At 40.6% G+C, this 144,179-nt stretch overlaps 1 long non-coding RNA gene across 1 annotated transcript; it reads right to left on the bottom strand.

Annotated features, from left to right (window-relative positions):
* Window positions 1-41,996: 41,996 nt before the first annotated feature.
* Window positions 41,997-132,096, bottom strand: LOC131479580 (uncharacterized). Its single transcript, XR_009244984.1, has 5 exons — window positions 131,996-132,096; window positions 126,219-126,324; window positions 100,699-100,835; window positions 53,085-53,260; window positions 41,997-42,091 (listed from the first exon to the last, which is right to left on the bottom strand). It is a non-coding gene; the product is annotated as an uncharacterized LOC131479580 (long non-coding RNA).
* Window positions 132,097-144,179: the final 12,083 nt, after the last annotated feature.

Genomic DNA, 144,179 nt, shown 5'->3' with positions numbered 1-144,179 from the left:
AATGCAAGAATATGTAACTGGATTCTCATATATCACTAACGAGACTGTAAAATGGCACAATCACTTTGGGAAAATGTTTGTGAGTTCTTAAAAGCATACACCTACCTAGCTATCCCACTCCTAGAGATTTACCAAAGAGAAACAAAAACATATGTACATTAAAAAAAAGTTTGCGCATGAATGTTTGTAGTAGCTTTATGCATAATAACCAAAAACTATAAACAACTCAAATGTCAACAAATAGGAGAGTGGATAAACAAGTTGTGGTATATTCATGCACTGCAGTATGATTCAGCAATTAAAAGGAACAAGCTACCAATGTACACAATATGGATGCATGCCTTAGACACTATGTTGAGTCACAAGCCAGACACAAATGAATATATACTGCTTCGTTCCATTTATGTAAAGTTCAATAAAAGAAAAAAACTGTGGGCAATCGCCCCAGGCCCCTGCCCTGCTACCTGGTGGGTGTGGCTTAAAGCTTACTTCCCTTTGGGCTGAGGCACAGTTTTCAGGCCTACACGTGGAGAATGACCTCCAATATGGCTAGAAGGTCAAGGGCAATACAAGTGGATCAAGATCGCTGACAGGACTGGAAGATCAAGGGAAACAGATGTGTCGTATAGCCAATTACAGTGTTTTTGGTGGTTGGGTGGGGCCTGCCGGAAGACTCCTTCCTGCCCTCCCCTCTCAGTCTTTATAAGCTGTACTTGTGCATAATAAAGCGGACATGCCTCACCAGCTTGTCTCCAGTGTTTCTTAAAGCCAAAGAACACCAGTGTCTCACCCTTGGTAACCTTGGTGCCTGCTGGCAGGCATAAACCCTGAGAAAAACCAATATTTGGTATTAGGAATCAGAATACTGATTACTAATGGTGGATGGGGATTGAAAGAGAGTATAGGGGAAATTTTGGAATGTTGCAAACGTTCTATTTTTCAATAGTGATTTCTGCTGTATATATGTATGTGTGTGTATACATATACTTTATATATATAGAGAGAGAGAGTGTCAAGATTTGTAGAAATGTACACTAATGATCGCGGATTGCAATGAATGTATTTTTTCTTAAAAAATGTAAAACCTGAAAACTAGCAATGGAAAATTACATTAGAGATGGTTTGAGCTATTGTAGCCTGTATAAATGTCTGTACTTCTGCCTTCCAAATAGTCTCCAAATGACTAAGTACTTTTTCTTTCCCTTTCCTCCCTTCACATTCCCCATTTCAAGAATCACATAGTCCATAAAAAGTGAATCAGTCTGTGACACCTTAAGATTAGAGTAAAAGCTAGCATGGACAGAGAAAACACAAATTATTTTAACGTTAATCTACTCTCACTACAAATATTCAATATGTTTTTTAATTTCATTAGCTGTACCTCTTACAAATGATGATGATGTCATATCTATTTGTATGTTATTTATAGATGACCAAGTGTCTCTAACTCAGCAGCATGGATATGCCTTACCTTTCTATTAAAATCTACGCCTTGGAACTGGCATTGTGGCAAGGCAGATAAAGCTACCCTCTGTGACACTGACATCCTGTATGGGCACTGACTTTTGTCCCAGCTGCTTCAGTTCTAATCTAGCACCCTGCCAGGGAAAATCCATAGATATGGCCCAACAGGTCATTAGTAGAAGATGGCTCAAGTGCTTGGCTCCCTGGGAAATCTGTATAATACTCCTAGCTCCTAACTCCTGGCTTTGGTCTGGCCCATCCCTGGCCATTATAGCCATTTAGGTAGTGAACCAGCAGGTGAAAGCTCTCTGTTTCTTCCTTTAACTCTATCCTTCAAAAAAAAAATCTTAAGAAAAGATCCATACCTGTATTTCTTGACTTTCTTCTGTATGTGTTTTAGTCTTGCTTGTTTGTTTCTGTGTGTGTGTGTGTGTGTGTGTGTGTTTTAGTCTTGTTGGACTGCTTTTATGTGGAGACTTTAAAATCATTATGAAAAAAATGAAATTAAGAGATGTTGATTTTGGTAGGGGAGAAAGAAGAAATTCATCATAATTTTCCTATAATAGGCATTTTTCATGAACTCTTTGAAGCATGCTTATATTTTCAGCAAATGAATGAACATTAAAGAATGATTTGATTAGCTATACAACTCATAGTGCATCTGAAGACCAGAAGAAACACTTCCACTTCGATTTACAATCACAAAAATAAATTCTACCTCGTTCTTTGATTTCTAAAGCTTTAGAATCCAGTGAGTTGATGATATATTGAATGGTTAGGTATTTTGGACTCCTTTTTGTTACTCACTTTTTCACTAAACAATTATGTACTCACCAACTACTACGCACTGGGCATTGTTTAAATGTTGAAATTTCATAGGAAATAAATCCAGAGTCCTTGCTCTCAAGGACAGTTTTGTAACAGAAATTTAAATAATACAATACAAGGATGACAGGATAAATAAAGACATTTCAAAGTGTTATTGGAGTAGGAATGAAGTAGGTGTTAACTGTATAAGGATCCTACCTGGAAACTCCTTGAAATGAAACAAAGATAATTAAGCAGACTAGAATATAATATCATAGAAAGCATCACAGACATATTCAAGTTATTGTTAAAGAAACACATAATTTAGCCAACAGAAGGAGTACGTAATATAAAAATGAGTTTAAAATGAGAAAATCCATAGGCAGAAGAAAGAATGTGAGCAAAGACACAGCAGCTTGACAGATTCTGACAAGTCATTTCTCCAACAGCCGTGGCTAAACAGAGGCAATGTGTTCAGGACAAGACAAGGGTAAGACAAGAAGTGGGAACAATTCATGATTGATCTGGTAGGCAGAAGAGATCCTAGCAGTGTAGGCCAAGAGGCGCTGCTGCCAGCTTTGCAGGATGCTGACGCGTTCCGATGAACATCTCAGGCAGACCAAGCTGGAACAGTGGTATCTGGCCATGACATATCTGCACCTGTCGGGGGTTATATATGTATGTTTGTATGTATGTATGTATGTATGTATTTCTATTAGCAGTGAAATGAACACATTTTCTGTTGTCTCTGTATTAGAATGGAGAATTAAGGTGATCACTTGTTTCCTGTTTTCCATTTATTCACTTTTAAACCCCAGTTGTTGAGCTCTTCCATGTGCCTCTACATCAGCGTCCATCCTTCTCACTTTTGCCTATGATGTGAAATACTGCTCCTTTTCTGTCTGTCCATCAAGTAGGTTAGACCAATGAAGGGATGAGCCGAAAAGGAAGGCCAAAGAGCTGGTGAGGTTACAGTGATCCCTAACCTCTCATTTACTAGTTTGGATTCCAAGCCACACTAGTTTGTGCCCCTCTACTGCACCTGACATGCGTTTCTCTCATCAGTTTTTCCCCAACTTCTAATGTTGTTCCAACATGCTCTGCTATTCCCCACTGAGTAATTGCTCCCAGTGGTCACCTGCCTAGGTTCTCATTTAGTCTTTTGTTTCTCTTTCTAGACTCTGTCTACATCTCAGTAAATTGTTCTTTATTAAATCTTCTTGATCTATTAAAGAGTATCCTCTGCTTTTGCAGGAATGCTGACCAATACACATAATATGCTTTTCTTTCATTTCCTATAAGTCAGGAACTCTTTTTGGCTCTGTGAAACAGCAGATAGAATAGCAAGATTTCTTAGATCTCAAAGCTCAAAGTGGAGGAGACATATAACAAAGAACAGGGCCTGACATGGTAGTCTAGTGGCTGAAGTCCTCACTTTGATCGCACCAGGATACCATATGGGTGCCGGTTCTAATCCTGGTGGTCCTGCTTCTCATCCTGCTTGTGGCCTGGGAAAGCAGTTGAGGACAGCCCAAAATCTTGGCACCCTGCATCCGCGTGGGAGACCCAGAAGAGGATCTGGGCTCCTGGCTTCGAATCAGCTCAGTTCCAGCCATTGCGGCCACTTGGGGAGCAAATCATTGGACAGAAGATCTTCCTGTCTTTCCTCCTCTCTGTATATCTGACTTTGCAATAAAAAGAAATACATATTTTAAAAAAAAAAGAACAAACATTCAGGAATAGGCATTTTGCCTAGCACTTAAAGATTCCTATGTCCTCTTCCTGAAAGTACCGGCATCTCATATAGACATCGGTTCATGTCTTGGCTGCTCCACTTCCCATTCAGCTTTGGTTAAATTCCCAGCTCTGTTTCTGACACAAACTTCTGGCCAGTGCAAAGCCTGCAAGGCAGCAAGGATTCCTACCGCTGATATGGGACCTGCTTGGGTTGTGTTCCTGGCTCTGAGCTAGGCCAGCCCTAACTTTCCTCCAAATGTGGGGAGTGAAATGGCATTCTCTCTCAAACAAATAAACAATGACAACAAAGTCTTTAAAATATAAACAGCTAAGTACAATAGAATGGTTAGAGGTGTTATGTGCCAATAAATAGGGGGTGAAATGGTGGTGGTGGAGGCTAAGCAAGTGTGGACCACAGAGTTTAGGTTTACTGGCCGACTTGGGATTGTGATTGGGCACGGAGTTCTCTCTGAGCAGAGGACTGAGGAAAGACAATGTTTTTGATCACAAATTCCCCCCATGTTGCTAACACACCACCTTGATGAGGGTTAGAAATGAAACTGTAAAGCCTGCATGATGATTGAACCAGATAATCCTCTACCTGAAAGCACCGGCATTCATATAGACATCGGTTCGTGTCCCAGCTGCTCCACTTCCCATTCAGCCTCCTGCTTATGACCTGGGAAGGCAGTGGAGGATGACTCAATGCCTTGGGACCCTGTACATGCATGGGAGACCTGTCTTAGTTCCAGCCGTTGCAGCTGTTTGGGGAGTGAACCAATGAATGGAAGTTTCTTCTCTCTATGTCTCTCCTCTTCATAAATCTGCATTTCCAATTTAAAAAAAATCTTAAAACAAAATGAAGTGAAAATGTCGGCAGTTGTGGGGACTGAAGCAAAGCCTGTGGCTTCTTTCCTCTGTGGTTCAAAGACTGTGTGAATGGACATATAATGTATGATAACTTTTAGTGACTACCATGGTAATCCTGCCGGAAGTGATAAGGTCCTGAGCACATGCAACTTCATTTGGGATAAAGGAAAAGGACAGATACGAGTAAAACATGAACACAGATTCAACAGATTTCAGTAGTACACCCTCATTAGAGGCTTCTGTGTAGCTGAGGATTGAAGGACGGTAACATTGTTTACTAAAGAATGAAGCAAGTGAAAAACTGGATGTGGTGGGGAAGAAAAATTCAGCTTGGGATATAATTGAGTTTGAGCTGCTTGTTTGACAATCCACTGGACTTATCCATTTAGCAGTTGAAACAATTGATCTGGAGCTCCAGGGAGAGATCTGGGCCCAAGGTAGGAACACACAGTCATCTGCAGCAAATTAACTGTAGCTAACTTGGAGGGAGGCACAGGGAGAGTGCTTAAATGAGAAATGGGCCAAAAACAAATTAACATTTAAATGTGTGAAGAAGAAGGAAGAACGAGTAAAAGATATAAAGAATGATCCATCCGAGCTGTGGGAGGAGAAAAAGAAAGTTTATGGAGCTACAGAATCTGTTTCAAAAAAGGGTGTACAGACCAAAGCACTTAAGTTGTCAAGCCAGAAGGAAGGCTGAGCCAAAACAGGGTCCTTCACCTTCAGCCTGAATGATGGGGAGAGTTCTAATCATATAACTTGAGTATTTTGGATGGAAAAGAAAGGCGAGACCAAGAGCTGCATTGATTTTAAACGTAATGGAGTACGAATCACAGAATTTGTGCCTATTGTTGAAACAGCCATAGCTATTGAGTCAAAGGAATTAGACTGGAGTTTTCGGTCTCCTGTCTGTGTGGGGCTTATACTGAGAGTCAAGTGAGCTAAATGCTTGCATACACTAACTATAAGCTATATTCCATGAAGTGAGTTATTACTGAACTAATAGAAGTTGAGAATCACTTTATACATGATTTCCTGAAAAGTTGTAAAAACAATGTGTAACACTTAAAGTGAGTTTGCTATTTAAAAATATATATATGATGAATCTTTTAGAAAGTGACACACCTTTTTTAGTGTAGAATCATTCTGCAATTTTTTTCTTCCTTCCCCCTTCTTTTGTTTCCCTTTTCTTCCATACTTTCTTTCTCTATTTTAGTCTTCATTTTTACTTGTATGTTTTCATTAAACCACAAGTTAGAACAGAGACTACCTTAGGAAATATGATATGCAACGAGTGCAAAGATTAGAGCCTTCCAAAAATAGAAATTGTAATAAAGTGGGATGCAAAGAGACAAAGAACATACTGACGGAGACAGGCTTGGAAGAAGAGAGAATATTTAAAACTAAAGAGGAAAATAAACCATTCTTCAGATTGTCATGCCTACCAATGTCATGATTACATGAAATGTTAGCAGTCTTTCAAGATAAAGGGCCGAGGGTGGAATACTGCTCCTGAGCATGGAAAGAGCCCTCAAATGCAGGAACAAGGAAAAGTGTAAAAACTGATGGAAAAGAATTTTACAAGGAAATCATGTAACAGAAACCTAAAGAGGGGGAAGAGAGCGAAGAGCAGAGGCATAAGGAACAAATAGAAAGAGATTACAAAAAAGTCCGATATTTGGAGGTCCACTGGGAGTGCAACTGTCCACCACCCTGCTGAAATCCCAGCTTTTGGCTTTTTAGCAACTGGCTAGCCATTTCCAGTTTATTGCCTCATCTATGAGCATAGACTATCATACACACTTTATGTGATGAGAGGTAAATGAGAAAAGAAGTGTCAGGAGACTGTCTGGTACACCATTAATACTCACAAATGAAGAGATGTCACTATTCCTTCTTAGAAGCCTTTGTTTCCCCAATCTGGCTTTCTATGCTGAATAGAGCAGCACAAATTAAGGAAGTCTTAAGGAAGCATTTGTGCAAATGTGAATTGTTCTATGGCTCTCAGGGTATCTGCCCAGCTGTGAGGGTGGGTTTTTCAAACATACATGTGTTCATCTTCTTCCGGTGGCCTTTTCTACCTTCTCCAGGAATTAGCAACTCTCCACTGCATCTAGCGTAGAGATTCTGAATACTGTGTGCACTAAAAGCTACATTCATAAACTGCTAAAAATTACCACATTATTTATTCAGAATCGTCAGCTTTCCTGCCTCTGATGACCCCATATTATCACACTCTGAAATTAGAAACCCCACATTTGCAATTTGGCTGTGTTGAATCTGGGTTTTCACAACATGTAGTTTGCACTGTAATAATACTTATAGATCTTTCATTTTTCTACAGAAATTAATTGCCTAAACCACAATGATTTATAGTCACACTGAACATGATTATTAATTTTCCTGATGATTATACCTGTGGGCGGCAACAAATCTACTTGTGATAGACCCAGCTTTGAATTGCTGCTAAAACTAAAATGTCCATAAGGTAATAACAACTAATTTTTACCTTAATCAACTTACACTTAAAAGAATTTAATATAGGGCACTTGTGCCTTGTGGGGAAACTTGTTTGAAATATAAGGTGCGGAGTTATTTATGAGAATAATTACATATTTGTTACTCTAGTTTACACTGGGAAATCATGATCTGAAATGAGTCTGAAATACATTAAAAAACATAATGAAATCAGTGGAGTTGTACATGCTAAAGAACTTTCTTGCTAAGGTGAATATATAGCAGAGTATAGCTACTCTGATTAAGGGAAGAGCATTATCAAAGATCACTAAACTGCTATTTTGTCTTTCCTCGTCCTCTGTCAGAGTGCTCTCATGGTTGGTTAGAAAACTAAGACGTAGATATCTAGGAGAATATTCTCTTCCTTCATTCCTCATTTTTCATCCTAAATTTATTTTCAAAAGGGCTACAGGCTTATGTTCTCATGAGTGTCAGCCCCTGTCTGCACCTCACCATGGAGGGAAGAATATTGCTTCGGCAAAGCTGAACTCAGATCAGGAAGTCCTGCGTCTCACAAGCACTCCTAGCTCCATTTGCTAGTGCTGGCTCGATTATTCATTTCGGTAGACTTGTTTCTCCCTATTGGAATACAAGTTATGAAAAAAGAGAGAGAGAGAGAGAAGGCTCTGATTATTGGTTGATATGCATACCTTATATAATTCTGTATGTTCATAGCCCAGAAATATTTAAGGCTTTTTCCCTGATTAGTGGCATTATGCAGTTATGCAAATAATCTGTTATATCTAGGCACATTATGCCGTTATGTAAATGATCTATTTCATTTCTATTTCCCACAGAGTAATGGGGTAGGGGAGAAATGCACTCCTGCGTTTTCCCTGGTTTTTAATGAGTTGTTCAGACGTATTCAGCTGGAGATCAGTCTTTGCATCTCTGGGCTGGGTGTGAGAAGGCACTGCTGTCTCATCACCACTACCTGTCTCCAATACCTACTGACTGTTTATTGTGTGCAAGCGTGTGTGTGGCTGGGGACCAACCAAAGGGATTCAAGTCTTCCTCAGGTAGACTCAAGAGGGATATATTGTACCTTATTATCTTCACAGTCTCATTTGACACCCAATGAATCTCAGTTCAGCCTCATCCATATTAGAACTTCTTAGGCATCCTGGAAACCATTTTAAGATTCATATTAATTTCTTATTCACTGTTTTTAATTTTTTGTTTATTCTCATTTTGTTTAAAGGCAGAGAGACTGAAATGGAGAGGTCAATCTTCCATCTTTTGATTTACTCCATAAATTTCCACAATAGCCAAAGCTGGGCCCTGCTGAAGCCAGGAAAGCATAACCCAGACCAGGTCTCCATCTAGGTAACAGGGTACCAGGGTGTACATTATAAGGAAACTAGAATCAGACATGGACCCAGGATTCAAACCCAGGTGATTAGATATGGGATGCAGTGTATGAACTGATGTGTCAAACACTTCCGCTTCCCCATTGCCTACTACCTTACTTCTGGCCTCTTACAAAATTATACATAGTAGTATACTATCTCTAGAGTGTTTTTTAAAGTTTATTTATTTTTATTGGAAAAGCAGATTTACAGAGAGAAGGAGACACAGGGAGAAAGATATTCTGTCCACTGGTTCACTCCCCAAGGGGACAGAAATTTGTGGTCCTGGATGAACTACAGGTGTTTTTCACTTTGAGTTAAACCTATGTTCAATTTCCCAGTACCTTACTTGTGGTCTCTTGCAAAATTACATACTGTATATACATATTGTATATACCTTCTACTACATTTTGGGCCAGATTGGTCATTTTCTTTTAAGACTGATGTGCTAATTGTAAAGAATTAAGAATTTGTGTCGTAATCTGTTCAACATGTATTAACTCACTTCACAGCAACTCTCTCGGGTCAGGGCATCAGCCTTCGCAGAGTCTGGTGAAAGAGAAAGCTTATTCCAAGAACACAGGAGCAGACTCGTAGGACCTGATCTTTTCTACCACATTTATCACTAGCACTGTTTTGTTTTTGTTTTGTTATTTTTCTTTTAAGTCTATTTTAGTTACCTGAAAGGAAGAAAAATAAACTGAGAGACAAACAGAAAACCAATCTTCTGGTTTACTCCCTAGAATTCCTGGGATCTGAGAATTTAACAAGTGGATGGAATGGACCCAACTATTTGAGCCATCTAGGAGCTACTTCCTAGAACTCAGCCTTGAACTCAGGCACTCTGGTAAGGAATGTGGGCCTCACAGTTGACATCCCAAGCAATACATTAAATGGCCACCCCTGTGATGATGAGCTGCCACATGTATCTATGCAAATGGTGGTGTCTGTTCCATGAATAGATACTTTATTAACTCATGAAGTCTTCCCTCCATGAAACTGTGGTGATGAAAGAAATTTCAGGTCTGAACTCCAACACAATTTTTCTCTGATTTTTTTTAAGTTTTAATTTTTATTATTTTATGGTACAGTTCCAAAGGCTCTGGGATTTCCCCTCCTCCCTCCATAAAGCCTATCTCCCAAATGATTCCCACTACATTATTATAATGCTACAGTACTTCAAAAACAGTACCATGGCCATCATCCGCTATTTAAGTTTATTGTGACACTGTAGGAATGGACAGTGGAAAGAGTCCAACATCCTATTGTCAACAGTTTCATTAGGAGTCCATCTTTGATCTGGAGGTAGAGATGCATACTGCATTGTGTCTTCATGTCTGGATATGATTATCTATTATGCCATCACTATACATCCCCTTAAATGAAAAGCCATGAAAAAGAAAAAAACAACCGGAAGAAAAATAGAAAATTTGCAACATGAATTTAAATAAGATGCTATTGAGTGACCAATGTGTCACTGAAGAAATGAAGAAGGAAATTTAAAACCTTCTTAAAGCAAACAATGCTACTCTGTGACCTATAAGTCAGTAAAGAAATTAATAAGAAAAAAAACTTTTTTGAAGAAATGAAAATAGAGATAAAAATATTAGAACCTATGAGATACAGCAAGAACAGCATTGAAAGGGCTATTTAGCTTGAATTTTGCTTTAAGGTTGCCTTATATGAGACGGAACATATAGTATTTGTCCCTTAGGGATCAATTTAGTTCACCAAGCATAATGGTCTCTAATTGGGACCATTTGGTTGCAAGTGATAGAATTTCATTCTTTGTAATGGCTGAGTAGTATTCCATGAAGTACATGTACCACCGTTTCTTTATCCACTCCTCTTTTGACAAGCATCTGGGTTATTTCCACGTCTTTGCTATATAGATTGTGTTGCTGTAAATGCAGGATTACAGATCCCTTTCTCAGATGCAGATTTCCTTTCCTTTGGATATATTCTCAGAAGTTGGAAGGCTGGGCCATAAGGCAGATCAACTTCTGATCTGAACTCCACTAAAATTTTTCTTTAATTCTTAAAAAAAACAAAAAAATACAACCCAGCACTGTATTCCAGTGGCTAAATCCTCACCTTGCATGCACCAGGATCCCCTGTGGGCACTGTTTCTAATTCCAGCTGCTCTGCTTCCCATCCAGCTGCTTGCTTTGGGCTTGGGAAAGCAGTGGAGGACAGCCCAAAGTCTAAGAATCCTGCACCCATGTGGGAGACCTGTAAGAAGCTCCTGGCTCTTGGCTTCGAAACAGCTCAGCTTTGGTCGTTGCAGCTACTTGGAGAGTGAATCATCAGACAGAAGATCTTCCTCTCTGTCTCTCCTCCTCTCTGTATATTTGACTTTCCAATAAAAATAAATCTTTTTAAGAACTATAAATTCTTGTTGTATCAATAGCTTTCTATAAAAAAAATCATTTACTTTTATTGGAAAGTCAGGTTTACAGAAAGAAGGAGATACAGACAGAAAGATTTTCCATCTGCTGGTTCACTTCTCAAGTGTATACAATGGCCGGAGCTGAGTCAATCCAAAGCTAGGAGCCAGGAACTTCTTCCAGGTCTTCCATGCAGGTGCAGGGTCCTAAGGCTTTGGGCCATCCTGACTGTTTCCCAGGCTATAAGCAGGGAGCTAGAAGGAAAATGGAACAGCTGGGATACAAACCGGTGCCCATATGGATCCTGGAGCATGTAAGATGAGAACTTTAGCCACTAGGCTACCATGCTGGGAGTCATTATTTATTTATTTTTTAACTATTTCTTGATTACATATATATTCATTGAATTTGTGTGAATCACATCATCAGATATTATTTAATTCTTTGTGTAAATGAAAGAGATCTTCCTAGTAAAGATAAACAAAAAATGGTTTTTAAAACATTTGTGCATTTACACATTTTCTATAATATATTTACTCTGGTAACTGCTTCTGATTACAATTCAATCCAATAGTGTTTGTTATGTATGGAAATGTATTTGTATTCCCAGCAATTCACTTCCTTTCCCTATAAGAATATTCTGCCTCCACTCTGTTGCCATGTAAGCTACAGTACCTTCTTGAGGAGAGACCAACTTCACTCACTTACTGTTAGGTTTAGTAAAGTGATTTAGTCTGGCCAATGAAACAAGAGCAAATACCAAGTAAATCTGTTCTGAGTGTTGTTTTTTTCCCTGTAAGAAGAAACATGCATCAGATATACTGCACTGCTATACTTCTGGTTGTGGGCTCTAGAATGAGAAAGTCATATGGAGCAAAGCAGAACAATCGCCAAATAAGGAGCACTGGTGTTGGCGTTTTCATAGTAGTGAAAACTGGCTAATATTCTCAAGTTAACAGCCAGGAAAGGACCTGTGACCCCCATTTTACAATCAGCTTCAGTCACTAGGTCCTGCAGAGAGTTTATAAACCAAGAGTGTAGAGCCCAAGGTGATCTTGAGTAACTAAAATAGACTTCACACACACACACACACACACACACACACACACACACACACACTCTCCACATGTTCTGTAGGGAATGAAGATGTACTTCCCAATTCCTTTCTCCTTAAAACAAAGTTTAGAAAGATTCAACATGAGTCCAGTGCATAGCTCAGTGGCTGAATCATTGCCTAGCACAAGCCAGGATCCAATATGTGCCACAAGTTCATGTCCCAGGTGCTCCACTTCTCATCCAGCTCCCTGCTTGGGGCCTGGGAAATGGCCTGAAGTCTTAGGACTCTGTATCCACATGGGAAACCTGGAAGAAGCTCCTGGCTCCTGGCTTCAGATCGATTCAGCTCTAGCTGCTGGTAGCCATTTGGGGAGTTAACCAATGGACAGAAAATCTTTCTATTTCTCCCTCTCTCTGCTTATCTGCCTTTCCAATAAAAATAAATACGTCTTTTTAAAATAGATCCACCAAGCCACTTTTGATGACACTTTTTAAAAATCCTACTTAAAAAAAAAACTTGATTAAGCAATCTCTGCAACCCCTACAATTCCTTTAGTTTAATTCTAAAACTTAGCAGTTAGAATTAGTGGTTCCATAAATGTTCTCTTCCCTGTATCCCAAATCACCCAATAGGCTTCAATTTTCTGTGAATGCTTTGAGTGGGGCCTGTTTGTGGAGTCCACGGTGGACTCTCATAAGCCCACAATTCTAACTCAGCCAGCTCAGTTATGTGTTATAACATCTACCGCTCAAGTAGAAAACATGCAAAGACATACAGCACAACACTCAGTGAATCTAAATAAATCTAATGGCTTTACTATAATTCGTGGATTTTGATGGCATTGTTAGATACAAACCAGAATAAAAATGACATGTTTACGAGCTCAGAGTTTATGGAAGAAAAATAGTTTTGTTATCTTGTATCCTTGCATTTCTAGAAGGTGCTGACCAACCCAATTCTAAGCTCTGTTCTATACTATTTGCTATTGTAACATTAGTTTCATGAATTGTGACCACCTTTGTTATGGTCCCCACTTTTTTTTTTTTTTAATTGGAAGGGTGGATTTCCAGAGAGAAGGAGAGAAAAGATCTGTCCACTGGTTCACTCCCCATATGTCCGCAATAGTTGGGGCTGAGCCAATCCAAAGTCAGGAGCCAGAAGCTTATTCTGGGTCTCCAACGTGGTTGCAGGATGTCAAGTCATTGGGCCATCCTCTACTGCTTTCCCAGGCCCCAAGCAGGAAGCTGGATCAAAAGCAGAGCAGCCGGGACATGAACAAGTGGCCATGTGGGATCCTGGCATTTACTGGGGAGGCTTAGCCAAAAGAACCATCCCTGTAGGCTAATTTCTTGTGTTCTTAGTATTCCGAAGGGAAAAAAAATCACAAATTAAACCTGCAGCGCTTCCAGGTTGATTTCTAAACTGAAGTACATTTAAAGGAAGGGAACAACAATCACAAAAGAGTAGAGAACAGTTGCTCCTGAGAAGGGAAAACAGGAAGATGAGGAAAAAATAGGATCTGAGCCAGGAAAGAAGGAAAGAAAAAGGCTGATAGCAGGAGAGGAAAGGCATCATGAAGAGAAAAAAAAGAGATCACAGTTAAGGTGTAGAATCTGGAGCAGGAGAGGACTCTGCTAGGAGGAGCAAAGGTGGAAACACCAAGCAGTGTTTACAAAACATAATGCAAATGTAAGGATAATGGCCCAGAAAATGTGGGAAAGGAAGTACTGAAAAAAAATCAGTTTTTTTATTTTTTAAATTTATTTTTTATTTATTTTTTTAATTATATTTTTGACAATCTTTACATAGTTAATTAGGGTAAAAAAATGGTTCAAGGGCTATAGGAAAGTGGGTAAGACTATTATTTCCATAATGTTTCCTTCATGTTCAAAAGGAGGTATTAAGGGAGAAGGCCCACCCAGTTTCCCACCCTCCCCAAGTTTGTTGGTGATGTGAAAGCCAGAGGAGATGTTTGAAGACTTTAGCATTTAGGGAAATGTAATGAAAAGACAGAACAGAAGTACAGGAAAAGCAAAAGGGGATTGCAATAAAGATACACTAGAGGAAATGAAAAATTAGAAATAAAAAGCTGGAAAACCACTGATTTTTGTTTACTATTATCATTACATTTTGTCTTTTTAACTTTTTATTATTGAAAATGGATAGTAGCAACAATATGAGTATTGCATGCTGTACATCATTTTCTAGGTTATATTACATATATAAATCTAAAACAGTATTGGATGAAAATGCACCCAAAAGGGAACACACACATAAAAGTCAAAGATAAACTATAACTGACAATGTGCACAAAAAACTCATCTATTCCAAATTACATACCCTTAGCTTTGTAATGCCAACTTTAAATTATGTTGGCCTTTCTCATGCATTTTCAGACTTGTTAAGCAGAATCACAAGCCAATATTTGTTTCATTGTTTATTTGGAGGAATATCATTTCTCCCTGTGGCTCAGTCACTGAAGGTGGTGGAATCACTCCACTCTATACGCAATGGTTGGGTGTGACCCGCCGGACACAGCCAGTTTCTTTAGCCACCAATATGTGGACTTTTCCTTATATCACCTTAGGGCTTGCCGTTCTTGTTTGCATATGACTTCCCGTGGTAAGTATTTCACACTCTTGCCCCAGAAGACATTCTTTGCTCTGGGAATAAGTCATGTTAGTGAGGAAAAGGATTGCAGTATCAGTATGATCATCCAAGAGAAAATAAAATACAAAATTCCCTTGCAAGTTTTGTGCTTGGTCTTCACCGCCACGCTGAAGTTTGCTGTCTTCAAAAGTAAGAAGTCTATTGCAAAGTAGGCTGCTTGCCAGGTTTAGTCTAAGCCTCAGGGGCTTCAGATTTACTGTTTTTAATCTTTTTTTGTGATGGGCATTCTAAATACCTGTTTCATGCCATGTTTAATTTCAGCACAGCAGGTACTACTGTATCCCAAAATGGGAAAAAACCTCCTGTTTCCTTGTATGATGGAAGGCCTAAACAGTAAAATCTTCACTTTTATCCCCTTAACAGTCAGGGCCTCTTTCTTTCAGCTTGCTTTACAACTGATACTTTAAAACAAAACAAACCTCCCTCCCCAAAAAAAAGATTACTCTGACTACTTCTTAGAAAATGTCCTGTAGTTCATCTTTGCCAGCAACAATCTGACCTGTCCCATACGTGTACATTTGAACAGTGTTGGGGCCAAGACTAACCCGCAGGACAAAGGCCTGGACTGCTTCCCTTTCCCAGGATGGCAGCCTAAGGACATAAAGGAGAGTGACCACTCTGTAATTTCTGTGCAGATGTTGATGACAGAAAGGGAATTTCCCTCAGAATCATCCACAACACCATTAACAATGCCTCTGTTCATGCTTGAATCATGTGGAAGAATAACAGATCCTTCATGCTCATGGAAGAATTCACCTCCACGGATACGACTTGTGGAGTCAGTGCACCAGCAGCCTCATTTGCTCAGTACAATTGCACAAAGAGAAGATAATTGTTCCAAATGTGCCAGGAAGGCAAACCCGTCATGTAATCATATCAAGTTGTAAAACACACATGCACACAACAGAGCAAATGAGAAGGAGGAAAATAACAGCCATGTTCACAGACGAAAAGAAATTCAGTCAATAAAGAGTGAAAAAGGTCACTCAAGTTAAAAGAAAAACTGAAAAACTGTGCCAGTTAACGAGTGTGTATCCAATGTCTGCACCTGTCCAATTAGCAGTGAAGTGCTGTCCACGTGAAATACGCTGGTCCCTACTGTGAAAACTCTTCAGTAACACTTTCCAACTCTTACTCATTTCTACCTCTATTGCCTCTTCCCCCTGAAGTCCACATCAGTAACAAGTGAACACATAGATAACAAGATGTATAAAAAATATTTAAGAGACAAAGAAGCGAACTAAATAGGTAGGTAAATGTCGGGGTAAAGAATTGAGAAACGATAGGTTCAGATAAAATGTCTTGTCCCTTTCAACCTAGCCTCCAGATCGCAGCAAGAAGTATCACTACACACTTCAAATCTGGCAGTAATAGTGAAAACAAATTAGTTTGTTAATAATGCTGATATTGATATAGTGGTAATTAGAGTTGACAGCTATTGATTGCTTAGCAGGTGCCAGGTAACCTCATAACACTGGACTTCCTGTGTTGAAAAGTTTTCAATGGCTTTCTGCTGCCTTAAGCATGCATTCAGAGAACGCATAATGCCTTGCTTAATCCAACCTCTCTTTTAATCTTTACAGTCGAATTTCCAACTTAATTTCATCCACTGACTACTAAGGTCATGCTTGAGTTTTCCTATGACACTTGGTTTTCTCCCATCTTAGGAACAGCCCTACTTTGTTTGATTATCTCAACTGCATCACTTTCTCCATCCACTGAGTTTTTCCTGCCCTCACACATTGACCTGAGCTGTCCCTCTTTAGTGTTGCACCCTTAGCTGCTCCTTTCCTCACCCCTCTCCTGCAGCGACCCGAGGTGCATAATAGCAGGAAGCACAAGTTCTGCTTCTGAACCCGTGTCTCCAACTAAACATTGACATACGAGATGCGGGTATCCCAAGCAGTGTGTTAACCTGTTCAATTGTGATGTGCGTCCTGAGGATGGTATTTAGTTACACAGAAAAAGATATGGGAATGTTTATTTACAATTATCTTTACATAAAAATGAGCCTCAAAAGTGTTTGCTACCTGGATGTCAGGTAGCCTTGAGTGGTAGCCAGATACTACGGGCAGGGAGTGTTAGCAACTGCAACACCCAATTACCACAGACTGTCAATACTAAAAACATAGATATATGCAGTCTGCCATATAACTTTAATTATATCAACCTCACAAAGCAGATATTGCACATGTTAAAACTGTTACAAAAACTACAGATTGAATTTAATATAGGAGTTGACAGTGTGGTGCAGTGAGTTAAATGGGATGCCTGCATCTTGTATCACAATGCTTGGGATTGGATTCTGCTGCTGCTTCTCATCCACCTTTCCACTAAATATCTCTGAGGCAGCAGCAGATGGCTCAAGTACTTGCCCCAGCTGCTGTGGGTATTTGGGAATGAACCAGCCAATGGAAGTTCTCTCTCTAATTCTCTCTCCTTCTCTCCATCTCACCAACCCTTCCTCTTTATCTCTCTTTCACTCTGTATTTTAAATAAATATTAAAAGAATAAATCTTTTAAAAATTAATACAGGCTTGCAAAAGCATGCAGTTCAGAACGGCTAGCTTATAATATAATCATGAATTAGCCCATTAGGTCTTGCTGGCGTTAACTTTAATAATCATGATATTTTTGTGTATTACAATTATTTATTTATTTGTAAGATACATGGAGAGAAATAGAACAACAAACAGATATTTTCTATCCTCTGGCTCACTCCTCAGATGCCTGCAATAACTAGAACTGGCTAAAGCCAGGACCTGGAAACTCAGTTCAGTTCTCCCACATGTGGAACAGGGACACAAGTGATTTGGCCATCAGCACTGCCTCCCTGGGTGTGCATTAGCAGGAAGCTGAAGTGAGAAGGAATGCCAGGATTCAAACCCAGACATACTGACATACAATACAGACATCCCAAACAGCATCTTAACCTCTACATCAAACACTTGCCCGAGAGCCACATTAATAACCAAATTTAAAACCACATCATTTCACACAGCAATAAATCAATGAAAAATCATCAAAATCCCTTTTTTTAAAAAAAGACTACTCCATTCATTACCACCACAGATAAATATTGCACCTTGAGATGTCAACAATTCAGAGCAACACATGGGCATAGTATGCAAAAAAAATGCAGGTAGATATGTACTCAAGAAGGACATTGGTCCAGAAGGAATATCTGTCTTCCTTCTGCTTCCGCATCCAACCCCCCTAAAAAATCTGACACCTGCTACTGCTCTCAGGCAACTCTCTGCTGTCTGAAGCTTTGATGCCTCCTAGCTTTCACGCCTCTGCCATCCAGTCAGTCCTCTGTTGTTGTAGAAATCAAACCGTTGCGTTAATAAAAAGCTGTGACTTTTAGGTCAAAACCATAAAATACTGGAAAACTATCTTTATTGGATATTCCTTTAATATCTCTGTCAACAGAAAAATTAAAATATACTAGAAACTCCTGAATATAATGAAATTCAAGCCATGGCCCCTGCCCTTAAAGAATTAATTAGAGGCTAGCCTTGTAATGCAGTAGGTTAAACTGCTATTTGCAATACAGGCACCCTGTATTGAGTGGGGGGTCAACTCCCAGTTGCTCTGCTTCTGATCCAGCTCCCCTGTGATGTGCAGGGGAAAGCAGCAGAAAATGTTGCCCTCCATGTGACAGAGCTAGATGGAGATTCTGACTCCTGGATTTGGCATGGCCTCTGCCCTGGCAGTTGCAGTCATTTGGGGCGTGAACCAGCAAATGAAAGGTCTCTCTCCCTGCCTCCCTCCCTCTGCCCTGTGTTCTCCTTTCTCCTCCTTGTTTCTCCATCTTTCTCTCACACTCTGTGTCACCCTGCCTTTCAAACAAATACATCTTGTTTTTAAAAAAATGCACTTAAAAGGTAGTGTACAAGCTATCATATCATCTTAAAACATAAGCTTACATCCTTATCAAGATCAATAAGTGGGAATCTTTCAGGAATCTCATGTCTGAAGAGAAGAGAAGGCCCTTGAATATAACCTGCAACTGTAATGCTCATCAATGACATGCCAAGCGTTGTCACCTCATCATAGAAAATGCATTTTGGAGTTTTGTGAATGCCAAAACTATCAATAAGTAGTGTCTTGCATTTTATTAGACCAGAATTAAAATTGCAGGATCTATACTGCAGATTTCAATGATTTTGTTAGAAATCCCGGAAATAGAACACTCGTCTTAAAGAACCAGGGCATTCTTTGAGAGTCATCCACTGAATATTTCTATGACCTCTCTCACTAAAATCTGACATACTGATGATCTCCTATGCAACCCAACATTCCTTGCCATGACAATGTTTAAAGGAATTCACTCACCATTGTCCTTGTTAGTTGAAAATGAATGCTTATTGATCACGGGTATTGATCTACCTGCTTTAGATAAAAACAATACTTCTCAAAGTACGCTCAGAAGAGTTTAAAATAAAAATATAACTTACACTGGTTACTAGGTGACCAGTCACAACTGCTTCTTCCACCATAAGACATAATTTACTTTGATGCTGCTTATCTGGGTTCCAGAGTCGGCCCTCATTGAACTGTGCATTATGTATGAATGATTGATGTGGGTTTGAATATTTTGTTAGATTCACTTCTCAATCAGTTTTATATAGCTGATTTATATACAAAAATGACTCCTAAAAATTCTTCAGGAGCAATGTAACAATTATGAATTTCAGTGATCTCTGGTGATTTTCTTCTGTTGATAAGGCTAATTCTTGCTTTGTTTAGACTCAGAGAGCTGAAGTCAAGTTTCACTCAATTTGGGGGAGGATTCCTGCAAATGAAATATCTTATTGTCTGCATCAGAAGTAACAAAGAAAGAAATTACTGGATAAAATCCTGCGAAGGTCAAGGGGAGAGACTAGCCAGGTGTATGTGGAGGAGAGAAACTGCAGGAGGTTTGTCTCCTGAGAACTGTAACATTTGAACTTGATATCCTGACCTGCCTTAATTCAATCTCATTTATTCATATCATCATAACTAACTAAAATATATATTTTTAACATTTGCACGGGATTAGATTAAAGCCCATAGAAATGGCAGTGGGCACACACTGGTGTAAGGCCTTCGCCATCAGATTACGGGGCGTGAATTCATGATCTGTTTGTCCACAGAGGAGCAGGGTCTGACGAAGAGAAATGACGGCTGTTTTCATCTAACCTTTCTCCTCAGTCAGTCAATTTCACACCACAGTCCGTCATTAGAGATTATTACTGTATTACCATTGTTAACAAGGAAGAATAAAGCTTATACCTTCGTCTTCCTTAGATATAATAAGTCTTATGGAACAAGAGTACCCTAAAGGCCTTTCGCTTCTAAAAATGATTAAACTTCATTCAAATCGCAGCCTGTAACCCACTTCTGGGCATAGTGTCAAAGTCGGCTCCATAGGTGTGAGCTGAGGCGGTATACTATTCCTGCCTCAGGTTTTGCACAAGAGTAGTTTGCATGCATTATCCTCCAAGAACAGATTGCCTTTTACCAAAATCCTATGCATTTTGGCACTTGGTGAGTGTCTTAGATGGCATTAACTGTAAAACATTGCTTTTTACATAATTATGGCTTTGTTTTGAGTGTGTGCTAAGATGGTTGTAAAAGTTTTAAATGTGAAGGGGTTTAGGATAAAAGAAAATCTTTGAGCAAAAATGAAAGCCTCTTGCTAACAATTAAAGTTCAAAATTCTTCTGACAGTCTTTCAAAACTGTAAAAAGAATTTCCTATGTGATGATTTTGATCCCCATTCCCCCAAATTATGCCATTCCTGGAAGTGTATAGAAAATTCAAGAGTTCCGATGATTGCAAAACACCTGGAGCAATAGAACATTGTTTCCTGGGCTTATTTATGTAGCACTATGACGATCTTTGTCAATAACTGATAAAAATGAATGCAGAGAGACCTGGTGTTCATTCTAATAATGAGAAATCCTTTCAGGGACTGAGAAAAGGGCATTGCCTCGGGCGTTTATTCAGGCTTCCCAATGCACCATCCTTGCCACAAACGTGTTAATTGACATGCTTGTATAAATTTTAGTAAAGCCATAATATTTTTGCATGGCAACTATTAAAAATATTTTTTCTCTTAATTTCACCAGGGAGGCTGAGACTGTGAGTTTTTCCCCCTTGCAGGAGGGAATAATTTAGATTTTCTTCCATCCCTGTCAGAAGTTGAACAGACGAACAAAACAGATTCTTCAGAGACAATTTTACACAGAGTTACATCCATCCAATTCAATTATAAATTAAATTGACTAACGAACCATAGCTCATTATGGGAATCAATTACTCAGAACTGTCTTTGGACCAAAATTGTGGAAAATAAAAAATAATGGTCATACTTCAATATACCAGATTGTCAACGTTTGAAAGCTCTGTTTTTCTCTACTTTGGCATAGTCTAACGCCAAAAAGAAATGATAATCATTTGTTTTACTGCTCCTAGAGATGTTCTTGTTTTATGAAGACGAGTTAATTCCTGAGTTTTATCTCTTTGGGACAGTATCTCAGGCTTCTCCAAGGTGACAGGCCAGCCCCAGAGTCATGCCATGGCATGGGATCTTGCAGATCAGCTTATGCAAATGTGGTATTAACAAGAACCCAGTTTTTGCCTCTAGTGCCACCCAAACACAACAGTCAAAAGATCTTGGGAAGTCATGCTAAAAGCCTTTTATTAATAGAATTTTTTTTTTTTTTTTGTAACAGAGTGGTGGGGATAGGGGCAAAACTTTCTGGCGACTTTTCAGGCCGATTGTTTCAGACAAGTGAATTTGTCCAGAATCCAATGGTTGCCTGATTTACCAAACAGTAGGAGCTGATAAAGTAACAGAATTAGAACAATAACACTCAATAGTTTTTCTCCTTTTTGTTACCAGCAAAGCTCAGTCAGTTCTTTCCTCAGCTTAGCACAGCAATTAAAAAAAAAAAAAAAAAAAACACAAACAAAAAAGCAGGGGTCACTGGCAGGTGAGAAGTTTTATTTGCTGCAAAGCAAACAAATGAATGTACAAAGAAGAAGGGGAAAAGACCTCCTGGGAAGTGGAGTGCCTGCTGAAAGGAGAGAGAGCGGTTCCTGGAAACCTCTTGGGTTTTTAAGGGTTCCCTGACTCCTCCCTGTCTGGGCAGGACTCTGCAACAGACCCTCCTCAGTGGTTGGCCATTTGACAATGTTAGTGAGTGCCTGACAAAAGATAACTTTCCCAACAAACAGTGCACTTGCAAATATGGGGCAGTGAGATGGTTGTCCAAGCAGAATGTCTCACAAGGTTTGCTCCTGGACCTCACACAAGATTTTAGCAGGCTTAGATGGTCTTATTTTTGAGGTCTCAAGCATAGAAAATTTTCATCTGCTACAGTGAATAAAAATCTCTTTCTCTCACTGTCTTCTTTTTAGCATGTCTGTCTTTGTGTGTTTCTTTCTTTCTTTTTTCTTTCCTTCCTTATCTCCTCTCTTCCTTCCTCCCTATCCCCCTCCCTTCCTTCCTTCTTTCCTTCCTTCCTGTGTCTGCTTTGACCATGCACAGGCAAAAGGGAAGGCGTGAGCACATACAACGGTATGGGGCAACGGGCAGCAGACACATGAAGACTGCTGCCCACTTGGACATCAAAGTAAGACGGCCCTGGAACAGTGCTAAGATAGTTTTTTCAGGAAACTACTTGAAGATGCCTTAGTCTGACTTCTCAACTGATACTTTCTATTCAGTTGCACTTTGAGAGTAGAAAGAATAAAATATTTATAACACAAGTGTTCACCTAAAGAACTGAGATAACGGGGAGAAAAAACCACTCCTGTGTACATTTTTCTTTTCCAATGAGGCCAAAAAGAAAATTCTTCACTCAGGAAAAGCTATACTGCACACAAAAAGTTAATCCACATAAATATATAATTTGGTACCATTTTGCTTAGAACTTCATATTTTAAAAACATCCATTTCTTAAAATGGATTGAATCTGAGTTTGTTACAGTAAAGCTATAATTCAAAAAAAATCAGGCATAAAAAAGAAGTGGCTGGAAAATTTCAAGTGTGTTTTGGCTAATACAGTGAGGAGGGGGACAGCTGCTTTTTACTATTAGAATAAGGAAAAGAATAATCATGCTTCCCACTTCATCTGAGAGAAAAAAAAGGAGGGAAAATGGCCTTTAGTGAGAAATAAACACATTTTTAAAAGATTTTTAAAAATGATTTTAATAAATAGAGGCATAGCTCAGGAACCCAGGTTTAGGTTTCAGAATCACCAATCCAGCTATCAGCAAATGCACTTTGGACTGAATAATTTCGATAGTGATTTGGTTGTTTTCCACAATAAACACAACTCAACTTGCTATTTTAATGCCTTTCCCCTTTGTTCATAGCTCAAGACTTAGGATCAGGCCTGGATTCAAATATTGATTCTGTCTCTTACTACTGAGAGCAATAGGCAAGTCAACTTCTCAAAGCCTCGAGTTTCTGGTCCTTAATAGTAGCACAATAACAGCACTTACATGCCAATGCTGTAATGAGAGTCAGATAAGGTATTGCATTCAAGGTGCCTTGCAAAATGTCTTGTACATAATAAGATTCAACATGGGCTAGCTCTGATTCCTGTAGTGGTTGTTTCTATCTTTTAATTCCAGAATATGCTACAGCACAATTCCAAATTCTTCCATGACCACTCTTCTCTTTTCCACTCTGTCCTGAAATACTCTGTTAAAATTATACCCTGCCTTACTTTTTCAGTTATTGGCTAACACAGAAGGAGGTAGTTTTCTGGGCTGCTTGCAGATGCTGCAGCGGGCACCCCTGGATCTGTAGCTGGGCACATGGAGGAGTCCTGTGGAATGCAGAGTGTGGTAGTCTACATAACTCCATGCTCCTATAAGCAGCTCCACCACTAACCTGTTCTTGGCCATACCCTGATGCCAGGTGTATGAAGGGGCCACTCCTCCGACTCAGGGCCATCACAAAAGATCACTACTAACCAAGTGAGAGCTGCCCTATAGGCTCTAAATACTCATGACTGGGAAGTCAGATAAACATTTCTGATAATTTGTCAGAATTTTGAAGGTATGTTTCTGAAAGGCCTGAAGCATAGTCTGAGTGCATTGCATGAATATTTTGTTCTTGAGTTCACTTTCAAGAGAATATTAATGTTATCAGAAGTAAATACCTTTCTCTTTACTCCTTCATGTAGTGATAGGCAAAGAATCTAAGTTTGAGAGGCTGAAATCTGACTTACATTATATTGCAGTAGTTCTTGGCAAAGCCTTCGGCTGTTTTAATTTTAACCAATTACAAGGGCTAATCTTTTATTTCAGAAATGTATTAAAAGATATCACATGCAAAGGCTGGACATGCCCGCAATTAATTACTGGTGTCCGGCTAAAGGTCTACCATTAGCTATTGCCATGACAACCTTCAGAAGGCCTTGGCCCACCTGTTGCAAGATACAAACTGTATTAGGCAGTTGGTTCCTGCACTTGGCCTCCCCCTGGCCTGTGGGGAATTCGCACTAATTAGAATTAGTTGTCCTTCTGTAGTCTAGCTCCTGACACAAATTGCATTCTGTAGCTTTTTGTTCCACTTGAGTTCACAGACAAAATAGCCCATGCCATGTTTGAAATGAAGCAAGGCAATATAAAAGGATTTTATGTAATTGGCTAATATACTTTAACATTTTCACTAATTTCTTCGGTGTTGATTTCTTAGAAGGAGCTGGTTGTGTTCTTTTCCTTTGACTCAATAGTTGTTTATGATCATACAGCTGATGGGATGCAGTTTGAATATGGCTTGCTCGGGTGTCATTAACCCATTGCCAGGCTCAACTGCACATAGAATGAAACAAATGACCTTTAAAAATGATAGTTTGAAATGGCCCCATGGTGATGGTGAAGGGAAGTGCAAACAATGGAGAAAACGAAAGGACACTTTCTCACGTCTCACTAAAGAAAAACTTCATTGGGAGCCCACAAGAGCAAGTGCTATAATGAAAGAAAAAAAGAAACAACAGAAAATGAGAGGAATGATGAAGGTGTTAGCACTGCAGCTTTGTAAGAAAGCCCAGTTACTTCTGGATCTCTGTGCTCCAATAGGAGTCAGCCACAGGGAGATGGGACAAGATAAATGTATCAGCAAGGCCATTTAGGGCTAACTGGTAGGTTGTGATCTCAGGAGAATATTGGGAGTGAAGAGATGCCAGGAGGGCTTTGTCTGTACCAGCCACATGCCACTCTGCAGAGAACAGAGCTTCGGCAACAGAAAAGGGTCATCCAAGCAGTGTATATGAACTTCAGGAACTCACTGTGAAGCTACTGGAATTTCTTCTCAAAATATCAAACCTCAAACAGTCAAAGACAAAGGGAAGTTGGTGTTCTAAAGCATTAGCATTAGATTTTTCACTGGGATTTGGAGTCTGGAAGCGTCCATGTGCCCAACAGTTTGGTCATAAACTCAAAATAGAGCCCAATCCTGTATCTTACCTTTCCTGACTCGGAATCCAAGTTTCCAAGAATTCAAGAAACAAATGGTTTTTATGATTTTTTTTTAAACTGAATTCCTCTCTCTGAGTGAATTTCTAAGTATCTTAATCTTCCTACAAACAGGTAAGGAACAGTTTTATTTTTATTTTAAAAAGACCCAGTAAAAGGTAAGAGAATTATCTTTCATAATAGATATGTTCTTAGTTGGGGAAGATTGTTGCAAAACCTTCATTTGCTTGTTCATGAACAAGGGAATGTAAGTAAATGTAAGTGGTTTTAAAATCCCAAATTCATTCTGTAAGCTTCCATATCAACCTTATATTGTTCAGAATGGGACTGCGGCCAAGAACAAATATTTCTTTTCCTTTTTCTGACTTTGAATCTGAATTCTGAAATGATAAGATGTACTTTAACATGCTTAAAATAGATGGATTTAGGAATGTCTGAGCCAAGGTAGGGCCTACTTACTCACAGATAAGCCAGAACTGCCTCATGAGTGTATTAAATGTAAGATGTGCAAAATGTGCAAGAAAAATCACAGAAAAGCCCCAGGAAATTTCAAAGCCTCATTTCACTGAAAAGATCACCTATCTCTTCGGTTTTCTGTATGGTATTGTAAAGCATTACGGATCTCCTTCAGAACAAGAAAGCCATTCTTCAGAAAACAAGCACCTTCCAGATGAAAAGACATTAGCATTTAGCAAGGAATATCTTGAATATTTGTCCATGTGTTGCACAATTTAAACTTCTGTATTTGTTAGTAAAAGCTCCCTTTGCTTTGAGCTGCTAGAGAGGAAGCCAGGAGTTTTTTTTTGTTTTGTTTTGTTTTGTTTTTTAACTCAGGCATCCACAGAGATAACGTAATAATAGTACAAATGAAAGCTAACCACAAAACACAGTACAAACCACATTACAGCTCCAGTTGAGAAGGCCAGATTAGTTCATTAACTTGCCAGCAAGAGCAAGCTGTAACAATCCACCAGAAACTCACCATTGACTTGCCTAGGTATCAAACAGGCCACCCCAAAATGTGCTTCTGTGCATGCTGGTGCTCTGGGGAATTTCAGTTGCTCAACAACAAAAGAAGTTCCAGGCAAAGATTCAGAGCTGGCTCCTCTCCAGTGCTTTCTGTGTTAGTGATACCATTTTAGAAACCAACCCACTTTCTATCAAGATTCTGGGAGTCACCTCTCCCACCAAGCATTTCCTGCTCTCCCCTGATTCTCCTGCTGAGCGCGCAGCACATGGACCTCCTGTGTTCTCCCACGGCAAAACTCAGATATGCTCTTCTCTAGTGTAAGTGCAGCTTTTTACTTAGATTCCTACCAGTCTGTAGGTTTCTAAGAAAAGAATCCTGTTCTTCCCACAAATACCAAGTGGAACAAAGACATTAGCTTTACTAAAAGGGACCCACTAAGAGCTACAAAACATTCTTTTCCTATAATCTTTGTTTCATTGCCTGCCTCCACTGCTGGTCTGAGAGCTTGACTCATGGTAAGGCTGCAGTAGCTACGTGAGGAATGAATGCATGAGTGAATGTCATTACAGCCCGATTCTCCTGGTAAAACTAGCCATAAGTTTGATGATTACCTTTATTCTTCCTACTTCACATGTTAGGTAGAACAAGGTCATTTTAGAAAATTAGTGTTTCAGTGAAGCATTGGCTCTTTAGGAAAATGTGGCTAACAGCAAACCTTCAGAGAAGTTATGCTGCCTATCCAGACAATTGAGCGTCTAAACTGTATAGAAATTACAGGATTTGTATCTTTCCTTTTGGTCCTAACAGGGTCCAAAACTCTTTCTCTCGTACTCAGACTCTTTTGGCTTCTGAAGGCACCAGAATAGAAAAAAAGTGAGATGATTTGTAAAGCACAATAGATGGACATGGTGGTAGAGAGGAAAGCGTGAGGCCTCACAGAAGCGGACGGTAATGTCCCCAGGAGGCAGGGCAGAGATCTTTGCTCCGAGACTTGATTGCTCCCGGGCACCTTCGCTTCTTATTCCTTCTTTAGGGCCTCAGTAAAGTGACATTTTAGGGAAAAACATAGGTATTAACTCAATCACACTGATAGTAGTCAAGCTAAAGCTCCTTAACCAATCAGAATAGCTTCTTAACTTTTCCCTATAGCATTCTAGGTGTCTGGAACATCCTTACAGTGAAGAGGAGAGGCAAGATGAGACTCTTTGTAGTTGGCAGGCTTGGTGTCTTTCCACATAATCCTTTTGATATGTTTTTTTTTTAATTGCATTTCTTTCTTTTTAATCACCAAGGCATTTCTCTGAAAAAGTCATGTTACAAAAGACTACAAAGCCAGTGTGAAGGAGAAAATAAAATTCTTTACCAAAATTGGATGAATGATAATTCATAATAGGCAAAAGGCAGTTTCAAGAATGAGTTTTCTACCTTTGACATTGTTGTCAAAATAAACGTGTAGGAGATCATTATAGTCATTAGCAAAACAGTTAATTTTACTTTGGTAGGTGATAAGGTTCAGTTTGGTTTCTGATTCAGGGTATATTGACATCAAAATGCTTTTCCTTCAAAGCTGTTGAGGATTGTAAATTTAGATGGGGATACATATCAACTTCTTAGCTATTGACTTGCATTATGAAAGCAATTTATCAACATTTTATATAGTTCTTACAATTCTCAGCTCTTTTCTTCCAAACGCCAATCCATGGCTCTGTGACCAATTCCACCAAAAAAAAAACAAAACAAAACAAACAAACAAAAAAACATATTCTACTAAGCCAAGCACAAAGGTGTCGGGTCATAGAATGTGTTTTTCATCTGTGTTGAGGAGTTAGCATTCCTACTGGAAAACCGGAAGGGCTTCCTTGTAGCACTTTGTGCCTGAGCTCTGTTTGGTTTTGGCTATCCAGGAATCATGTGCTCCAGGAGGACTCATGGACTTCGTGGCAGAGCTTACCAATCACTCAGTCTGTTAAGAAACTGATATTTTGTAGGCCTAATAAGCTTTAAGATGAGGGGACACACATGCACACATATCTGTCTGCTGGGAAACTTCTGGCACTGGTTTACATCGCAGGGAAGGTCCAAAACCATTATAAATGGAATGGAAGTACACATGCTGCGTTTCTTTAGTAATGAAGCAATTAGATAACCTTGGATGCTTATAGCATTCCTCATTAAGTCTGACTATATTTATGAAGATTTCGTGCCAACTGTACCTTTAAAAAAAGAAGGTAAAGGAAAGACTTTAGTGATCCAAGCTTGATTGTAAGGTGGGAAATGTGCCATGGCTGTAGAGGCCTCAATTCTCTTCTGCTAGTATATTAAACTAGGCTGCAGTTGAGTCTGTGTTTCAAAACTGGCTGGGTGACTGTGTGAATTACATCAATCCTCTTGACTCAGTTTTCATTTCAAGCAAGTGGGAAGGACCTGGCGTGGTACCCTAGTGGCTAAAGTCCTCGCCTTGCATTCCCGGGGATCCCATGTGGGCACAGGGACTAATCCCGGCAGCCCTGCCTCCCACCCAACTCTCTGCTTGTGGCCTGGGAAAGCAGTCAGGGAGAGCACAAAGCCTTGAGACCCTGCACCCATGTAGAGGACCCAGAAGAGTCTCCTGGCTTCAAATTAATGCAGTGAATCAATGGATGGAAGATCTTCCTCTCTGTATATCTGACTGTCCAATAAAAATGAAATAAATCTTTTTTAAAAAATGGGAAGTTTTCAACCTTAACATTCAGTGAATTCCTGATCTCTATCAAAGCCCAAACTGGAAGTGGCTAATTTAAGAAAAACAAGAATTCGCTGTTTTCTCCCATTCAAAATGCCAAATTTCCCAGTTGACATTGTACACAAAATATTTTTTATATGTTTAGAGGTAAAAGAAAAGAGGGAGAAAAAGAAATTTAAAAAGCACTATATAATTTAGCCATTGCTGTGTAACAAAGTACACCAAAATTTGGTAGATTCAAAAAAAATGATCACATACTATTTTTTCATGATCTTATATTGTATGGCTGACCTAGGTCACAACAAGCAAATCTTAACAGGCATGCTTATGCTATATTTGGCTGGTGATCTATCTTAGTGCCACTGGCTTAGGATACCCTGTTCATAGGTATGGTATTTGAGTAGATTTACCTGGGGAGACAACTCAGATCAGGACTTGAGTCCCTCATGATCCACCAGGCTCAGTAAGACCCGATACTTTTTCAAGTAAAGGCGTAGATGTGGTGTCATTGCTTCTGCCCTGTTCTAGTGACCAGAACACATCACAGGGTCATCCCGGGAAAAGGTAACTAACAGTCTATCCTTATTGGAAGGTGCTAGGACATCATTTAGCAATGGCCATAGCTGCAGGGAGACCAGTAGTCTGGCCATTTTTGACACCTACTACAATGCACTACTATTTGTAGGCATGTCTTCGCTGTGAGGATTCAAGTGCTCTTCATCACCTTCAAGAAAATTCCATTTAGAATGGGGAAAAAGAATCACTAGCAGCTAATTAGTGTCAAGTGTAATAAACATCCTAACAGAGAAAGTAATAGAAGTCTAGAAATGGGGCAACTCTATCTCAAGAGACTCAAGAGGAAGCTTCCCAGAGGTAGTGACATTTGAGCCATGCTGTTCAGGGCTCTATCCCAGTGCCTTACATGGTTCCTGGCTTACAGTAAGCATTCAGTAAATATTTCATGAATACATAATGAACAATGAGCAAGAGTTGATATCAGGAGGATGAAAAGAAGACTACCTCAAGGAGAGGAACCAGCATGAAGTATGGAAAACAAGGATTTAACAATTCATCAAAAATATTTTTTAAAGATTTATTTATTTTTATTTGAAAGGCAGACTTACAGAGAAAAGGAGAGACAGATGAAGAGAGAGATCTTCCATGTACTGTTTATTTCCCAAATGGCTGCAATGGCCAGAGCTGAGCTGATCCAAAAGAAGAATCCAGGAGGGCCCAGCGCGGCAGCGTGGCCTAGCGGCTAAAGTCCTCACCTTGAATGCGCCAGCATCCCATATGGGAGCCAGTTCTAATCCCGGCAGCTCCACTTCCCATCCAGCTCCCTGCTTGTGGCCTGGGAAAGCAGTCGAGGATAGCCCAAAGCCTTGGGTTCCTGCACCCATGTGGGCTGCCTGGAAGAGGTTCCAGGCTTCTGGCTTCAGATGGGCGCAGCACCGGCCCATTGCGCTCACTTGGGGAGTGAACCATCGGATGGAAAATCTTCCTCTCTGTCTCTCCTCTATGTATATCCACCTTTCCAATAAAAATAAATAAATCTTTAAAAAAAAAAAAAAAGAAGAAGAAGAAGAAGAAGAAGAAGAAGAATCCAGGAACCTCTTCCAGGTCTCCTCTATGAGTGCCAGAGCCCAAGAACCTGAGCCATCCTCTACTTCCTTCGCAGGCCATGAGCAGGGAGCCATATCATAAGTGGAGTCCCCAGGACATGAATCGGCACCCATATAAGATCCCAAGCCTAGCAGGCAGAGGATTAGCCTGTTGAACCAGCCCCTAGAATGTTCATTTTTTTCAGTGAGTGCTAAATTGTCAGTATGTGCCAGACACTAGGGATAAGAAATGTGAACCCTTGAAAGAGTAGGCAAAAGAATACACCTGTTTTATACTCTCCCTAGTGGGAAACGATATGTCTTCCCTTGCTCCCTTTAATCGTCTCACACTAACACTGTCATTACTACCACCTTGCATGAGATAAATTCATGTCTATCAGCTCAAGAAGGATATAAATCAACTGCATCTGTTGAGTCTGTCATATGCCCAAACACAAAATTCAAGATACATTCATTTCATAATGGCCACACACCTGGATATCTCATCAGAAGTCCTCATATTTTATTCTTGGTTTGGAGTAAGATAAAAAAAATATTGTCCGAACTTGCGTGATCAGTAGGGATTATATAGGTTTCATAGAAATCAAATTTATGTCCTCAGACATGGACAGACTACCATAATTTTGCATGTTTTGTAAATATGCCCATGGCCATGCTCTTCTTTTTTTTTTAATTATTTATTATTTAACTTCATTAATTACATTGTATTATGTGACACAGTTACATAGATACTTGTGTTCTCCCCACCCCTCCCCAAACCCTCCCACCATGGTGGATTCCTCCACCTTGTTGCATAACCACAGCTCAAGTTCAGTTGAGATTCCCCCATTGCAAGCGTATACCAAACATAGAGTCCAACATCTTATTGTCCAGTCAAGTTCAATGGCTTCTTAGGTATACCCTCTCTGGTCTGAAGACAGAGCCAGCAGAGTATCATCCCAGTCAATTGAAAGCTCCAACATACCATCAGCAAAAATTTACATCATTATGGAATTAATTGACATAGTAATGAGTAACCAATATGTTAAAGATAAATGCGAGTTCCCAGCCACCTTCTGTGACCACCTCACCTATACTTCAATTTTAGTTTATACACAACATATAACATTCAAAACATAACATGTTATACATAACATCTTATCATCTTAAATTAAGGCAAACATGTGGTATTTAACCTTTTGGGATTGGCTCATTTCCCTTAGCATTATGGTTTCCAGTTTGGCCCATTTGGCCACAAAGAACTGCATTTTGTTTTTTTTTAATAGCTGAGTAGTATTCCATGGAGTAGATGAACCATAGCTTTCTTATCCAATCCTCTGTTGATGGGCATTTTGGTTGCTTCCATGTTTTTGCAATTACTGATTGTGCTGCTATGAGCATAGGAGTGCATGTTGGTTTCTCATAAAACAATTGTTCTGGATATATTCCTAGGAGTGCTATTGCTGGATCATACGGTATGTTGAATTTGAGTTGTTTGAATATTCTCCATACTGATTTCCATAGAGGCTGTACCAGCCTGCAGCCCCACCAGCAGTGGAGTAGGGATCCCTTTTCCCCACAACCTCACCAACAAGTGTTGTTGGTGCTTTTATTCATGTGGGCCAGTCTTACTGGCATTAGGTGGTACCTCATTGATGTTTTAATTTGGATTTCCCTTATTGCCAGGGAACTTGAGCATTTTTTCATATGTTTATTTGCCATTTGGATTTGTTCCTTTGTGAAGTGTTTGCCCATTTCCCGTGCCCATTTCTTGAGTGGCTTGTTTGTTCAACGTTCAACGTTCAAGTTCCATTCTTTCAGATCTTGTCCATTTTCTTCTTAAAATTTTGTTATTAAAAATGCAATGTTATAAGAGGTTTGTACTGTATTTCTTGCTCAGCAAGCTTTGCCAATGGATGCAAAATCCCATGGCCTGAGTTTTCTCCAAAGTAGTAAGAATATGAATCCTCATAAGTACACCCAGAGTGGCCCATACAAACATAAATGGAATAAATAGATTAAAAGTATTAAATATTTCTAAGCTTTCTTGTTTGAATTCTAGTAGGTTTATCTTGACTTCTTCTTCTAAATCCATGAATAAAAATTCATTTCCACGAGCTAAAATAACTCTTGATTCTTTTTTTTGGGAAGGGGGCAAGGGAGAGAAGAGTTAATTTGGTTTTATTTTCAGCATTCCATTTACAATTCTGAACTGCTTTGGAATTCCAACCCAAGAAAACCAGAGTTGCTGCCACCGGCCTCAACCAGGCTTACTTTCTCAAGAGAGGGATTCCAGTGTTAGTGGGTGAGGTTGCCTTTTGGGCAGAGGGGGTCCTTCTGTCATCACTGTAAATACACCCAGTCCCTTATATGTAGAGGCTGTGTCGAGCAGATTCCCTGAGACCCTGTCCTGTGGACTCAGTTCCCTTGACCTATTGATTTCTAGACCTACTGATGAGGGTTTTGAAGGAGATGAGATTCTGCTCATCACCATCCACAAGCCTTGCCCTTTGATTAAGCCTAACTGAACGCTTCCCTGATGATAAAATTTGGCATTCTTGTCCTATACTTGCCCAGTCTGCCACAACCTAAAGTCATTCTAAGGTCAGAAAAGCTACATGGATCTTAGCAACCTTCTTGTGAGCTGGTAGTAGACTCAGTCATCAACAGGTAAACTTTTGAGTGTTTTGAGCAAGGTGATAAAATGTGCAACAGTACTGGCATGTTAAGCAAGCTATTTGGGATAACCACATCTGGTAGATTTCAGCTACCACTTCCAATGGGTTTTGTTTTGTTTTTGAGTGTGTTTTTTTTTGTTTTAAATTTTTTATTTTTGATGATGTTTACATAGTTGATCAAGGTGAAAAGGATTGAGAGGGAAAAGTGTGAGATCCGTGTTTCCAAATTTTCTATTTCTTCCCATTTCTGGTGGAGGGGGAAAAGAAGGGGAGAAGCCATATCCAGCCTCCCAATCACCCCAGTACCCTGGGATGGGGAATGGCTCCCCAATATCAATCCAGGATTCTCATGTGATGCACACTTTGAGGGTTCTTCCCTAGGGGTTATGATAGTTCTAAAATGCTGTTGCTCTCGCCAATCCAAGCATGAGGAAATCCTTTCAGTATCTATTAGCTGACATAGTCAACCTTAAAGTCTCCATTCGCCCAGATTTTTGCAGTCATTGTTTGGCTAGGGTAGTTGTTCAATTTGTTCTGTTCTCCTTCCTCTGCTATGGTACTAGATATCCTCTGCAGGCTGCAATGGGCTGCTAGATCCACCATATACATCAGGATTTGCTGTCCATTGCTTCATCTTTTCCACTAAGGAACACCTGTTCTCGCAGGTGGGCCCAAGGACTCAGGCCAGGCAACCCAGGACCCACCAGATCCCCTTATCCTTGGGGCTCGTGGACGCAGCACTCATTGTAATGGTGGGCCCAAGGACATGGGCCAGGCTACCCTAGCCTCATCAGACCCCCTTCCCCCAGGGTTCATGGGCCCAGCACCTGCTGCCCCCAGATTGGCTTGGTCCAACCTTCCCCCAACTCCAGCTCCTGGTGGTGGATGTTGCCTTCTATTTCCAATCTTTTCTAGAATAATTAAGGTAAAATGGAAAGGTTAAGGTGAGGCTTATTTGAACGTGACTAGCATCCCAGTTTACAACATGGAAATCTGGAAAGGGAAGACACAGTGTACTCTGAGTTGGATCTGCAAACCAAGAAAAAGAGACCTTTCCAGAAGCTCACCTTGCCCACATATTGATCACAAACTTCCAGCCTCCAGAACTTGGAGAAAATACATTTCTATGCTGTAAGCTCCCAAAGTTGTGGGGATCTATTATGGCAGTCTTGGTAAACACAGTATGTCTATCACAATTAAAAATGCAAGCAAAAGAAATCCCCTAAGGGTTGGTGTGTGCACAGGGAAAACCACGACCTACAACACTGGCATTCACTATGTCCCAAATGATCTTCTTCTAACCCAGCTTCCTGCTAATGGCCCAGGAAAGCAAATGGCCTAAGTCTCTAGGCCTCTGTCATCCTCATGGTAAACATAAATAGAGTTCTGGGATCCTGGCTTCAGCTTGACCTAGCCCTGGCTGTTATGGCCATCTAAAACTCTTAGCTTTCAAACAAATAAATCTTTAAGAAAGAAAGGCCCCCATAGGCTAGATTAAATAAGGAAAGCTGCAGACACCAAGAAACCAAGTTGCTCAAAGTAATGGTGTCAGGAGCCCAGCACCTCTGTGGTCAGCTCTGTTGGCCTTGCTTGGCTCATTGTCCTTAGGCGAGGTTGTTTCACACACAGATTGCTGCTCCACACTTAAACATATAAGTCAGTCTCCTGCCTTAGTGAGAAAACGAGAAACAACCAACTACATTTCTGCCTTCCTCTTGAGTCTTACTATGAACAATTCACCTCCAACCCCTCTTCCATATTTCTCACACGTGAAGCTATTCCAGCTCCCCTCTCAATTCTTTCTCACATGCTAAGGATGTTTCCTTCATAAATTTTCTCCTTTTTTCTTTGTACTGACACCCCCTTAAGAATCCTGTAACTAGGCCTGGAAAATGGCTCAATTTGCTATTCCTCCCCTTGCAAGCTCTGGGATCCCATATGGGTGCCAGTTTGAGTCCTGGCTGCTCCACTTCCCATACAGCTCCCTGCTTGTGACCTGGGAAAGCAGTGGAGGACACAGCCCAAAGCCTTAGGATCCTTCACCTGCATGGGAGAACTAGAAGAAGCTCCTGGCTTCTGGCTCTAGATAAGCTCAGCTCCAGCCACTGTAGCCACTTGGGGAGTGAACCAGAGGATGGAAGATCTTTCTCTGTGTCTTCCCTTCTCTCTGCAAATTTGCCTTTCCAATAAAAGTAAATAAAGATTTAAAAAAATGTGTGGCAGTTTACACACTTCTATTCTGAGCATTCTCAAGCCATCACACCCTCTCCTAGGATTCTCAAAAAATAGAAAAACCAACCACCAACTGATGTGATTACCACCACGCTGCCCCCTTCAATTTACTATTTCGCTAATTCTGGACTGTACCCATGCACAACACAGGGGGCAATCTTAGCATAAAGCAAACAAAACCTTTCAATATCCCCAATGGCTAATAAAAGAAGTGTCCAACTGGCATCACAGATCTGTAAGACTCCTCAGAATACAGAATGACCTAGGAACAAACTTATTGAACGAGCTGCAGAAAAACGATACATAAGCAGACCAGGATGGAGACTAACTATTTCTCTTGATTCCTTTTTATTAGCATAGTACTAAGTAAATATCCATGATTTTAAAATTAACAAGAGGCCCATTGTGATAAAGTGGTTAAAGCCATTATCTGCAATGGCAGCATCTCAAATGAATGCCAGTTCATGGCCTGGCTGTTCCACTTAGGTCCAGCTACTTGCTAACAGCCTGAAAAAGCAATCAAAAGTGGCAGTCTAAGTGCTTGGACTTGTACAAAGCACCTGGCTCCTGGCTGCAGCCTGGCCTAGCCGTGGCTGTTGTGGCCATCTAGCAAGTGAACCAGAGAATGGAAGATGGATCTCTGTAACTCATTTTAATAAACAAGTAAATCTTATTTTTAAAAAAATTAAATAATCGACAAACAGAAGGATGTCAGTCCTGAGCAGTCAGAGTGGATTCGTGGAAACATGAGGTGTGCTTGTCATATACCTTCAGTTGTTACAGGCAGGAAGGTCTGCAGGAGGCATTAGGGGCTCTGGTGGCCAGGATGTTAGAAGGGGGAGAGATTTGGGAGCTCCTGGCTTCTGTTCTTAACTTATTGCCACAATTAGGACTATGTCACAGGGATACAAACCTGGGAGCCTCTGGTGAAGACCTACCTCTCTAGGTGTGAATAACAATGGTCAAAATATACATTATGATGGCCAGTTTCCCAAACTCAGGGAGGAGGTTGAGATAGTTGGGTATAAACTGGTAAATATTCTTTGACATTATTTCAGGTAACACCAACAATGAAAGTTTTTTCAATTGTGAAGAAGAAATGATGCATTTCAAAAGCTCAGGATGAATAAGGGAGCTGGGGAGGTCACCTTGCTAAATGTATCCTTAATGTAAAACAAATGCCAAGAAAACGTAAAACTGAACCTTGGACTTGGGTTTACAATATCAACATTTTATTGTTTTTTTTCTGTCCTTCATCTCTCCACTACATCCTTCAGTATTCTTACCCAACTATTGCTAACTTCTATGGGTGGGTTTCACTTCCACGTTGTTTTGTTTTGTATTGTTTTGTTTATCTTCAAGGTCAAATTCTTCACTGCTGCAGTAAAACTGGAGCTTAATAAACACTACAAATGCTATTTTACATTGTTTTTTAAGATTTACATTTTTTTTTTTTTTAATTTAAGAGGCAGAATTACCAAGAGAAGAAGACTCAGAGAGATCTTTCATCTGCGGATTCATTCCCCGAATGGCTGTAGTAGCCAGAGCTGAGCCAATCTGGAGTTTCTTCTGGATCTCCTCTATGGGTGCAGGGGCCAAAGAACTTTAGCCTCCTCTGCTGCTTTGCTAGGCCATAAGCAGGGAGCTGGATAAGAAGTGGAGCAGCCAGGACACTAACTGGTGGCTGTATAGGATGCCGGCACCTGGGGTCTTGGCCTACTATACCACTGCACAGGTCCAAACAAATATTATTTGAAACACCATACTGACAATAACTTAATCAAATGTGGTTTGCTCTTAATAACTTAATTGGTCCTTTCATTTCAAAAAGTGGCCATATGAACTTTGTTTATTTGTTAACTTGTTTTTCAATGACAGAGGAAATAAATGCTTGTAAGAGCAGAAAATTAATGATGCTTACACACTTGGCTTCATAGAACCAACTCAGCCCACTCTGCCCTTACAACAGATTGGCCTAAAATCTCAACCTTCTTGATAGTGTCGCATTAGGCCTGGTTGCTCCTCTGATCCATGACCTGTGGCTTTTACCAGCCAAACCAACATTAACCATTTATCACATGCGTATTTAAAAAGTATTTTTACCAACATATATTCCTTTAAGTCGTTTTATTCCCATCCACAAAACTGAACTCACCCTTAGTGAATCACAGCAAGGAGACTTGTACATAGTCTCTTGTACACCTACATCAAGTTCCCTCCTGTGCATCATGGTGATAGCGTGTCTCCTGTTTATTCCTAAACTCTCCCCCTCTCATCCCACACATACCATTTGAAAAAGAAAATAAACAAGTCATCATTAAAGCTGCAAACCTTCTGGGGAATTGAATTTGGTACGTTGTTGAGTTGGAATGATTTGAAATAGAAAACTTCATTCATCACACCAAAGGGACTCTGTCATTTAAGGGGCTTGGCAGGGAAGAAGCTCTTCACTAAGGGAAGAGCATTTTGAAACAGTACGTAGACAGGACTGAGCCATCACTAAAGCACTGGCATGTTGCTAAAGAACTTATGTTGTGTTGGAACCCAAACCTAATTGATTGTCCACTTTTCACACTCATCCTTATTTGTCAGACCAGTTCTTCAAAAGGGAATTTTTATGCTACCTTTATGCTGTCATGTATTCCAGATAATCAAACTACGCATCAAATCAAGAGAGTCATAGACTGGCAATTTAGTGACTCTGCCAAGACATGGTCTTAATATCTAAAAACGGAATACTAAACAAACAACGGGCGCAGGAAAAGGTCTGGGGCAGACACAGGGGGTAGCAGGGAGCCTAAGTGGTAATAGATTCCATCCGCCCAGTCACTCCCAAAGCCCCCTAGAAATTGCTTTGAAGAAGAAAAAGGTGACTAGTAAGTTTATTTATGGTTTTTAAAAAGCACTGCCAATCCCAATTTATCAGTTACTGTCTTGTGACAATTTATTCATTGTTCACTGTTAGAAGCCAGAAGTTACATAGAAATGCATGATTGGTGATAGCTTCTCTATTTCAATATGGTATAATAGAGATAACACAGTGCCCAAAAGCTCTGCAGCCGACTTTTTGTCTGCTTTGTCTCTTTTCATTACTCTATCAGAATCTTCATTTAATATAATCCAAAAAAGCAAGGTAATTGCTTCACTTATCGGTTATCATCGCTCTCGCATACTTATCATGTCAAAATTATTTATGTGGATAGGCCAGGTTGATCTTGCTGCATTCAGAAGCTTAAAATTTGAATAACTGTTCTGCCAGTTAGGTTATCAAAATTGCAGCATAAGCAATGAGCTGCTCTCTTCTGGATGCTGGAGTAGAGAGAAGGAATAACTGCAGCTGGGAAGCAATGGACCAGGTCAAGACAGCTCCTAGAACCACGTCTCCATCCAGCAGTGGAAACGGTCACCAAAAGGAACTGCTGGAGGATGCACTGTGTAGGTCGATGACAAAGGAAGGAGAAGGAGCCACTGAGCCCTGCCTTTCCTGTTTTTTTTTTTTTTTCCCAACAATTGCCCCCAAGATATTCAATGCAATTATCCTAAAAGGCAGGACAAACACTTCAACCAGGTGTTCACATATCCACCCCTCACATTTTAAAATCCTTCAAAGACACCCCAATATACATTTTTCTACTTGTTAGTCATGTGTCAATTGTCAAGTGTTCTGTCACTTTAAAGATGTATTAGGCTAACAGGAAATGTGGCAGCTTTTCAGTCTAGAAGCAAACATTTCTGCAAAATAAGTTTTTAAATAAGCCTTGTTTCAAAGCATCTAAGTCTCTCTCTCCCTCTCTCTCTCTCTCTCTTTCTCTCTCTCTCTCTCTCTTTCTCAGCCTCTCTCTTTCTCCCTTTTTTCCACTCCAGTGTTTGTATGAGTGTGTCTTTTTGATTTTATAAATGTTGATAGCAAAAAGATATTGCCTTAGTTTGTGCATTTCTGCCTCAACAAGTCAGACTGTGACTGTGTTACAGAATGGTTTACACATGTATATTTCAAATACTTAATATGTATTTATTTGCCAGGGAGACAGAGAGCTCCTACTTGCTGGCTCACTCCCTAGATGACCATGGGTGGGCCAGGGCTTAATCCATGATCCTGGAAGTACAATCAATGTCTGGCACAGGGGTAGCAGAGATATAACTTCTTTTTCAAATTTTTTTCAAAGATTTATTTTTATTTGTATTGGAAAGTCAGATTTACAGAGAACAGGAGAGATGGAGAGGAAGATTTTCCATCTGCTGGTTCACTCCCCAAGCTGCTGCAACAGCCAGAGCTGAGCTGATCTGAAGCCAGGAGCCCAGACCCTCTTCGGGGTCTCGCACATGGGCACAGTGTCCCAAGGCTTTGGGCCATCCTTGACTGCTCCCAGGCCACAAGCAGGGAGCTGGATGGGAAGCAGGACCACCTGGATTAGAAGCGGTGCCCACATGGGATCCCCCAGTGCATACAAGGCGAGGACTTTAGCCACTAGGTTATCGTGCTGGGCCCCAGAGACACAACTGCTTGGCCCATCACTTGCTTCCTCCCATGATGCATAAAGTTGGAATTAAGAGCCAGAGTCACCATGACTCAAACTCAGGAACTCCAGTATAATCTGCAAGCATCCCTGCTGGTGTCCTAACTGTTCTGCCAAAGCCTACCTACAAGTACACTTTGAATCCCTTGGTGAGAGTCTCAGGATCAATGGGAACTTTCTAGCCTAGCTTTTGTGAGCCTTCTCCCAGTTTTTCTATTTCGGAACAGAAAGTGTTAAGCAAGTCTTCATGGTACAATGAGATTCCCTCACATTCAGCCTGCCATGCTAATATTCTGGGAATAACTACAGCTGGTGAGTGATAGTTTCACTGTGGTCTTAAAATCATCTTTAGCTAAGTCATAGGTACTTTGTAGTATTTTCCAAATTCTCTCAATGTGACTGGTTAAGTGTGAAAATATTTCTGAATTGGGCCAGGCGCCATGGCCTAGCGGCTAAAGTCCTCACCTTGAATGCGCCCTGGGATCCCATATGGGTGCTGGTTCTAATTCAGGCAGCTCCACTTCCCATCCAGCTCCCTGCTTGGGGCCTGGGAAAGCAGTCAAGGACGGCCCAAAGCTTTGGGACCCTGCACCTGTGTGGGAGACCTGGAAGAGGTTCCTAGCTCCCGGCTTTGGATTGGTACAGCACTGGCCATTGCAGTCACCTGGGGAGTGAATCATCAGACGTAAGATCTTCCTCTCTGTCTCTCCTCCTCTCTGTATATCTGACTTTGTAATAAAAATAAATAAATCTTTTTTAAAAAAAGAAAATATTTCTGAACTAATTGTCTATTTCTTAATGCATAACTAATGTTTGCTGCAGCTTTAATTCTTTATTTAAAGTTCTTTACCACAGAGCCAAAACCAGAAGTCAAGTACCTGGGACTTGAACCAGTGACCATAAAGATGGTCAGCATCACAGACAGTGGCTTAATCCAGTACACTAAAACTCTGGTTCCTTAATTATTTTCACAGTCTCTGTGTTTTCATCAAGACACATTATAATGCTTCTACTTAAAGCCAAATCTGAGTAAGCAAGCAAGTGGGAATATTAATGAGTGTCTATTGAGTGCTGACTCTTAAGCAATGATATATGTAAATTATTTATACTTGAAGTGCAGCTTTCCTTTAAATACAAGTTCATGACATTGTGTATTCATTCGTTTGTTCAGCAAATGCATTTGACCATATGCTAGGCTCTGTGTAGTTACTAGGATCAAAGGATGAATAAGATAGTTCTCTTCCCTTGAAGAGTTCAAAATCCAGTGATGTCTGATAAAATATTGTGAACAAATTGTAAACAAATTCTGACATAGTTGATATCCGCCTTTGCTATTTGCCAGTTGTCTAACCTTGCACCTGTGCTCCCAGGATACAGTTATTATCTCATGATGCAGTACCTAGTAGGCAGTAGGTACCCAACAGAAGTTAGCTAGACCTGAACGTACAAAATACCAAAGAAACACAGAAGTCATAGAAGCCAGTTCAAATGTAGGGCACAGATGGAGGAGTTTCAAGATAATGGGGTAGGTCAGTGGCTAGGGGGAAGAAAGGGAGTGGGGTGGGGGAAGTAGTATATCTTAGGGTTGGAGGCATCGGACATGTGGAATATCCCATCAAATTACAGTCCCTGGGTACTGCTACTTAGGAGAGTGTGAAAGGGCACAGAGGACAAGTCTGTTGAGGAACTCCTAATCTTTTGTTGCTCAATCATTGCTTCATCACTCTCCCTGGTTTCTTGTTTAACTTTATTTTGCTTGATCTTTGGAGTAACTGTTTCGTCTATTGAAATAGCTCCTTCTTTCATTTTAAATTCTAGACTGAAGTAGCCACCATGAGATTTCAGTTTTGTGTATAAATTTTTAACACATATCCTACATACAAATTAAGAAAGGAATCGGTATCTGAATAATGACTGTTGAATCTTTTGATTTAATATCAGCCCTCCTTATTGTTGCAAAGCATCTCAATGACAACAAATATTTATGTGAAAGAGAAAAAGTGTGATCATAATCCAGAAGTCTTGAAGCATCTGGATGCACAGTAAGATATGGATGAAAATTATAATAAAATGACATAGCAAGTAAAATAAATAAAAACCCATTTTCCATTAAAATTTTATTCGACTTTAGGTACTTAAGCTTATTTGATACAATATGTGAGCATGTCTTTTCTCAACTCATTACTGCCATTACTGCACATGACTGTCTAAAGCTTATCTGGGTTAAGGTAATCAGTATGCACTGCTTTTTCTCTATGTAAAAGGTCATCCATTCTCAAACAACTTTTTATTGCCTTTTAAAAATAGGTTCACCATTGGCTTTTTCCCAGGGATCTGAGGTCCTGCCAATCCTCCACAAATCTTCACGTGTTATCATTCTTGGCTCTGTGATTACATCAATTATTTTCTTGGCAAATCCAAAGTAGAGTCGGTCAAGCCCAACTAACACAAAATATGTAACACCCAAACTAAATTGTAAGCCAGTTCAAATTATGCCTTAGCTAATTTTTATTTTAGTCTTCTTTAGTTAGGCGTGTCTCTATAGTTACTTTGTTTTATGATCACACTCTTCCATATACACATGAAACTGCCAAGAGGCTCAGGGAACAATTTAGAATCATCCAAAGCCCTTAACACTATTAAATCCTATTTGATCCATGAAGAATAATTAGCAAGGTCTGGGGAACTTGTATGGGAGTTTATCTATTTACAGTTGGTTCTATCTATTTGTAAGCAGCCAGATGAGTTTTATCCAAGTTCAGACAATCATTTAGAACAGTTCTAAAGCAGCCATGTTTTTTTCTATTTCAAGATGACAAACATTCTCATTTATCTCTTCTCCGTTCGAAATTCCCACTGAAATGACAGCACACAAATAAAAAAACAAATAAGTTCTTGGCAAGTCTTAAAACAAACCAAGGAGGCCCGGCGGTGTGGCCTAGCGGCTAAAGTCCTCGCCTTGAAAGCCCCGGGATCCTATATGGGCGCCGGTTCTGATCCCAGCAGCTCCACTTCCTATCCAGCTCCCTGCTTGTGGCCTGGGAAAGCAGTCGAGGACAGCCCAAAGCCTTGGGTTCCTGCACCTGCGTGGGAGACCTGGAAGAGGTTCCAGGTTCCCGGCTTCGGATCGGCATAGTACCGGCCTGTTGCGGCTCACTTGGGGAGTGAATCATCGGACGGAGGATCTTCCTCTCTGTCTCTCCTCCTCTCTGTATATCTGACTTTGTAATAAATAAATCTTTAAAAAAAAAAAAAACAAACAAACCAAGGAAAGGGAATGGATAGAAGGTAATATTAGCAGAACAGAGACTTGATGAAATCCTAGAAGATATAAGGCATATTGGATTAAAAGGTTGGATAAACTCTAAGGCAGTAATTTACAACCCAAAGACACACAGAGAAAAAAAATGAAATAAAGGTGGAAATTGTTTCCCTAAAAAATCTCCAAGCACACAAGGGCAGAAGTGGCAAAGGGACCAATAAGGCCTTATAATTGGAAGATCAGCTTCAGAAATCTGGATCACATTGCCGGTTTCTTCCTCTTGATATGGGACATTTATCCTGTTTGGCAATTGTGATGTCTAAAGTTGCTCTTGTACTGAAGGGGAAAAAAAGGCACTTATCATTGGGTTCAGCCTTTGACACAGAGCAAGAAGGCTGCCTCCCAGTTAGGAGAAAAGTCTTTTGGATAAAATGACGTATTTGGCAGCAAAGGTTTCCCATCTAAACTAGCAAATATAGTCCTTTTTGCACAAAAATTAGTCATCAATCAAAAGTTATCAGACAGTTAAAGGAAATTTAAAGGAAACCAAGTAGAATGAAAGAAAGACAATGGTGAATCATACAAACTGAATAAATTATACAAACAATGATAATGGCAGGAATAAAAAGAAAAAATGTTTTAATTCCAATTTGTATCTAAAATAAAAAATTAATGCACTGGTAATCTAAAAGAGATACAACGAGTTTTTAGAGATAAAAGAATAATTTCTCATGCATTAAAACTTGAGAAGCAATGATAATATGTATCTAAAAGGTCTTAGGCCTATCTATACAAATGTCTTAAGAAGAAGACAGCATAAGCAATGACAGAGTTGAAATAATCAAAGAAGAAGGAGAATCAAGATGGCAGAATAGGGTAAGGACACGTTTAAATGGACGGAAAAACACTTAATCAAGATGAAGCAGACAGGACATATTCCAGGAAATAGGAGAGGACAGAACAACAGCAGAGGGGTACCTGGAGACTGACAGACACAGAAAAGCAGCGGACACAATGGTGTGGTGTTGCAGAGACTGATATTCCAGCAACATTCAGCTAACAGTGATCTCAACTCCACCAGCAGCCAGAACTCCACCAGCAACCAGGTGGGAAGGGACTTTCACTGAGAGCTTGGGAGCTAAAGCCAGGCAAAGAACTGTCCGTCCTACTGGTTCGTTTGATTTGACCAGGAGCAGAGACAGAGCAGCAGATCCCAGATAGGCAGTGCAAGAACAGCGTGGATTTCACAGCCCAGTCAGCCCCCTAGAGCCGAATTGGGTGCCATTTTGTGTAAGGAGGCAAAGGCAAGGGAAAGGACTGAGCATACACTGAGCTGGGAGTGAACTCATTTCTGACTCAGTGAACTGCAGCAATGTGGCATTCTACAGGTTCCACCCACGACAAGTCTTCATAGCCCTCAGACGTGATGGCCAGCAAATCAAGAATTTTAGTAGTGGTATATTAGGCGCCATTTTGTACACTGTGGCAATAGCTTTAGGACTGCAGGGACAACAGTGAACTGCGCATGTGCTGATCTCGCGAGAACTCACTGAGTTACCGACTTGCACTGATCCCACAGGAAGATAATACCGACTGTGGCATCGTACCAGTCAAAATAGGTCCGTCTGGCACCCAGACCTAACATCCAACAGGTTCCAGCAAGATCAGTGCCACCAACAACCTAACTATATAGGACACCTGGTGTCTCTCTAATCCTGGGACCTGCTCCAACAGAAGTGGGAGAAAGGTTGCAGAGACAACGGTGCAGCCTCAGCACAGTATCACAGGAGGAGGAGAGTGGTGAGCCAGGAGCTGGGGCTGTGGAGACCACGGTGGAAATCTAACATAAGAACCCAAACCTGGAACTCGCTGGAGGTTGTGGCACAAGTGGCTGCAAGCAAAAAGTTGTGTACCAACTGCAATAAGTAAAATTGCTTTGTAGACCTGTAAGTGACACAGCTTAGAAACCTACCCCAAGGAGAAGACTCTGCTAATTAGAAGTGCAATGGCCAAGAGCAAAAGAAGAAACAAAGGCATAATGAATATTACTGAAAACTCCCCTGCAAAGGAGCAAAACCCTATGCCAATCTTAGAGTTAACTGAGGAAGACATCGAGAAAATGGGGCATACAGAATCCATAAGACTCATTTTAAAACTTCTGATCAACAATGAGAAGCACATACTAGAGTTCAAAGAATTTAAGGAAGCAATAAAGCAAATCAAGGCTGATATATCAGAAATTAAGAACACAGTAGAGCAAATTAAAAGTACAATGGAGAGTCTCCTAAACAGAATAAAGCAAGCAAAAGAAAGAATCTCAGAATGGGAAGATATTTCCTGTCATCAGGGGGAAACAAACAAAAAGTTGGAAGCAGAGCTGGATCAGGCCAAAAAAAGTATTCAAGAATTGAAAGACACTATTAAGAGGCCTAATATAAGAATTATGGGAGTCGCAGAAGCTGCATAAAGAGAAGCTGAGCTTGCAACTGTATTTAATGAAAGAATAAAGGAAAATTTCCCTAATCTGGAGAAAGAACTGGGAAACAAGATCCAGGAGGGGCACAGAACTCCCAACAGGCTTGATCAAAAGTGATCTTCACCACAACATATGATCTTCAAGCTCTCTTCAATCGATCATAAGGAAAAGATCCTTAAATGTGCACGTGAAAAAAATCAATTGACATATAAAAGAATGCCAATTAAACTCACAGGAGATCTCTCACAGGAAACTCTACAGGCAAGAAGAGAATGGAGTGACATATTCTAGATTCTAAAAGAAAAAAATTGTCGGCCTAGGATAACATATCCAGCAAAGCTTTCTTTTGTCTTTGAAAATGAAATAAAATTCTTCCACAGCAAAGAAAAGTTAAAAGAATTTGCCTCTTCCAAACCTGCCCTACAAATGATACTTCAAGATGTTCTCTTGACAGAGAAGAGGAATAGCACCCAACAAAACCAAAAGCAAATGGGAAGAACATCCCAGTAAAATAACAACAGAAGACTAAACCAATGAACAACCCATTCCTAAAGTGACAGGACCAAAGTACCATCCATACATGTTAAACTCTGAATGTAAATGGCTTAAGCTCAATCAAACATCATAGATTAGTAGACTGGATTAAAAAACAAAACAACATCTATTTATTGTCTGGAAGAGACACACTCCATCAACAAAAATCAGCGGAATCTATACTGCATGGATTTTGTTGTTTTCTGTTAGTTTCATCTCTTCAAAACACTTTCTTCTGATTAAATCATTCAATGACTCATAGATCATACAGCAGCATCATTTTCTGCAAGAAGTTCTTGATTTTCATCTCTTCAGCTACACGTTAGGCATTTAATAGCATGTTATTTAACTTCATGGTGTGGTTAATTTCTTTTTTCTCCCTGAAGTTGATTTTGTTTTGTGGCTCTTCATTTAAGGGGATAGTAGCTGTGTAATGGAGACTGTCATATCTAGTAACACTTCATTTAACTTCATGGCATTGTAAATTTCTATTTTTCTTTTTATTGTTGATTTTGTATTATGACTTTTCATTTAAGGGGATGTACAGTAGCTGTGAAATGGAGACTAACATCCAGATGTGAGGATACAATGTAACAAGCATTTCTACTTCCAGACAAAGATGGACTTGCAATGAAACTGTGTGCTATATCTTGACAATAGGATACTGGACTCTCTGCCATTGTCCATGCCCGCAATGATGGAAATATGACTGTGCATGAAGAACTATATTTTAGTAATGATATAGAGGATGTAGGTAGGGGGAAGGAATTGGGAGGGGATAAGGAAAATGCCAGGAGCCTATAGGACTATATCATAAAATGATAATAATAATAATAAAATGTTAAAAAAGAAATAATCAAAGAAATAGCAAATGAAAATTTCCTTCAGCTGGAAAAATATCAATGCAACAATTGGCAAAGGCCAACAAATCTCAAGTGGGAAATAATATATACAACTTTTAAAACTTTCAGAATACCAGACATTTTGAGAAAAATCATAAAAAGCTTCAAAGAGGGAAAAAAGCAATTGCTCAAAAAGAAATAAGCATCAGATTAACATTAATATCTTATCAACAATACTGGGTATAGAGTAATTTCAAATTCCGTATACAATACAATTGAAGATAAACTTCAGTGAAAAAGAGTGTTTTGCAACTGAAGAATTCAAAAAGTTGACTTTCAATCTATATTTTTCTTAAGAAAATATGAAGAGAATATATTTCAATAGTATGAAAAAAAAAAAACAAGTAAGAGGAAGAAACAGAATCTGAAAACAATTTAATTTGACCCAGAGGCACCACAAAAAAATACCAGAATGAGAAGTAGGTCAAGAAAGTAACAAGTAAAGAGTGAAAGAAAGCTAAAGGACTTTATGGGAAGGATTGATTTGTATGAATTGGAGGATGGTAATATATATGAGGAAACCTATATAAAATAAATTCATGGTGAAATACAAATCAAAGTAAAAGGTGATGTAGTTTTGAGAAATTGTTGAAACCTATATTACATATGTATATATAATATATAATATGGGTGAAAATACTTATCTTTCTTAGTTTGATATTTAGAACAATGTGGGATTATGCTGCTTTCTTTATGTGTCTAATTATACTACATGTTCTAGCGAGAGTAATACTCATATAATTATAATGTTTAAGTACTATTTCAGATTCTTACATTTCCAGATCAAGTTATACACAATGCATAAAAGATGTATTTATGGTTACAGAACTGAAATGTAAATGGTATAAATATAACAATATGAATGTATAAGTATAAATTACTATAATAATGTTTACATAAAATTGCTTTATACTCTAAAAATGTCAACTAATAACTCAGCTGACAAAACTCAGCAGGTTGGAAGAAAAAAAAAAGTATATATGAACTGACTTTCTCTTCTCATGTGATAAGAACCACTTTCAAGCCAGTAATTAAAAATCAGATTAGGCTTAACATTGTCATGAAGAAAACCAATTGAAAAAGTAAAATGAAGCAGACATTTCGGCTGGTGATTTATATGCCTGTGTCCTACATGAGAGAGTCTGAGTTCAGTCCCAACTCTAGTTCCTGACTCCAGCTTCCACTCATGTAGACCCTGGAAGGCAGCAGCTAAGGGGAGCTTTGACTGGGTTCCTAGCTCCTGGCTTTGACCCCAACGCAGTTGCTGCCCAACCCTAGCCCATTGTGGGCAACCGATGAGCAAATATGCAAGCGGAAGACTTTTACTGTCTCATTCTGTCTCTCCCTCAGCCTCTCAAAGCAAAGCAACAGAAAAAAGGGAGCACAAAAACTAATGACAAAATCAGAACCTAGAAGACAAAAGACAAAAATGTGTCAGACTATGAAATTTCTCAGCTTTCATTTGGAAAGCAATAACTGCTATTGAATGGCTCAAAAATAAAAAATTCAATGTATTAGAGATAGGATAGGAAATGTCAGAATGTTGTAAAAGAGAAGCAATTAAAATCATTGCCGTTAGAAGCTTTTGGACAGTGAGGATAACTTTTGTTTTTCATTTATTTCCCCTCTATATAGTTCTAAATATCTTGAAACATTACATACAATATGATATGTAAAAGTAAATTTGTAAATAAAAATTTTCAAAGGTATTTTTATGGTGTATATACACCCCCACAAACATATATACATATATAAAGTACCACTAACAGAATAAACACAGACTTTACTAGTATCTGTTTCTTAATGATTTTTTGAACTGTGTTCCCCATGTGTTAAACTTTGATTCTGTAATGAGTCAGATAGATACGGCCGTTATCACGGAAGAGAGCTTACTATCTATCCATAAAGATAGACATTAAACAAATAACCACACAAATAAATTGCTCAATTATACGTGTATTATGTTTTGTAAAGGATCAATGTATAATGAGACAATATAATGTAAACTTAAACATGAGAGATCAGGTTTCTTTGGGAAAATCTGTATAATAGTCGAATTTATTGGTTCTTAATCTTTGACTAAGATCAAGTTTATAATCATCAAGTTTAACAAAATACGATTTCCTGGTGCTATGAGGTAACAGGCTCCTGCACACAAAGGAAATAAATAGTAACAGATCATTTTTTGATTATAGGCAACTAAATGCACTCCCACATAGGCAAAGCTCCACCCCTTCTTCCATATAATTCAAATCAGAAATATAAAAAGAATCACAGATTTTCAAGGTATTAAGTTTTCTTGAGACATTTTCCCCCAAAATGAAATCACTTAACTTTTTTTTTTTAACTAAAAGTCATATATTGAGAGCTGATAATTTGGCAATCTGCAGCAAGACAAGGTAAAGATCAGCCCACTTTAACATTTGAAAAAAGTGCAGTATTTCCAGAGCTGTCAAGAACTTCAAGTTGTGAAGGAAGTAATTTGATCTTCTGCACTTAAAAACTATTTACTTACCCATTTCCATCAGCATTCACTCACACAAACTAAGTGTGAGGAGTGGAAAGCATATTTTTCTTCAACCCATATCCAGCTAAGATATAGGATAAAGCATGAGCAAGTCAAATGTCTTAGGACCTGACCAAAAGCTGCCGAGGGTCCAGGGTCTTATTACCAAAGTCTGGCCAGAGGGAAGAACTGGTCTGAGCAGTAAAAGAGTTTGGAGAAAGGGAGAGGAACATACTAAATAATCATAAGTCCATTTTATCATTAATAATAGGATCATTTCTGGCCCTTACAGCAGTTTGAGCCTTGTTATGGGCCACATCAGAAATGACAAGGTAAATGTTAGTCTGTGGGTCTCAGAGGGGGCTGCCTCGTTTACAGTGTACTCGCACGCTCCCCTACAGCTATCTGGCCCCCAGATTCAGAGTGCCAGGTTCTCTGCACACATGCCCCTAACTTTCATATCCATTTTTGGTGCTGCTGATTTGGCAACCTGTTAAACTCAACCATTTGCTCAGACTGAGAGAACAGATCGGGACACCTTGACACTGTTTGTTCCTTTGGAAAGACCCAATTAACTTCCACTCCAAGCTGAGAGCTCCATACAAGCAGATGCAGTGAGTCCCCAGAGCAAACTCATTCCTTGTGACCCAAACAAGTCAACCAAGCAAGAAATTTTCTCTCCTACAAATAAGAAACTTGCATTTCAACTGGTATACTATTTTTAAATGCATACATGTAACACCAAGTGGATCAAACCCTTTTAATATAGAAAAATCAACAGATACTAAATCATCAACTGCCTCAATGTACAATCTCACACATTTTTCTAACCCCCTAGGGAACTCATCAGGACACTTGCTTGGGAAACCTAAGAAGAAAACATTTCCTTCTCAATTATTTTGCTTGTTCATTCTTCTCCTTCTCTGTCTCCTCCTCCTGCTGCTTCTTCTTTCTTCTTCTTCCTCCTGCTCCTCCTCCTCCTAAGTTTTTTTTTCTTCTACTGTAAAATCAGATTAGCAGAGAGAAGGAGAGACAAAGATTTTCCAGTTGCTGGTTCACTCGCCAAGTGGACACCAGCAGCTGGAACTGAGCTGATTCGTAGCCAAGAGTCAGGAGCTTCTTCTGGGTCTCCCATGTGGGTGTAGGGTTCCAAAGCCTAGAGCTGTCCTCTACTGCTATTCCAGGCCACAGGCAGGGAGCTGAATGGGAAGTGGAGCAGCTGGGACACAAACCGGCGACCATATGGGATCCTGTGGCATGCAAGGCGAGGACTTTAGCCACTAGGCTACCGAGCCGGGGTCCTGCTTGTTTCTTCTTTTGGCGCTGGAACACATTCTGGTTTGGGGGAAATCCTTTCCAATCTTATAATCTTGGTCATCATCTCTGCTTCGCAGAATATCTGTCATTTCATGACAGCTCTTCCAGAATCACGTTAGAGACATATACCAAGCATTTCCTATGTGCCAGGCCACTGTGTGAGACTTTCTGTATATTATCTCACATTGTACACACACAGTCCTAGATGGTTGGTCATCACATAGGCCATGCACTCTACCCAAGATCAACTCATTAGGTGGCACGGTGATCTGGGTCCAAGAACTCAAAAAAGTATAGAGAACATCTTGTAAATAAAGATCACATTTTCTTCTTGATGTTCATTATTGTCATTAACGTTTATCTTGAGATTTGTTTTCCTCAGGTGTCAGCGATTCCTCTCCCCTTGAAAATTTCCTCTTCTCTTGACTGTATCTACCTGCATTTCCACCTGCCTGTCAAACAGTTAATGATCTGTATACAAACACTTACATGAACTAGTGGAGCTCGGCCCATAAAAGAATCCTAGGGGAATCCTATAAAGACTTGCTTACAATATGAATAATCCTCTCTTAATTAATTCCTCTGTACATTTTTTTTTGTTTCACATAGTGTATTTTTTAAGCTAGGCTAGTAACTCTGTGTGTTTGGTGTCTCATTTTGTTTTATTTGGGTTTTACACCTCAGATGGCATCAGCCTTGCCATTTGGTGATTCAGGAAACTTGATTATTTTAACATCCACCACAGTCATCCTGGTTTTTTTTGAGTTGGTAAAAGTGAAAGTTAGGTAGCCTGAGCATTCTTTGTTAGGGAATATTTTCATGAAATCAGAATTTTAACTCCTATTGCTTGGGATGTTCAACAGACCAGGACAATGATGATATGTGTCTAGGATATAATTTCTTACTGTATTAATTTTGGCAGGTCAGATCCAGCTTTCATGGAAAATCAAGTTAAACATTTTTATCAACTCATTTCATATGTTATTTTTTTCAAGAAAATCTACTGTTCTGTATCTTTAGACTTCTGAGAAAATACCAGTGAGGTCTGATTGCTGCTGTTCCCTAGTTTGTTCTAAGAAATTCACCTTCTCCAAGATTTGGTTTTCTGACATCAGAAACAACAAACAGACTAAAGCATTTTATGTACTTTGAGCAAAAATTCGAATGATTCAATAAAGTCAGATATTCTGTAGCTGCTATAATGCCAGTCCATGTGTGTATAACTCACATTGGGAGCATACAACGGTTTTTGCCTTCCTTGCTGAACCTCAGGTCTTCATGGGGAGTGCTCACTTCTAATGCAAGATTTGTGTTAGCTCTCCCATTCTAATACAGTGGTTTTCTCAATTAATGGCAAGCAGCATAGACAATTATTAACAAGGATGTTCTAGTCACTTTTCTCTGTGGTATTTGCAACATATTTTCTAAGCCCGTCCATGTGATCCAGATCATGTTATGGATTTGTTAACTTTGCAATACATTCGATTGAAACATCATAATTCGTTCCATGACAACAGTGTCTGATGTTACAGACGCACAACCAGCAAGGTCAAGAGTTGACAGATGGAAGTTGGAGCCGTGCAATTACATCTCCCAAACCATTACAAAGAATGTAACCAAAGAAAGGTGGAAACCTGGCCTCCAACATACCAAACAATAAAAAGCACAAACATAATTGCTTCACATTTAATGAATCATCCCTTGATATGCCAACCAGTCCAAGAATCTTTGAATTCCCTTTCTCTGATAAAAGTCAAAACATTTTTGAGATAGTGGCAGTTTATCTAAATTACTGTTTTTCCTCCATCAGTCTTTAGGCTTAATCACATTTGCTTTTATGGATATGGTAACCCTTCTGAATAGCTTTTAACCTTTTAAAAGTCGCCTTGACCTGAAGAACCTAAAAATTTTTAATATAATATTGAATAATAAAAATTGAACAATTGAGTGCTTCTCTTACTAGCACTCTGTGAGCGGTGTTCCAAGTCCTGGAGCAGAGTTTCTATGGAATAAAGAAATTAAAATACCTGTATATAGCTTGTTTCTAGCGGAGACCTTCAGCTCTGACCTCCGTTTCATCGGCTCCATTGTTCCTGGTGCCCCCACAATATCTTGGCATTCTCTTTTCCAAAGATAGAGTGTGTTTTATCCTGCAGCACGTCAGCTTCAAAGGGCTCTTACTTCAAGTGTCCAGCGCATCACTCTGGTAAATTTAAGAAATACTCAGCTTAAGATGGTCTCTTTCAATCACACAGAATGTAGGTAACTTCATGACTAAATGTAATAAACCAAGTCTTTTGTTTGCTTTGCATTTTTTTTTATCCCTCACCATGGTCTCCAGGGCATTTTCTCTTTTGTGTTTAGTAACATGCAAGACAAGAAAATGATCCACAAATACAATCAACCTTTTTGATTATTTTTAATCTTTGTGAAATTTAATTACAAGATGAGCAGGAGAACAAACAAGATGCCATTCCTGCCAGCTTATATGAAGGGAGAGGGAGCCCACCAGCCCCAGCCCGGCCCAGGGTGGGCTCCTGCTGAGAGCTGAGAGGACAGCGTTCTCCGGGAGAGCTGCCTCCCTCTGACCTGCAGCCCAGCTTGGATTCACACTCCAGCATCCCGAGCCCAAGAAAACCTATTGTTGGGAATGTTTGTAAGCTGACATTTTGCCTCCTGCTCTATCTGAGAGGTAGAATCTGCATTTTCTGAGCCAGTTGGCAGCAGGCACCACAAGCAGAAATGCACTGTAAGCCCATGGTATAGACTGTCACCCTGTGATAAGTGTGCCAGCTCAGTGGTGCATAGGTTTTCAGATACCCTCCTCTGGGCTATCATTCCAGTAGGCGGCTCCTCCTCCTCCCGCTCCTCCCCTCTCCCTCACACACACCCTGCATCAGGCTCTCCAAGCTCACTTCTTGACCTGGTTACAAGAAACCCAGCCCAGCCATCGAGGCTTAAAATTGCACCATGGTTCAGGGGAGCAGGAGGCAGTCCCTGCAGTGTCTAATGTGTTAAACAGCTGCGGTAGATATGTGCGCCCTTCTAACAATCAACTACTTACATATAGCGGCCATCTGTCAGGGGAAGTTAGTTTTTATGCAAGCCCTCTCACCTAGTGTTTGCAGGATAAACAAACTTGTACTTTCATACTTGTCTGTTTTTTTAAGAGCAGTGGATCCCAACATGTCCACTCTAGCTACCTGTATCAACTTGTGGGGCTGGCAATAGGGTCACTGCCTAGGTTTCAGAGCTGGTCTAATGACCCAAGGCATACCACCAACCACATGGTTACAGCTGAGGCTCAATGTACAGGCCCTTTAGTGGTTGGAATTATTTCATTTGGCACCATGGCTGCCTCAAATAATACATATTTTTAGAGAGAGAGAGAAAAACGCTACAAAATAAACCCATACCAATAGGGACATTGATTCTTCGGGTTTCAAATTAATTTCCTGTATTTCACCAGCTTTAAAAAAAAAATGTGTTATTGGAACTGCCACCTTAGGAGGGAAAACATCAGAAACTATTTCTTTGACGCAGAGCCCAGTATCAGATGCAGTGGAAGTGCAAGGGCTTCCTTCATGTTAACCCACTGCAACATCCCAGCTGAGACCTGAGATCTGCCTGCTGTTTGAGGTTAGCAGCTCGCTCAGCTCCGTGTTAGGTAATCAGATGTCATTTAGGCAAAATAAATGGGAAGTACTCAAGGAATCAGAAGAGGTGAAAGAGCAGAATCTGGTTTGGATAAAAGTTTAATTCTTCAGTTCCAAGCGTGCAGCCCCTGGAAGATGCTGAGCAAAGTCAGACAGGAGAGGCCGAGTAATGAAGACGGATGCATCTTGTTATCAGCAAGCCATTTACTGGGGCTTGACGTAACCTTAAACATTGCAGATAGCTCAATGGCACTTGCCACTAAAGTCCTAATTAATGAATAGCAGGCTCTAAATGAACAATGTGCATTTACAGATGAATTCTGGACATTCGTTAAATGATGTGATGTTGCAACACCACCCTGCAACGGTTGGCGGCCCCCCTCCCCCAGTGAGTCCCCTCACTGCCCTGCCAGACTTACCCCCTCTGCCAGCGCTGGAGAATTCAAGTGGGGCAGAAGGGAACGCGCTGTTCAACAAGGGACAGGGCAGAGAGAGGACAACTTGGTATCAAGAGGTGACACCTGCCCCGCGGTTTTTGGGGTCCCCCAAACAATGCCGTGTTTATCTGCTGCTGCTCATTAAGATTTAAAGGAAGGGGAAACGAGAGTTTGAATCGCCAAAGGTGCCAAAAACGGACTAAAATTGTTCAGAGAACTGCACTTTTGTGGGCGGGCTGGAATGTCCTCAGGGGAGAAGGTTCAGACAATGTGTAGATTTGTTTGGTGCAAGCTTAATTCATGAACAATTAAGTGCTTGTGGTGAGGGAGGCTGGCGTCCGCTGCAGCAGACCGCCGTCCTGCCTGCCGCTTCCACTGAGGTCCCACGGCCAGAGCCAACCAGAAATGTACCGAGCAGCAAACAGTAGCCAAGCTAATTATCTACCACGTTCTGTCCAGAGCTTTCTTCTTGATTTTGAGGAATAAAACGGGGAGCTGAGGACTTGTAATGTAACAAGGTGTAGCTCCCGTGTGGGAAGGTGTATATATGGCTATTAAATAAGATTATTACCTTCAACTCTCACAGAAGTAAAATAAAGACAGAGGCCAAGTATGAGTAAGACGTTGGAAAGTAAATTAACTGGAAAAGCAAAAAAAAAAAAAAAAGTTTTAAACGTCTGTGGGAGGCAGCCATAAAAGAGGTGCTTGTGGAGCCATGGTAAGCAGTAGAAGCAGATTTCAGAGGAGAGAGTACCCAGAAACAGCCCCCTTAGGCCACGTGTGCTCTGAGGCACAGCCCTGCTGTTGTGAGAGGCAAGCCTCAGAGGATTCAACCTTGTCTGGAAGCATCCACTCTAAAGAAGGCACTGCTGCCTGTTCGCCAAGGGCACAGGGCAGAGGCTGTGTAACAGCCGGGAAAATTCTCCCCATGGCAGTGCCAACTTCCATGTATGGTCAAAAGCAAAGGCTCTCCCTCACTGCAAAGGAGCATTCCCACATCAGGCTTTTCAGATGTGGGTTTGTGCACATCGAGGGAGAGACGACTCCCAGGACCCCTCAAAAGCAGTATAAAGGCAAACTAAAGGAAGAAGCAAGCAAACAAAAACCCTCTGAATTTTAAAATACCAAAGGGACTTGGGTTGGCATGAGGACCAGGAAAAGAAGAGAGGGAGTAGGTACCATACGCTTGACATCTGCCACCTAAATGTCCCGAGGAATGTACTGGTAGGAATTGAGGTGTCTCCCTTTCCCAGAGGCATTTCTCCTGTCTTACATATCTGGTCAAAAGTTTCTATTTGAGCAGAATTCTTCACTTACAGATACGGGGGTTGTGTGACAAAAGCGCCTAAAGCAATCATGTTAAGAGCTGCCCTCATTCCACATTGTATGACTGAATACAAACCCTTTATTCTGCCCAGTTTGATGATGAGATGGGGATTTAACCTCTGCTTGCTGTCATTATCAGTTCACTGAGTGTCTCAGTCTAAACCACAAAGCTTCAGGAAATCTCCATGGCTGGATATCTGCCCTTGCCCAGTGCCTCTTCCCTCCCCCTGCCCGCCAGCACACCCTCATCCAAAGCAACCCAAATACAGAGCTGACTGAGAACAGAGATCAATCGACCTTTTTCTTAGGACATCATTCCCCTGGATGTCTCAGAACTCCCTCCACAGGCCTTCCAGTCCCAGTGGTCATACAATTAGGGGGGAAAAAAAGTAGACTTCAGACAATGAAAGAGTTGCATAACTCATTTCATCAAAGCATATGTATAGGCCACATTTCCTCAGGTTTCAAAAGCCTGGTAGTTCACTCAGAAACGTATGGCATAATAAAGCAGTGAAAGAGCCAGCCCTTATATAACCCTCACTGGCAAAAATCTCCAGAAACCCCAGCCCATATCCCTCTAATTCAAGAGGTCCCTAGGGTGTTTTGCATGTGCTCCAAATCATCACAATCATTCTCTGCTCCCACCTCACAATATTTTCTCAACCTTCTTTGTCATTCCTGACTCCCAGAATGAGTCTCCAGATGTGAACATTGACATCAATATTCTAGCCAGACATTTCCACCCTGTCATAGTCTCTTTCAAGAGTCTGACCTTGGCCTAGAGATGCATAGGAAAGCCTACATAAAAAGAACCCATTCTTCCTCACTGAAGCACGTTATCCCTGGGAGTTAAAGGCTTGTCCTTGGGAGACAAGTCATCAACTCCAATCTGACAGCTTTGAATTTTCCTTTCTGTCCAAGGAGAGCTTTCCAGCTCATCATACAGCCCGTATACACATGTCTAGGTGTGAGTACGTTGGTTAACTGTATGGTGGAGGCCCTCCCTCTGAAATCTTCAAACATATCTGCTTTGGTGAAATAATTTTATGAAAATTCACTGTCATACAAAACATCATGTATTGACCAAGCATTATTCTTTTCCTGTAACAGCAATATATTAATAGGACTGTTTCTGATATTAGGATCAACCCACCTGCCCTCATGAAAAAGCAAACATGCACTAATGGATCAAACAAAGCAGAAACTTATTTCTCAATTAAAATAATAAACTTAAATAGATATTCTTACAAGTAATGATCCAGAGTTCCAGACTCCTTCCATCTTGTGCTCCACTATTTTCAATGTTTCTTCAGCTATATGACTCAGTTTTAACATAATACTTGCTACACACCAATTCCATGACCACCCATTCGCATGAACCATGTATATAAAGGGTAGGGAATTTAAAATATAGTTCATGGCTAGGAAATTACTTCCTTGCAATAGCTCTATGCTCTGGAATAAGAAATGCAAATGGTGAGGACAATCAGTTTCTCTTTCAAACCGCTAGATGATACATGACCTAGCAAAAGAATTATAACAGGATACACCCAATTTCAACTTGCCCTTATTTGAATTCTTTATGATTTAGGAGTGTTATTTTATTTCGTTTTGTCATAAAAATAAGGAAGGCTGAGAATTATAATTCTTTCTAACAAGAGAGAAAAGGAGAGATTTTAAGAAACTCATTCAAGGCTAAACATGAGTGAGGTAAGTTGACTTCAGTAGGAACTTAAGATCCTCCATAAGATCAAAGAATATACTGGCAAAAATCTCCAAAGTCAATATCTGAAAAACTCTGGAAATTAACCTAAAGTTATCAACAAGCAGTGGAGTGTTTACTCAAGAACAGCTAAGTCTCCACAAGAAAGGCAAGCCATATGGTATTATAACTGGCTCCCAATGTTACTGTGCTGATGAAATTCAACAGTCCCACAATCATGCTAAAAATCAGCAGTTTAGTAGTTACTGGGGAATTCCCAGAAAACTGTCAATAGTTGATGGAACTACCAGCTCCCTGGAAACCCCCACATGAAGAGCTGCCTCTATTTTACTTGACTCAAAGTTCACTTAGTGTGCACAACATCTTTCCTGGGTGCATTCATCCCAAGAAAGCCAGCAGCAATTATGTAACATTGCAGTTTCTCAAGGGAGCCATAAGTGTTGGGGCAACCAAGAAGCTGCCAAAATTTTTAAAAGAACAAGCTGTGAAGTGAAATGCTCAGTAGGGATTTTAGAATATCTGCCATATGAACAAGTGGATGGGCTACATACATGCCCAGGTAAGATCGGAGAAGGCCCTGAGCTCTCAACCTTAGCCGACTTTGAGGATCTGCAGAAGCAAGGAGTGACTCATCAGACACAACCAACCATTGCTAAGATGTATGGCTGATTTCTAATCAAAACCATGGATTCAGAAGGCATCAGTGTAAAACATCCAAAGAGCTGACAGATTTATGAAACAAAAATTCTATATCCAGCAAAACTATCTTTCAAAAATGAAAAAAAAAATTAAAACATTCCCAGAAAAGCAAAAACTGAGATTTTTGTCATGACCTGCCCTTCCTAAAGACAGGTGAAATAAGCAACCCTTCCTGATTTACCAGACAGGAAGAAATAAAGAGCACTATTTAAGACAGTTACAGAAACAAGATCCAAATACAGTATAGATGTATATCCTTTGTAATTTTTCACTTTCTCCCATATTTAAAATATAACTGCTTACAGCAATGATTATAGCAATTAATAGGCAAATTATACATAGCAGTGTAAATTGTATGACAATAATATTATAAGAAAAGAGAATGGAGTTATAAAAGCAATGTTTTATATACTATTATAATTCAGTTGATGCTAAACTATGACTAATGATAATTTAACAATAGAAAGAATCCATAAAGCAAAGGTGCTTCATCCTTTTTTATGGCTGAATAATACCCATTGTGTAGATAAAACATTAGAAATAAACCTTGAAATCATTATGATAAGTAAAAAAAAGACACAAAGGCCACATATGGCATGATTCCATTTATATGAAATATTCAGAACAGGAAATCCATAGAGACAGAAAATATATAAATGATTTCAGGGTTAGGGAGAGGGGGAAATAGGGATTGATTGCTAAGGGATATAGGATTTCTTTGGGGTGTGATGAAAACATTCTAGAATTAGATAGTGATGAAAGGTATGTAATTTTATGAATAAACAAAAAATTAGTGGACTGTATACTTTCAAGAGGGGGTTTGCTCAGTTTCCAAAATCAAAACAAATTTTAGCTTATCCATTTCTCTTTCATTTTCTCTTACACATACACCCCAAATAGAGATTAGAAATGAATGAAAAGTTGGAAGCTAGTATATCCAATTCTGAGACTTAATTTTTTTCTTTCTTTCTTTCTTTCTTTCTTTCTTTCTTTCTTTCTATCTTTCTTTCTTTCTTTCTTCTTGCTGTATAGCTCTTTTTTTTGCTGAGAATAACTCAAGCAGGAAAACAAATTCCAAGACTTTTGAAGCTAATTAGTCATTGTCCTAGAAAATACTTAATTTTGACTTCAGTATTATATTCAATTTTTCATTGATGCATGACAAATTACCAAAATGTATAGGCTTTAAACAACATGAATCTATCATTTATTATTTCCTATTCCCTGTGAACCAGGACTCCAGTCCTCATGGGCTGGATCTTCTGCTCAGTAAATCTCTTGACTGACATCAGGATGGTAGCTGGAGCTGCAACGCTTACCTCCGACCCAGGATCTTCTGTCAGGGTCACCGCCTGTTGATGAAATTCCATTTCTTGAGTTTGGGGGACTGCAGAGACTCTTCCTGCATCCTTTCCAAGTGGGCTCATCACAACAAGGTAGTTTGTTTCTTCACAGCAGCAGCATCTCTGCTGCTTCTGACTGCAACTTCTTAACCCTTCTTCAGCTGAGTTATCTATGTCAGAGTCGCCGAAGCAATCTTTCTTTTAACTAACTTAAACTCAAGGGGTCAAGGATCATAGCCAGCATCCAAAAGTTCCACTTACCTTTGTCATTAATGTAACCTCATCAAGAGTATCTATTATTTCATTTACAGTCATGGGTCTGGGTCATATTCAAATAGTGTATGAGTTACCAGGGTCATTACAAAATCACACCTTCTGGAGGTAGCTTGTATTCTAAGCAAATATGAATCTTGCTAAGCTAACAGATAGACATGCATGTTCACTGAGCTGTTTGCCAAGCACTGATCAAGCATCCACCATCAGAGCTGACTCTGAGAAGCAATCCAACAGCAGTCTCCAGTCCTGGCTGCCCATCTCAGATTCCAGTATCTCAGAATTCTGGTATTCCACAAAAAGTCTGATCCAATATAAAAGGTATGGTTAATCCTATCTATGCTAGCCCTCCTGCTCCTGCCCACACACCCTCTTTGTTTTTGAGAAGTTTCAGATGGGCAGCAAGACTGGGGATTGTTACCCTAATTTTGTAAGCTGCAATTGGTTGCAAAGAACCAAAATAGCACTGTAAGTAACCTTTATACTGGCTTGCAAATAATTAAATTCACACACACATGCAACTGGTTACCAGGTTTAATTTAATCGCCAAGTACTCCTCACATTTTAATCATGAGGAGAAACCGTAGCATAGAAAAGGAAACCTGTGGGGCTGACATGGTGACATAGCCAGTAAAGTTGTCTGTAGCAAGGGCAGCATTCCATGTGGGCAACCGTTCATGTCCCAAAATGTTCCACTTCCCATCCAGCTCCCTGCTCTTGGCCTGGAAAGAGCAGATGAAAATGATTCAATTGTGTGGGTCTCTGCCAGCTACATGGAGGACCTGGATGACGCTCATGACTGCTGGCTTTAACCTGGTCCAAGAATCGTCACTGTGGCCATTTAGAGAGTGAATCAGTGGATGGAAGATCTCTCTCTTTCTCAGTCTCTCCATCTTTCTCCCCCTCTTCCCTATCTCCCTTCTCTGAATTTCAAAGAAAACAAATACATCCTCTCTCTAAAAAAAGGAAACCTGTAGCTTAAATGTCAGACAAAGATGAATTTGAAATTCTCCTGCACTTATAACTCATTTATAATCTCCATGGATTACTTAAATTCTCAGCTTCAAGTTTCTCATCCATAAGATGGGAATAAGATACTTGCCCCAACCTCCTCTCTGGATGACTATGAGCATACCAGGGTCTGGGGAACTGCTCAAAACCCCTGCCACTGAGTCTTTGCACTGGCTTTTAGATCTTTGGTCTGACAGATCAAGTTCCAAGAGCATCCTGGGAGGACCATTTTTCTTGCATCCATCCATATTTGAGCAAAGTGAGGAAGAAGACTACCCTTGCTCTTGAACAGCCTTCTATCCCAAGTGTTCAATGCCCAGTTTATGAAAATTAATTAGCAGGAACAAAAAACCCACACTTCTGTGCACATTAAAGCTTGTCTGTAGGTGGAGAGGAACAGTGTTTAATCTGTAACACTCCAACTCAACCACACACGGTATGACAGATCAATTAGGCATGCATGGCCAATCACAACACCCACACCCACCAGACTGTATTTCCCTTTGCACCCACTTGGTTATCTGTGATCAGTTACTTCTCAGAGCCAGCTGAGTGCACTAACTCAGCCTCCTGCACTCAACACTTTTCTTCTCCCCACAGTGGGGAGATCTTAGGAAAGGTAGGGCATTTCTTCTGACATGGAATGGGAAAGGAAGTACAAATTCTCTGTTAAAAAGCACCGTTTGAGTTTGAATACTCATTTTCTGAATCTGGCAAATAACAATATTTGTTTTGTCTAATTTTAATTAATTTTTCAGAGCATGTAGTGAAAGAACAGATGACAAATACAGTTTGTGATCCCTTAGGTAGCAGCTAACCACATAGTTTAAAGACAAAATGGCACTGGAGAACAAATTAAAATAAGAGGCAGTAATTCGCATTCATACTTTTCCCATGTGTTATGTTGGTCCTTTTATCATTCACTATACATTTTATAAATCACCCTGTTGGACTATAGACTCCTTCAGAGAAGTAATTGTATTGTTTGTACCGAATTTGGGCTGAAGTACATGAGGGGAGATATGGCTGATGAACATGGTAGCCCAAAGCCACTGTGTATCATTGTAAAGAAAAGCAGAGAAGGGCAGAGAATGCTCTTCAGTATCTCAGAACACTACCTGACATGTGGGAAGTGTTTAATATTTGTGGAATAAGTGAATGAGCAAATGTTTGCTGGCTTAAGTTCAATTAAGGTAAAATTTGATTTGACAGAGTGAAATGGCAGCTGCTTTAACCTCTAGACAGAAAATAAGTGAGACTCACTCAAGGCAAAAATCGGAGTGTTTGGGATGCTTGCTCCATCTGCCCTTCTCATACGTTCTCCAGATGGCTCTCCCTCATCTTCTCCGCCTTTCCACATTTTTCTCATATCCTCACGCCCACTCATTTCCCATTTTTCTATGGCTACACATAACCCTTGCTCTGGAGTTTGGTCCGGGGCTTCTTATTCATGCTCCCAAATTGCTTTGACCCTAAAGCTCCTTCCATTCACAGCCACCACCATCAATATTTCCTGCTCCAATTGGTCCTAGCAAAGCTGAGAAAGAGAAGAAGACAGGGCTGGAAACAGAACGAACCCAACAATCCCTACGACCAGCATGTGCATAAGCTGATTGGTGTGACGGACGGTGTCGGACTCTGTACTAGCAAACTCGCGCAAGAATCAGCCTGGGATCATCTCAGATGAAGTTTCTTTGGAGATCCCTCCAACTGAACTGCTGAGCTTAGAACCCCAACCATGAAGAGACTGTCAGCCAGTGGATTCTGAATAGGGCTCATGGTGATTGGAACTGAGAGACTGGCAGCAATCCAGAACTGATGAACTATCAAAACTGTATGAGCAGGACCCTCAGAGTGCACCTCCCGTAGGGGATCTGGGATGGGTGGGAGGTTGGGTGGGGCTTTTCCCTTTGTTTTTTTCCCTGACCCCAGATACAGGGAAAAATGATATTGATGTGGAAACAATGGTATTACCCACTTTCGCCCTGTAGCCCTTGACCCTTTGTTCCCTAATCAACTAAGTAAGATTATTAAAAAATAATTTTAAAAAAAAATAAAATAAAAAGAGAAAAAAAAAAAAAAAGAACTAGTGCCCACATGGGATCCTAGTGTGTGCAAGGCGAGGATTTTAGCTACTAGGCTACAGCCCCAGGCCCTAGAGTCAAATTTTGAAAATAAATTTTTATTTTGTTTTGTTTTCAAAAAAAAAAAAAAGCTGAGAAAGAATGAGAAAGAGAGAGAGGGAAGAAGAGAAAGAGAAACAGAATAAGGAATTGGCTTAGGTGTGCCAATGGTGAAGTTCCAGCATAAACGCTAGCAGATATGAGACTCATGAAGAGCTCAACATTCTCTATAAGTTTTCAAGAAAAGATTGATGGTCCATCACAAAAGGTCAGGCAGACGTGTGCCTGTTACTCATGCTTTGTCTGTGTCTTTGGCTGGTTAGATTGGAATTGTCTTTATCAGTATTTGTGCTGCTATAACAGAATATCTGAGACGAAGTACTTTATAAACAGCAGACATTTCTTTCTTTTCCCTTTTAAAGTTTTACTTATTTGTTTCAAAGTCAGAATTACAGAAAGAGAAAGGGACAGAGAAAAAGAGATCTTTGATCTACTGATTCACTCACCAGATGGCCACAACAATCAAGAATGGTCCAGACCAAAGCTAGGAGCCAGTGGCTTCTTCCAGGTTTGCCATATGGGTGTCAGAGGCCCAAGAAACTTATGCCATCCTCTGTTGCTCTTCCCAGGCTGTTAGTGGGGAGCTAAATTCTAAGTGTAGCTGCCAAAATGATAACTGGCTCCCATACAGGATCCTGATGTTGTAGTCAGTGACTTTCCCAGCTACACACTAAATGTCACTCCTGCCAGATTTATTTAGTGTAATTCTACAAGCTGACAACTCTAAGATCAAGGGGCTGTATCTGGTGAGGACCCTCTTGTTGCATGATAACATGGTGGAGAGCACCGCATGTTAAGAGAGAAGCAATAGTGGGACCAACTCACTTTTAGAAAGAACCACTGTCAAAATAACATTAACCCAGCCCGGAGAACAGATCTCCCATGACATAATCATCTCATAAAGGACCTCTCTTTCAACTTTGCTTCTTTGGTGACTGAATTTTCAACACACGAGCTTGGGGGAATACAAATCATAGGAAGAGTCATCCACAACTGGGAGGGCAATCTACTCCAAAGAGTTTACCAATTTAAATGTTTAGTAAGGCATCGGTGGTTCAGTGGTAGAATTCTTGCCTGCCAATTTAAATGTTTATATCATCAAAAATGCCTCAAGCAAAAGCCCAAATTAATGCTTCATATCTGGGTACCTTGTGGCCCAATCACACTGGTACATAAAATTAACCTTCATAGATCAGCATTTGTCACCCTAGCACCTACTAACTCCCTAAACAGGCTTTTCTAGCTGTCTTCTCATTTTGTCTGCCACAACAGAAGTATTCTGCCTTCCAAAGGCAAGTGCAATCAAAGGGAAGCAGTCCAACAACCCCGCCCTCTATCTTGTCCCACATCCCAAGCCTAGAGGCTCAGTTTTGGCTTGACGTCACAGTATTCTCCTGAAGAAGGATGTCCTGGTATCCTATCCACAAAGGAAGAACTTCTGGGAGTCACAACCTTTTTTTTCCCCCTTTCTTTGATGACTTCCCATTCTACCCTGCAAAATTCATTTTACTTGTGCCTAAAACACTTTTTCTCCTGTCATTCAGTATAACTTAATGTGGATGAATACTGACTAGGCAGCCCAATAGCCATTGTGTGTATCATTACATATGTGTCAAATAAACATCATGGTAAGTAGCACTAGATGCTGTGGTCAGTGTCAAAGACATGGAATGATCAGAGGGCTTGATTGCATACGATAACTATCACTTGTTATAATTATGAAAATAGGTGAAACATCTAAATTAGGCCTTAGCTTTCATCTTTCCCTTTATCCACATCACAGCACTGATGTAAGCATAAATGAAATACTTTTGGGTGGAAGAGTTTGTAAATGATAAAATTCTCTTTCAAATGTTATGGCATTTTTCAGTCTTCACAATTTGTAGTTTATGTAACAGCCCACTCACTACTTAAAAACCAAACACACACAAACAAAAAAAATCTACTCTTTTAAAAAGTCTCAGAAATACAGGAGCCTCAAATAAACTCCCCATGAATTGTTTAGAAAAGGAGAAAGAGAGACATACACACAAACTCTGGGAAAGACAAAATCCTAGAGCAGACATGGATGTGGAATAGCTGCAACTAGCAGGAACTTCATCGTCCTTGGAGGAGGCATTCTGTTCTCCACAGCAGACAGATACTGTCCTTTCAGAAAGACCTTCATTTATCATAAAAACGATACTGGGTATCATGCAGACCAGCTGCAAGGCTCTCCAAGGGTGAAAGAAACAGGACAAATTGTATCTGCATATCCAGGGAGAGAGGGTCACAGCTCTCCCAGTATAGCAGCAGGGCTCATTGGACAGTAACAACAAAACAGCCCAACTCAAATGCCAGCAAAGAGAAGGTGGGTCGTGTCAGAAGGCACATACAGAGAAAATTCATATCTCTGTCTTATAATGGATGTTCCCTTGTACTCAGAAAGCTTTGGTGAATTATGAAAGACATTTATCAGACATTAGCAAAATTCCAACATTGGAAAAAACTTACCATCATTTATCAGCAGCTCGAAGCTACAATGTATTTTTCATTATGTGATATGGAAACACATGTGCAATGAGTGGGTGGGTTTCTGGTTCAACACCAAAACCACACTATCCTACTAGTAATTGAATTCAGTCTAACGCAGGATAGTGTACTCTGGGTCATAGAGCATCTGAAAGCTCGAAGCAAACCTCATCCCACTGGCCCTTAAGCCCAACGCTGACAACAGAACAACCTTTCTTATCATGTTTGTGATGAAGAAGGCAGGTGTCAACATAGCCAAGTCAAATGCATGCAATGCTCAACAATAGCATGATAGACTTCGTCTTATACCTGTTCTTTCAATCTAAATTCACTGAGGCTTTTCACTCTTAATCACTCTGCTTCTCATTGGCCTGATCAGTCCTTAATTGTGTCTAATTGATCTCAATTTATACCCTTGAATTGGTAAATCACAACCTAATTTAGAAGCGCAATGGTGCTGTACATATCACTGTCTCCTTGCAGCCTCCCAGCCATCTCGTCAGGGACAGGGGAGTCAAGAGAAATGCTTTTGTTCTCCTCTCCCATAGGAAAAATCTAAGTCAAAAAGGGCTACCCGAAGGCATAGCTTCTACTAAGGATCAGAACTGATAGGAGAGTTCACATTTCACAACTCCCTAGTCCTACGCTCCTTAAATAAGGAAAGGAACTTCTCGGTGCTGAGACCCTCACATTGTGTTCCTCTGGGACATCTCGTAATTTCCTCTTCAGGAGTTCCTTAAAAATAGCATAAAGGCATATGCAGCTGGAAGCATTTACACAAACTGTACAGCCTGGAGGCAGGGGATGGACTTAATGACCCTGGGCTAATCAATTCCTGCTTCCTAACACAAGGAGTGATTGCAAAGTAATGATCTACCAGCCCCAGACAAACATCAGAGTTACACATGAAATGAAGTTTCTGATTCCTCATTCCATGATAAATGTATGGTTAATCCTGATTCCTGATCCGTCATAAATTGCTCTTCTCTTCAGGGTCACTAAGTGACATTAGACTGTGAGTTGTATAGGAAGTGGAGCTGGAGAGCTTCCGCTAAAGTGGGCGCGATGTCGTAGGTATTGTCAACGTGCACAGCAATCTGCTGCCATCTGTCTTTATTTTGCTAACCCACTCAATCAGACACCATAAATGTTAACAGACATAAAAATGCTTTGCTTCAACATTAGGCACACATATCTTGTTGCTTCATCTTCTGAGTTTTGGACAAGCTGTGATCATTGCAAGCAATGCCACAATGAATCCCTTGAAGTGGTTCTGAACAGTGATGCCATAGAAGGCATTGTTCCCAGTTCACAACCAGTATTTGGATTCCAATTCAAGGCTCCAGTGCTTCTGAACTTGGCAGCAGATTTCTTCCCCCTCTTAACAGAAAGATCCAGAATGCAGTCTTGAGCTCATTCTCTGAGAATGTGGACTCAAGCTGGGGTAGGAAGTTTCAGCCAAACACTTTGATCCTTCCAAGAAGATCATGATGGAAGCAGCTCCATCCTTACTCCTGTCCCCAGCCATTCTACTAATCAAAACAGCATTCCATGTCTTCTTACTATTACTTATTTAATGTAAAGATTTTCATTCAATAATTGGAGTACAAAGGTTTCGAGCAAGAGCCTTGCTTCATAATTTCTAAGCAATTTTCTGTTTCTCAGAACCACTGAGAACTTCCAGTGAAGTTCCTTATCATAGCGTTCAGTTGGGCAATTTTTAAAAGGATCGAACAATCTTAGAAATTTTAAACACTCAGATTATTCTGAATTGTTTTTGAATGTCACTAAGATGTTTTACCCACATTGTAGTGAAAGCTGTGGTGCACTGCCCAAGTCTTCTCACTGGGACTGACTCATTCCCTTAACCATCAGAAGAGCTGACCACACACAGCTCTGAAGTGAGGCCTTCAATAGAATTCTTCCTAGAGAGCAATCTAACCTAGGATCACTCTTGATCTCTCTAGCACCATCCATGTCCCATGACTGATCAACACAGGGTTATTAAGACCCAGCCTCCTGATCTCAATTCAGCACAACTCCACAGAGATCTAAAGATCCCCAAAGGATCACAGGGTCAGAGTGATGGGACCCTAAAGCCTTCCTTCCCTTTTCCTTCCCTCTTCTCTTCTTTTCACTTTCCTTCTCTTCCCTGCAAAGTCAAGGCACTACCTAAAACACCCTCTGAGCTTCTGGAGGAATCTGCCTTACAACATGGCTATTTTAAAGAATGGGTTTATTAGTCAGAGTCAAGTGTGCAGAAGCATGCAGTATTTCTTTTATTCTTTCCAATATGACTAATTTTGTGCTTTGGGCTAGACAGAGCATGCATTTTAGATAAATATTTTCACAGGTGACAAGGAAACATTGTTGAGCTATGTGAAGAATATAGGAGCTTTGCTCCTTCATACACAGCCAATTTTACAGTATTAAACACTCTATCATTCTGAGCCAACTGCCATTTCTCTATCAGTTACAATGTGGGTCCCTGTGTGAACAAGAGTAAAGAGGCTTCTAATATTTCCCCATCACGTACATTCACTCTCCGAGCTTCCCATCTCCTCTGTAGGTCAGCCATGGGGGCTTCACTCCCCCCCTCCAGTCTATTCAAAATTTTGAGATCAAACGCTGATTGATAGGGTCAAGTCCTAGGATTTTCTTTCATAATGATAGAATCAGAAGGAAAAGTAGGCATATTGTGTTGACAAGTCTAAGATGTAGCCCCTTGCCATCTCATCTGTGGGCTGGTCCAATTATACCCTCCTGTCAATGGGCTTAAATCAGAGTGCCCTGGTCTCCTACCCGTGTCCTTCCATCCTAGTCAAGTCTCTGTGTCTCTAGACAGTAAGCCCTGTTCTAGTTTGGCAGTACCTGCGTTCTCTTCCTTTACCTCTAGTAATGTTATGAAAACAAAAAAACTGCCTGAAATGGAGAGGGTTTTCATTTATAAGTTGAAAAAAATATACATTTCTTATAACACCCTTAAAAGAAAGGGGAAATAGGGCCCGGCGGCGTGGCCTAGCGGCTAAAGGCCTCGCCTTGAACACGCCGGGATCCCATATGGGCGCCGGTTCTAATCCCGGCAGCTCCACTTCCCATCCAGCTCCCTGCTTGTGGCCTGGGAAAGCAGTTGAGGACGGCCCAATGCATTGGGACACTGCACCCGCGTGGGAGACCTGAAAGAAAAGGTTCCAGGTTCCTGGCTTCGGATGGGCGCGCACCGGCCCGTTGCGGCTCACTTGGGGAGTGAATCATCGGATGGAAGATCTTCCTCTTTGTCTCTCCTCCTCTCTGTATATCTGGCTGTAATAAAATGAATAAATCTTTACAAAAAAAAAGAGAGGGGAAATAATATGAACTCAAGACAACAATTGTATTTTTTACAACTAAACCAATTATGAGGCATTTAGTGAATCTGACCCATGTTATTTTTAAAATTTTTTTTTAATTATTTATTTTTATTGTAAAGGCAGATATACCAAGAGGAGGAGAGATAGGAAGATCTTCCGTCGGATGGTTCATTCCCCAAGTGACTGTAACGGCCGCTGCTATGCTGATCCAAAGCCAGGAGCCAGGAACTTCCTCCAGGTGTCCCACTCAGATGCAGGGTCCCAAGGCTTTGGGCCATCCTCAACTGCTTTTCCAGGCCACAAGCAGGGAGCTGGATGGGAAGTGAAGCTGCCGAGATTAGAACCAGTGACCATACGGCATCCTGGTGCATTCAAGGTGAGGACATCAGCCACTATGCTATCACGCCGGGCCCCTGAACCATGATTTTTGTCTTTAACCACCTGCTTCCATCCAACATCAGATGAGAAGACAGGTAGACTGTGGCACCCCTTCCCAAATGTAGCACTTTTGAAATTATTAACAGTATCCACAATTTCCTAAAAATAATGGGGAATACCCAATAAAATTTTCACCTTTAAGCTAAAATACTTAGTCTGTGTGGCCATGTTACTTTAGTTTTTTGTAAGTGACTGCTTATTTATAAGCCTATAATTTTAATATCCATCAATAATGACAAGGTGAGGCACATAATCTGACATAAGTGTTGATCCAAAAAGGTAGGAGTATAGTTGTAAGAGAAATAGGACTGAGATGTGGGAAGGGTAATCGTATAATGGCCTGATGCTCTCTATTTTCTGAAGGCTTCTACTGAAACGTTTCAGTAATGCTGCTTTTGCAATTACATAGCAACAAAGCATTTCAAATAACTTTTCTGACATTCTAAGTACAAAAGCGCTTGTGGAGCTGAGGTGTTTATAGAAAGCAACTTCCTCCAATTGCACTCTGTTCACATGCTAAATGCTTCTGGCAACAAAGCAGAACAGAGTATTCCCCAGGTCTGGGGAGGCAGTGTCTCGACTGGGTAAGGGTTAAATGAAGGGACTAAGATTCCAGGCAGTCAGGAACTGAACACCCAATGAGAGCTACTTCAGATGATGTCACATTTGAATCCTGATATCCTTCTGGACGGAGCTTGTGGTTGAAGTTTCTATAAACCAGACTGAACTGGAATTTCCTCCTGTTCCAACAATCTTCTCTGCCTTCTAGACGAACATTTTCTTAGGTGGGTTGATTCAAAGGCAGTATATTTTCTTTTCCAATGTTTGACAAAAAGCACTTTTGTAACTGCGGTTTGCCTTTGGATCCTTTAAATGATATTCTCCATTGCCTTCTGTGAATCCCCTGAGTCCCTGCTTGGTAATGACACAAGACTAAGTGCTTAATAAAAAGTTTTGAAAGACACCAGCTCTTTCCACTTACGTCCTTGCCACAGATCTCCAGTTCGGGCATAACTGTGACAACTGAAGACAGAAGCCAACACTTTCAGCTATACAGCAAGTTGGAGTTGCGGAGGTCTGGGTGGAGGCTCCTGTCGTGTCACCCTCTTTTCCGCTAGGATGCTGTTGACAGCTAGAGAAATAGGACATTCCCAGGCGACAGCAAGTCTGGTGAACTCAGGAAGGTTACTCAAGGGAACTCAGAAATCCTGTTCTCTCCCAAAGTACCCTTACTGGTCCCTGACCCAGGAGCATATGTACATTGCACATGAAAAGGCAAGGCTCTGTGCTCTAGATTTTGTTTTAACTTATGCCCTGGTGCCATTAGAAGAGTTTAGGTTCCTGAATTGGCAGGCGATTTGGTGAAAATTTGTACAGTATGACATACACTGACACATCTCTCAATTTAATGAGAAACAATGTTATTAACACCAACTATTTTAGATTTTTTTACACATTCTCTCTCTGGTTTTTTTTTTTTTTTCTATATCTGGGGTAAGAGGGGAGATAAAGAGAACACTATTTTAGATTAAAATAAACTTTCTTTTGAAAGAATTAATTCATTGCTTATCATTCCATTAAATCTAACATTACAATTTAGGATTAACAAATAACCTCCCCCAACTTGTTCCATCTAGGATATACTTAAAAATAGCTATGAGTTCCAAAAATGAATGTGTGCCAAATATCCACCTTTGTAGAAGAGGACCTGGTATGATAAAGCTCCAAGAGTTCTTCAGCTGTAAATCTCTTTTCATCATTGCTAGTTCATTGATATTATTTACCTATTTTTAACATTAAGTGGAACAATGGGAATCATTTATTATTTTTTTTAAGAAAGCTAGGAAGGTGACTTGCATGCTTGTTCCTGATGTCTAATGTTCATTTATCTGGCAACAGTTGCCCTCTTAGAAGTGATTGGCACACTAGGGTGGATTCCATAATGGTGCTTTTGAATAACCAATTTAATGGCATCACTGATCTGTTGGAAATCTTTTAATGACTCCCCATGATTTTAGTAAGTCAAAATCCTATAATTTAGGCTGATGTCATTTCTTCAGCCCTGTACTAGCCTCCCCATCATCCACGATGCCCTTCCCAGTACCTGATTTCTGTTTAACAATCTCCATGTTTCCATGGAAGCTGACTCCTCCCTTGGCTCTGAGCAGGGACCACCTGACCCAGGTCAAGCTAAGCAAATCATTTGGCCACCTCAGCACCACACATCATTCACAGCAGGTGGCCTTCACTGCTCTAATTTGAGAGAGTTACAAATTCCTTTAATGGTTACAAACAAAATCTCTTAGCAATGTTTTTTTTTTTTTTTTTTTTAAGAGCAATAGCATTGTTCTCCATTCTGCAGTCCAGTCCAACTACTCTAGTCTCTGTTTTAGAACTCTGATGAGCTACTTCTGATGGAATGCTCTCTTCAATTCACTTTCTCTGCTTGGATTGTTGTCCATCACCCTCCTTTTTTTTCTCACCACTCTCTACTGCCCTGGCTTAATTTTCATTCCATCCTTCATAGCTCAGACATTGGTTCTGCAGGAAAGCCTTCACAGAGCTCTCCGTCTGTGTCAAGTTCTCTTATTGTGGGCATGTTCCGTACTCTTTTGTAAGATATCACCATGTCGGGCCCGGCGGCGTGGTCTAGCGGCTAAAGTCCTCGCCTTGAAAGCCCCGGGATCCCATATGGGCGCCGGTTCTAATCCCGGCAGCTCCACTTCCCATCCAGCTCCCTGCTTGTGGCCTGGGAAAGCAGTTGAGGACGGCCCAATGCTTTGGGACACTGCACCCGCGTGGGAGACCCGGAAGAGCTTCCAGGTTCCCGGCATCGGATCGGCGCGCATCGGCCCGTTGCGGCTCACTTGGGGAGTGAATCATCGGACGGAAGATCTTCCTCTCTGTCTCTCCTCCTCTGTGTATATCTGGCTGTAATAAAATGAATAAATCTTTAAAAAAAAAAAAAAAAAAAGATATCACCATGTCAATGAGAGAGTTTTGTAGTTGATTGATTGCTATCTATCTCCCACACTTATTTGTCTAGTTCACAGCTACTTTATCCTCAGAGCTTAACACTGAGCCTTATCCAGAAAAATAACTTTATGTAAACTGCTCAACTGAGGGATGAGCTTTTACTTCTTAAGGCTAACTGTAAAGGCTCTGATGCAGACTCTTTAGCAGAAACAAAGACGTAATATAAGCAAATCAAGAGTTGAGGAGAAAGAAGCTACAATAAGAACATGATGCTGATCTCTGACGGTGGATGAACAACCACATTCAACAAAAAATTGTTGGACATCCGCTCTACACAACACAGAGACTGAGTACAGAAGACATCAGCACTGCCCACCAGGAGCTCTTGGCCAGACTTTAATTAGCTGGGTTCAGAGAGCGCTGCCGCTGCGCAGGATTCCAAGTCACATCTATTACTCATGGCTTTGGTGCTCGGTTCAAGCAGGGTCAAACCTACATTTAGTCTTTGAAAAAAGTATGACTTTGCCACTGTCCTAAATAGCCAAAAAAGCTCAGCTATCAAGGCCTTTCTTGTAATTTCCTTTGAATCTGCCTTTAATCTCTGATGCTTGGAGACAAAGGGAAGAGTGTTGGATGCCCTCAAGCCAATTCTCTTTAGTTATGGGACAGCATTTTGTAAAACCCAATCACTCTTCACTTTCAAGTTCTACTATATCATCACTCAGCAATAAAAGAGGGCCACAGCCCAGGAACAAGGCAGAATTCCAGGTGGGCAGTCAGGATTATCCAGAAGCTAGAATCAGTTTTAGTTCCAAATTACACAGCCCAGTGATGACTTCAGAGCAGGAGAGTAAGAGCCAGGCATTGGATCAGAGGGACTCCCGTTCAAAGCTGGTCTTTGCCAATTACTTGCACTGAGACATTGTGCATGTTAGTTAGGCTTGTGAACCTCATTTTTCTCATCTATGAATCAGAAATAAAAATACCTTGCACTGAGGAAGTAATGAGATCAAATATGTGAAAGTATTCGCACAGATCTGGCACACCTAAGGCACTTCTCTCTATTTTGTTTTACTTCTCTGGGAGAAAATGTGGTAGACCCATGTGAGGACTTCTTTCACTCTGCAACCTTTGTTTTGAGCTCTACAAGTGATGACCTGTATTGACTCCTTAAGTAGGTGCTTCCTTGGAGATCCAGCAAGGTTCCCCCCTGCCCCGGGCCCACTTTACTCTGAAGCAGGAGCACAGACAAGAAGACAGTTTAATGCTATTGCTTTACCTCCTGATAACAACGTTGTTGACATGTCAGCCATCCATGTCAAAATATTATGGCAACCATAATAAGCAAAATAAATTTAAAACATTTATTGATTTTAAGTGTTATCATTTCCATCTATGATCAGTGACATATGATGTCAAATGTGATACATTTGAAGTATATTTTAAGCAAAATAATTAATGAATTGGATTTAGGAGCTGAGTATTTAACATATTTCATGATGCAGTTTGATGAAAAAAAATAATGGCTTGGCAGAAATATATCAATACACATGCTCCTGGCCTTGAGTCAAAGGCACTATCCTAATGTAGTCCTTCCTTCAGGGCTCTACACCCACACATGGGATCTCAGAGAAGATACAGCAATATGCTGTTGTGATGGTTCGCTTGATCCTGATACAAACCTGTGGCCAAACCTTCATCCACAGGAGAAAGGAGACCTGGGCTGCTGGTATTTTACTCTTCATTTGTTCCCAAATGTGTATCATAAGTACCTTCTCCCAGCTGATGACTTACTAGAATGGATATTGGACTGAGACAGGGGCTTAGTCCATCAAATCATCACCCTCCCGATACCACTGGGGGCAACACCTAGCCTTCACGAAGGCTTTCACAGTGACAAACTCCAGGTGATCCCAAAGCCATTCTGCGCCAAGGAGGGGCCACCAACCCAATAAGCCTTGGAGAAGAAGGGGGAGGGAAAAGGGAACTGAGGCAACCATGAGAGCAAGAGGTTTCCCAACAAGGCCTGTGCTACGTGAGTGATCGAGGCAATTACTCAAATATTCTAAAGCACCCATTTGCTCAGTTACCTAGTGACCTAACCCCAAAACACAGATTGGCATCAGTGGAGAATTTACAGTCATTTTGATTTAGCAAAAAATTACTCCAGGGAACAGATTTAAACCACTTGCATTTTTTAAAATGATGCAACAACAACAGTGAAATGAGTTTATGCAAACTCAGTCCCGCTTACAAAACGGAGCCCTGTATGTCTTGATCTCCAAAGACGCGGCGTTTCTTCCCATCGGTTTGTCTTCTCTCTCTGGATGAAGATTCACAGCATCAATACATAATAACTATATCTCATTCCATTATAGGTAGTTCAAAGCCGCTCCACATAAATGATATGCGCAGCTTTGTGTCTTCATCTTTAAAACCACCAGATATCTTGGTCACAGACATATGTTAGGTTTAATGCATCCTCTGCCATAAAAGTATTGCTTAAGACTAATGAACAAACGAGTGTCTGTTTAAGCCTCTTTGTGAAAGTCAGACAAGCTTTCAACAGCTATTTGTGTATTTATTGTCAGAAGTGAATCATCACTTAGGTGCTGTGCCTTGTTCTAATGCTCATAGCTCGACAGTGCTAATTCACTTGATGCGGTTTTTGTTTGTGTTTTGTTTCTTCTTCCTTCCTGTCAACACCTCCCCAGAAAAGCCTTTGTGTGAAAAGTCCCACAATGTCCCTGACAGAACCACCAGCACGTGGGCCTGGCATCACCTCAATGTTACCTTCACACGGGTCCTGGCCTCAGGGCCGCTCCAGCCCGCTCAGTATTCACCCAGCACCTGTCTGCCTTGGATTTGATGCTGAAACCATCATGGGTAATGGAGCCCAAGCCTGGTGCTCACCCTGCGTCTGCCCCCCGCCCCTCTTCACAAAGCTTCATGAAATAGCTGGGTTTTTTCTTTTTTTCTTTTTTTTTACTTTTTCAGACTCAGCAGTACCTGAAAAGCTCCCACAAGATTTACCCATTATATTAAATAACAGGTTTTAAAAGCTGGGAACTGTTATTCTAGTGTTGCTGGGTGTCATTAAGGTTGCACGTCTATGCTTGTTTAATTTTTCTTCTGCCATTAAGCAAACTAAATGCTTGGAGGTTTTTTCTGTCTCAGTGGGGTCCACCCAGAATAGAAAAGAGAATAAGTGTTCCAGGGTTGTGTAACTGGGTTTTTTTTGTGGCTTTCATTATGAGGAAGGAATTAAAAATCCCTCCTAGTCAGTACTTAAAATATCAAAGTCATTGTTTAATGCCTTTGAGTCACTGTACAACTAATTCAATTGCACAGTGTAGCGCCGTTTCACGGTGTGTGAAACACAGATAGTACATGGAAGTGATTGCAAAGTTGAATAAACACCAAATTAGTTTTAAAAGTCTGCAACTTCCCGGTGGAGTCTTTCGAACTGAATGGCACTATTGTCTAACAAAGCAAATGGCCGCCAAAAGGTTGCGTTATCTTCCCCCTGTGTTACTGAGTGAGGGTATCCCCTGACACCTAGGCGTCCGGCACAGACCAATGTCCTCTGGGCGGTTGGGACACTGACAACTCAACCTAACTTGCCTACCTGTCACTTAACTCAACGTGACCTGGTTTTAGGAAAAAGGAGGAGCATAGCAGGTAACAGAAAGGTGATGACCAAATGAGTAAATCCAAGGCAATTGCAATATCAGTTTGATATAAATGAAATTCTGCAATTGGAGAATGAGAAGGTCAAAATTAGGGTCTCAGCACTTTCGCTCCCCACTCCTAACACCTTTTTCCAGTCAGTTAACATTTCCCACTTCCAGTCCACTTATCTGAGCCCATGGAGCCGTCAGACTCTTGTATGAGCCCATTTGATCAATAACAATTTGTTGAATATACTATCATGTATGTTCCAGGCAGTGTTTAAGACAGCCAAGTGGTAAGGGCACAATATTATACCAAAGTAATTCTGTGTTTTCAGTGGTATTTATTGTCTATTACAAAGTCACAGAGGTCGAGGAAAATACAATGGTAATAGCCAACACTTACTGATATCTTAGCACTGTCAAGCACTGCACTAAGGGTATGAAATGCAACTGGTCACAGCCCTCATCCTCAGCCATTCACATTCACCAACATAATATTTTTTTAGGATCCTATGTGCACTAGGTGCACAGGGATATAACACACACAATCTTAAGCCTCTGACTTCTACAACTTTCTTTCAATGCAGGAAGATGAATGATAAACAGAAGACTACATGTCTTTGTTCACATATCCATTCTCAACAACGCTAATTGTAGTCATGCAGCTTTTAAAAACTCATTTAGAAACTCAGCCACTGGACCTGGCACAATGGTTTAATTGGCTGATCCTCCTCTTGCAAGCACCAGGATCCCATATGGTTTATATCCCAGGTGCTACACTTCCTTTATAACTCCCTGCTTGTGGCCTGGGAAAGCAATAGAGAACGGCCCAAAACCCTGGGAACCTGCACCCACGTGGGAGACCTGGGACAAGCTCTGGCTTCTAGCTTTGGATGGTCTCAGGCATTTGGAGGTGAACCACCTGATGGAAGATCTTTGTCTCTTCCTCTATTTGTGCATCTGTCTTTGCAATAAAAATAAATAAATATTTTTAAAAATAAACTTTGAAAAAGCTCAGCCCCACCCCACATTCATTCCCCTTAGTCCTGCTGAGGTGATTAATTTTTATCTCCAAAGACACTGCGTTTCTTCTGTCAGTTTAATATTTGACCAAACATTATTCTGGATGCAGCTGTGAGGGTGTTTATATTTACTTTTTTAGAAGTTTCTTTATTTGTAAGACAAGATGAAAACAAGAAAGAGATCTTCCATCTGCTGCCTCATACGCAAATGTTCACAACACCTGAAATTAGGTCAGGGTGATGCCAGAGCCAGGAACTCCATTTGGGCCTCCCACTTAGGTGGCAGAAATCCAAGTACATTAGCAGGAAGTTAAATCATAAGTGTTCCATTGCAAGGACCAGTGTTTATACTTCCGCTATGGGATGCAGGTATCCCAAGTGATGGTTAACCCACTGTGCCATATCACCTTGCCACTGTGTTTTTAGGTGAGATAATCATTCAAGTCCATCAAATGAGTCTGTCAGGTTTTCCTCCTTGACTCTCAGCCAATCAACTGACGGTTTGACTAGAACAAAAAGCTGACCTGCCCATAAGTGAGAGAGGATCCCTTCTGTATGACTGCTGGAGCTGGGATCCTGGACTTTTCCTGCATTTGAACTCAGATGGAAACACTGATTCTCCAGCACACATCACCTTCCTACTCTTTAAGACTAAGCCACTGATCAATTTTTGGTTTGTTATTCATTCCTCTCACTAGAACATAATTTTCACAAGGAGCTTATTAGTTGCTAGATCTTAACTATGGCACCCAGAAAGCACTCAATAAATAATTGTTCAGGGAAAAACAAACAAATAAATATACTCAGCCAGTTTAAAGTAAGGACTGTTAAGAAAAATAAAGCCAAGTAAAGGCGATACCAGAACGAAGCATGGCACTTCTTTTTATAGAAGGTAGTTAGGTGCTGCTAGGACAATGGGCATTGTTACTGGGATGACCACACTATTTATCTTCCAAACTAGGACATCTTTTTTCAATTAAATGTTTTATTCTGGGATCCTTATAGATTCACATGGAATTCTAAGAAACAACACAGAAACATCCTTTGTACACTCTTCCCAGCTTCCCTAAATAGTAACACCTAGCAAAACCATAGCATTACATCACAATCAAGATATATTTATTAGCCAACTATATCCACAAATTTCATTATGATTTTCTTAGTTTAACTTGTACTCATGTCTGTGTGCTTAGTTTCATGTAATTTTTCATATGCATTGGTACAGGTATCCACATGGTCAAGATGGAAAACAAGTCTTTTTTTTACAACAATGATCCTGGTGTTACCCTTATGTAGTAACATCCTCTTTGTACCACTCAACTCCATCCCTTCCCATCCCTTGACAATGGCTACTCTGTCTGCCATCTGAATAGATTTTTTTTCAAATGGGGATGCTTTGGGGAGCAAAGTAATACTTGTGGCAGGACCATTGGAAAATGAAGACTGTTCCTAACAAAACATAACATGTGGTCATCTGTTTATTAAATAACACCGATAGTGTTATTTGCAGCAAATGGCATATTTACGGCAAGTCAGATGCTGCATTGATCTCTTACTACATCACCACTTTTAAAACCTGAAATAACCAAATGAGGCTACAGTGATTATTACTCCCATTTTCAGGTGAAAACTCAGGTAGACAGGGATTAAGATAGTTACCCAAGGATGTGCTGCGAGCCACCTTTAGAGCCAAGAATTGTAATTATGTCTGACTGACTCCAAAACCTGCTTTTCTAAGCCCCTGTAGACTAAACAAGTAATTACAACTAATTTATTAAATAATTATACGTGAGTAAAGTATTTTAAAGCAAAAACAGTGCTACTGAAGCATAAAATGGGAATTGGAAAAACACCTGGCTCTCAGAATTATTGTAAGGATTAGAAAAATATTAGTTTGAGTGCTTTCTATACCAAAAAGAACCCTTGAAATGTTCAGGATTGTCAACCGGTAGCCCAGAAGAAATAGTCTTATATGAACACTCATCATCTTGATCCTCCAAAATTGTACGAGCAAACTCCTCTGAAAAACACTGCTTCCCATATATTCGTTGGAATACTGGCATAGAACACAAGCTTTTAAATTTTTAAAAATCCAACTGCAATACAAAAGCAGCCGGACACCGTAAACCACATAGCTGAGTCATGCTACAAAAGAAATCCTCCATGAGTTTCCCCAGATGTTAGAGGATCCATCAGTGCAGATTCAGAATCAATAGACATGTCTTAGAAAGGGGGGAGGGGGAATGCCCACCTCATGGAGTGGGACACACCAGGAGTAAATACATCCAATGTTCTCAAAAAGAGGAGTGTTGAGAATCTGCAACTTTATCACGTATTTAAATATTATATGTATAGTTGATATATATAATACATATATACATGTATATAATATACATAATGTTTCCTATCTTAATGTAAACTTGAAAAAACACAGTCAGGAATACAGCTCTGGGGCTAAACTAGAGTATTAAATTCAGGATCTCTCAGTAGAATTGCCCCTACACTATTCAGCTCCAGACTCCTGCGTTGCCTCTGACCAATGCCACTCATGATAGGCCAGATGGCAGGATCCTGTAACTTCATCTGTCTGTAAAAATCAGCTGCCACAGGTGGGGGTGGAAAGGCATAGGGCAGGAAGAGAGGGCAAGGCAAAGTGGAGTACGGGGTCCCCAGACTCACAACTGAATTGAACTCTGGACTTACAACAAAGGACTGAGTTTTCAGTCCCAGTTCTGCTATCATAACTGAGTGATCCCAAGAAAAATCCCTAATCCTTGTTTCCTCATCCATTAAAATGTGGGTAAAAGTACTTTATGCAGAAGACTGTATGGGAATTTTTATAAATAAGGACATCTTTTTCATTCGAGACATTGCAAGAAAGGATGCTCTAAGTAAGAGAGAGAGAGAAGACAGCAGACAAGGAGAGAGGAGATGGAGAGACTCAGCAGGAACTCTTACAGGATGGGCTTGCACAGGAGCTGCAAGCCCAGGACAAACAAAGGTCTGTTTTGGGGTAGGCCAGCACTTTGTCATGAAGATTGCATCCCAAGAAACCTCTGTGTCCCAGTTGGTTATCCAGCAGCTTTTTTGAAGATTTATTTATTTTTATTGGAAAGGCAGATTTACAAAGGGAAGGAGAGACAGAGATAAAGATCTTTCTTCTGCTGGTTCATTCCGCAAGTGACCACAACCATCAGAGCTGAACCAATCTGAAACCAGGAGCCAGGATTCTCCTTTGGATCTCCCACATGGGTGCAGGGTCCCATACCAGCAGGATTTTGATCCTGTATTTCTAGCCCAGCTCCAGGCTCACAAACATTCATTTCTCTGCCAGTACTTCAAAAGAAGGCAGGCAGTCTACCAAGGATGGGGCAGTTTCATTCTATCTAGATCTCTGCTCAAATATCACCTTCCCATGCAACCCATCACTGACCCTAAACAGAACACAAAACCGCAAATAGCAGCCTCATTTCTACAAAGCCTAGCTTTTCTCCTCCATTTTTGTGTTGAACGCACTTAGCACTTCCTGTCATGCATCATTAAAAATGGTTGGTTTGTTAGTTAGTTAGTTGGTTAGTTAGTTAGTTAGTTAGTCAGTCAGTCATTCTAAAAGGCAGAGAGAGAGAGAGAAAGAGAAATTTTCCTACCCACTGGTTGACTCCCCAAAACCACAGCAACCCAGGACCAGGTTAATGCCTGACACTAAAATTTTGGTTTCCCATGTCAGTTCAGGATCCTAGGTTCTTGAATCATTAGCTACTGTCTGACAAATGAATGAACCTCATTCTTGCCTTTTTTGTTGTTGACACTCCCAATTTGGCTAGGGCAGTTCTGAAACTTCATCTGTCCTTTTGCACACTATACAAAGTGCTGTCATTTGAGTGTTTTCCTTACTTCTTTAAGGCTCCCTCAAAAACAGACCCTTAGACAAGGGCTTGCTTGGGTGCCAGCAGTTTACCTGGAAGGTGATCCCAACAATGGAAGGCACAAGGAGAGGAAGAGAAGGAGGGAGGAAACTCACCAAAAATGCCTTAGCTGGTGATGATTCATCTGCCTGGATTTCCTGAAACATTCACAGAGTATCCACCAGACGATGGAGGAGAAAACAATAATCTAAGCAAAATTAGTGTTTCAGGCAGCAAGGGTCAGGGAAGGGAGACATTTTGTCTTTGCTGTTGAGAAAAGTTGACTTCGAGTGAAAATGAAAGCAAGAAACTCATGTGGACTATTTATTATACCAAAGGGAACTAAATTTCATTGACTCAGCTGTGAACTGTTACACACCATTTTAGGCCTTATTTCATTATGGCAATGGGAGTTGTTATTTAACCAGGTTCTTTACACACATGCTCTCACCAGCTCTTAGGACAATTAGCTAATTCTTTTCTCCATTTAATAAATAAGAGAAAGCCAAGACTTGTCTTGTAAAGAATAAAATGTAAGGAAAATGCAGGACAATCTACATTGTACTGTGACTACATGGCATAGACATGAGAGCTAGAGGAATTCAAAGAAGGGAATGGGCCACATGAGGACCGCAGTCAGACTGCTTCCTCAGATACTAGAAATTTGCTGAAAGCAGGTTTAAAATTTCTTAACAAAGGAAGGAAGGAAGCAAGGGGGGAATGAAGGAAGGAAGGAAGGAAAGGAGGGAGGGAGAAAGGGAAGGAAGGAGGGAGGGAGGGAGGAATGGATAGGAAATATGTGACACGGTGGCTCTATTCACTTGCTTGACCTTGTGTAAATACATATATAGTACACCATAAATGCATGCAACTAAGCACAAACATTTCAGAGAAATTAACAATTGTTATTTTGAATAGACTTAATTTTTAAAAATTATAATTAAAAAATTGATCTTAAGCTAAACTTTTAAAAAGTATTCAGAGCACAAAAGGAAAGTGGGTAGTAGAAAGATGACTCCAGGTCAAGAACACAACTGAAGAGAACGGCATGAAGATGACACAGCTGCTCCATAAAGCCTGGATTCTTCCCCACCTAAGAACTCACCTTAGTGGAATTAACAACAACAACAACAAATTTAGAATATGATCAAGGTCAAACAAAAAGAAAAAAAGGGAAAGAATTGAAACAAAGAACAAAAACCAGATTATTGTGATGATTCTGAGACCCGAGAGTCTTAGAAATCCTAAATTTTTTCAAAATTTTTTTGAAAAAACATATATTCACTGTGTGTGGCTGACAACAGTGGAATGTTAATAACATTTAATTTTGTTGACTTCTAACCTGCTTAACCTGTCATGCTGCAGCAATGGTAGTGTAAATCAAAATATGTCTAATGGTCTGTGGATGGTGTATACAGAGTTGTTCTCAACTGCCCAGTGATTTTTAAAACCACCACTCACAATAGAGTCTATACTGTTTGCATTTTTCCTAAGTGCTTCTTTCAACCATACCGTAACTGGTTAATATAGGCATAAAAACAATAAACAACAGAAGAAGAAAGCAGAAAAGAAATTCAGAAATTCATGAAAGAGTCCAAAATATATCTGACATCCCTCCCACTCCAACTGTTCTAAATGTTCTACTATCTTCTATTAAAAAATGGGAATATTTCCTTGAGTCACTAAATCATTAGCAAATTAAGAACCTTCTTAAATAACATTTAACTTGTAAATAATGCATTAATTGACTAACCTGAATGTTAGCTTGAGCATTCAAAACTCTGCTACTAAATTTGTAATGAAAGAAATGTGCTGTAACAGTAGGCTATATGGTGAATATAACAGATTAAATATGACAGTTGATATTTGTGAAAATGGGGTTATAATTAGAGGACACCTGCAGCTGTTTTCCAACCAAAACAACAGAAATTAAACTTGCATAAAGTGTGTCACATTTTCTGTTGATGAGTTTCTTTTGTTCTCCTTGTGTCTTGTGGGTTTTTCTTTTGCTTTTGCTATGTGTTGTTTTTGTTTTTGCCTTTTTAGTAGGTAATATGTGTAAGCAAACAAGTGATCATTTGCAGTTGTATGCTTTATTGTATCTGTACGCATTATATCCTTGGAGGCTGAGAAGGAAGGAAGGAAGGAAGGAAGGAAGGAAGGAAGGAAGGAAGGAAGGAAGGAAGGAAGGAAGGAAGGAAGAAAGGAAAGAAGGAAGGAGAAGGAAAGAAAGGAGAGAGGAAGAAAGAGAGAGGGAAGGAGGGAAGCAGAGAGAGAGGAAGAGAAGAAGGAAGGAAAGTGTGAATCTTTTGAAGAGCTGGGAGTTAACTAAAAGCTAAAGACCCAGTATATTTATAACTGTTTACAGAAAGGTATATGAGAAGGAACCTGTAGCTACTCAGTCTTAGCTGCTTGCCCCCAGTGATTTAAGAGAATTTTTGAGATGGAAACATTAAGAACGTAATCTACATATCCTTAAAAATGTAGAAAGACAAATATCTGACCTAATAGTTGAAAGATGCTCATGTTCCATATTAGAGTGCCTAACTTTCAATTCTACTTTCTTTCCAGAGTAGACTCCACGAGACCTGAATTGAGTTCTTGACCCTAGCTGTTACCAGAGATGGAGAAATGAACCAGTGAATGAATGAGAGCTTGCTTGTGCTCTCACTCCCAATTCCTCTCTTAACTAAAAAATAAAACAAAATGAATGAGAGAATCCCAAAGGCCTCTAGACTTCTAAGGTAGTATCTGTACAAGGATTAGACTCTCAATAGATATTGACAAAAATGTATGTGGTAATTACTCAGGTAGAGAAGTTATTAGAAATGGGAATTAAACCAAAGAGAAGCTGCATATTTATAACGACTAGCAATTAACAATGTTCTGTAATGTCACTAATTCATTCTTTTGTTCATTGAGTATATAAATGAGAATAGATGCGTACTTTCCAGTGACTGTACTAACCTAGGTACTGGCACATGTGGCTGAATAAGACAGACTGCACCCAAGAGGACCACAGTCTGGCTTGGGTGAGAAATCTACAAATGAAAGAGGTCATGCAAGTTAGGGAAAGGGAAAAACTATTAACACACAAATTGTGTCCCATCCAGTCAAGTGTAACTGAAACTAAGTAAGATAAAGACAGAGAAGCTGCCATTGAATTTGTCGATCAGAAGTCACTAGTGACTTTGACAAAAAACAAACAAACAAACAAACAAACAAACAAAAAGCCAACAAAAAAAACCCACTTTGGTTGGAATGATGGGGACAGTGACCAGAGTATAGTGGTGCTACTCAGTGAATAAGAAAATATGGTAAAAGAGAATATAGACTACTTTTTCAGAAGTCTGACCATGAAAGACTAGGAAGAGAGAGAGGGAGAGAAAAGAGAGAAAGCAATATATACAAACCAGTTTGCAAAGATCTGAACAAGTAGCATATGCCAAGTAGTGGTCACAGCCACTGTACATAGAGAATCTTGGCACATTAACACACATGTGTGCATCTCAGTTACACAGAGTTGCTTTTTTTTAACCCATCAGAAGTTGAAAACCTCTTCCAATATTCCAAAATGTTAAGTTCTCATTTAATGTGCTAATTAGCTTCCATGTTACAAAAGATCATATTAAAGCTTGGATACACTTTCAACTCTATTTCATATTATCAAGTTGTAGTTGACTTGGTCAGTGATTTACATTTTTCTGCATGAGAATTTTTACAATTTGCTACTTCTTTCTATTTAGGTTAGCATGAATTGTATGAAATGATTACCCACATGAAACCACAGTTGAAAAATGGCAATTTCCTAAGGTTCAACCTAACAGTAAACAGGGGACTAGGAGATCATAGCATTTCAGTTTAATGCTGAATGAGACACACGGTAGGAAGAAACAAACAAGATAGCTGGGACAAAGGGTGTTGAGTGAGTGAAAAAAAAATAGTAAGCTTTTTTTCTGGGTTAGGTGTGTGTTCCCAAGGGAAATAATTTTTGAGCATGTAGCTTGATAGTAATAATAACACTTTTAGGCAGGATGGTTGGCTCAGGGGATCAATTGGAATTTAGGGAGCAGGGCTTTTACCAGCATTCTGTCCAATTTAGTCAGACTAACTTGCAATTTTGTACAAACATCTTCCAGATTTGAGTTCTAAAGACCAAAGGAAAACACTTACAATTGGGTGTCTGGGTAACTCTTGGAAAACCTTTTATCCTCTCTATAATGTGATTACTTCATCTTTAAGTTGAAGGCATGGATTACTTACTCATTCTCAATTCAATGTAGGAAGTCTAGAAATCTAAATCAGTTAAGATGGTCCTGGTGCAATCAACAGTGGAAATATTTTTTTCTAACTGGCTGCACTAAAAATAAGCCTAAAGTTTGTCTCAAGGGATAGCTATTCAGTCCCCTTCACTGACACAAAATTCACTGTGGTGGGAGGTTGAGATGGACTGAAAAAAAATCTGTAAGAAAGAAAAACATGCTAATGAGGGCACCAATGGTAAGTTGATGGGAACTGAACTGCCAGTGGGAATGCATTATCTGACTGTTTTCTCCAGAGCAGGGTCATTGGGCAAATCTATATAGAGAAATTCCCACTGCCCGTGCACTGCTGGGGCTCTAGCTAAGTTCTTAGAACATCCTTTATCAGCCACAGAACCACATATGCATGAATAAAGAAAAAGACTCACCAACATGAAACTAAGGCACAAAGAGCAGCAACCCCTGCTCCCTTCTGTGTTGACAGAAGTAATAAGGAAACATTTAAACCAAGACACTAGGCATTCCTACGGGTCCTGCTACCATCATTGCTGCTGTCAACTCTCATTTCCAGAAGGCCATGATTGGGCAGTGACTGGGCAGCCACTGCCACTCAGAACATCGCCTTGCTCCATGAGGGACACCACACTTGGTAGGGGAAGTCATGAGGCCATGAATCATGGTCTTAGAGAAATTTCCCAGCCTTTTCTCAAGCTGTCAATGCTTACCCTGCTAGACAGGCAGTAGGCTGGGAGTTCTCTACCATATCTGGATTTTTATTTTGTTAAATTGCAGTCAGAGTGCTTTTTCCCATTATACTCATATATTAAAACACAGATCTTAAGTTTATGGAACTTAAGGATACTCCTCTCTACCACCAATACTGATAATAATAATAATAATAATAATAATAAAAAGTCTGGATGGGGCTGTCTCTCCTACCTTAAATAATGTAGTTTGTAAAATTTGGCTACTTCTATTATAAGATAATAGCTAAAATGCTTGTGATGAAATACACAACCTTATTTTCTGAAGTAACACATTTTCCAAATTCTAAAGCTAAATAAGCTAACCCACAGGCCAGAAATAAAATTATACCTGGAAATTCCCACCAAGTGTTTAATCACCTTGATGTTACCCCTGAGGGCTAAATGTCAATCATGGTTGAGAACGGGTAATTTGTCCCATTGTATGGCTAAGGATAATTTTTCCTGCCACACATGGAAAAGGTTGTGGCTAATTATATGATTGTTCCAAATGATTTGTTCTCTTCCCTTAAAAAGCTTATATCTCCCCATCCCATTGGCATTGAACTTGATCATGTGACAGTTGAGCTGACGAATTGTGAACAAAAGGGACAATTATCACTTCCATACAGAACTTTGAGAAGCAATATGTGGTTGCACCTCGCTCATTTCCTTCTGCTCAAAAGATAACACTACTTCAATATGCACTGTCTCTCCAATCCCAATTCCAGAATGAAGTTACATGGAAGAGAACTGCTATGGACCTTGGCCAACATGTAACAAGAAAGAAATAAGTCATGATTGTTGACAACTGCTGCAAAGTGGAAATTGTTTGTTTGGTAGGGAAAAAAAAGCTGACCAATGTGAAAATAGAATAAATCCATTGGGCACAGGAAGTAGTATATCCAGTCCTTGATGTCCATCCATGAACAAGCTAACTCTATGTCTGGACAACTAAGGAGAGAGGGAGAAAGAACAAATTTGGGGAAGAAACCTAGGGAAATATTGAAAGTGTTTTGGAAGAAGTAGTTATGTTCTTCAATTGCATCTGAGCATATTTGCCTTGCTTCCTGTTCCTTTCTTCTCATCTGATGCTTCAAGAAACGTCTTGCCCCAGCTTACCTAGGTTGGGAGAAAAGTAGCCAATAGCCAGCCAGCACGCTGGGCCTGGTAAATACCAATATGCCAGCATAATTGACTACTCTCTTTGCTTGAAGATTTGGGAGGGATGAGTAGAGTGCCTGCTGTCACACGGTGCCTACACATCAGCCAAGGCTGTCCCATTACCATCACCACTGCCACCACATGTACATGGGGCTACAAGGACTAGGAACTGATCAGAATGAGGGGTCACTGAGGGCCCGTTTGGCATGTATAGAATGATTTCTTGGAGCTTCTATGAATTAGTCCACTGCACCCACACGTAATTGAGGGAGCTGAGAAAGGGTGGATCAGAACGGGAAATCTGCAGCACCTCTCTGGGTCAATCTAAAGTAGTGCCCATGGGCACAAGACCTGGGACTGAGGATGCTGATGCAGTGACAGCAAGAAGAACACAATTTCTCCCCACATCCCCCATTCCCTATTCCTCCACCCACCATCCCCCCTCCACCTGACCTTTTCCATCCTAACTGGAGATACATGGGCATATAACTCCCTCATTTTTTAATAAACATTAAAATAAAATCTAAAAAATAAAATAGAAAAGAAATGTCTTGCTCTGGGAACACTAGTATGAAAAAAATAAGAACGTTCCAAGGGTGTTAGTTAGTTAGCTTTATTATACCAGAGGTGGAGAAATTTTAAGATCTGTTGGCTGTCCGTGTCTATCTCAGTGTTAATCTGGATATGCTTTCCATTCTTGCATAAGAGTCAGAAACTTAGGTGCCCAGTCCTGCAACATGTGTTCCAGGCTCAGAGCACATGTCTGCATGATTTTCCCTCACCTGCCTATGTGAAATCAAGGATCAAGTGCAGTGGTCTAATTGGGAGCTCCCTAAGGAACTTCACTAGGAAGGTCCTCAGACCTTGCTCTTATGTGTACCAGGTAGCATAGTTGTACTCAGGCCATCCCGTACCCCAGCCAATGCTGGATCATGCAAGAACTGGGTCAGGCTGGGCTAGACCAGGCAAGACTGTAACACCCACCTGCAAATGTCAGGGCTGGAGGGAAGCCCAGCTGGGCTAAGCTGCAGCATTTGCTGGCAAGCACAAGACCTGGGGCTAGGGACAGGCACAGCAAAATTTGAAAAAGACCAGCAATAAGTCACTTTAGGAAACCAACAGTGCTGTATTTGCCTCAGGTGTGTCCTTAACACCCTCCAGCAGTTGTACTCTCTGTTCCCAGTCCATTACCTCTCCTGCTCCTTTGGAAAACTGTTCCAGACCTACTTTTCTCACAGCTGCAAACACCTCTGCTTCCTCACCCTGAGATGCCTTTGCTCCCTGAATTCGTTCCCTGCTTTTGTTCACTGAGAGAATGACAGCAGTGAAAAAACAACTGTATTCTGTGTTCAGCCCATCTATCTACATTTGCCCCCATGTGCTCAACCTTCTGTCCTTGGCCATGCTTCCTAATCAAAGCCAACCCCTTCCCTTGCCACAAGGTACTAACCCACTAACCTAATGAAGGATATAACCCAGCAATTTTCTCTTCTTCTGTGTTGTTTTTTTTTTCTCTATTTGTTCACTCTTACCAATATTTGAACATGTTGTTCAGTTGCCTCCCTACCCCTCCTATCCCAATTCTCATGTGCCATTTCCCACAATTTTTGTTTTTGGAAGGATGCGCCTACACTTTGTCCCCCACTTTTCTTTTCCCATTCTTTACTTCATGCCAGTCAGGTTTTCTCTTCCACTGTACCAAGGAGCCCTGTGAAGCAAAGCTAGCAACACTTGCTCAGTTCTCACCTTCTTCAGCTAGTCAGCAGCACTGGACAGGATCACTCTTCTGCATGGAATACCTTGCTTTAAAAAAAAAAAAAAAGATCCTCTCTGTCTCTCCTCCTCTCTGTATATCTGACTTTGTAATAAAAAATAAATAAATCTTAAAAAAAAAAAAAAAGGGCCCGGCACCATGGCCTAGCAGCTAAAGTCCTCGCCTTGAACACACCGGGATCATATGGGTGCCAGTTCTAATCCCGGCAGCTCCGCTTCCCATCCAGCTCCCTGCTTGTGGCCTGGGAAAGCAGTTGAGGATGGTCCAAGACGTGGGAGACCTGGAAGTGATTCCTGGCTCCTGGCTTTGGATCGGCGCAGCACTGGCCATTGCGCTCACTTGGGGAGTGAATCATCGGACAGAAGATCTTCCTCTTTGTCTCTCCTCCTGTCTGTATATCTGATTTTGTAATAAAAATAAATAAATCTTTAAAAAAAAAAAGAATCATTTATTTGGCCTGTTGCAGAGGCCCAGTGACTAAAGACCTCACCTTGTACAGGCCTGGATCCCGTATGGGTACTGGATTATATCCTGCCTGCTCCAATTCTCATGCAACACCTTGCTTGCGGCCTGGGAAAGCAGCTGAGGATGGCCCAAAGCCCTCTCTGCACCCTTGTGGAAGACCCAGAAGAGGCTCTTGGCTCCTGGTTTTAAATCGGCTCAGCTCCAGCCATTGCAGCCACTTGGAGGGTGAATCAGTGAACAGAAGATCTCATCTCTGTGTCTCCTTCTCTCAGTAAATCCGCCTTTCCAATACAAATAAATAAATCTTTTCTTAAATAATTAATTATTTGAGGATCCAGAGTCATGGCATAGTGGGTAAAGCTGTGGCCCGTGACTCCAGCATCTCATAATAGGCTCCCAGTTCATTTCCCACTTGCTCTGTTGCTGATTCAGCTTTGTGCTAATGGCCTGGAAAAATTGGCAGAAGTGGGCCCAAGTGTTTTGGCTCCTGCCACTTTGAGACCCAGATGAATTTCCTGACATTTAACCTGGCTCATCCCTGATCACTGCAGCTGTCTGAGTGAATCAACAGATAAAAGACCCTCTCTTTTTCTCACTTTCTTTTTTCCTCTCTCCCTCTCTCCCTCCCTCCCTCTGTCTTTCTCTCTCTCTTTTATGATGTGTCCAAAACTCTATGCTTGCTTAGTTTTGTTCCTACCTCCCTGGTCGCTCATTTGCTTTAGATGATTATTCTCATCTCTCTGCCCCTGAGTCGCCTTAGGATTTTGTCTCCTTCTTATTCTCACTCCATTCAGAAGGCCATCCAATCTCAAGGTTCTAGTAAACTTATATAGGCTCTCTCCCCTGAAATCCAGTCCAAATTTGTTAGTAGCACATGATAAACGCATGGCATCATAATAGTTCACATGTGTAAAAACAAAATTCTTCATAGCCCCTTTGAAGAGATACCACCACCATCAAAGTTGATCATCCCACAGTCTATCCTATTGCAGCAAGTGGCAGCTCCTAGGCAAGTCAAAAGCCCCTTGAAATCTTCTTGATTGTGATTTTATCACATTTCACATCCTAACCACTCAGCAAATACTGCTAGTTCCATGTTCAACATATTCCATGATCCCATTCCTTCTCAGTGCTTCTGTTGCTACCCTTATTATTATTATTGAAAAAATCAGATTTATGGAGAGGAGAGACAGAGAGAAAGATCTTCAATCAGCTGGTTCACTCCCCCAGTGGCCTCAATGGCTGAAGCTGAGCCAATCCGATGCCAAGAAGCAGGAGTCAGGAGCCTCGTCCAGGTCCTCCATGCGGGTTCAGGGTCCCAAGGATTTGGGCTGTCCTCTACTGTTTTCCCAGGCCACAACCAGGGAACTGGACAGGAAGTGGAGCAGCTGGGACATGAACTGGTGCCCACATGGGATCTAGGTGTCTGCAAGGTGAGGATTTAGTCACTAGGCTATCGTGCCTGGCCCTGCTGCTACCATTTCTAATATCAGCCATCATCTTCTCTTTCCTGGACCTAATTTTTCTGCCTTTTTCTGCCCTTCCCATGTTTTACTCTTTTCTCTACATAGCAGAAAATTATTTCTGTAAATATGTCAGATGGTATGGCACTCCTTTCTCAGCATTCTCCCAGAGGCTTTGTTTTGATCTCCCTTTCTAATGCCCTCTGCTTCTTTTAACCCTCTCTAGTCATATCATCTTCTTTGGTGTTCCTTGAACAGATTAACCATGCTCCCATCTTTCCATTGGCTGCTTATTATGTCTAGAGTGCCTTTGTTTTCTCCATGCAATTGGCAGTAAACTCATCATGGATCATTCCTTTACTCTCATCAGCTCTTGACTCAATGAGGTCTTCCTGGGAAGCCTATGTTAGGAAGCAAACTCCTCTTGGCATGTTCTGACCACCTCCAACATTCTTCTGCCACACACTCACGACTATCTAACATTCCCCATACTGTATTTGTTTGGTTTATATATTGCCTGCTTCCCATAGCCTACATTGTAGGTCCTATGAGGGAAGGGTGTTTTTGCTAATCAACCTACTTGAAATACTTAAATAAGACCTGAACATAGAAGATTCAACCACACTTCTTGAAAAAATAAGGGAATTTTTAAATATTATCTTCTTCATGTCTGAATTCAGCATTATTATTTTTATAATGATTCTCCTTCATATCTAGTTTTCCATGTGAAAATTCCATATATTGTGAGGGTTTTTTTCCATATACTCCACCCTCTTTTTTCACTTTCTAATCCTATTCTCCATTCTCTATCTTACTTCCCTGTTAAGGTGAAGTGAACTGAACTTAGTGTTTCTTCTCTTTTCTTGAAATGATATAAGAATACCAAATTTGAAATAAGGTTTAGATCTTTTCTCGAACCTTTCTCTCACATGATGTAAAAGAAAAAAATTGGCCCAAAGAAGGAAAACACATTCTGGAGGGGGACAGAGCTGGTGTTGGCATAGTTTCTGTCAGTTCCGTACTAATGCAACTAGGATAGCAACAGAAAATGGACTGAGTGTTTTGGCCCCTGTCACCCCGATAAGACATGAGATGGAGTTTCAGGCATCGGCCTGGCTAGCCCTAGCTACTGCAGCCACTTGTAAGGAGAGCAGGTGAACTAGAAAACAGATGCTTTCTCTCTCTCTCTCTTTCCCTCTCTCTCTGCCACTTAGCCTTTTGATAGATAAATAAGCAACATAAACAGAAAATTTTCTGGAGGTTGTACACCTAGTTTCTAACCTAGCCAGCCTTCCCTCCCACTATGCCGGCCATCTCATTTTCCTTCTGGCTTCTGTGAATTAAACTAAGCCCTGCTAATTTCTCTGCTTCTTGTATTTTTTATCTCCTCTTGGTTATATCATTTTGATATCTTTGTAAATCTGCTTTTATCTTCTTTTGCAAGAATTTTGTATAAAATAAAAAGGGAAGATTTCTACAGATTTTTTTAAACTCCTAGAGACTCTACTAAAGCTTTCATTAGATTCTTTTAAGATGTATTATGTATAAATATGCAAAGGTGTGTTTGAATTTGAACTCCAAAAGAAATATGTTCCAGAAAGCATGATAAAGATGTGAATCATTGTACCGACCTCAAGAGGATGCTGCAAAGCTTCAGTAAGAAAACACACGTGAGCTGGCACACAGGAAAGACAAAGTGCGTACTGTGCTGTGTGCATTTGTGTGAAATATAAGAGTTGTGTGTGTGTATACCAGAATTCTTATGTTGTCTATTAATCCTACACAATAAGAAAACCCCAATTTAATAGAAAAATAAGGCAGATTTGAAATGATCTAACTAGTTATTGGTAATTATTACTCCTCTTTCTCAGAACACTTTGGAGAGTACTTCGAAATACTTGGTTTTTTGTTTTTTGTTTGTTTTTTGTTTTCACAAGACAGATTCTCCTGAGTTAGTAATGCCGCAAGTTTCCAACATCCTCATTTGCCTCTGGTGTATACCAAGACTCAGGGGTATCCACCTTAGCTGAGCAAAGCCAAGCAAGGGGATACATGGAACAAATGCAGTGGAAGTCTAATTCCTGATCATGAGTTAATCCATTTGAGTCAGACAGCCCTGAAAATGTTCGCAAGATTTTTAGTTATTATTAGGGCTATTCAAGATAAAAGCATTAGTACAGAGACACATACCATTTAATCTGGGTGGGTTCCGTGATCATTGGTTACCCTGCTAACATGTTTGGAAAGGCAGCAGTGTCCCCCGTACGTGGGATACCGACAACCCTGTGGGAGATGAGGATGGAGTTTCTGGCTCCTGGCTTCAGCCTGGCCCAGCCCAACTGTTGTAGCCATGTTGGGAATGAACCAATGGATAAAATATCTCTTTCTCTGATACTCTGCTTTTCAAACAAATAAACAAGTAAACCTAAAAGAAAAAAAAAAAGGCTGGGCTAGACTCCAGTTGTTTTTTTTTTTTTTTTTAAAGTCCAGACCTTAAGAAACAGGAAACTCCCACTGCTGGTATCTTGAAACAATCTCTCTAAGAACCCTAGATCACTACAAGTACCATCACTCTGGAGGTGCTCCTAGACAGAGATTTGGTATTCCAGCCAACAGTGCCAGCTGAGCTCCAACTTCCACACAATTCTAGTCACATGAGGGAAGCCATGCTGATCCCTTGACCAGTCCACCCAGCAGCTGCTGACCACTGAGTGACCTCAGCACCTTCTCAGAGAGCAGAAGAACTCTCCCCACCACCCCCCAGCTGAGCCATGGCTAAATTCTCAAGCAAAGAGATTCTAATATAATAAAAAGGGTTTTAGGTTTGACCACTAAATTTTGAAGTCATTTGTTATGTAACGTACAAACAAGGAACAAAACCTATAGAAATCTTGGCTACACTTTTACCTGTGGCAATCTAGACAAAAAATATACCTGATAAAATGATAGATTTCACTGAAGGACTTCCAAAATCACAAGACAATTTACTTTAGACATGTATGATATGATATAAAGTTGAGCCAAGCATGAGTCACAAATTACTATAATCAAATACTGTTTCTATTGTTTGATGCTAGGTTAAACATTACAAACTGTACTGATATAAATCTAGGTAGGGTAACCTCCTATCCACTTAGGTTATATGGCCATTATCATGTATTTGATCTACCATTGATTAAAATATTTTTCTGTACTGCAATATTTTGTATTGGGCTGGGAGGGAGGACAAAATCCCTTTGAATCTGAGTGGGAATCATGAGTTGTTTTGATCAATACAATCGGTGATTCTGGATCACTTATTGAATCTAGACTTAAGAACTCACAATTTTCACTTAAGTTCTCTTAAAATGCTGTATGTAGAACCCATGGGTCCCCAACACCCTAATACTTTGTTGGAAAGGCTACAGGGCTGGCACTTTGGTTAAGCTTCTGTCTTCAGCGTCAGTGTCCAATATGGGCCCAGGTTCCTGTACCAGCTGCAATCCAGCTCCCTGCTAACACGCCTGGAAAGCAACAGAAGATGGTCCTGTGCTTGGAAACTTACACTCATGTGGGAGACTTGGAAGAAGTCCTGGGCTCCTGTCACAGACATAGCTGAGGCCCACCCACTGCAAACATTTGAGCAGTGAACCAGCAGATGGAAGAGTTCTCTCATTCTCTCTCACTTTCTCCTCTTACTCTTCTATCTGTAACTCTGTCTTCCAGTCTTCCCCATCAAGGCTCTACATTTGCAAATAAAGCCACTTTGGAATCTTCACATCAGTTCTGGAGCTGCCTGCTAAGTATCAACAAGCAATCCCACATGACCCTGCATAGAACAGGGGAAACACCCAACAGAACCATATTAAACTGTATTAAATCACTGACCCCCCAAATGATAAGGTACATAGTCAGTCCTCCATAAGTTTCTTCTCTTTATAGGTTTAACCAATCCTGGATCAATTTGAAAAAATTGTAGGAACATACACATTTTTCTTGCCCTGATTCTCTAGACAAAAACAAGATACCAACTATTCACATAACATCTATGCTCCATGAAGTGTTGTAAGTAATCTAGAGATGATTTGAAATGTAAGAGAGAAAACATATGGATTATATGCAAGTACAATGTCATTTTATTTTTTAAAGATTTTATTATTATTGGAAAGCCGGATATACAGAGAGGAGGAGAGACAGAGAGGAAAATCTTCCATCCGATGTTTCACTCCCCAAGTGAGCCACAACGGGCCGGTCTGCGCCAATCCGATGCCGGGAACCAGGAACCTCTTCCTGGTCTCCCACGCGGGTGTAGGAACCCAAGGCTTTGGGCCATCCTCAACTGCTTTCCCAGGCCACAAGCAGGGAGCTGGATGGGAAATGGAGCTGCCGGGATTAGAACCGGCGCCCATATGGGATCCCGGGGCGTTGAAGGCGAGGACTTTAGCCGCTAGGCCATGCCGCCGGCCCCTACAATGTCATTTTATATAAGATGGGGGGAGAGGGGAGCCCTAGAGCCAATCTCCTGTGGACACTGAGAGATAACTGCCTTTAGGGTGATTATTTTACATAGCAAAATATTATCAGGACCCTAACTATACATAAATAAGTAAATGGAGGTAGACATGCTTCATAAAATGAATAGTCCATTCTAAAAAGTTGATGAGTTGACTTTTTCCAAATGTAATTACAATTTTGATGTGCCAAAGTTGTTTCCCATTTTTCATATCTATAAATCTCACAGATAATAGTTACTACCCCCACTTGATTCATAGAAATGTGGAGAGAAGCAAGTGATACCATGATTATGAAAAGCACTGGCAAATTTATGCATTATTAATACTTTTTAAAAAAAATACTCAGCCATAAAGTCCCCCTTTGCAATTCAAATAATCACCCAGTTTTGAGCAGTTTCCCAAGTCCAGTTTTTCACATTTCTGAGTTTTCCATGTATTCTGGCATGTGCAGACATGTAAAAACTTGCCCAAATTAGATTTCATTCAGGACTGAATTAAAGCTCTGTCTGTTAATAAATTGCAATAATACGTCACAGTACAATATTGATATGCAGCAAAAATGTTTTTAGCACAGGTAAGTAAACCAAAAACGGTATTAGTTAATTCAATCAAATGCACAAGCCTAAAGGGAGAGAGAAGATGCAGAAAACAGCCAACATAAAGTAGAAACTCTACCGCTGGGCTGTTGTTTGACCTCATCTTGGAACTTGACAAAGGACACAGTGTGTATAAAGGAGAGAGATGAAGAGATGTTAAAATACTTTGTTCTGTGACAAAGAATAAAGCACTATTAAAGGCCCAGACACAAACCTGTGTGTTACTTCTGTTAGGGAAGTTGAGACTGTGGAAAACTTGTCAGACCTCAGGGCACTGAACTAAAACACAGGAAGTGAGGGTTCTCATTGTCAGCGACAGGCTTTCCCCTCAGAATACATGGGGGCACTTCAAAAAGTTTCACAGAAAAAAAGTGAAATTAAAAAAAATACTTTCATTTCCGTGCCAAAAAATTGAAATCCATGTACATGAGGGCTGTTCAAACAGTTCATAGAAAACATGTATTATGAAAAAAAAGTACTTCAAATAAATAAAATGAATCGTTAAACAAAACCTTCATGAACTAAAAACAAAAACCTGAACCATTCTCTCTTTGGTAACTTTGTCAAGGGCATCATGAGTAGAAAATGGTCTAGCTTTGCTTTCAACACATGGAGCCCCAGGTTTTCCAGGCCATAGAATTTGTCAGGGTCTTCTGCCTGCCAAAGTAAAGACCCAACCCTGACCGAAGGACCCAGGAAGGTGTACCTAACTTTTGCTTCCACTGTCCTTCAGCCAACACCTTTACTGACATAGCACCTTAGATTCAAAAAAATGCTTTCAAAAATATGTAGTAAAAAGCTTCCAAAACATGACCAAGACCACATTCATTCTCATTTGGCATGCTAGGCTGACTGGAGTATGAAAAGCAAGGGAAGCACTGAATGCTTAATGGCATCATCACAAAAGCCCTGCAAGGAGGAAATAAAGAAATGAAGACATTAAGAAGCTCACCAAGGTCACATAGCTGTCACTTTTTAAAGGAGAAGAAACACCCAATTTCTAGATCTAAACCCTGAGTCTGGCTCTGAGCTGCACACTTAACCAATGAATCCCACCACCTTTTGAGTGAGCAAGAGGAGAGTCATGACGACTACCACTTACTGAAAGTATAGTGGAGCAAACCTTGGGGACCTTAACATAGGTAGAGGCCCAACTTCTGCTTCTTAATACCTTGAGATTTCAATTCAGTTAGTCAAATGAAGGGTGGAGAATCTGTATTTTTTAAACATTCCCCAGATTTCTTTGGTGAGCAGTCAAGCTCGGAATCACTGCTTCAGATCATTCCCCAGGATCAGCCAAGTTGCTGCGCACTGAAGCCACACAGATGTTTACTTTTCTTAATGTCTCTGCATCAGAGCTCAAGTATGCAGAGATGGAATGTACCAAGCTTGATGTTCTTGACCAAATTTCATCACATGGGATAAAGAGAGGAAACATTTACAAATTATTTTCCTGTAGAAAATGTCATATGATCATCATGCCATCCATTTTAGAACTAAGTACAAAGTTGAAAAGTAATGGAATCAATCTATCTGGTTGTGGCATTACATTCAACTTGAGAATTACCCAAAGACAGGAAAAAAGAATGTTCAATAAGATGCAGTAATACAGTCAGTACATGAGTATCAAACCTATAACCCAATAGCTAGGTTTACTGTGATGGGATCATAATATGATTCCTAAACAATTAATGAAATGGAACATGAAGGGAATATGTATTGGATAGACTCCAAAAACAAACATAAGTCACAATGTGAAAAATGGGTTATAGCTATTTACCACTGTGAAACCCAGCAGAAGCAATAGTTTAAAGGAAGTCACCAGATAGACAGAAATGAGTTCTATATTGTTTATTTACTGATTTGCTCACTTATTTTTGAAAATTTATTTGCAAGGCAGAGTTTCACAGAGAGGAAGACACACAGAGAGAGTCCTTCCATCTGCTGGTTCACTATCCAAATGTCCATAATGCCAATGGCTGGGTCAAGTTGAGGTCAGAACCCTGGAATTTCATCCCATTCTCACATAGAAGCTTCATTTGAGCTATCTTCAGGAGGATTAGCAGGAGACTGAACCAGATGTTGAGCAGCCTGGCATTCCTACGGAATACACTAGTGTCAAGCCAGGATTTAACTTACTATATCTCAGAGCTGGCCCCAGGAATCCTATTTTAAAGAAGGATCAATAACACTGTGTGTAAAGGATTGAAGATTATGTGGGCACATAGACTGTGAAATTCAGTAGAATGTCTCAAAAATAGAATGAAAGAGGCAGAAGAAAAAATGTCAGAATTGGAAGATATTTCCTGTCACAATGTGGAAACAATCAAAAACCTGGAAGCAAACTGGGTCAAATTAAAAGAGTATTCAAGAATCAATTAACGCTATTAAAAGTCCCAATGTAAGAGTTAAGGGAGTTCCAGAAGACACAGAAAGAGAAGCTGGGTTTAAAGCTGTATTTGATGAAATAATAAAGGAAAACTTCCCTAATCTGGAAAAATAATTGGGAAACAGAAAATAGGAGGGGCACAGAATTCCCAACAGGGTTGACCAAAAGCGATCTTCACCATGACACATGATGATCAAGCTCTCTTCAAACATAAGGAAAAGATCTTTAAATGTGTACATGAAAAAAATCAATTGACATACAGAGGAATGACAATCAGACTTACAGCTGACTTCTCACAGGAAACTCTACAGGCCAAAAGAGAACGGAGCAACATATTCCAGATTCCAAAAGAAAAAAAAAAATGTCGTCCCAGGATAATGCACCCAGCAAAACTTTCCCTTTTTTTTTGGAAATGAAATAAAATTCTTCCACAGTAAAGAAAAGCTAAAAGAATACACCTCTTTCGGGCCCGGCAGCGTGGCCTAGCGGCTAAAGTCCTCGCCTTCAACGCCCCGGGATCCCATATGGGCGCCGGTTCTCATCCCGGCAGCTCCACTTCCCATCCAGCTCCCTGCTTGTGGCCTGGGAAAGCAGTCGAGGACGGCCCAATGCATTGGGACCCTGCACCCGTGTGGGAGACCCGGAAGAGGTTCCTGGTTCCCGGCTTCGGATCGGCCCGTTGTGGCTCACTTGGGGAGTGAAACATCGGACGGAAGATCTTCCTCTCTGTCTCTCCTCCTCTCTGTATATCTGGCTGTAATAAAAGGAATAAATCTTTTTTTTAAAAAAAAAAGAATACACCTCTTTCAGTCCTGCTGATAAATGATAAAGATGTCTTCTTGATGGAGAAAAGGAATAACACCCACCAAAACCAAAGGCAAATGTGAAGAACAGCCTAGTAAAATAACAACAGAAGACTAAATCAAACAATGAACAACCCACTGCTAAAATGACAGGACCAAATTACCATCTATCTATACCAACCCCGAATGTAAATGCCTTAAACCCATCAGTCAAATCTCATAGATTAGTAGACTGAACCAAAAAACAAAACTCATCCAAATGTTGTCTGCAAGAGACACATCTCACCAACAAAGATCAGTGGAAAACTATCTCACGGATTTAGGTGACTTTGTTTTTATTTTCATTTCTTCACAATGTTTTTTTTTCTCATATTAAATTCTTCACTGACTCATAGGTCATACAGTAACATCATTTTCTTCAAGAAGGTTCTTGATTTTCTTTTTTATTTCTTCAGTGACACATTAGTCAGTAGCATGTTATTTAAATGTGTGGTGTTGTAAATGTCTATTTTTTTTTTACTGTTGTTGATTTTGTTTTGTGACTTTTCATTTAAGGGGATGTATGGTAGCTGTGTAGTGGAGACTATCATATCCAGATATGAAGACAGAATGCAGTATACCTCTCCACTTTCAGATCAAAATGGACTCCCAATGAGCTATTTAATTTACCTTGACAATAGGACGCTGGACTCTCTGCCATTGTCCATGCCAGACTGTTTATGAAGAACTATATTACTGTAATAATTCAGGAGAAATCAGTGTGAGGGAGAGGAGATCAGGGAAATGCCAGAGAATATGGAACTATATCACAAAATAATAATATTGAAAAAGTAAATAAATAAAATTAGGGTAAAAGCAACAGAATGTGAAAAATAACTATTAGAATGTTACATATCAAACCGCACAATATAGAAATATAACTACTTGGGCCTGGCACATTTGCCCAGTAGCTAGATCCTTACCTTACATGCACCAGGATCCCATGTGGGCGCTGGTTTGCGTCCCAGCTGCACCACTTCATTCCAGCTCTCTGCTTGTGGCCAGCAAAAGCACTAGAGGATGGTCCAAGGTCTTGGATCCCTGCACCCATTTGGGAGACCTGGGAAAAGCTTCAGATCAGCTTAGCTCCAGTCACTGCGGCCTCTTGGAGAGTAAACCAGTGGATGGAAGATCGTTCTCTTTCTTTCTCCTGTCTCTTCTTCTCTCTGTGTATCTGCTGTTTCAACAAAAGTAAGTAAATCTGTAAAAAAGAAATAAAAGTATTCATTGGTAAAACCAGTTTATTTTCTTGCATTGTTGTAAATTATGCAACACCTTAAAATAGTTCATTTTAATTAAATTTAAGAATGTAGAGAGGCACATGCCGTGATGCAGCTGTTTGGGCTACTACTAGCCATACTAGCATCTCACATGGGGTGCTATACAGGTTCTTGTTGCTCCACTTCTAGTCTAGCTTCCTGTTGGTACACCTAAAATGCAACAGAGAATGCCCCAAGTACTTGGACCCTGGTTCTTGGTTATTATGGCCATTTGACAAGTGAACCAACAGGTAGATCTCTCTCTCTTGCTTTCTCTCTCTGTGTGTATGCCCCTTTCTCTTTGTCACTCTGCCTTTCAAATAAATAAAATCTGAAAAAGTAAAAAATATTTGCATTATAGAAAACACAAATAAGTTAATTGTTCTGATTATTTTAGAGTCTAGGGCCTCTCTATGGAAAGGTCAGCTTATATCCAGTCAACACACACCCAAAACATAAAGCAGCAGACATTTGAGACACTGTTCAAGACAATGACTGAATGTGAACATAATGAAGAGACATGTGGAGGCGGCCTTTTCTCGGTGAGGTATGTGCCACATGAAGGGGTGGGGCTCCTTTGGAGGGAAAACACATCCACAAAGCAGAAAACCTAAATTCTTCTATATCCTTGTAGATGACTTTAATTTTTATAGTATTCTATTTTTTCCTAAAATTTTTATTATTTTAGTATTCAGAAATAAAAGACAAGAAATATAACCAGTTACTAGCTTAACACAATTTCAGTCCCACAAGCTAAAAAGCCTAATTTAAAAGGATAACATAGATGTTTACTTCTTGGCAATGAGATCTTAGAAGCAGGCCAGTTAAAGGGATTTTTTTCTTTGTTTCCATATGCACATCTATATGTTTTTACAGCATGCATTATTTTTTAATTATAATAAAACTATTAAAATTTGAATTTTTAAAAGCATTTAAGCTAAACATTTCTACAACAAGAAGCAAGAGAAAAAAAGAAAAGTCAAATATATATATGAATGAACTTTAAGGTTTATGGTTGCATTTAGGTGTACTACAATCCACCTGGAAGCTAAGTATTTATAACAAGACTCTCTATGAGGTTCAAGGGCACCAAAAAGGCATTATAAATATTAATAAAAACTTCAAAAGCTAAACCACATTTTTATGGAGTTGGAAGCATAAGCAGGAAGAATTCATTTGAGAAGGAGAAGGTAGTACTTTTCCACAGTTGTTTTGTTTTGCCTTTGCTGCAAAGCCCGAGTTCTAACATTGTCACAGAAAGGAAAGGTGGCTTACCTGTTGTTTTGAACATGAGCAGTGCTTGCTTGGATAACATGCCACAGAGACACCAGGTCAAGAATTCACCTCTAACTGCCCAGTTACCACTGCAGTTCTGAGGCCTTACACAAGTCAAATCCTCACTCAGTGGCACATGTTTACCTACATGTGTTTTCCAACATCTGACACCACATCTCGAGCACGTGAATGACAAAAATGTTAGCTGCTTAACAGGATTGTTTTTATAATAAAAACCAAAACTGAACCAGCAGACAAAACTTAGATTTCTAAAAAATGGCATCTGAGTGGTGAATTCACCAGGGCAGTGATTAGAGAAGAAAAACTAGCTACATGGCCTACCTTCCAATCAAGTCACACCTCCTTCGTAGGCCTGAGAGCTGTGCACTGATGTTGAATCACAATGTGACTATGTCCTATTGACTTGCCGCTTTTCATCCCAAGGATTTGGAACACTTCATAGACAACACCATGTCTATCATTACATTCCCCCTAGAAAGGCCGACTGGAGCAGGTATTACCAAGGCTGTGTATTTTGTCACTGAGAAGGACCCAGACTAGTGCACCTTCAGGGTTCAACTTTGCCTTCCAACTCAAAAGAATCTTATTGAGGGCCTGGTGGCGTGGCCTAATGGCTAAGGTCCTCGCCTTGAACGCACCAGGATCCCATATGGTCACTGGTTCTAATCCCGGCCGCTCCACTTCCTCTCTCTCTCTCCTCCTCTCTGTATATCTGACTTTGTAATAAAAATAAAATAAATCTTTAAAAAAAAAGAATCTTATTGATTACTATATAGTGCATCAACGCCAATGGGTGGAGGAAGAAAATGACTGGGCTCATGAGCTAAGGAACTCAGGAAAAGTTTCTTTGAGGGGTGTGAAGAGACAGTTTCTTATCCACAGAATTCCTGAGATCCCACTAACAGAAAGTTACAACATTGCAGTTTCCAAAGAAACTCCCTATAAAGAAACACCTTTAGAAGCATACTGTATTTAGCCACTGTCGGGTAATTGCATTGCACTGCCAATTAATTCATAATATTTGTCTCTGTATTCCTAGGTAAGTCTTGATTACTCATCAATAATATTCAACAGAAAGAGGGAGTCCAAGACTTTGCAACAAACTCTCAAATCCTTTATGAAAAGCTATAAATTAATTTAATTTAACTATCCAGAAAAATAGGGCCACAGCATTTCTGAAGAAAATACAGTACTGTAGTAATAACAATTAGTCTAGATTTAATTCTTGGCCAACCAGGCAATCAGCCTTACTGAATCCCTGTTTCTACTCTGTAAGAAACATCTTAGAATATCTTGGCTGAGATGCCCCAAGGGCAAATCTTGAAACAAGGATAGGGAATGAGTCAGGACAACAACCCCAGGGAGCACAGAGATGGGGACAGAGCAAAGTAAGCCACTATGGCTATGATGAGGGGTTCCCCTGTAGACACCTGCTGAAAGTTTCTTGATCCTCTGGACACCCAGGAATCCACCTCAGAATGTCCCAGTGTGGGGAGAGGAAGTCAGGCAATTCTCACCATTCAAGGGCCACTCCCAAGCTGTGGACTCTCTACCATTTCTAGCTCAGCCAATGCTATGCTGAGCATCTTCCCAAGAGGCTAGCTTATGTACAACCCTAGAGAGACAGCAGTCACTCTAGCCGGCCTGCAGCACACCTCCTGGAGTGAGCAAGGAGTTAGAAAAGGACCACCGTGTCTGCCACACACATGACTGCATCTTACAACTGCTGAGCTTCTATGGTCAGAGGACGATGTGAACACACCAGGAACTGGGCACAGGGTTAAGGCACTGCCTGGGACACATGCATCTCAGATTGGAATGAGTTTCAGCTCTGCCTCCCTTGCAGCTTTCTGCCAAAGGAAGACAATGGCTCAATTACTGGCATCCATGTTGCACACATGGGAGATCTAGATTGAGTTTCAGGGGCCTAACTTCAGCGAGGCCCAGCCTTGACTGCTGTGAGCTTTCAGGGAAATGAACCAGCAATCAGCAATTTTCTCCATCACCCTCTTCAAACAAGTGGAAATAAGTAAATGAAATTGCAAGATAGTGTGAGCAAATTATTTAGAATGCTCTAATGTACATAGTGAAAACCCAATAGATGGTAATCGTGATTGTGAGTGCTTAAGAATCAATGCAACCCTAGTGTAATTGTCATAGTGGAGAGCTCACAGGCCAGAGATCAGAACAGAACCCTTGGAGCAAGCCTGGGATCTTCTAAGAAATGAAAGGAGTGTGGCCTAGTGGCAGAGGTCCTCGCCTTGCAGCCACCAGGATTCCATGTGGGCCCCGGTTCCTGTCCCAGCTGCTCTGCTTCCCTTCCAGCTCCCTGGTTGTGTCCTGGAAAAGCAGAAGAGGATGGTTCAGGGTCTTGGAACTCTGCACCTGCATGGGAAACCTGGAAGGAGCTCAGCTCTGGCCTTTGTGGCCACTTGGGGAGTGAAACAGTGGATGTATGATCTCTTCGCGTGTCTCTTCTGTCTCTCCTTCTCTCTGCCTTTCCAATTAAAATAAATAAATCTAAAAAAAAATCAAAGGAGTGACAACAGTAAGGGTGTGAGGGTGAATAGGCAAACATCATGTTCTGTAGAGATCTAATCCTGACCAGTGCCACATTGCTCAGTGCTGCAGAGAGAAGAAAAGCAACACCTCACACCCTCAGCACCAGCCTGCAACACATGAACTCAAGCTTTCAGAGATCAACCCTTGCCTCCCTCTACGACATGAACCTGCTACTGAAAAGCTATCTTCCAGCCACTCTTCTGGCTTAATCCAAGCTACCACACAGCGTCTCTGAGGTACGGCTTCCGTTTAACCATCATAAATCTCCACAGATTAACTCCCAGGGGAAACATGGACATTTCAGAAGAGGACGGACTCCTTTCGACAGACAACAGCGCCTGTAGTTGCAAGGTGAAAGATGAGGTGAAGGGCCTGAGCTGGACGCCAGTAGGCAGGCGCAGGACCAGCACTGGCTACACACATCACCGCTCCCTCCCGGGCCTTGCACTTTCGCCGCACTCCTCCACCGATTGGAACAAAATGAGCCTCACGAAAGGAAACGGTTTTTTACTTGCAGGTGGGAAATCGCTTCTATTGTGCTGTTTCTCTGTTTACCCAAATAAATATAAAGATGCTTTTATTTCCCACCAAGAATTTCTATTGCTATTTGGATCTGTGTTGTGTCAAACACAAACATCTTACTTTTCATATCAGAAACAGAACATGGGGCTCCTCGGAGAAGCGATGTTCTTTAGTAGACTGGTTGGCAACAACAGGATAAGAGAAACTTAGGAGAAAATCATGCAGAAATTTTTTTCTGAATATCAGCAGCTATGATTACTGTACACTGAAAGGTGGGCGTTGAATACTGGAACATGAAGGAGTGTCCCGTGGGACAAGTCCAGGGCGGCCTTCGCGCTCCCTCCTCCACCCCCGGCTGATCCCACAGACACCCCATTCACTATGCCCACATGGAGCTCCATCTTCCTCCACTTACCCACTGGCTCCCACAACCGTGTTCCGTGGAGAGCTCACCCCCTGTCTGAAAAAGAGGTACTTATTGAGCCCCGGACTGGGTGTTCTACAGCAAGGAGTCTCACACAGAAATTACTGGGCTCACTTGTAAATTTCCTTCCTCCACCCACCATCCAAGTGGAGGTTCCTGCAGGGAGCCCTATCTGGCAGCTGTCCCTGTCACTGCCTGGCCAAATCTCCCCGGGATTCCTGCTCTTCTGTTTTCCTTCCTGTCCTTCTAATCCATGAAGCTGAGACTAATTTCTATAATAAAAGGAAATAAACAAATATGCTTTTTAAAAAGTTGTAGTTATTGACTTACTTATTTGAAGGGCACAGTAACAGAGAAAGGGAGGGACATGCTGAGAGGAAGATCTCTCACGCACTGGTTCATCCCACACACCCGCAGCAGCCGAAGCCGGAGCCATGGTCTCCATCCGGGTTTCCAGTGTGGATGGCAGGAACTCAAGTACTCGTGTTATCTTCTGCGGCCTCTCTGGTGTGGAAGCAGCTAGGTGCACTGAAAGTAAAGGCAGAACTCAGTCCTAAACCCTCCAATATGGGATGCAGGCATCCTGAGTGGCAGCTTAACCTAGTGTAGGTAGATCCACTGTGCCACAATGCCCATCACAGGAAATGCACTTTTATTATTGCCTCATTTGTGGGTTGTTGATTTGTCTTTTTGGTTTGAGTCAGTTTCATCACTAGCAGCATCATCTTCACAACAAGCAATGATGAACAATACATGCATCATCCCATGTCATTCTTCAAATAGTAAGAGAGAGGACAATATCCCCATTTTACAGAGAAGGAATGTGAGCTTGGAGTGTTTACACATCTGGACCAAATTGGTGTGCAGCTAATATGGACAGTCGCAGAACATGTGACCTAAACCTCGTCAGGCTTGTACATTGCCCTATCTTAGACCGTGGGCTCCTGGGGGGCCCCTAGCACAGTGCCATGTGCAGATATTCTGCTACTCAATTCTATTATCTTACTACCTTTCATAGGTGAGGCACCATGCCATGAGGATCCTTTCCCAGACATTCTTTTCTTCAATTAAAATGACAATAATCATAGTAGTGATCACACCGAGGAATGTAGAAACAGAATGCCATTTTTCCCTCTAAGCAAAGCAATTGCCCTGCTGTGAATTACACACAGGTGTCAATGGAGGAGTCAGTGTGCCATGGCTGAAACCTAGTTATAACCTCCTCACCCGTAGATTCTGTAACTCAGCAGCAAGAATTTCCTCTGCGCAGAAAACCAGGTCATGAGCTGAATAAAAAATGGCCACAATTTACCAACCACTTTTCATAATTAACATCACCCATTTTAATACAATCATGAAAAGTATGTATCATAAAAAATCATGAAAAGCAACGCTTTCAATGGAGAGCAAGAAAAGGAAAATCACAGAAAATCAATTCCACATTTTCTCAACTATTTTGGAAGCAGTGAGATATAATCATTTTTTCTTCTTTCAGGCCAAGACTGTTCTTCACGGTGTGACCTCGCTTGTATCCTTCCATGAGCTAATCTCATTTCCCCTTGGGTAACCAAAAGAGCAGAATCACACATACTGGTGGTAAGAGCTCAGTACACATGTTGAACTGGGTCACCACCAGGTCGTTAATAAGCTTTCCAAGTCTATTTCCTCATTTGAAAGGTGGGGATAGCAAATATGCCTCAAAAGACTTTTATTAAGATTAAATAAGAAGGGCCCGGCGCGATGGCCTAGTGGCTAAAGTCCTCACCTTGAATGTGCCACCAGAATCCCATATGGGCGCCGGTTCTAGTCCCTGCTATTCCGCTTCCCATCCAGCTCCCTGCTTGTAGCCCAGGAAAGCAGTCGAGGACAGCCCAATGCCTTGGGACTCTGCACCCGCGTGGGAGACCTTGAGGAAGCTCCTGGCTCCTGGCTTCGGATTGGCGTAGCACTGGCCCATTGCAGTCACTTGGGGAGTGAATCATTGGACAGAAGATCTTTTCTGTCTCTCCTCCTGTCTGTATATCTGATTTTTCAATAAAAATAAATAAATCTTTAAAAATAAGATTAAATAAGAAGATCTTACTATGTGTCTGATAGGAAGTCCTTAGCAAACTGTTGTTATCTATAATACCCTGTTTCATTGCATGCCTGACTCCTGTTTTGCTCCAGGGATTTAAGTGTCCCACAAGGTAGTAATGACAAACGCCAATTTAGGCAGTAAGTTATAGCAGTAATGGTAATTAACACTTTCAGACACAATGAAAGACTTTCATATCTCAAGGGCTTAGCACAACCAAGTTCTGTTTTTCACTGATGCCATGCCTAGGGTGAGTTAACCTGGTCAGGAGGGCTTGGCTGTGGTCTGAATGTGTTCTCAGACGTTGACAGACAATCTAATGGTATTCAGAGGTGACTGAATCATGAGGGTAGAGACTCATGGATGAGATGCAGACCCTTATACAGTGGCTTAGACAGTGAGTCACTTCTGTTCCCTCTCTTCTGCCATGTGAGGCCACAGGGTCCTCCCCTCCAGAGGACACATTAACAAGGCTTCACCTTGGAAATAGACCTGCTGGCACCGTGGTCTTGAGCTTCTAGTGTCCTGAACTACAGTAAGTTGCCATTCTTTACAGATTCCCCAGTGTGTGATATCGTCTTGTAGCAGCACATCTAGACGAAAACAGACACACATGCCTAGTGATTCTCCACATGATGACCTGAATTGAGGCTGCTGCCACCAAGGGGCTTTTTCCAATCTTCTTGTGTTTTGCAGTCCCCAACTCTCAGCCACTTGAGAATGGAGAAAGAGGAAAACCACAGAAGTCTGTGGGGAAGGTTTCCAGGCTGCATTCTGATGCCCAGCCCCCATTGATTGACCTCATTTAGATACAAACGGCTGGGAACACTTCTTAGTTGTGTCCAGGAAAGGGAGCTAGATAATCCAGAAACTGCCAGGAAGGAATAGACACAGAAGTCCTGTCGATTTTAGTTCGATATAAGTAAGGTCTGTGTTTTAGAGGCATGAAGAAGAATAACAACAACAACAACAACAAGGGAAAGAAATTTAAACAGAAAGTAAGGCTAGGGTGGCAGGAGGCAGAACTGTGAAGAGAACATTGCTTGGACATCACTCTCACTCCCTCCTCCTCTACTGCCCCCTTTTAAACTGTAGCTTTCTCTGACTTCTCACCTCCAGACTATAAGCATGTGGCCTTGAGGCAAGCTGGTTCCCAATGGAACTGCTTCACATTTCAGGCCATGATGTCCACTAAAAGACATCTTATTTCCTCAGGAACATACTGTTTGAAATATGATGGCTAATTAAAACAATAAACTAATTCATGCAGCTAGTATAATAGTTATTATGGGAGCCAGTTTAACAAACCCAAGTCACCTGTGTTTCAAAATATTCCTTTGAGAAGCCACACCTTACCCCAAATAAATGGTTGTCATGGTTAGAATCCTCCAGAAGCAAGAATCAGTGCTCATGGCCAGATCAAAGAGCACATATGCGGCCTAGGAGCAGCTCAGATGGAAACTGTGAACATCCAACTTTGTTCCTTTTCTCTGAACATTTGTTTTAATTAGGATCTTCAAAACATTTTAATATCAGGTGGAACCATTTAGTCAGAAGGGGATCTTGGAAAAGCACTACATAGTTAGGAAAGAATTTTACATAGCTGCACATGATCCTTGATAGCTTTTGCTTCCCTTCCTAATATGGAAATCCAGTTCTCACAAAAAAGCAATAAAATGAGACGACTCCTTAGGGGTTGTGGTAATCATGTTAATTGTGTCCATAAATCACAATCCCTCATTGACTATTGATTGGGAAGAATCACATTAGGTGCACTTCTTCCTGCAGACACGCTGTTGTGAAGTAACCCAGACCCCTTAAGCATGAAAGTTCATAAAGAAGCAACTTCTGACATCTGCAAGCTGAAGGTGAGAGCTAAAGATGCTTTTCCTGATCTAGTAAGGTGAGAAATAAACCATTGAACAAACCTTTGTGGATTCCTCCATGCTGTGCGGGAAAAGATCTACTTCCTTTGAGAAGTCAGAAGCAAAGGAAAGGAGAAAAAGAAGGCCTTGCAACTGGACACTGCAGACAGTACTTCCCCGCCAGTGGGAGTGTCTAAGCACTCTAGCTCCTGAATTTATCCCTGAGATCAGCACTTCCATGCAGGGCAGTCTTCCCCTGATACACCATGAAGCCTATAAAAGTGTTGTTAGCCCTAAGTTAGATTTGGAGAAGCCAGGTTGGAAAGAGATCCACCACTTTGCAGCACGTGATGCATGGAATGGCTGCTCTTCAATCCTATCTTCCTTCTCTCTCCCAAGTTAGTTTCCCCCCTCCACCATCACCACCCTCATCGGACGTACACTTTATAGGCTGCAAAGGGAATCCTCATTCCCGCAAGAGTATCCATGTCAAGGCAGGGCAGGGAAACTGAGTACAGGTAACAGGATCTGGCACCATACCAGCCCGACAGGACTGAGACTTTTCATACTTTACTGCAGTCTCTGAGCCTTGGTTACCTCCTCTCAGGCCTGGGATAAGAGAAACTGTGCAGGGTTAACTGTGAAATATCACCTGAGCTGACTCATACCATGTATAGCATAAAGAAACTACTAACATGCAAAACCATTGAGGGGGCCCGCCAAGGATCAGGAACTGAATCCTCATCTTGCATGAACTGGGATCCCATAGAACCAGTTCATGTCCTGAGTTTTCCACTTCCCATCCAGCTCCCTGCTTATGGCCTGGGAAAGCAAAAGAAGATGGCCCAAAGCCTTGGGACCCTGCATCTGAGAGGGAGATCCAGAAGAACCTCCTGGCTCCTAGCCTGGGATCAGCTCAGCTCTGGCCTTTGCGGCTACTTGGGGAGTGAACCAGTGAACAGAAGATCTTTCTTTCTGTCTGTCTCTCATTTTCTCTCTAAATATGCCTTTCCAATAAAAGTAAAATAATTTTAAAAAGCTATTAATGGCAGGTCATAATACTGTTAATATTTCATGAAGTTTATTGAAACTCTTCCTGGTTATAGTACCCTGCTTCTAGTGGTCCAGAATATAAGAAATAGGATAAGCCTTTCCCCTAACTGGGGATAAACATTTAGTTGGGAAAGTAGACTACATAAAATAGATGAATATATTCTCAGTCATGAATGAATGGAATAGAAAATTGGTACAATCAAAAAACAGTGTCACCAAGAACCTTGTGGGGAGCGGGGTGTCAAAGCTGCTCCTGAGATTGGAAGGGGCCATAGCAAGATGGTGGCTGGCCCAGGGCCAGGAGGTAGGGTTGGTCTTGCCAGCAGGCAAACAGGAAGTCACAGGGATAGGCTGATGCCCTTGCTGCAATTATGTCATTGCTACTGGCCTATCAGGTAGCACCAAGTGGACCCACAGGGAGAAGTGATTGGTGGAGAACAGTATAAAGGCAGCTGGTAAAAGCTAAGGAGGGGAACAACGAGGAGAAAGATGGGGAGAAGAACAACGGACGGAACGGGAAGAACGGGGCAGCAGAGAGGGGAAGGGAGGCTAAGATCTTTGGGTGGAAGAGCTAAGGCGTACAGGAAGGAAAAGCGGCAGAGAGGGGTACAAAAGCAGTACGGAGAGAAAAGTATGAGGTCAGGAATGGAGAAATGCAGCAGAAAGTATGGGGACAAGAATGAAGAAGAGCAGTGGAGAGAGGGGAGAAAAGGAAAGAGGGGTATAAACGCAGCCGCTTTTGGCAATAAGGGGTCTGGTTGCAGTTCCGGCTTTTCCCAGACCCTCAAGAGTGTTCCTCGTAGGTAGTGTCACTGCTGGGCAGCGACAGAACCTGCTAGGGAGAAGTGTAGTAAGAAGTCTAATGAGTTGCCCTGGTCTTCAGAGAACCTGCATCATCCAGCAAAAACTTAATGGGTAACCATCCAGGGAGGCACTTACTTCCTTTCAGAAGGGCATGAAAGGCAGAAACCCACTCTGGTGGTAATTTTCGTCCTTTTCTCCTCATTCAGCAGTGACTCCCAGTAGGAGGGTTGGCCCCTGTGCCCACCCACATGTGTGTTGTGCACTAGTGCAGAAGGTTCATAAACAAAATGTAGTTCTTAGACTTCAAAGGGGCACACACATCATGGAGCATCTTCTTAAACGCACATTCTAGTTCTGTAAGTCTGGGGAATCCTGCACTGCTAGCAAGTTTCCTGGTGATGCAAAGTTGACCAGCTCCATAGATAGCACTGAGAGGCACTAATGATGACTCCCCAGTGGCTTTGCTATCAAGTCCACGAGGACAGCCTGAGCATCACTGCTCTCTAATGACCAATCAACATCTTAACCCCTCGAGGTGGCTTCCTACTCAGACACACAGTTGCATAGGTACGCTACTCTATATTCCCAAGGGGGTCACTGTGACCAGGACATGTCCCTTAGGGAGAGTGGGTCTTTTAGAAGCTGGCACACAGAACACCTGAGACCCACTGGACACTTTGTCCCAGGGCACTTACGTATGGAGTCATGGAAACCTGTGTAATAGCTTCAGAACACTTCATTTGTAGAAGTCAGACGATGCTTTCCACCCCCAGAACTCTAAACACCAGGGATGGCTGTGTCAGTGGAAACTTCCACTGAAAAACTGCAATATTTCAGGGTGCAGTGAGAGGAGGGAGTGGAAACAGCAGGAGCTCAGAATTCCTTGCCCCTTGTGGATTTAAGTGAAGCTTTAAGTGCAGCTATTGGAAGCAGGGGCCACCTTGCTCCTTGCAGGTTGATAATCTTAGGGCCTGCATGCAGCCAGGACAGCGCTCTGCAAGAGAAAACTTCCCACAGCTCTGAAGGCACTGAGACAGCGGTGCTTGGCTTTCCTCACCGACACTGCGACATGGTGATCCGCCAGCTGCCCAGTGCCCACTGCGGGTGTGGGTCACAGTCCCCAGGGGCCTAAAGGCAGTGCCGCTTTTGTCCAAGACCCCCCTCTTCTGCCCATAACTCTGAAACTACATGACATCTTAACCTTTAGAAGAATTTCTTCAAGACAGCATTTAAAAACACCCAAATCTTTCTTGACCTTTACATTTTAGCAGAGGATTTTTTCCCCCTTAAATTGATGTTACAATAATTTTTTTAAGCTGTGGCATTTTTAAAGCTACTTCAAGAGGAACTTCACTTTCCCTTCCCCATCCTATTTGAGACCTATCATTAATCATGAAGGGAAGGCACCAAGGGCTCAGGCCAGCTTTATTATGTTTTCATGTTTGTGACATTTTCTTTCTATCAACCAGTAGGAAGTTCCTACCCTTTTCATTTATTATCTACAGGTTGTAGAATTTGTTTTCCGAATTCCAGCCCTCCTCCGTCACCTTCCACACCCTCCTTGGCTGTCCCCAGGCCTCTGTGTTCCTGTGTACTGAAGTTTGCAGGGAGTGCCTTCTGAATATCTCCTGGAGCTTCAGATAGTTCAAGGTCGTGTTGTGTTGGGCAAAGCACATACTTATTCCTACCAAGGGACAACTCCGCTATCTCAATCAATCTTTGCTTTGTTCCATAGGGGGAATTACTAAAGATGAAAGATGATGAACCCATAATTTCAGAGAGCTTTAGGGAGGAGATCATGGTTATGGGTTACTGAATTTTACCAGTGGCTCATAGGTTACTGAATTTTACCTCCAGCTCCAGTCTGAGAGCACCAATTAACAACTGCACCTGCCAACCAACGGCTCTTAACCTGGATCTCACAGTTGGTTATGGAGTGGATAGGCAGGATTTAGGTGGTCATGAAATTGGATGGGAAACCTTATATTGTTACTTTTATTAATGTCTAACCAAAATACAGCATTTTATTTCATTAGGACTCTAGGTAAGAACCCACTCTGATATGAGCAGTATCTTTAGTTCCTCAGCAGAAATCTCAAGTACAAGCAGATATCTTGAAAATCTTCCTTGCAGATATCTTGAAAAGTTAATATCTTCATCACTACTTGAAATCATCCTAGCTAGAAGCCCATCTGTTCACCCTGTTGTTTCATGCATGCTTTAACATTTTAATGATTATATTTCAGTGGGATTGATTTCCCTCATAAGTGTATGTATTTTATACTGTACATTTTAAAGCATATTCTGAGAAGTACTCAGAGACTTCATCAGATGCCAAAGGAGCTCATGGCACAAAAATGCCTGTGAAGAAGCACTTTGCAGATTCTGTGATCTTTGTAGATTCCTTGGTTTACCTAATTTCAAGTGGCCACATCATTCTTTTTTGTAATATCCATTCATGCTTACAGGGGTTTGAGTTGGCTGGCTTGCATTTTGTGATTCTTCATGCTACTTCTTCTTTTTCGCAAGTGATGCCATACCTTAAACATCCTTAATGATCTTTATTGGGCCTTCTGCCGAGCATCATCAAAGATTAACAAATGAATAAGGCATCGCACGAACCTTTAAAATCTCAGACTATAATAAGCTAACCATTCCTACAGAGACTGACATTGTAATGAATCAGGTAAAGCTGCCACGTGCAATGCTGGCATTCCGTATAGATGCTGGTTCAAGTTCCAGGTGTTCTACTTCTAATCCAGCTCCCTGCTAATGCACCAGGGAAAACAGCACATGGGCCTGCTACTTAGGTTCTTGCAAACATGTGGGAGACCTGGAAGAAGCTTCTGACTCCTGGCTTCAGACACAATTCTGGTCATTGTGGCCATTTGGGAAGTTAATCAACAGATTAAAGATCTCTCTCGCCATTTCTCTCCCTCTTTATCTCTGTAGCTTTGCCTTTCAAATAAATAAAAAAAAGAAGGAAATCTATTTTAAAAACTGTGTGGCTGATCTTGTAAGAGGCTGTTTGACCTTTAAAAGACACAGAATTTGCAGTACCATTCCTAAAATCCTGTTCTGTTTAAACCTTCTTTTCTTTTTGAAAATCATTCCTACAGTTGATACTATGGCACAGTATATTAAACTTCTACCCACAGTGTCAATGTCCCATATGGACCCTTGTTCAAGTCCTGGCTGTTCCCCTTAAATCCAGCTCCCTGCTAATGCATTTGGGAAAGCAGTGGAAGATGGCCCAAATGCTGGGGCACCTACCCCCGTGTGGGACACCCAGAAAAAGCTCCAGGCTCCTGGCTTTGGCCTGGCCCAGTCCCAGTCATGGCAACCATTTAAGGAGTGAATCACTGGATGGAAGATTCTCACTCTCTGTAAGTCTGCCTTTCAAGCAAACAAATGAATCTTTTTAAAAATAATTATTCATATAAGTTTGTTATTAAATTATAACAATTCTATAAGTCAATTCATGTAAGCCTGCAATGCAGATCACTGCAGTGTCTACACCTCAGTAGCCAGAAAAAACAATCAAACCAAAAAAACCGCTATTCAACCTTCCACTGGCTCATTTTAACGGACAAAAGTATCGTTCGTTCGTTTGTTTTCCAGAACTCCTGAGGAAATGCACCCAAAAACTATTCATCCAGTGTGGATTGGATTGTGAGTGAGGAAGATGGATGAGTCCAGGCAACACCTAATTGTATGATGTTAGGCTGTGAATGGAGAATGCTTTCTAAGCAAGAAACATAACATGTATGAGAAAAAAGAACAGATCAGAATTATAGAAAAGAGAAATTGTTTGAATTTAATGAGCTTGATATTATACAATTATAGTTGGATGTGTGGATCTGAGGTTTGGGAAAAGTCTGGGCTCAAAATCTAAGCCTATAAGCAAAGGCCCACCAAGTAAAATTAATTTTAATACAGAGGAGGAATGCAGGCCATGAGATCTTAGGGAGATACAGAGAGAGCATAAGAAAGCTTAAACACAAGAGCAGGCTTTGACTTTGCAGCTAAACACTAGCATATCCCACATCAGAATACCTGGATTCCAGGGCTGGCATGGTAGCCTAGCAGCTTAAGTCCTCACCTTGCATTCGCCGAGATCCCATATGGGTACTGGTTCTAATCCCAGTGGCCCCGTTCCCATCCAGCTCTCTGCTTGTGGCCTGGGAAGGCAGCTGAGGATGGGCCAAAGCCTTGGGATCCTGCACCCGTGTGGGCAACCCGGAAGAGGCTCCGGGTTCCTGGCTTTGGATAGGCGCAGCTCAGCTACTGCGGCCACTTGGGGAGTGAATCTCTGTCTCTCCTCCTCTCTGTTTATCTGACTTTCCAATAAAAATAAATCTTTTTTAAAAAAGAAAATACCTGTATTCCATAACCAGCAATAGCTCCCAACTGCTGCTCCCCACCAATGCAGACCCAGGTAGGCAGTTAGTGATGGCTCCCATGATGAGGTCCCTGCCATCCACATGGTAGAACTGAAGTGAAGTCCTAGCTTTCCACCATGCAAGCATTTGGGGAATGAACCAGCAGACAAAAGCCTGTTTTCGTTGTCATTCTGTGTCTCGAATGGATTTTTTAGAAAAGATTTAAATAGAACAGGATGTCAAGAAAGGTATTTCAAATCACATGTTACTTACAACATCTGCCCCCCCAAACAGTTTAAAGGAACAAGAGTGATTTAAAGAAACAGTGGTCTGAACATATCGCTTCTGGGAGAAGCAAGGAAAGAAGGAAAAGAAGTTCTCTAGCAAATGGATAAGGAAACAGAAAACAAAAATTGGATGTTCTTGAAAGAAAAAAAAAATGATTACCAAATCGGAGGAATCATACTTCTTCTACCGTCAACACAACAAACAAGCAAAAAGCTCCCTGAAGCACCTGCTTTTTACTACACTATCAGAAAAGGGTGCCATTTGGCCAGGACTATGTAGAACACTCTAAAAAGAATAAACTGAGCAAAAGAAAAATTACAAAAAGAACAATTACAGCATGAATTTCCTTGAATTTTAATTTTACATATTTGTGGGACACAGCATGATAAAAAGCAACGCATGAACTGAGATCATGAAGATCTAATCAGGCTAGTTAGCATTTCTGCCTCCTTAAACATTTTTGAAAGTATTTTCATTAATAATAACTGTACATATTTATGGGGTACAATATGACATTTCAATGAAAGTGTACAATGTGTACTGATCAAATCGGAGTAATTAACATTTCCTTCTCTTTGTCATTACTTTGAGCCTTTGATCTTCTCTCTTTTATTTGCTCAGAAAATATATAATAGGTTATTGTGAGCTGTAATCACCTACTGTGCTGTGTAACACAAGGAATCATCTCCTTCCACATAACAGTGACTTGGTAGCAGTTACCCAACCTCCACACACCCCTCCCACCTCCAAGTTCCTACTAATTACCACTCCGTGTTCAGATTGACTGTTTTCAGCTCCCATGTGTGACAGACAGCATGTCATAGGAAGATGGGTATTAAGCGAAACAAGACACACACAGTATGAATTTTCCTATAACTCAACTGAGGAAAATCCACCACCCATCCTACCCAGCACCTTTACCCTCACCACTCCCCACCGGAAATAAAAAAAAAATCAGGAAGCAGAAAACAAAGCTTGTATGCAACACTAAATTAAATACATTCTGACAAGCATTTGAAGACATGAAAACGCATCTGAAATTAGAAATTCAAATACTAAGAACATCAATGGACAAAAAAATTAGAACAAAATGGTTGACTGAATTCATGAAAGAAATGGAAGGAAAAGACAATATTACCTCAAAATGAAAAAGAAATGACAAGGTGCACAAGGGAAAACAGACACAAATGAAAATTTAATAAAGGATATGGAAGAAAGGCCAGAGAACAATCAAGGGAATGAAAATGACATTAACACACACACACACACAATGGGAAAAAAGAGTGACAACAGAAGACAAACATTGCAGGAATAATATTTGTTTTATTATAGTCCCTGAAGAATAATAGGAAAATAACTGAAATGCAACTACTCTTCAAAGCTGTAATCCAAGAAATTTTTCCAAGAATAGAGACACAAATTTACAATTAGAACTAAACTTTGGGGCTTGGCAGTGTGGCCTAGTGACTAAGGTCCTCGCCTTGATCCCATATGGCCGCTGGTTCTAATCCCAGCAGCTCCACTTCCTCTCTATCTCTCCTCCTCTCAGTATATCTGACTTTGTAATAAAAATAAAATAAATCTTAAAAAAAAAAAAAAAGGAACTAAACTTTGACACTTGGCTAAATTAACTCAGGTTTATGAAAGCAGGGATGTGTCCTGATCTGTTATTAGGTTTTTAAAAAGCAAGATAAAAGTACAAAGGCCCTTAGGAAAAGAAAACACTTACATATTTATACCAAAATAACATCTTTTTTTAATTAATAAAAGGACTTAGGAATTCTATATCCATGAGCTCTTCTTGAGGAATCTGCTGAAGAACAAACTCCTTCTAGTAAAGTGATAACTGAAGACGTTTCATCACAAGGTCTGATAGCAAGGATTTAGAAGTGCACACATGTACATCTGCCACTACAACCAAATTTGGAGAGAGCACAAAAGACTGACATACAGATGCTTTCTATGGTATAGAAGTAGAAATACTGCAACCAGAACATAGGAGAACGGAAACAAAAATGGATATATCTATTTTTGCTGTGTAGGCATCAAGTAGATGTGAAAGGACCAAGTAGATTTGAAAAGACCAAATCATCAGAATCCAGATTGTAGGCACCATCATTGTACTGCGGTGAGCTACGCTGCTGCCAACAATACTGGTATCCAATACTGGAGTGCTGTTTCAAATCCAGGCTGATCCCACTTCTTGTCCAATGCCTTGCTAATGTTCCTGGGAAGGCAGTGAGGATGGCCCAAATACTTGGGACACTGCCACACACATATATCCTTTTTTCAAAAAAATTCCAAGTTGAGGCTCTTCATTCGAAGAAATTAAAAAACTGAATTAATAGGAAAACTTGCTAGAAAAATAGGCTTTTATCTAATTCAGGTTAGAAATCAGATCAATTGCGAAACAATAAATACAGAAAATTATTAAGAAACTCACAAGAAAGTTACCAAGCAAAGATGATATTACAAGGGAATTCTACCAAACTATTACATATTAGCTAGTTCCAGCGCTTTGGGGGTTTCTCCAGAACTCTCACAATCAAAGAAAACTGCTTAATCCTACTCACCCTGAAACTGACAAAAGACAACACCAGGAACTAACACTACTGAGCAAGATTCCTCATGAACAGCAACACAAAAATCCTAAACAAAATATTAGCAAGCGTAATTCAACATACCTTAAAATAAAAATGTACATAATCAAGTGAGATTTATACTTGGGATGGAAGTGTGGTTAGGTGATATACTATCAGGTGAGTTTTTAACATGATATCCCATAGTGTGCTCATTTCTTATGGGTGATGACAGATTTCTCCAAACTGGGTGGTTTAAAAAACATAAATGATTCCTCTTGCAGTTCTGGAGGCAAAAATATACAATTAAGATCCTAGTAAGGAGCCCAGCGGCGTGGCCTAGCGGCTAAAGTCCTCGCCTTGAAAGCCCCGGGATCCCATATGGGCGCCGGTTCTAATCCCGGCAGCTCCACTTCCCATCCGGCTCCCTGCTTGTGGCCTGGGAAAGCAGGAGAGGACGGCCCAATGCATTGGGACCCTGCACCCACGTGGGAGACCCGGAAGAGGTTCCAGGTTCCCGGCTTCAGATCGGCGTGCACTGGCCCGTTGTGGCTCACTTGGGGAGTGAATCATCGGACGGAAGATCTTCCTCTCTGTCTCTCCTCCTCTCTGTATATCTGCCTTTGTAATAAAATAAATAAATCTTAAAAAAAAAAAAAAAAAAAAAGATCCTAGTAAGGTCATACTATCACTTAAGGCTAAGGAACAGAACCCAGTCCTTGTCTCCTTAAACTCCTGGGGTCTGTTAAACACCTTCACATCCCTTGGATCACCATCATTCAATAAAATCTCTGTGCCTCTAACTCCAAGTCACCTGTATGTGACCAACCTTCCTCTTGCTCTCAATACAAATGTAATTGTGTTGGCATTTACAGCCCACCTAGGCAATCCAAGAAAATCATCCCATCTCTAAACCCGTACGTTAATATTTTTTAAAGACATCTTTTCTCTAAATAAGGTACTATTCACAGGTTCTAAGGACCTTTTTTTGGGAGTCATTGTCAGACCACCACAGTCTACCCATAGTCATACTCATTTCATATCTGCAAAATAATTTTCAGCATCAAAAAATATTTCAACCCACCACATCATCAACCCAGGTCCTAAAGGCCAACAGTGTAAAAATCCCAACTTTCATCCACTAAGGAAAGCATACGTGAGATTCTGGCAATTGCTTGTTCTAGGGAAAAAGTTTCTTTCCATTTTTGAATGGAGAGAAGTGGGCCTGTCAAACTAGAAAATAAGCTTTTTGCTTTCTAACTGCAATAGTGGGTAGGCATAGGTTAGTGGTAAAAATATTTGCTTCATAAAAGGAAAAAACAGAAGGAAGATAGTGTTAGCAGTTCGAAGTTTTTTTTAGAACCGATCAGTAGAAATATCCTGAGGTTTCAAGGTCTGGGGACAACCTCTTCCCCCTCGGCGCTGTTTTCTATACTCACTGGTCCAGCCACTGTGCCTTCATATCTACCTTCACACTCCTCTTGTTTCTTAAGGATTAGCATATGCTTGCAGCTAAGTAGTTTTGTCAGCTTGTTTCCTGACTTACAGAAATTTTAAAGTCCAACTGCCTTCTTCTATATTCTCCTCTCCCTTTTTAGTCCTGGCTGACAGTATTTTACACCTCTAATATCTGAAAAACCTTGTGGGTCTCCCTTGTATGTCACAGACATCCACAACATGAGACCACTATTCCCACATAATTTCATCTCTAGATTCCACTAAGACAGTCAAGTGGATCGATGAATCACACGCTCAATCTCTTTAACACCAGCAAAATGTTGCCCAACCATACTTTGACCTTCTCTCCAGAGCACTCTTGCCTAACAGGAACCTCCTCATTGTATCATTGCTCTTAATGTGAGTATGCTGAGAGCTTATCAAATCATCAAGTGCTTAACACTTTATTTCCCCCTATTTTTATTGTTCTCCTGACATTTCATTATACTGTGCAAGAAGAAACTAGGTTGACCTTGAGTATGTATTCTGAAAATTTCACTCTTGGGCCTGGCACGATGGTTAGATCAGGTAATCCTCCACCTCCAAGTACCAAGATCCCATATGGGTGCTAATTCATGTGCCAGCTGACCACTTCCTAACCAGCTCCATGATTGTGGTCTAGGAAAGCAGTGGAGGATGGTCCAAAGCCTTGAGACCCTGCACCCATGTGGGACACCAAAAAGAAGCTACTGGTTTTGGCTCAGCTCAGGTCAGCTCCAGCCATTGCAGCCATTTGGAGAGTCAACCAGCGGATAGAAGATCTTTCTGTCTCTCCTTCTCTCTGTAAATGTCTTTCCAATAAAAATAAATAAACCTTTTTAAGAAGGAAGAAAAGAACATTTTGCTCTATCTTTCTATAAGGGTACTTACAATGGGATTTGGGGCCCACCTGGACAATTTAGGACACTTCCTGTTTTACTACACGTATTATCTAAGGATAAGAATTATAGAATCATCTTCATATTAAAAAAAAATTCCTAAGAAATGTTTGACAAACCAGTTATTCATAACAAAACTATTACTATATATAGAAATTAACACATTCTTTCTCAATAGGATAAGTAGTTCCAAAGTTATTATCTTTATTTTTTTGAGATTGTTACAGGTTTTAGGCCTTCTTTTCTTTTCTTTTTTTTTTTTTTTCTTTAAAAGGTAGAGAGTGAAAGAAGAGTAGAGATTTTCTATCTGTTGGTTCACTCTATACATGCTTGCAGTGGCTGGACTGGGCCAAGCCAAATAAAGGGGTCAGGAATTTACTTTGGGTTTCCCAGGTAGACGACAGAGACCCAATCAAGGCATTACCTGCTTCCCAGGGTACACAGTACCAAGAGACTGGAAAGAGAAAGAGTTCTGATTCAAGACCAGGCACTTCATAATAACATGTGGATATCCTAAGAAATATCTTAAAAAGTTTTGCCAAGCACCAGCCCCTGTGATCTTATTTAAAGGAGAAATTATTAGGGCTATTTATACCAACATCAGAAACAATACATAAATGTTCCCCATCTGTGCTACTATTAGAGATCTTAAACAACACAATTGGACAAGAAATCAATGAAAGGAATATATACGACTTAGAGAGCGCTAGCACTATCTGTATCTGTAAATGACATGATAATATACCTAGAAATCCCCAGAGGGGGTAACAAAACTAGTTCAGGCAATAACAGAATCTGAAGAAGTTTTAACATTAGTACATAAAAATTATTAGCTTTCATAGAGACAAACAATAAACAGGGGACATAATGATAGAGAAAACTCCATTTTAAGAGTGTCAAAATATAACACTTCTGAATATGTTTAACAGGAAAACCTATACATGCAAAATTTTTAACACTTACAAAAGATGCTAATAAAGACTTCCACAAATTGAAAGAAATCCCCTATTCTGGGGCAGGATTATGGAATTATAGAAATGTCAGTTCTCCCTAAATTAATCTATAAATTTAATGCATTCCAATAAAATACCAACAGGCTCTTTTGTAGAGTTAGACTATTTGATTCTAAAGTTCATATGAAAATATGTAAAATTAAGATACAAAAACACTGAAAACTCAATACTGTGTGTAGTAACCAGTCTCACTATAAAACATGTTTAAAGTCTTAATAATTGAAGCAATGTGGTGCTGGAACACGAATAGAGAACGAGACCAATGAAAAACAGAAGTCCAAATTTAGATCAAAATGCATACCGAAATTTAGCTTATCGCAAAAAAAAATGGCACTTCAAATCACTGGGGATATGATGAACTCTTTTTCTATGAGATTTATTTCACTTATTTGAAAAGCATAGTGTGTGTGTGTGTGTGTGTGACTGAGAGAGAAAGAGAGAGAGAGAGAGAGAGAGAGAGAGAGAGAGAGAGAGAGAAACCAAAAACTATCTGCTGACTCAGTCCCCAGACTAAGCAAGGCTGACTGAAGCCAGGAGCCAGGGACTCCATCTGAATCTCCCAGGTTACTTTGGTCACCTTTCACTGCTTTCCAGTGCACATTAGCAAGCAGCCGGATTGAAAGCGAAGCAGCTGGGACTTCAGATCAGTGTTCACATGTAATTCCAGCATCGTAAGCAGCAGTTTAATTCACTGTGCTACAACACTGCTTCCATGACCAACTTTTTAATAAGGGGTGTGTAATATCTAAATATTTAGTCAGAAAAAAGATAAAATTGGATTTGTATGCTCACCATACATTTGAATAAACTCCAGGTGAATTAAAGATCTAAACTACACATTACGGAAGTCTAAATTATTCTTTAACCTGGTAAGGACAAGACTTTCTATGACTTAAAATCTAGATGTACTTTTTGAAAAGACTAATAGACATAGCTGTATATTTTGCATGAAACAAAGAACAAAATCATACCAAAGGATGGATGACAAACTTGGAGAGAAAAAGGTCTACTATTTCTGTATAGAAACACATCTTGAAAATTGAGAGACAAAGGACAAAAATCCTTTTCCAATGAAGTAAAGACATAAACAGACATTTCATTTTTTAAAAAAATGATATATTTAAGCAGTCTTCAAAAATATGAAAATAGCTCAAATTTGCTTATCATTAAATAAATCCATCTTTCACCTGTTGAGTTGGCAAATAGAAACAAAATAAGTGAATCTATATTTACTGATAAGTTTTACTGGTGAAGCTGTGGGGAAACAGGCATTTCATCCATGCCTGGGGGGGAATGCAAATTGATGCAAGCCTTCTGAAAGGATACTATGCAAAACCAAAACACATTACACAGGCATTTTCTTTTTGACCTTGCAACTCCAGTGCTAGAGTGTGTATCTCCAACAATAACACATACATTCATGAACTTATTGCCACAAAAATTATTACTACATTGTAATTGCAAAATTCTAAACATAACACATATGCCCATAGGAGAGTACTTGAATCAACTGGTATATCCACATAATAGAGTACTATGCAACTGTCTGAAAGAATACGGAACACTCTAGAACTAATACTGAGTGCTTTCCATGACATATATTAAGGGGAAAAAGAAGAATAATCTACGTATATGAGCCTGTATGTAAAAGATGAGATCTAAGAAAATATCCAGGTAATTTGTTCCTTTATGCAAAAGAAATTCAAGGAGGGCAAAGAGAATTTGGAAAAATCAAAGTGTCTTCTTCCTTCTTACCAATTACAAAGGGACATGTATTAACTTACCAAAGTAACAATAGAAATAACCAATAAGAAAACCTATCAATATTATAAACTCTTTGAGATGACAGGTTGAAAGGGACTCAATGTCATTTCTGTGGCTTTCTTGCCGAAGCAGTGTAACTCCACTCCAGTCATGAAAAAACATTACACAAATCTAAAGTAAAAAACATCCTACCAAATTAGTGATCAGTAACCTTCAAAAGGTGCCAAAGTTACAAAGGACAAGGAATGATTGAGCTTCTCTCACAGACAGAAGCTACTGGGGAAAAATAACAGCTGAATGCAAGGTGAGGTTCTGGACAGATTTCTGGGACAGGAAAATAATAGTTGCAGGAAAACGAGTGGATTTCCAATGACATTTGTGGTTTAGTAATATTGTGCCAATGTTAATTTCTTAGTCTTCATAATTATATGATGGCAATAAGGATTAAATTGAAGTGGAAGGCAGACAAGAGATGCAAAGAAACTCTTTCCAATATTTTTTCAACGTTTTATTTGATTTAAAATGATCTCAAAACAATATTTTGTTTTAAAATCTAACATCAACTCATCAATCAGCTCTCTTGAGTTCTATTAAGGGTTTTTTAAGAGCCTCATACTTTCTGCAAGTCTGTGAAAGTTTACAAGCTTTTCTCAAAACTCTCGTACTGGTTTTCAGTTTACAGCAATCCTAAGAGCAATACTGTAAACTGCCAGATTGCTAAAAAGAGGGGAAAGTTAGAAGGGGCATCAAAGGAAGTAGAGCATCCCATTGAAAGATTTTTAAGTGACCTCTTTTGAGTTGCTAAATTTATTCATACCCTAGAATGGACTACAACCATTGCAAGGACACAGACATCATCAGGTAAATTCAAGGACGTTTTAAAAACGCATCTAAATCTAACCACCTCCTGTCCAAAACAGTCAAGCTTAACCTTTCTGCTGAAAATGCAATCTGCTCTTCACACCCTGCCCGCCTACCAGACTCTGAGACCTAGATTGCCACAGGAGCAGAACCATCACCTTGTCCTGATTCAGCAGATTCTCATTGTTACAGATCAGCTTGAGGTCCTAAGGGTATGTGGAGTTGTGCCGATACGATCCTGAAAGAGTTCATGCACAATTTGTGTCCTTCACATAACTTTGTCCTCAAAAACTATTGTTGAAGTCTTTTTCAATTATGCTTTCCCAACAAGCATATTAGGAGATAACTACTGTTTCTGTATCATAGAAGTGAAAGAAAAGAAACAAAGATCTCAAAATGGTTGAGGAGCTCAGAGTAGAAAGGTAGCACCAGACCCAATACTTCCACCTTCTGTACCCTCCATTCTGGTTCACAACCCCGTGTTCACTGGCAAATGTGAGGCCACGGCTAATCCAGCTGCCTTGGCATTATTATTTCCCTCAAGTGTAGTGATGCACTTTGCATTGTTTATGCTTTCCTTCTTTTCAAAGCTTTCTTTACATGGTTGCTTGAGTGTGATACTCAGATCACATTATTACATAGGTACGTTAGCTACTTCCTGCTAATATGATGTCACCACACATTCAATATATTACAACATGTGAAACCCATTTATTTGCATTTCCTTGTGTAAGTCCCACCAAAAGCTAATAGGCCACTGAGTTTCAGAGATTTACTGATACAAAGTTTCCCAGTTCATGAGGAAGAAACATGGAATTTAGCCGTGAGTCTTTTGACTCATCACCCAGGTATCTTTGCCTTTCTCTGCAGAGCTATATATCAAAACCCAGAGAAATGATCAGTTTCTGACTACAGCTACAAACGTGATTCCATGTGTGACTTATTCCAGAAGGGAATCAAATGGGGTCATTCTGCTTATCTGCTTAGCCACCACAGCTGTCCCAAGGGCACTGGGCAGAAGTGGGACATGAGCACAAACCCGTAGGAGGAGGAGCTGACCGGGCAGCAGCAGCAGCCTCAGATTCAGCAGTTATCAGTAGGGATATCTGTGGCTCACTTAGGAGCCATTCCAAGGACGTCAGAAGGGCCAGATAGGATATACATCAATGCATTGATCACAGCTTGGAAAGAATCATTAAGTACGTGAGGTAGGAGATGCTCAGGCGTAGCATGACATCTAATTATACAGAAAACTTCAATGAGTCAACTCTCTGTGCTGTGCTTCCTACTCTAGTAAATCTTAAAGAAACACTGTTTACCTTGAGAGTACTGGCTTTCCTAGCCAATGGAATTCCACACTCCTGCATTATCCTCCAGCGTGCTGCGGGTTCCAAAGCTTTCCAGAGCTGGAACATGAGCCTGTGACTGGAAACAAAAAGCAGGTAACCTACAGAAAGACAATTGGCTGGCAAAGGCGAGCTGGGTGTGCTGGCCTCTGGCATGACATTGGGGCACTCAGGGAATCCCTGTAGCAGCCTCCTCAGTTGGACAAAGCCTGTTCGTATGGCAGAAGTCAGCTTGCACAGGATGACATCAGCTGTACCATCATTTGTCACACCTGCAGCAAAACTGGATTCTGGAAGGCACACTGGGTGTTACTGACTCACACAGGTGGAGCAGTCCCCCAAGGGGCCTCTGCAGGGCCCAGAGACTCTGTTTGTCCTTAGCGTGTTTTGACGTGGGTGTGTTTGGGGACACCTTTGCATGTGCAAAGCAGTGTTCTGATACATAGTGCAGGTGAAGCAGCACAAGAAAGAGACCAAAACCATTTGGAAGCTCAGGGATGTTTCAGCCCAGACCTGTAAACCCAGCCAATCTCACAGTTATGAAATGGAAAGTTTGTGGGAAGAAAACAAATGCTCTGGTTATTACACTGTTACTACATTTCATAAAAGATTTCATGGTGGGAGGTGGTCATACAGGGAATAATGAGAATTTTTTTTGCTTTATACATTATTTATAACCACTTAATCCAAGTAGTGTGGATTTTTTTTTATTCCTTCATTTTCACAGCTACAAAACACTTCAGTGTTTCTAATTTATTTCTGTTTACAATACAGGTGTTCTCAATTGTGTTTCTAACTACATTTCAACCGTTATGATCGCGTTTATTTGTTTGTGTCAACACATAAGCCGGAGTTTAATGTGCTCTACACAACAGTGAGGCTTCCAGAAGCCTTGCTTTAAAAAAAAAAAAAAAGAAAGAAAAGAAAAGGGAAAAAAAAAGGCCTCTTGTGCTTTGGTTGTCGACAAATGAGACTAGACCGGGTGGTGGCACTATCTTTGTCATCAGTAGCTTTTGTCTGTGGGAAACTCGCCTGCAGTTGGGTCGGCAGAGTGGCAGTCTCTGCATGTGCAGAAAGGTTACATGCCTTAAAACAGCACTTTTCAGGTTGACCATTTGGAAGCAACATTTGGAGAACATTTGGGTTATGTCCTCTAACTGAATTTCCAAGCTGTTGGGAACGGACTAAAGAAAATGCAGTCTGTCCCGAAAACCAAGAAAGCAGGAGTGTAAGAGCCTTGAAGGTCATGTGTAAATATTGACATTTGAATCTTATTTAGCATACCAAACTGGGGCCCTCACAAGGCTTATCTAGCCAGAAAAACTCCTCACGCACTCGCAATGCCCTGCAGATTGTCAGGAAAGGATCTGACGGCAGCAGCCGTGAGTGCGCCTGCCTGCCCTGTTAACAAGGCTGGGCTTTGTGCAGATTCTGAGTCAGAGGGGCGTGCCTACCCTCTCATCTCCACCATGGCCTGATGCACCTGATTAGATAACAGAAATTTGTGGGCTGAATGTTCATGTAGTGACACGAAAGCTGAGATGCAAACACGGTCAGGAAAAACAGCCTCCCACTCACTTACAGAGTCAAGTCAGGTGTTGAAAACCAAACTTATTTGGGGAACCAATAACTGGCTAATGTGACCGGAACAGCCTTCTGGGTAGCAGCATAAGGCAGACCAACCAGCCTGTAGTGGCCTCTGGACACTTCTCAGAAAGCAGGCCAACACTTTCAGAGCCCTTTGTCATTGGGCTCCAACGCTGATGGATTCCCCATGGACATTCACCAGGACATAGAAGTGTTGACCTACAGTGGCATCACTTCTCTATGCCAACGAGAAAAACCTGTCAAGGTAGAACAGCCTGGCACACCAGAGGCAGTTGTCTCACAACAATAAGGTCACCAAAATCATTTCCCATCTGAAACAATCCAGTGAAATCCAGGTCAGGCAGAAATGAGGGGCCAGAGTTCAACGTAAAGGAAGGAACCAGGGCCACTTCCTCAAGTGGTCTTTGACCGAAAAGCTGCAGGTATTTTTATTTGTTTGTTTTATTTTGTTTTGTTTTTTCCTGAGAAGGTAAAAAAAATTGAATGCAGAACAAGATATTTCTTTTTTAAGATGTGTTTATTTGAAAGTCAATAGTGAGAGAAAAAGTCAAAAGAGAGAGAGGAGAGAGAGATCTTTTATCTGTTGGTTCATTCCCCAGATGGCTGCAACAGCAAGGGGTAGGACAGACCAAAGCCAGAGGACAAGAGCTTCTTCTAGGTCTCCCACACAGGTGGCAGGGGGCCGACCACTCAGTCCACCTTCCATTGTCTTTCTCAGGCCTTTAATAGGAAGCTAGATAGGAAGTGGAAGCAGCCAGGACAGGAATGGGTGGGTGCCCAGGGCTGAAGCTGTCTTTGCAGGTGGCAGCTTTACACACCACACCACAAGGCCAGCCTTGACAAACTGATCTTTTAATACTTCGTAAGTCCAATTCTCAACTTACTCCAAAGAAGGGGAAGTGATATGACAGGTCGACAGTGTTTTTCTGCCCTCTGCACTGGCGTTTTGAAAGGTGCTCCTTAGACAGTGACTGTTCCAATGTCTGCGCCCAGATAAATGTCATGACTCAGAATACACACTTACGACTGCACAGCTAGCCACCTTTCCGGAAGCAGCTTTCCAAGTCTCGTCCAGTCCAACCATGGAAATGGTGCACCAGATTAAAGCAGCTCTCAGGCACAGACTATGTTCCCCATTTTGTTTTGGGGTAGTACTGACTGGGCAGAATCTTCACCCTTCAAAAATCACCAAGTAGGCAAAATGTACCTGCTGCCTATTTTTCTTCACCCCACGCTTTCTCTGCCTCCCTCACCCTCCTTAGCACAACTGTCCTTCATTCTCTGAACTTCCAACATTCTCCCTGCTCCAGTAACCCCTTTCAGCCACTGGAAAACAAAGCCATGAACTAAACTGAGTGTTCTTGACTTCTTCAATTCTTTTTGCATTTTGTAAAAACCAAGAGACTTCTCATTTTCAGAGTGGGAAAAAAAGCCAAAGGGATGAATCATTGCAGACAGAACACCAGACACCTGGATCAACCATAATTTGGGGTTGGGAAAGGTACAAGAGTACTTCAAAAAGTTTGTGGGAAGCCTGAATTAGCTTTGAGATCTGTTTTTCCACAGACTTTCCTAAAGTACTCTCATAGTCTCAGCAATCCGATAATAGACAAAACAGTCAAGTTGGTGCCCATCAGGTGTACTTGCTGAATGCAATAGCGAGCACTGCCCCACCTTCTCACACTCATAGATTCCCACTGTGATGCTTTAGTATAAACAGTGTGCAACAGATCTTGCCACTCAAATCCTAATGCAGTCTCCCACAACTAGATTAACAGAGGCTGCCTGGCTACCCTGCAGACCCTAATGAATTCTTGCCCCCCTAAAACAAAAGGAAAAAAAGGGGTGCAGTGCTTTTAAAAAAAATCTAGAAACTGATAAGAAAACATATTAGAATTTTGGAGAAGCATTCAATGAAATTGTTACAATTCATCAGAAATGAATTATTCTGGTTACTCCTGATGCCCAAAGCATCTAAGGCCCTCTTTCCCGTATGATCTCCATTTTCTCATTCTTGAACCTACAGAGTTAGGACAGGAGATGAAGACTTCTTCCACTTGAACTTGTGAAAATAATGGGTTTGGTCATGTTTAATATAAGCTTTCTTCCACAAGAAGTAAGAATTACACTTTTTAGTAAGCAACAGTTTATTACATAGAAGTCATTCCTAATGCCCAACAGAGAGCGTCTCTCTGAAAAAACAGGGGTGTTCCCCCAAGTCACAAAGAATAATGCAACGATCAATGTAATTGACTGTTGTAAACTTCAGTAACTGGTTTCAGACTGAAATTCTGAAGCAAGGCCAAGAAACAAGGGAGGCCATTTCTGGGATGAAGAATATCAGCAACTCAAAAGGCTACAGGTTACCTGCTACTTGGGAGTCTATTATCAGACATTACACAGTAATAAGCCCAGAAAACTTAGTCTTTACTGAGGTCAGAAAACATTCCCCATAAGGGGGAGCAATTCAATTTTCCATGAAGTTTGAAATCCGTAATTACCTGGCATCTTTTTCCCAGGACGTATTTTAAAAAGCTATTTTTCTTTACTTCTAGATTCAGCAGTACCTTCAGTGACATGGGTTTGAATTTTGTTTCCTTGTTTATGTTAAAAATATGTGGTGGTGTCCCACCACAAATCTGTGCTGAAATAAAATTGTATAGTTATTGTCAAAACAACTGTGTACTTAGAACAATTTCCCAAGTAAATTCTGAAACTGACGCTTACTTTAGGGACAATAATAAAAAAAAAAAAAAAACCCTTTAACTCTATCTTTGGATGTTGTGAGGAACAATCTTCAGATTTGAAACCTCTATTTTCTTAATTTAGGCCGTGAGGCATAAAAAGAGTTTAAATGTCGAAGACAATTTTGGCAAAAGCGAACATAAGATTAAGGGATTTAGAAACCAACATAAAAGTGGCTAAGACTTTTTCCTTCCCTGTCTTCTTTCCCTCTGCTGTGCCTTCATGCTATGCTCGGTGTAGTTCTGGGTCCTTGTGCTACTCTACAAGGCTTCATTCCTTGGCCTTTTCCCTCTCGTGATAAGGACCTGCCCAAGTGATCCATGGCATCTTTCTGGCCCCAAGCCCATTGATGCCTGTATTACTTAGCAAGGGCTCCCCCCACAAAGTACCACAGCCTTAGTGGCTTACCTGAAATTTATCCCCTCATAGTTCTGATGGCTATAAGTTCAAGACAAGGTACTGACAAGGTTGTTTTATTGCAAGTGTTCTCTCTCTGGTGTGTAAATGGTCATCTGGCCTGATGTTTCCTCCAAGTGAATGCTATTGGTATCTTTTCCTCTTCTTACAAAGACATCAATCCTACACAATTAGGGCTCTTATTAATTTCCTTTTTTAAACTTACACTTCTTTCAAGTCATGATCTCTAAGTATGGCCACCTTCAAAGGAAACAGGGGTCAGAACTTGAATTTAGAAATTTGAGGAAGATGCAACTTGGCCCACAATAACTTTCTGTTCTAACCCTATGCAATGGCTGGCTCGTAGATCTGAAGTGCTCTCAAATGAAAAATAGATGCAATTTCTATGCTACTAAGTGAGAGCTAAGGTGTCAAAGCAAAGGGCTGAAACATAAAAAGACTGAAACCCAACCAAACATAAAAACTGTGTAACAGAAGGGCTGTCACAGGCTGTGCTCCCTGAGAGTATGTCCCCATCAGAGGAAGGACCAATGGACACCTTTTGGGCATGTCTTTAGGGAAAACCAGCATAAGCCTCATAACTCCCTTTTCTTTCTCTAATTTGATTATGTTAGAGAAGGAACATGAGTTCAAGAAGATCTAAACAAACAAGTAGAAAATCTGATATATTTGTAGACACAGCATCAGATACTAAAAAGGTACTTAAAGAAACTTATAGTAACACCCTCCTGGAGTAATGGAATGGCAAGCAAGGTAAGAGAAGCACGTGAGCCATAACAAAAAACTTGGCAGTCCAGCATCCAGGAGCAAACTGGGAGGCAAGGGCAGAGCTAGACCAAACCAGAAATGTCTTTGCTGGGAGAAAATGAAGAAGTGGACACCCATGACAAATGAAATGGAGATTTTTTTCCCAAAAGAATCGCAGAGGTCAGAACCCAGGAGATCCAACATCAGCAAGTCTGATCTATGCAACCACTTACAAGGTGTGTGTAGGACAACTGCCTAGCAGGCCATCTCATGGCGCTGTAGGTATCAGTCATCCAGGAGGTGAGTTCAGTTCCAATTCTTGGATGGATTAGTCAGCTGACTAAGGAGCATCATTGCTTTCTCTGAGTCACAGTTTCCTCATCTGTCAAATTGGAATGATATTACTGTAAAAATGGATGAGATCTTGTGATTTAGTTATGAATTTGCTATAAATTCATTGGTGCAGCTTAATCTACTTAATTGCAAATTGAGAGAAGTGTCCAAATACATCCTTGACATTATTTTCAATATGTTTTTCTTCCTGCCCAAGGTAACTGCCAATAGTGTGCTAAAAACACAAGTGACCTCCCAATGTGACGGGACATAAAAAGTTTTAAGGGATACTAATGCCAATGTGCTTCCCTCAGAAAGATACAGGCTTCGTAGTCACAAAGGGGAAACTATTCTGGGAGCGGCATTCATATTCCAAAAGACTATTGGGAAGATAAGCAGGAATGATGAATGAATTCCATGTATTTAAAGGGCAGGTGGTCTTGAGGTTCTTCCAACAGATAGTGGTTCCAAACGTTATTATGCATTAGCACTCTCCAAGAGGCTGATTACAAATGAAGATTCTCGCTTCTTGGGAAGCCCTCCCAACCCCACACATTTGATAATCTAACTCAGTAATAACAACAGTTGGGAAAATCCTTCCCTGAGGCTGAGCTCTTGTCTTCATAAAGAAGCATTCCATGCCTCATATGCCATTATGGAGGCTTTGCAGTGTTTACCAAGTCTAGATTCTGTAGGCAGTACTCAAAGATGACTCAGGGGTTCCCTAGGATCCCACTCCATAATCTCTAACTTCAAAATAATGTATCAAGCAAACTGAAAATGCGATGTTTGTTACGCAAAGCAGGTTTAAGCGGGTCCTAGCTCCTCCTAGCCCTCCATACTGAGACTCACAATTCCTCCACCCGGGGATTGGGGATTTGGGATTTGTCAACTGCCCAGAAATGTGAAAGTTGAATAGTACAATGACTGTTGAGTCTTGCTGAGCTGAGTGGGAGCTGGTTTACACCAACCTGTCCTAATTTGTCATCCCTTGACACATGAACCTCTGGTGAAATCGGAGGGTGTGCGATGCTCAACGGCCCTACTCGGCACCACCATCACTCCCACCTGTTCTCAGCAAAATGAGTAAAACACCAAAACACAAAATCTGTACCGCATCCTGAAGATGCTGAAAGCCTAAGAAACAGAATTTTGGTCTCACACTCTGTTCATCACTATTATAGGACCAACTTTTCACACTGTTATCACCCATCCTTGACATCTAGGATGCTTTTGTGTCTGCAAATCTTGTTCGGTCGATCATGTAGGCATAGCTACACACAGTCCTGACTTCTCTACTCGTAGCTAAGCCCATACGAATAAAGGAAAATATTTGATTCAGTGAAGGGCAGCTAACACCAGGGGATATTTTAAGGCAACTCTTAAATGCTTGGTTATTTCTGTCTTGACTAAGCAGTATACTTATAATCACAACAGTGTATGTAGCGCTCATTCTCCCATTATTTTGGTGGGAATCAATACAATGTAACCAAATTGACTTCAATAAGCTAGATTCCTTATTTGTCTTTATTGATACTTTTCATTAGCTCATTTGGAAACTACTAGTTTATGTCAAGCCATTTGACTTCTGGCTTAGTGCTTCAAAGAAGCCGATTTCTTAAAGTGCATCCTTGAAAGACGAACAGTCTTAGAGTTAGAAAATCCAAGGTTAACTGGTAGACTGAAGTTATCGGAGACAGAGAAGGCTGCAGCTGAACAAGAACAATAGCAATAATTATGTTTGTCAGCCAAAACCAGAGGAATAAGGGAGCATCCAGCAATAAAAAGTGAGCAAGCATATTCTCCTTTAAATTTTAAAAAGTAGCTCAGTATTCCCAATAGCCATTATGAACAAAACATACACAGCCATTACTCAAAGGGTGTGAGTGACGGGGTACATTAAGAAAAGAATTCCACTTCAATTTCAGAGACAGATAAGCAATCATCCTCATCATCTGTTTATTTGTCCAAAGTTCCACAATCCACAAAGCACTTTCGAAGATATTATTTATTCATCCAACACACATCTATTGAGCTTTTCCTTTCCACAAGGGATTGTGCTGGACCTGGTGGTACAAATAGAGAGAAAAAACTTCCCTTCAGGAAGTCCATCAAGGAACTCTCTTAGCCTGAACAAATTTAAGAAAAGGAAAAAATATGCGCAAAAGTCAGAATGGGCCAATACATTTTTTAACATACAGGTTTCCTCCTAGAGTTCCAAAAATCTTAGTAAATAATAAAGGAGAAAAAAATGATCACAAACTTTCCACTACTTCGAGAAAGCTGTTTTGTGTTCATCCACTAGATTTCTCTTGCTAATCATTTGAGAATTTCATGTATTTCAAGAGGGCATCTCTTCTTTGCCTCTGACCAAGTTTCTAAGGATGCTGTAAGACCTGCAGATATTTTTTTTGCCATTTTCCAAGACAGAAAACAGGTAAGGCAAGCACACTTCAGGAAGTTCAGGGAAACGCAGAATTAAAACACAAGCTTATTTCAGTATAAAACAAAAAATAAAGTCCATGCATAAATTTTTTTCAGAAAAATAAAAAAATAAAAAATTTCCATTAATTTTTTGAAGACTACTCATGTACATATATTTTTTTTGGATCAATGTAAACTTATAGTTTAATTCTGTTTTTCCATGCATTTTTAAAAAATATCTTTGCATTTATTCCCCTTTAATGTAACAGGTTGGGTATTAGATTTACAAGTAAATTAGTACACTAACTTAGAAAGCAATTAAGGCTCACCTGTGAGGTGTCATGCACTGTGACTGGAATTAGAAGACTTAAGTAAAACCAAGCACCTAACCACAGAGGAGCCAAGAAAGGGAGGAATATATCTAAAAAGCCGAGTCAAATGTTCAGCAAATACTCTGCATGTAGTGGGCTTTGTCACCTAGCTCAACTTCCCAATTCTCCTGCTAATGTCCTGACTGTGCCACAAGTCAGGTGGAATGAGCATCTGAAACAGACAGCTGGCACGCTTTAGGCACTATCTGTTGTTTGTGTGTAAATTCCTCACAATTCAAGAAATATGTTCTCTGAGCCATTTACAAACAAGTCAGCCCAACTTTGCTTAAAAAAGGTCTCACCCCAGATACATATTTTTATTTGAACTAGAATATTGAATTAGATGAATAGACAGTGAATCCTGAGTTAAACAAGGATTTTGAGGTCTCAAGATTTCCTCCAGATGGAGTTGAAAAATAATTTGTACCAACTGATAACACATGAAATGAATTCAGTAATTAAACTATAGCACCCTCAGGGTCCTGGTCAGCCTGTGCAAAAGTTTCTAGACATTGCTTAGCCTATACCCTTAACTCTGTGTTATTCAAACATGTCACATAAAATGTAAATGAAGGTATTGAAATGGTGCTCTATTGAAACTTCAGTGAATTAAAAAAATCTCAGAACATGGTGAATAATTGACTCTGTGCCTGACCCATGATAAATACGTTTTTGAGAGATTCTAGATGAGTAACTGAATGAATGTAGACTGGACAAATCTGAAAAAGGAAAGAGCACTAAAAAGATTACGTGTAATGGGATAAGCCTAAGCGCCTGCCCAGAAGTCTCAAAAAATTCCAAAGTACACAAGAGGAAGAGATTTCTTATGGTCCAGCTTGATTAGGCTAGTCACCCTTCTTGTCCTCCTAAAACAATACAAAAACAAAAACAACTAATCTTGGATCACATCAATAGAAGTATGAAACCTAGATGAAGAAGACAATAGTCCAATTTATCAGGCCACACTGGAAGCATTTTTTTCAACTCTGGATGCTGTACAAAGGAAAAATAGAACAATAAACAGCTTAAACTTATGTCATGTGTGAAATAATTTATTATGTGTGATTGTCATCATGATGACAAAAGAAGTAAGTGCCACTTGTTTTACATGCATTTTTTTCATTTCATTCTCACAAGATCTTGACCCTGAGGAAAGAACTATTATAAACCTTATTTCACAAATAAGTAAATAAAAGCTCAAAGAGGAAGGGCAGGTTGTCCAAAGCCTTACAGTTGATGGATGAATGGTGTCAGCCCTAAGTTTCTACAAGGTTCCTCTGATTCTAGAGCCTGCACAAGTAACAAGGAAAGAAAAATATGAGAAACATTGCCCCATGGAAAAGGTTTGGGCAGTAGAACCAAGCAACAGAAGTTACTAGAAAAAAATTTTGCCTCATTATATTAAAAAGCATAATGAGTCTTTTTTTATTATTATTGGAAAGTCAGATTGACAGAAAGGAGGAGAGACAGAGAGCAAGATCTTCCATCTGATAATTCACTCCCCAAGCGGCCACAATGGCCAGAGTTGAGCCGATCCAAAGCCAGGAGCCAGGAACCTCTTCTGGGTCTCCCACACGTGTGCAGGGACACAAAGGCTTTGGGCCATCCTTGACTGTCCTCCCAGGCCACAAGCAGGGAGCTGGAGGGAAGCAGGGCTGCCTGGATTAGAAGCGGTGTCCATATGGGACCCTGGGACGCGTGCAAAGCAAGGGCCTTAGCCGCTAGGCTACTATGCCAGGCCCAAAGCTTAATAGTCTCACACAGACACCCCTCCCAGGCTTTTCCACCCATTTTACACCAAATTGACTATTTACCTGAATAAGGGTGATTATATTAATTGTGAAGCATTTTTTGTTTTCTGTATGCACAACTTAAATTTTTAAGGTGGTATCTTTCTGTTGGCCACATTTCCCATTCCACTGTATTTCTGCTCCTATTAACTACTGCACAGACCTGAGCAGTGCAGGCATTACAGACGCCCAGCTTTGACTTTACAGAATATATCAATTGTAGCTGCCCTTGCAAACTAGGAAACACTTCTTCCTCCAGTGCCACCTTGAAGCCAAGATGAGAGATTTACAGGTCACCCTAGGTTTTGAAAAGAAGTGATCCATTTCCAAGTTGCAATCTACTCGAAATAATCTCCCCAATTACATGGAAGTAATTTACTCTGTATTTACTTTCTGCTTTGGACTATCAAATATCTCTTCCTCTCACCCCCAGGGACAGCAGTTGAGATTAAAACTTCTACTACCTGCCTTGCTGGGTTTTATTATTTAACTCTTTCATGCCTACTTAAAAGTGGGCAAAGTTTGCACCAAATAATGAAGTCCCCTCTAGTCCTAAGATCTATGATTATTGCTATATTAATTTTATTTATTTCAGATCCAACCTATTTCTAGAGCCATTTCTTATTTTTAGTACACATTCGTCCTACAACACTGTGGTTGACCTATATAAAATCAAGCAGTTGGAAGGAAACTATGTAAATAACAAACTGACCCTTGCAATACCAAACAAGTGGATACATTCTCTGCTCCAGGTTCAGGTAAAATGCAAGTAATGCTCCAAGAAGCTCCTGCAGTGGGTCAGGTCTCACTTTCTACCCTGCACGTGGAGGCTGCTGGAGCCCAGGAGCGGGTTTCTTTCCTTCCTAATTCCCCATCTAGGGTATAATGCTCCAAAGCTCAGCCTCTTATGGAGAAGAGCAAAAGCCTTTTAAAAATAGATCGTGGTCCAGAATACCCCAGAACCATGAGTCTGATTGATTTTGTTTGTCTTAAGTAATAGACTTTTTTTTTTCACAGCTGTTTTAAGTTGAAAGAAAAAAAACTGAGCAGATAGCACAGGGGTTCCCGACAGTGTTTGCTCACCCTAACTCCACCCACTCCCACACTTATTGGTTATTCACATCTCCAACTGATTGGAATAGCAGTTCAGATCTGATCGTTAGGATGCCTGGTCTTCAGAAGGCAAAGAGAAGTGAACATTTGGTACTGTCAGACAAGCTCTTCTTTGGATCACCTGTATCCCATGTCAGACTGCCTGGGTTCAAGTCCCGGCTCTGCTTCTGCTTCTAGCAACCTGATAAGGAGTAACTTGGAAGGCAGCAAAGCAATGCCTCGTGGACTTGGTTCCCTGTTCCTCACTCGGGCGGTCAGGGACTGTATTTCCTGAGGTCCCTGGCTTCAGCTTGGACCAGTCCTGGTGACTTTGGGCATGTGGGAAGAGAACCAGTGGCTGGGAACTATTTCTCTCTCTCTCCCAACTAAATAAAATTTAATTAATTGAAAGACAAAAAAAAAAAAAAGACAATAAAGAAAATGGTTAGTCCTAACTCCATTCTAAATGAAACCCATTCAAAGCTGAATTCTCAACTCATTTGAGGCCTTACAGCACCAAAGAATTCTTTGTCTCAACAAGATCTGGCTCATAGGCAACCCCCTCCCACTTCATAAAAACAAGTCAGCCAGGGGAGGGGACCTGAGCAGAGTCAGGAATGAGCCCTGGCAAGAGTGTGGGGACAAGTTTGGACGGGGTGCTTCTGAAGAGATTGTTGGCTACAAGATCTTATTTAATTACAGCTGGATAATCCGTACATGGTTAAACTGTTTATTAAAAACAAGGCAGTGTAGCAGTTGGGCAAATGTGGTGATACCGTTATGGTGAGGGCCGCCCCCACAAATGGCCATATGGGGGGAGGTGCTATGGTAGGAGGATTCTCTTCCTGGAGCCTGGCCCTTTATCTGCACCAGCTTTTAATTGCTAATGAATTAAACTTTCCAAGGAGATAAGAATGATGTTGTTTTGTTTGCACACAGACTACATGACTAACCAGGGTGATATAAACACAAGCACTCCGGGCTGAGCTCTATCTGTGAGTGGACAAGCCATGCCTGTGTTCCAGCGAAGCCTCTGGGAGGCTTCCTGCCCAAGACTAGTCTGTTAGTGCGGAAATAGAGCCTTACACGCTGTTCAGAGCCTGAGCTAATATGCTCACTGAAGACATTATGCCTAATTGTGCCATTTGTCTGTATGGGAATCTGCTCTCCAAACCTTGAACCTCCCTGATGCACCAGTGTGGTCTCAGAGCCGCAGACATGCCAAGTGGCCTCTGTAGGACTCAGACCTAATGCTGCTCAGTGAAGTTTATGGAAATGGACAAGTTCCAGGCCTTGTGCACTCTCTGCCCCCAGGATGGTGTCTATTTCTACTCGGTCCTAGAGATTCCACACCAAATAAGTGGAAGGGGGAAATAGTTCTGCTTTTACTTTTGGAAGTTGACTGTAAAAATCGGCAAGCATCTCCTATAAAACAGAGTTCTCTGTCCATCAAGTTCTTGAGAGAGAATATTTATGTATGGGTTTGTTTTCAGTTCAAAAGGAATGCTTTTGTGACCAGGAGAAATGATTGATGTGTAGCGTTCTAAGTCATGCTTTGGGCTTGACTCACGGCTTTGGGAAAGTGAAGTGTTGAGTGCTTTTTGTTCCTTGTCGGTAGGCAGGTGTGGAGTGCTGTGATAAGAACATTAACCTACCTTTGTTTTGGCTCTATGTTCATTGCAAGAATTTCTGGTGATGTAAGATGATCCAGATTGGCTAGAAATCTAAACTAGCTAACTGTGTGTGTGTGTGTGTGTGTGTGTGTGTGTGTGTGTGTGTGTGTGTAGAGGAAGGTCAAGTCAATCAAGGTGGAATCTTGGCAGGAATCACTCCCCACCAGTCATGAGACTTTAGAAATTAGCTTCTTTGGACTAATCAGAGCTTGAAATCGCACACCAAGGCTTTAGGAAATCAGGCAGCATCCATAATCTCCCAAAGTTGAAGAAGGCAATTGCTCACCCCCAGACACATCTGGATTCTGCCTCCAGGAATGGCAGCTGCAGTCCGCCTCACTGTCTGCACCCATTCTCCCAGCTGTTATCCACACAGTCTCCAGATTTCCACATCACCCTGAATGCCCCTCTTATCACTTCACAGGCAAGAACATCATTTAAGCTTGTTTTAAACTTCTCTAAAAGGGAATTCATCATTCTCTAAAACAATATCCATTCCTTTCAGCCCACATGTCATCCTACAGAACTCCTATTCTCCCTGTGGTTTACACCAGACTCCTGAAGCCTATTGTTGCTCCCCTTTCTCTGATCGGCAATTCTTTATTCTTTTCCATTCTCATTTTCACTGCTATGTACTCCTATCACCTCAGTTTTAGTAGTCCTTCACTATTCTAATCCATTCCTAAATACTGCATCTTACTTGTATTCTCAAGCAAGAAATTTCTGCCATCATATCTGCAGCAAAATTTTTCCTGCCTCTGTGTCTACATGGCTTTCATGTTCTCTTAATTCTATCATTTACTATCCAACTTTTCATCTAGTATCTATCTTACCATCTATTCATTTCACAGGTGCTCAATCCATTATTGAGTACCTAAAGAGCATTATGCACTGCTTAAACAACTGGGAGTACAATGATGAATCAGATATAATGCCATTGCCAGGAGTGCACAGGGAAAGATGGACATGTTTGCCTCGCATGTGCCTTAATTGCCTGGCCTATGGAAGCAGTGGAACAAAGGCAGAGAATCAGTCCAGGACAGGGCTGGGGGTGGAGGACCATGAGAGGGATTATCTTCTCCTCCCTTGCCAGGCCGGTATCCCTGGTGCACACTAACTGCCTTGGCTTGTGTCTTCCCAAGTCGCGTACATGAACTGTTCTTTCTATTCAAGTGTTGGCTACTTTACAACATCACATGTCCCTGAGTTTCAGAACCCATCTCCAGACACAGGACCTTTCAGATTGACTATTCATAGCACCCAATGTGGGAACTTTTTTAAAAGCTTGGTTTTGCCTTCTCAAAAAGCTTGTTGCCTGTAATGGGGAGGAGGTGGGATCATGTATTCTTCATAGTGTGCTTCCGGAAATACAGTAGGCACTCAATCAAAAAGCATCAATAGATATAGGGCTGGCGCATTTGACCTAGTGGTTGAGATATCTGTTGAATGCCCACATCGCATCTCAGGTGCCTGGGTTCGAGTCCTGGCTCCACTCCCAATTCCAGCTTCTTGCTAATCCTTGCTGTCTTTCTCTGTCTCACAAAAATAAGTAAAATTTCAAAAAAAAATGCAAAACCCTAGCAACAATACTTGACCTCTATCAAAGTACCAAAACACGCTCCATTCTGTCCTTTCTTCTATTCTTCATCTCAGACAGAATCTGGTTAAAAGCCATGGAGACATTCACAGCTTCAACAGCTGTGTGCTTGTGGTCATGAAACAAAGCTGTTTTTCTCAAGCGCCTACATCAAGCCTAACATGGACCTGGATTTGCCTCAGCACATCCAGTTTGTTCCATGGATCATGTTGCCTTTCATACTATTCACTCTCACTATGTAACCGTTAAGTCATAAACAGATATTGCAATCTTTGAGTAGAATCACTCTCAAAACTATGTGATTCTCTACATTTTTAATTGCCCTTCATTTGGCCACCTTGAATGTGAGGCCCAGGGAAACTCCTATACATTCTTCCACCCAAATAAAGGGTTAAACATTCCTTCAACCAGAGCACTCAGTGTTCTGACTCTGCATGTCATGGGACTGTGGCCTGGAAAAGCTGCGTTATGCAATTACCTGTTTACTGGAGACAGTATATTTAATAACTAATCATCTAATCTAATAACACTGAAGAATATCAGATGCAAAGGTCAAGTATTTTAAGATTAGGGAGAGAGAAGTCTTAAAAATACATTTAAAAGAGCCTCACAGATCAACAAGTCAGTGTTCCATACTGCCACGCTACCTATCACCGCCATATTAAAGGACTCAGGAAGGTCACTTTCAAATTCAGAATATTTATTATATCCATTCCATTCACAGGGCCCTTAATCCATGAGGTCTTGTGGGTAGCCATGCAGTTGGGTCGGATGGCATGGGTGTGTGATGAGCACCGCTCCTTGGTTAGCAAGGCTACGAGGAGTTTCCAGCAGCGAGGCAAGGCCCGACGGAATGTCTCTGGTCACCTCATTGCTGCCTCACCCCATTGTATGGACACTCAATCACCTCTTTGATGTTTCATAGAATTCTCCTGAGGGTGTTGCTGTTGTTTCTCTGCTAATGTGAAGTGATTCCTGCAACTAGTATGACACCTCAAATTGATCAATCATGTTATGATAAAAACATCTTTAGCGACGTAAGGCTATGACACACAGCTAAAGTATACAATAGTACAATTGAGCCCGCTATGTTTCCAAATATCCTGTTATGTGCCCACTTTTGTCCTGAAGTTTGCCCTAGTGTAAGTAATGATTTCCTTAAGAAATGGCTTGATAATATCTTGGAACTGATGGCAATCATGGAGGTACAAAGAGTTTGTTTACCATGCGTCTTGAACTGTTACAACACATGATATGATGCATTTTAGTTTCTCACCACAGAAAACAAAAGTATCTGGGACATCTTCTAAAGGGAAACAAATGTGAACCCCCTCAAAATGGCTTAAAATCTCAATCTTATACTGGCACTTATATTTAGGGAAAGAAAACAGTTTATAAGATAAAAGGAAGTTTCTTGTAAAGGCCCTCTGTTTGTAGATTGGCCGAGCTGCCTTGATCCCTTTCACTGCCCTTTAACAAAAGAACAAAATTGAAACAGCAGTAGGTGAAGGTGATGGTAATTAATGCATGATTTGATTATGATTTAGCAAAGAATCTATGTTATATGCTTTTATAAAATCTTTTCATTTATGATCTTTTAATTCTGTACTCTTAATATTTTAAGCAATATTAGTTTGTGTTTAGTAAAAATTGATTTTGAGTATAAGTAAACTACTTGTCACTACGTAACTGCATGCGCTGCCAACCGTGGAGTTCCTGGCTTCAGCCAGGTGACTGCAGGTTTCAATGAGTAATAGTTTGTCGAAAATATTTTCTTTGAAGTAAATAATATTTTTTAGGATCGTTTTTTGTATTTTCTTAAATATGATGTAAAAATGAAACAATTGGATATTGTGCAAAAGCTTGTGATGATTTGTGTATAAATAAAGAAGGTAACTTTTCTGAGTTGTCCATTATGAGCATTAAGCCATAGCTGTCCAGGTCTTATCTTTTCTTCATATCATCTCGCCGATCCACGCATCCTTTGCAAGCTCTCAGTCAGCTGGAGCTGGTCTCTGGCAAGGTCTCTTCAATACCTATCTAAGAAGATTATTTCATCTGGAATGCAGGTAATGCAAAACTAGTTCTACAAAGAAAGAAAAGTGTTGCATTAGAAGCTTTTCAATATACTCTTATTTACCTATTTATTTAAATATTTGCTTGGTTTTTTTTGTTTGCTTATTTATAGAATCTTTTGATACACTTTAGTTGGTGGTGGGCTCCCCTCTCCTCTGTTCTCTCTAGAATCATAATGTGTGTCCATCGTGAATTTTCCCAAGTCCATCATGCTTCCACTGGAGTATCTCCCAGCCATGTAGCAAAACAACTTTTTATTGTAGGTCAACTCTAGTATCTTGGGGCCCTAATATAGGTATTGTGAGGATTAGGCCTTCGTTGTTTATGAGCCGGACCAATAACAGTTATATGTGGACACTGACAATCTCAGGTGGTTATAAACAACCCACCTCTTGTGGATGGTTAATTAATGAATTACATCACAAGTTCTTGTTACGTTAGGTACAAGTATGAAGTAACATTGATTAACATAGAGTAAGATTCATGTATGATATCACTAGATTTGACATCATACTATATTACATTAGAGCAAACATATGACATCTGACCTTTTGGGATTGGCTCATTTCCCTTAACATTATGGTCTCTAGTTTGGCCCATTTGGCCACAAAGTAATGCATTTCATTTTTTTTAATCGCTGAGTAGTGTAGATGCACCACAGTTTCTTTATCCACTCCTCTGTTGATGGGCATTTAGGTTGCTTCCAAGTTCTTGTGATTGTTGATTGTGCTGCAATAAACATTGGGGTGCATGTTGCTTTGTCGTGTAACAAGTCTTTTGGATATATTCCTAAAAGTGGTATTGCTGGGTCATATGGTAGGTGAATTTTTAATTGCCTAAGTGTTCTCCATACTGACATCCAGTAGTGCATTCCCACCAGCAGTGGAGTAGGGTTCCCTTTTCTCTGCAAACTTGCCAGCAGGTGTTGTTGGTAGTTTTCTGTATATGGGCGATTCTTTCAGGCATTAGGTGAAACCTCAGTGTTGTTTTTATTTGAATTTCCCTTATTGCCAGAGAGCTTGAGCATTTTTTCATGTGATTGTTAGCCATTTGAATTTGCT

Source organism: Ochotona princeps, chromosome 2, assembly GCF_030435755.1.
Source record: "Ochotona princeps isolate mOchPri1 chromosome 2, mOchPri1.hap1, whole genome shotgun sequence".
NCBI lineage: Eukaryota > Metazoa > Chordata > Mammalia > Lagomorpha > Ochotonidae > Ochotona > Ochotona princeps.
The sequence above is the reverse complement of the archived record's forward strand: the minus strand, read 5'-3'. Positions and strand labels throughout refer to the sequence as shown.